The 144,179-nt window shown below is 37.8% G+C and overlaps 1 protein-coding gene across 10 annotated transcripts; it reads left to right on the forward strand.

Moving 5' to 3' along the window:
* The first annotated feature begins 4,406 nt into the window (after positions 1-4,406).
* SLAIN1 (SLAIN motif family member 1) lies at positions 4,407-70,150 on the forward strand. Of its 10 annotated transcripts, none has more exons than XM_063651000.1 (9): positions 4,418-5,265; positions 24,912-25,057; positions 48,550-48,699; positions 49,811-49,960; positions 52,063-52,404; positions 52,669-52,719; positions 59,061-59,216; positions 66,854-67,136; positions 69,169-70,150. In XM_063651000.1, exons 1-9 carry the CDS (start codon positions 4,634-4,636, stop codon positions 69,242-69,244), a joined length of 1,986 nt encoding a protein of 661 aa, XP_063507070.1. In that variant the 5' UTR covers positions 4,418-4,633; the 3' UTR covers positions 69,245-70,150. The 10 variants fall into 10 exon arrangements, with proteins under 10 accessions (XP_054302609.2, XP_054302610.2, XP_063507070.1 ...); XM_063651001.1 differs by having other exon boundaries at positions 24,912-25,051; XM_063651005.1 differs by having other exon boundaries at positions 4,418-4,648.
* The last annotated feature ends 74,029 nt before the right edge of the window (positions 70,151-144,179 follow it).

Raw genomic sequence — 144,179 nt, forward strand, 5'->3', positions numbered from 1 at the left:
AATGTAAAGGGTTTAGAGCAATTCTTGGCATTTAGTAAGCACTAGATAGCTTCTAAGATAAATTGTAGAAAGTGTCCTTCTAATGGCAGTAATACATATGTGAGCTATTCATAAAAACAAAACAAATCGACCACAGAGGAAAAGATATTGATGAAGAATTACAGCTGGGTACTATTTCCTAGTTTTCATCCCATGAGGACTGATAAATGAATATCACAATACTTGCCCTGATGCCTTACCTAACAGCTTGATGAGGAGAACCAAATGAGATAATGAATTCTCTTAAATGAGGAGATCCAAATGAGATAATGGATTCCTTCCTTCCTTCTTTCCGTCCTTCCTTCCTCCCTCCCTCCTTCCCCTTCCTTCCTTCCTTCTTTCTTTTCTTTCCTTCTCTTTCTTCTTGCCTTCTCTTCCTCTCTTGCCTGCCTGCCTGCCTTTCTTCCTCTCTCTCTTTCTTTTAGAGATGAAATATCACTATGTTCCCCAAGCTGGCCTTGAATTCCTGGGCTCTAGCAATCCTCCTTTCTCAGCCTCCTGAGTAGCTGGGACTACAGACACGTGCCTCCATGCCTGGTTGAAATAATGTTTGCTTTCTACTTGAAGCCTTCCCAAAATTTTTAGCCAAAATTGCTCCTTCTTGATCACTCCCTATGCTGTTTATTTATATTTTCTTCATGATACACAACACTAATTTTTGTGTTATAGTTAGTTGTTTATATGCTTCTTTCTCCAACTAGATAAGGCCTTGATGGTGGAGACACCGGTTTCTTACTCACTTCTTAAAACTCATCTAGCACTTGAAAATAATAGACGTGTAATGAGTGTTTATTCTAAAGGGCTCTTACAGGTATAGCTTGACAAATCAACAGAATGATTATTATTACTATTATTGTTATTATAACTACCACCACATGTGACCTTATAGGGCATAATTATGTGGGTTTTGGGCATGAACATGAGTAGTAGAGTTGGGTGGGGTTAGAATGGAGCAACTCACACAGGGATTTTTTTTTTTTTAATAAATTCTGACTTCTTGTATTTCTGTTTTCTCTTTCCATAATCTCCCTACATTAAAATACAACACATTAGGTGCAGCAAGTATTTTCCTGGCTATTAACTGGGTCAGATGTAAAATAATTGATTATTATGGGATCTGCAAAAAGCCTCTAGTCTTCCCATGTTGTTACCATATGATAAATAAGGTTTATGGAAATAGCTAATTATGTGTTTGTCTAAATTCCAGCTAGAACTTGGGGATTTATTTATTGATTCATTTATCCTTTAAAAATTTTTGAGTATTTCTTTGCCATGTGCTAGACACTGTGCTAGGCACTGCACACGGGCAATGCGACCTGGTTCGAGTCTATTCTGTATGTATAAACAGGAATCTCCATGAAGAGGCATAAGAATCACTCAAACATTGTGGTTCAAATCAACTTGAAAACACAGTTGGGGATCTTTGATCTTAGTTTAACATATTAGGTTATTTTCTTTTCTTGCAGTAATTGGATCTATAAACTTGAATTAATGTAGTGCTCATATTAGGGTATGTCAGCTGCACTGATCGCAAAATTTAAACATATGAATCTTATTCTAGGAGAAATTTTACTCTGGCCCACTAGCAACTGCTAAGAACCATCATTTTCATGAGTGAACTTGGGCAAGTAACATAACCTTGTAAGCTCATCTGTAAAACTGGGATAATAACAAGCTGTTTCTAGATTTCCTTTGAGAATTATTTTTATATACTCAAGAACCTATGGGTGCTTTGGCGATTCTGTTGCTGGATCTATTTAATGTTCATAGACACTATTAGAAATATATGTCAAAAATACTAATTAAAATAAGTTCATGTGCTCTCTTAAAATTCACTAGAGTGATGATAGTTCTGAAGTGTAATGAATAGAGAGAAATATGCATTTCTTTATCCAGTTTTGAATGTGTGATATGTGGATGTTTCACATTACCTTATGGTGTATCAAATGTATGCTTAAAGCATAAACTTTTAAATGAGACATGCACTTTCATTTTTCATATCCTCTTTGTAAACCTCTGAAATCACCTACATATTTTATTTAAAATCAAAACATTACAATTGAGCAACTACAGCATGCAATTTCTTTCAAAACACAAAGCTTACTAATTTGCATCAAAATAAAAAAATCAAGACTGCTTAATTAAAACCTTGACATCATCAACCTCTTTAATTATACGTTAAAGAGACTGGCATCCTGGGGACACCAACTTGAAATCAGTGCGCATTTTGAGTGTCTCTGGTGTGTGTACATGTGCAATTCACAGAAGGGAAAAAAAGAGGGGCATTAAGAGAAAGCAAAAACATGACTTAAATTTTCTTTGGACATTAATAATTTCACACTTTTAAAACAGGTAGGAAAAGGGCAAATTTGTCTTTTCAGAAGAATAATGCAGACTAGAATTGTAAAACAATGTTTCATCTCTTTTCTATGTCTAAATTTCAATGCATGCTTTCTTTTTAAAGAACAAAGATTTTTATGATAATTATTACTTAGAAAACAGGGTTCAAAAGCTTGACTACTGCTTGTTGGATGTATATAGACCATATTGGGTAAATGAAGGAGGAGAGGGCTGTCTGTTTCTCTCCTTTAGAGTGTATATAAATTGTGCAGTAAAATGACTGCTTTTCTTTACATCTTAATTCTTGTTGTCTTCACTATTATGTGCCTATTCCCAATTTCTTTCTCTAGTGTGGGACCCAGCAGTTCTTTGTTCTCATTGTGTCTGTCGTCTCCCTTTCTTTGTGTTGCAGGGAGATACTGCTACCCGCATCTGCCACTGAGCATGCGGGAAAAATCCTTCAATAGATTCTTTACTTAGGACTTTCAGTAGTATTACTCCACTTCTCCAGGTTTTGGTAATAACCAAAAAAATCGTAAAGATAGACAGAAACTTGGAAAGGTGATGGGTGATACAGGTGGTCAGGTGGTGGGCTAGCAAGCTGGGACACAGGGAAGGTTAAGGGAGTCATCACACGCATTTATCTAATTTATGGAAGATCTCACCAAGCATGTTAAATGCAGAACATCCACCCTGCACACAGAAGCTAGAGATGTAGATTAACAACAGAGAAGATACAAGTGTTTCTGAGCAGGAAGACACAAAACCATATCTAAAACCAGTAGATACAATGTGTTAGCAGTTCCAGAGAAATGAGGTACATTGTCACAAAGATTGGTATGTAAAGTCCCTAGCAAGGACTTTCACTAGACAGTATATCATCTGAGGATGAGAACCAGTGGTGTAGATTTTTCTAATAATATAATCTCAGGTTTTCCTCTGATTGTGTTAAACACTCAAAATGCTAAGTCAGTATTCATTGAACACAACTCGATGAAATTCTTTTGCTTAAAATCCTCTTTAAAAAGAGCAGATTTGCTCATGTTTTCCAAGTGGTAAGAAATAGCAGGTTTGCAGGTGAGATTAAAGTGTATTGGGTAGAATTCTGAGGTTTTCTGTTTTCTGCTTTCCCACCAGCAAGCCTGACTTTAATAATTTATACATTATTTAATAGAAGGAGCACTAAACAATTTTACTCATATTTCTCCCCATAACCATTTTTGCCTATTGTACTCATTGCCCGCATCACGAGCTCTTAGAATGGTTCCTGGCACAGAGTAGGTGCTCAAAGATCTTTTGTTTGGGGAATGCGTGAATATACAGAGTATGAAAAAAAAAAAGCAGTTCTTCTTTTATTGTGACAAACAATGGTGGTAACAGTTCAAATTTGACTATTTTAGAATAAATAAGTAAACACTTGTCTCCTTAGCAGCTGGCCACTCTACCTCTTAGAGAGAGGGCTTTCTTCTCTTTCTTCTCGGTCTCCTGTCTCCCACCATTTTGTTTCTCTATTACCAATGAGTATATGAGTGGCATCGTCTCAAAGCCTTTCTGTTCCCCCTATCTCCACTTTTCGGTTTCTAGAATAACGATCCCCAGTCTTTAAGTTTTCTATAGGATTCGTTAGCCAGTGGCTATTAAGTGCTATCATGGAGCCTAACAGAGAGCTGGGAAGGGAGCAAACCAGCGGGCCGGAGGTGCACTACTCGAGGGCCAGCACCTGCAGCTGCTTCTTTGGGAACCCCCTGGTTCCCGCAACTGGCTCAGAGACCCGCGCAGTTCGCTGTCCCGACAGCGGCAGGAGGAGGTGCCTGTTGCGGGAAAGTTCAGGCCAGGTCCAATCAGGCACCTGGGACTAGGTAGCGAGGGTGGGTGCGGCTCCCCGGCCCCCACCCGGGCTGCCGGCCCCGCCCCCTGGGTGGGCTTCCCCACGGTTCTCCGCCCGCCCCCCCGACCCGCCCCCTCGGAGCTCTCGCCCCGCCCCGCCCCGGGGCCGCGGCTAAAACCCGGAGCCGTCGCGACGCCCAGGGGACTGGAGGGACGCACTGAGCATGTGCAGATCAGCTCGGTGGTGGCTGCCGCGGCCGGAGGCGAGGGCCCGGTGCTGATGCGAACCGCCGGCTCGGCCTCAGCCCGCGCGTCGTCGGCCCCCCAGGCCGGGGCGACAGGGAAGGAGTCGTAGCCTCCCCGTGGCCCGAAGAGCCGGCGCGGCGGCGCGCACTCCCCGGCGGCCGCGGCGCCCTCGGGGCCCACGATGATGGCGGAGCAGGTGAAATGCGCCTCGGCGGGGGTCAGCTCTGGAGCGGGCTCCGGGCCGGTGGTGAACGCAGAGCTGGAGGTGAAGAAGCTGCAGGAGCTGGTGCGCAAGCTGGAGAAGCAGAACGAGCAGCTGCGGAGTCGAGCGGCCAGCGCGGCCGCCGCCCCGCACCTGCTACTGCTGCCGCCGCCGCCGCCGCCCGCCGCGCCGCCCCCCGCTGGGGCCTGCAGCCCGTTGGGTCCTCGGAGCCCCCCGGCAGCCACGGCCACCGCCGCGGCCTCAGGGGGCCTGGGGCTCGGGCTGGCGCTGGGCGCGGGGAGCGGTGGCGGCAGCGGTAGTGGCAGCGGCGGTGGCTCCAGCCCCGCGTTCCCGGGCACCTTCTGCCTGCCTAGCTCCGCGCCCTCCCTGCTTTGCAGCCTGGCGCAGCCACCCGAGGCGCCCTTCGTCTACTTCAAGCCGGCAGCAGGCTTCTTCGGCGCGGGCGGTGGCGGGCCGGAGACGGGGGGCGCGGGGACGCCGCTGGGGGCAGCTGCAGCGCCGCCTTCGCCGCCCCCCACGCTGCTGGACGAGGTGGAACTGCTGGATCTGGAGAGCGTAGCCGCCTGGCGGGACGAGGACGACTACACCTGGTACTGCCTGGCTCCGCTCCCTCCCCGAGACCCTGGCCTCGGGGGCTGCGGGCACCGGGGAGCAGGGGCGGGGGGCGGACGGGGGTCCCCTCGCGACAGCCGGCGTGACTCCCCGCGGCTCCCGGAGGGGCCGACCCAGCAGGTGTTGAGCCAGGCGGTGACACTTCCCACGATGAGGCTTCTCACGAAGGCAGAAACCTGTTTTCTAATCGCTCCGACTGCGGATGAACCGGCCCCCCTTCCCCCCATCTGCCATGGGTTCTGCTATTTGCTGATTGTTGGGTCCCAAGCTCCTCGTTAGCATTAAGTGCAAAATCCATGTCATCTTGTCTTTTTGCTCAGTGCTGCTCTTTTCCCCAGTGTTTTCGGAGGGATGACGGGGGATGGTAGGGGTTGGCCTCTGTTTGCGACTGTTACTGTTCTTTCGTTTTAAACGAACGCTGGACAGGATTTGCGTGCTCTTCCTCCTCGGGTGGCATCGGAAGCCGCGCAGTGATGGATCTCTCTTTATAGAGAGGTTCGTTCTTGCTGTTTGAATTTTGCAGTCGTGTGCCCTTTTGCGTTGCATTTTCATTGAAATCTTATTTTCAGAGACTGACTTGCTTTTTAAAATGGGGTGACCTCACTGGCTTTCCCATAAATAGTGCCAATAAAGAGGACTTTTCTTGGAGTGGAATGAACAGGTGGGAGGGACTTTTTTATTTATTTATTTTTTTACCTAGGAACCAACGAACTGTCTTTAATTTTTTAAATTAAACGGTAGAAGAAAAGTGAGATTAGAGAAGCCTTATGTTCTTATTTCTTAGAAACTTTTTAGCTTGGTTATCAGAAAACTTGAGGCTGACAGCATTTATTCAGTTGACATCTGGTTAGCACTGTCTACTTTCCATGAATGAGTAACTTTAGGGGGAGGCTTGCTGTAGTCCTTCTTTACTTTAGGTCCTTTTTATGTAGGACCCTTTCTGTTTTTCCAAGCTGGATTTTCGTTACTTTCTTTGTGTCTCTGTTGCATGATTGCATGGAAGGGATTGGGAAACGGAGATCCTTACTGGTTTCCTATTGGGAACTGCAGTGTTCCTTTTCCCTTACACTCTATCATGTGAGAGCTCTAACTGTAAAGTACAGTAGTTAATTGGTTTGATTCAAGAATCAAAATATGTGGAGTTACAGTAAGCCTTTCAGAGGTGTATTCATCATCCACCTTAATACTTTTTGGCAGCTGTGCAGGTAGCTCAAGGTGTAAAAAAATCAAACAACTCATCACTTTCGGGAACTTAAAGCCATTCTTTCAAAACTGCACCCTTCTTTCTATAAAGCCCAGGGTGTATTGTAATCTCAGTTTCAGCCTGAATGTGGTACTAGGAAATGCTCTCATGATGGTCCTTAGATTTCACTAATAACTCTCAGTCCTTGTGCCACTTTCAAATTATTTTAGGTTGATTTAGTCCCTACTTAGCCTTTTCTGATGGTGTGTATGTAAACAGTGGAAGGAAACTTGTTTACATTTTTGATGGGGAGATATATGGGATCAGTTTTATGCTTAAAATATTTGCATTTTAAAATTTATTGTGATATTGTTTGTAAATATGAGATTAGTAATCTATTAATAACTTTCCTTCTTTTGAATGGATTTCTGTCATATTTAGTTAGCATCCTACTATTACTAGTATTTTGGTACCTAGGCTTTCTTTTTATAGTTTAATTTTGTCCAAATAGCATTGAAATAACCAACTTTAACAGAAATCACCCACTTAGTGGTATTAGTATATTAGCTCTTCAGATGGTTTGAAGCAAATCAAAGTTGAAGCAGGTTCTATTTCATTCAACAAGTATATAGGTGAAAAAATCAAAGCCTTGATGCTTTACAAATGTTTCTAGAGACAAATGGCAGAGAATCTTCCTGAAAACAAGCCTGGGATTAGAATTCCAGGTGGAAAAACAAGGAGGGTTCATTAATCTTAGTGGGATGGTCTTAAAAATTTTAAAGTTACCTGATTTACATAATTTTATTATCACATTTTATGCATCAAGATTTTTTTTGCATTGCAAATCTTTTTGATGAAGAAAATATCAACAGGATTTAATTTTTAAAGCTTAACCCACTTGTTAATGCTTGCAAAGCACTCTGTTCCTTTATCACTGCAGACTATAGTGTCCCTGTCGTGTGGTCTCGGAAATAAGAGTGCTGTTCATTTGGATTCCCTGATATGTTTGCAGGATGGCAACTTATTTTTATTTCCTGTGTTTATTAAGAAACAACTGGAGTGGGTATATAGTACCTTATTTTAAAAATATTTAAAACTACAAGTTTTACATGCTCATTGTAAAAAAACTAAAACATAGATGTAGGTATAAGGTCACAAAAATTATCTTCCTTGTTCCCAATTTATTACCGTGACTCAGAATTCACCCTGTTAATACTCTGTAGATCCTTCAAGATAAAAAAATATAATTACAAAAATCAATATACAAACATATACACATCAGTTTTTTTTTAACACTTGCCTTTCATTGACCATACATTGGACATTTGTGTATTCATGTGACATCACGTCTCCCAGTAACAAAGGCATCATTATTAGAGTCACAATATTAAGGAACAAGTTACTGTTAACTGTATCACCTACAGTTTTTCATGCATTTTTTATTATGATTTCATCCTAATGGGTTGAACAAAATGTATTTGCTTATTTATTTAGAATAGCACTTCCTGCTAAAATGTCATAAGTTCAGGAAAGTTTACAAATGTAGATTAATCACTGGATATTTTAGCTATTCTTTTATGTAAGTATATCTTTTCTAATAAAACCTTAGAATACATTATTTTCCTTTTATTAACAACTTGGACAAAATTTGGGTTAAGAGTTATGTGTATAAGGAAAATCATGACTAACAGAACCAATATTTTCTTTATGATAGTTCATTAGTTAATGATTAACCAGGTCTTTGAGATCTTTTTTCTGAATAATTATTTAACCTATAAGTAGTGTCTTAAAAAAAACAACTTTAAGGAGAATGGAGTGTTATGCTCTCCCTTTTGACAAAAAAACTTTGATGAAACAATTTTCTTATTTCTTTGAATATTTATCTTAATTGAATTTTAAGTCTTGAATGTTGCCTTAATACTACCTGATTATCTTAGCACAGTATTGCTGGAATTAAGTGTCTCAGAAAGTTAAAGTTGATGGCAATTCCAGAACCTGAATTCTGAAGTCCTCTTATAGCCCTATAGTAAAACTCTCATCCTGCTATACTGATTCCTCAGTTATCTTACTGATTTGATAGGCTTAGATCTCCGGAAGGCCATTGGCTAGAAAGGAAAAGGGAAAAGTCTGAGTATCAGGAGCAAATAAAAAGCTCAGAGGGACTAAAATATCCATGCATACATGGGACACAGTGTGATTGGATGCTTTTTCTATCTTTATGGAAGAAATGTTTTTAAGATTTATATTTGTCCCAATGACACCAGTCTGTGAAGCACCAGAGTACAAACAGAATAAGTCAGATTGGTCTAAAGTGACAATGGGAGCCATTAGTTAACTGCATACTAGACCTTCCTATGACCTGTTTCAGCCCTCTTATTTCAGTGTTGAGGGACAGGAGCTCTGAGGCAAAATGGCTTATGTAAGCTCTTCTAGTTACTGATAGAGTTCAGACTAAAAATCAGATTATTTGTCCAGATTCAGAAGTGTTTACATCACTGATATTTTTTTTTCCCCAGAGCTAGCTGTGTAACTCATTAGTAAGTTTATAAAGTCAATTTCGTGGATTGACCAGCATTTTTAAAAAGTGAAGTGCAGTAGAATAGAAAATCAGAGTTTATCACATCTTATAATACAATGCTTGCTTTAATTAAATGTGTTTCAGTTTTATAGATGTGGAAATATTAAACGTATTTTTGCATTATGATCAAAGTTAGAAAAACTCTATACTGTTTGAAAGCAAAATGGAGAAAGCAGGTGGAAAAGCACTGAAGATAGTATAGTACTCTGAAGGGAAGTTAGATCTTGCACACCTCAACCAGGAAGACGGTTCTATATGAGAAAATGCCACGATAAAAATAAGTCAGCCAATATAAAATACAGCCATATAAGGAGGCTTTATTTTAGTAGAATGACAATTAACAGAACATTGAGACTATATAAACAGGATGTGGCAAGGATTTTTAACTTTTCCAACTGGGAAAGACAATACAAAAGTTGTTAATTATGCAAGGAAAAATGGTGACTTGTACAAATTAAGGAAAATTTAATGAATGAGATATTCATCTTCCACATGTAATACCAAGACCCCAGACAGCTGGCTAACATCATTGCCAATTTTTCATCAAAGCTGTTGAACACCTTGTGCTATACATATGGCACAGCTAAATTAGACCACCTAAACTGCTTTTTGCATAATTGATTTTCAGTGAAAAGACCAGAGGGTGCTTCCCTTTCTGACAGTGCTAATTGAAAATGTACAATGTTTTCTAGGAGCAAATGGAGTTGACTGAAGTGTATGATGTGTGTTTGAAATAAGTAACTTTTAAATGTTGAAGTGAGGTGCTGAAGTAGTTTAGCTCTAACTGGGTGAGGCAGGGTTGGGGGTGGAGGGAAAGTTTGTTATAGGACAGCTTAGTAAGTTAAAGCTTGAACTTCATGTATCCTTTTAAGAGCCTGTTGGAACTAAGTATTGTAGCGGCTATCTAGTTTGATCTTAGCAGGTGCCAGTGACTCAAACACTGTTACAGAGAACTAAAGATTTGTTGATCGTGCTTATTAGTGTTGATGTTTCAGCTTTCCTTAAAATAAAACTTGCAGTGATTGAAGGCTCTTAAAATTATTTGTCTGAAAATTACCACATATTACTTTTCAGTGGCAGGTCTAAAAAAAAAAATATATATATATACACATATGTATACACACATATATATACACATATATATGTATATATTATGTATACATATATATAATATACATACATATATAAAATATATGCTTGTATATATAAAATATATACATATATAAAATATATGTATATATATGACTGTACCATTTGTTTTTTGTATTATCTGCAAAAAGATGACTTTAGAACCAAATATTTTGAGAATAACTGAGACTTTGTTTTCCAGACAATTGTCATACTTCATTGGAAACATTCAGGGTTATCATGGGCTTTGTATTATTTTTGGTCTCCCAGCATAGAATGTGATGTGTATGGAAAAGAAGGGGTTCTATGAGAAGGATAGTAGTTTCTGGTGTGTGTGGTTTGGAAGCAGTTGAAGAAAAGTTAAAGAAAATTAGAGTGACATTCCAAATAGTAGTTTGAAATGTATATTTCAAATATAATTTGAAGAATTCTGAAAATTTAGATTAAGACTTTTCAGATGCTCTTGCCAGAATCCAATATACCATTAATGAAACTACTGAAGTTGAAAAAAATGTTTATAAGTCACTAGAATGTATGATGCACTAATGATGGCCAGATAGGATATTGTAAATGTTACTTGCATTCTAATGACAATGAATAAAGTGATTTTTAAAATGACTCTTTGGAGGGTTAGAACTATATAGGAGAAATACAGATTTTTTTTTCTTAAACCTTGCCTATCTAATTTTGGAGCTGTGTTGTACTCAAGGAGTTTTTAGCCACATGATCTCTATAACTAGTTTTTTGTATTATCTGCAAAAAGATGACTTTAGAACGAAATATTTTGAGAATAACTGAGATTTTTTTTCTAGACAATTGTCATACTTCACTGGAAACATTCAGGGTTATTGTGGGCTTTTTCTTTCTTTAAATCCAGCTCTAGGCCAAATTATAGAAACACTAGGCTCAAAGCTATCCTGCTTACTGTCAGGAGACTGACTCTGAAAATGATCACTTCTGTCTTAATGCCATACATTTGTGTAGCACCTCAACAGTTTTATCAAAATAATATAATAAATAACATGTTAGTAGTTTTCAAACTCCTCTCATTAGGCTTATTACAGGAAGCAGTTCTCTACTCCCTCCTCCTGCTGAGTCCTTCACATAGGCATCACTTTATACTCTACTAGCTGTTTCTTTTTCCTAAACAGTCTTTATACTTTTATGATCTTAGATATCTATGGACTTGTTATGAAAGATGAAAACTTAGCTCTCTTCCTCTCACCCTTGACTACCATATCTCTTTTCCCTTCTCATAATGGTTTTTATGGTTTTTCTTTTATATTTAATGTCTGCATTATGATTATAATTTACTAGCTGAGTCCTGTTAATTGCATGTTAAACATGTATTTTCTCTGACCCCTTTGTTCCTCCAAGAGTTAGTAATGGCCCTTCTTCTCTCCTCTTCACTTTCTTTAATCACCTATCAGAAATTATTTCCCCAAACACGCTAAAGGAGCCATAAAATCCCTCGTTAAGGTCATGCACATTTGGCAATCTGTTAAATCTGCTTTTTTAAAATTTATATTGTAGTGCTATCCCCTCTGAAACTCTTAATCTCATTGCTGTAGTTTTTACTGTTTGCCCCCTAAGCTGGATGCATACTGCTGTTGCCACGGGAACTCTTTCAGTTTCTTGGCTAATGTGGATTCCCTTCTTCTTAAATCCTTTTCCTTTGTATTTTATTTATTCTCTTAGGTGGGGCACAGCCTTCAATAGCTTTCTGAGAAAGGAGACCTGCATGAGAGGCACACTTTGAGATCCTGCATATTTGAAAATGTCATTATTCTGCCCTTACATAAGATTCATAGTTGGACTGGCTATGAAAGTCTAAGTTAACCTTTCCCTCATGTTTGAAGGCACTGTTCCATTTTGTTCTAGCTTCTGTTATGTTCTAGCTATTGAGTGCACTGTGTTTGGGTATGTAATCCTTTTTGACTTTTTCTTTTGCTCCCTTTATTCCTAGTATTCTAAAATGTCATGTTGTACCTTGGTATGGGTTATTTTATTTGGTATACTGGACATTCGTGCACACTTTCACTCTAGAATTGCATGGCCTGACTTCCACTCTGGAAATTTTCTTGCTTTTTTTTTTTTCTTCAAAATAACTTTCCAGTTTCTTTCTTTTCTTTCTTTCTTTTTTTTTTTTTTTTAAGAACTTGTAACAGACAGATGTAGGTCATTCCATCTGGCTTAATCACTTGATTTTCTTATCTGTCTTATCCCATTGCTAATCTGTCTTTATTTTGTTTTCAGGAGACTTCTTCAACTTGATATTCCAAACTCATTTATTGACTCTTTTGTTTTTGCTATGATAGTCTCATTTCCCAAGCATGAATAAACTGTTTTTTTTCAATATCCATGTGTATGTGTGTGCTTGTGTGTGTGTGAATGTAACATTTTCTTTTAGATGATATAAATTATATTCATCTTGAAATTTTCATGTGTTCCCTGCATTGTTTTTCTCTTTGGTTCTCTTTACCCCCTCTACTTTTAGTCTCAGTGTTTCACGTAAAAGGAATATTTCACATATTTGCTGTCACTGGTTGTCTGTTCATACCCAAAGGAGGTACTGAAGCTGATCTAAAACTCTTAATGGATGGAGCTCCTTGGTGCAGTTTACTAGTGATTGGATGGGTAGCCAGCCCACATTCAAGCATCTCTAGGTCTTCTCTTGGATTCATCTTTTTCTCTATGCATAAACCTTCTATACTCCTAGGAGATGTAAGCAAGGCAGTCATTTCTAGGAATATAAAGAGAGAAATGGGACCAGAATTCTAATGAGTCAGCATGTGGACTTCCATTTAATGTTTGGTTAAGTAAGGTACCTCATTTATCCTTCAGCTAAGTTTGGTGTGCCTGAAGTCAGGGCTTCTCTGGATCAGCTTATTCACATAGCAAAGTCTCTGGTCTCAGGTTGAGATGAAGAGGGGTGGTAGGACTGGTTGTATTGGAGGGGATTTGGGATTCCAGTTGTCCCTTAGGTAGACTTTCAACTGGATTCACTGCTTTTAGTGCCATGATCATCCCTACCTTCTATGAAATGCGGGGTGGGAATGAGATATAGTACCAGACAATAGGAATTGGACTATGGAGTATGAAAGAGAAATCTCCATAAGTGAACATGGCATAGTGGGTCACTTAGAAACTGAATGTGCCTGTAGAAATGAGCATTCCTTTTGAATATGCTGTGAGGCAGTGTGGACAAATGAAATATTTGTATCACATAGGCCCTAAGTAATTGAAGACACCTTACCGTGGTGTTCCCCTACAAACAAAAAAAGGACTCTACCAAAAAAAGTGAATGGGAGTATCTGGAATCCAGAGTCAAGCTGGTTGGAGGAAGCTTCCTAGCAGCAGAAGAGATCAGCAATTCTCCCATTGGATACTGGAGGTAGCAGGCAGAGCAGTGCTTTAGATAGCAGCTTCAGATGGTAGCTGAGAGGGATTTGAAAACAACAGGCACAAGCTCAGCAGAAACATGAATTCTCCCAGCAGAGGTTGACAGACACCTCATTCGGGAGAGCTCTGGCTCGCATCTGGCAGGTGCCCCTCTGGAACAAAGCTTCCAGAGGAAGGAACAGGCAGCAATCTTTGCTGTTCTGCAGCTACTGCTGGTGATACCTAGACATACAGAGTCTGGAGTGGACCTCAGGAAAACCCCAGCAGACCTGCAGCAGAGGAGTTTGACTGTTAGAAGGAAAACTAACAAACAGAAAGGAATAGCATCAACATCAATAAAAAGGACGTCCACACAGAAACCCCATCCAAAGGTCACCAACATCAAAGACCAAAGGTAGATAAATCCATGAAGATGAGGAAAAAACAGTGCAAAAAGGCTGAAAATTCCAAAAACCAGAACACCTCCTCTCCTCCAAAGGATCACAACTCATTGCCAGCAAGGGAACAAAACTGGACGGAGAATGAGTTTGATGAATTGACAGAAATAGACTTCAGAAAGTGGGTAATAACAAACTCTTCCGAGCTAAAGGAGCATGTTCTAATACAATGCAAGGAAGCTAAGAACTTTGAAAAAAGGTTGGAGGAATTGCTAACTAGAACAACCAGTTCAGGGAAGAACATAAATGACCTGATGGAGCTGAAAAACACAGCATGAGAACTTCATGAAGCATACACAAGTATCAATAGCCAAATCAATCAAGCAGAAGAAAGTATATCAGAGATTGAAGATCACCTTAATGAAATAAAGCATGAAGACAAGATTAGAGAAAAATGAATGAAAAGGAATTAACAAAGCCTCCAAGAAATATAGGACTATGTGAAAAGACCAAACCTACATTTGGTGTACCTGAAAGTGACTGGGAGAATGGAACCAAGTTGGAAAACACTCTTCAGGATATTATCCAGGAGACCTTTCCCAACCTGGCAAGACAGGCCAACATTCAAATGCAGGAAATACACAGAACACCACAAAGATACTCCTCGAGAAGAACAACTCCAAGACACATAATTGTCAGATTCACCAAGGTGGAAATGAAGGGAAAAAAGTTAAGAGCAGCCAAAGAGGGATTACCCACAAAGGGAAGCCCATCAGACTAACAGTGGATCTCTCTGCAGAAACCCTATGAGCCAGAAGGGAGTGGGGGCCAATATTCAACAATTTTCAACCCAGAATTTCATATCCAGCCAAACGAAGCTTCAAAAGCGAAGGAGAAATAAAATCCTTTACAGACAAGCTAATGCTGAGAGATTTTGTCACCTCCAGGCCTGCCTTACAAGAGCTCCTGAGGGAAGCACTAAATATATTGTTGTTGTTGTTTTTGAGACAGAGTCTCACTCTGTCACCCAGGCTGGAGTGCAATGGCGCGATCTCGGCTCACTGCAATCTCTTCCTCCCAGATTCAAGTGATTCCCCTGCCTCTGCCTCCTGAGTAGTTGGGATTACAGGCACCCACTACCACGCCTGGGTAATTTTTTGTATTTTTAGTAGAAGTGGGGTTTTGCCACATTGGTCAGGCTGGTCTTGAACTCCTGACCTCAGATGATCTGCCAGGCTCAGCCTCCCAAAGTGCTGGGATTACAGGTGTGAGCCACCACATCTGGCCTTGGAAGAACTAACAATGGAAAGGAAAAAACAGTACCAGCCACTGCAAAAACATACCAAATTGTAAAGACCATTGACATTATGAAGAAACCGCATCAACTAATGGGCAAAATAACCAGCTGGCATCGTAATGACAGGATCAAATTCGCACATAACAATATTAACCTTAAACGTAAATGGGATAAATGCCCCAATTAAAAGACACAGACTGGCAAATTGTATAAAGAGTCAAGACCCATTGGTGTGCTGTATTCAGGAGACCCATCTCACATACAAAGACACACATAGGCTCAAAATAAAGGGATGGAGGAATATTTACCAAGCAAATGGAAAGCAAAAAAAAAAAAAAAAAAAAAAAAGCATGTGTTGCAATCCTAGTCTCTGATAAAACAGACTTTAAACCAACAAAGATCAGAAGAGACAAAGAAGGGCATCACATAATGGTAAAGGGATCAATGCAACAAGAAGAGCTAACTATCCAAAATATATATCCACCCAATACAGGAGCACCCAGATTCATAAAACAAGTTCTTAGCGACCTACAAGGAGACTTAGACTCCCACACAATAATAGTGGGAGACTCTAACACCCCACTGTCAATATTAGATCAATGAGACAGAAAATTAGCAAGGATATTCAGGACTTGAACTCAGCTCTGGACTAAGTGGGCCTAATAGACATCTACAGAACTCTCCACCCCAAATCAACAGAATATACATTCTTTTCAGCACCATGTTGCACTTATTCTAAAACTGACCACATAATTGGAAGTAAAACACTCCTCAGCAAAGGCAAAAAAATGGAAATCATAGCAGTCTCTCAGACCACAGTGCAATCAAATTAGAACGCAGGATTAAGCAACTGACTGAAAACCACATAATTACATGGAAACTGAACAACCTGCTCCTGAATGACTACTGGGTAAATAACGAAATTAAGGCAGAAATAAATAAGTTCTTTAAAACCAATGAGAACAAAGACACAATGTCCCAGAATCTATGGGACACAGCTAAAGCAGTGTTCAGAGGGAAATTTATAGCACTAAATGCCCACCAGAGAAAGCAGGAAAGATCTAAAATCAACACCCTAATATCACAATTAACAGAACTAGAGAAGCAAGAGCAAACTAAATTCAAAAGCTAGCAGATAACAAGAAATAACTAAGCGGAACTGAAGGAGATAGAGACATGAAAAACCCTTTTAAAAAATCAATGAATCCAGGAGCTGGTTTTTTGAAAAGACCAACAAAATAGATAGACTGCTAGCCAGACTATTAAAGAAGAAAAGAGAGAAGAATCAAATACACACAATAAAAAATGATAAAGGGGATATCACCACTGATCCCACAGAAATACAAACTACCATCTAAGAATACTATAAATACCTCTATGAAAATAAACTAGAAAATCTAGAAGAAGTGGATCAATTTCTGGACACAAACACCCTCCCCAGACTAAACCAGGAAGAAGTTGAATCCGTGAATAGACCAGTAACAAATTCTGGAATTGAGGCAGTAATTAATAGCCTACCAACCAAAAAAAGCCCAGGATCAGATGGATTCAGAGCCAAATTCTACCAGAGGTGCAAAGAGGAGCTGGTACCATTCCTTCTGAAACTATTCCAAACAATAGAAAGAGCGGGGCTCCTCCCTAACTCATTTTATGAGACCAGCATCATCCTGATACCAAAACCTGGCAGAGACACAACAAAAAAAGAAAATTTCAGCCCAATATCCCTGATGAACATCAATGTGAAAATCCTCAGTTAAAATACTGGCAAATTGAATCCAACAGCACATCAAAAAGCTTATCCACCACGATCAAGTCAGCTTCATCCCTGGGATGCAAGGCTGGTTCAACATATGCAAATCATAAACATAATCATCACATAAACAGAACCAATCACAAAACCACATAATTATCTCAATAGATGCAGAAAAAGCCTTCGATAAAATTTATCACCCTTTCATGCTTAAAAACTCTCAATAAACTAGGTATTGATGGAACATGTCTCCAAATAATAAGAGCTATTTATGACAAACCCACAGCCAGTATCATACTGAATTGGCAAAAGCTGGAAGCATTCCTTTTCAAAACTGGCACAAGACAAAGATGCCCTCTCTCACCACTCCTATTCAACATAGTATTGGAAGTTCTGGCCAGGGCAATCAGACAAGAGAAAGAAAGAAATGGTATTCAAATAGGAAGAGAGGAAGTCAAATTGTCTCTGTTTGCAGATGACATGATTGTATATTGAGAAAACCCCATCGTCGCAGCCCAGAATCTCCTTAAGCTGATAAGCAACTTCAGCAAAGTCTCAGGATACAAAATCAATGTGCAAAAATCACAAGTATTTCTATACACTAATAACAGACGAACAGCCAAATCATAAGCGAACTCCCATTCACAATTGCTACAAAGAGAATAAAATATCTAGAAATACAACTCACAAGAGATGTGAAGGACCTTTTCAAGAACTACAAACCACTGCTCAAGGAAATCAGAGCGGACACAAACAAATGGAAAAACATTCCATGCTCATGGATAGGAAGAATCAATATCGTCAAAATGGCCATAGTGCCCAAAGTAATTTATAGATTCAGTGCCATCCCCATCAAGCTACCATTGACTTTCTTCACAGAATTAGAAAAAACTATTTCAAATTTCATATGGAACCAAAAAAGAGCCCATATAGCCAAGACAATCCTAAGCAAAAAGAACAAAGCTGGAGGTATCATGCTACCTGATTTCAAACTCTACTACAAAGCTACAGTAACCAAAACAGCATGGTATCATGCTACCTGATTTCAAACTCTACTGCAAAGCTACAGTAACCAAAATAGCATGGTACTGGTACCAAAACAGATATATAGACCAATGGAACAGAACAGAGGCCTCAGAAATAATGCCACACATTTACAACCATCTGATCTTTGACAAACCTGACAAAAGCAAGTAATGGGGAAAAGATTCCCTATTTAATAAATGGTGCTGGGAAAACTGGCTAGCCATATGCAGAAAACTGAAAACAGACCCTTTCCTTACACCTTATGCAAAAATTAACTCAAGATGGATTAAAGATTTAAACGTAAGACCTAAAACTGTAAAAACCCTAGAAGAAAACCTGGGTAATACCATTCAGGACATAGGCATGGGCAAAGACTTCATGAGTAAAACACCAAGAGCAATGGCAGCAAAAGCCAAAATTGACAAATGGGATCTAATTAAACTAAAGAGCTTATGCAGCCTACTGAATGGGAGAAAATTTTTGCAGTCTGTCCACCTGACAAAGGGCTAATATCCAGAATCTACAAGGAACTTAAATTTACAAGAAAAAAAAAAACCCATCAAAAAGTGGGTGAAGGATATGAACAGACACTTCTCAACAGAAGACATTTATGCGGCCAACAAACATGAATAAAAGCTCATCATCACTGGTCATTAGAGAAATGTAAATCAAAACCACGATGAGATGCCATCTCACACCAGTTAGAATGGCGATCATTAAAAAGTCAGGAAACAACAGATGCCGGAGAGGATGTGGAGAAATAGGAACACTTTTACACTGTTGGTGGGAGTGTAAATTAGTTCAATCATTGTAGAAGACAGTGTGGCGATTCCTTAAGGATCTAGAACCATAAATACCATTTGACCCAGCCATCCCATTACTGGGTATATACCCAAAGGATTATAAATCATTCTACTATAAAGACACATACACACGTATGTTTATTGTGGCACTGTTCACAATAGTGAAAACTTGGAACCAACCCAAATGCCCATCAATAGTAGACTGGATAAAGAAAATGTGGCACATACACACCATGGAATACTGTGCAGCCATAAAAAAAGGATGAGTTCATGTCCTTTGCAGGGACATGGATAAAGCTGGAAACCATCATTCTCAGCAAACTAACACAGGAACAGAAAACCAAACACTGCATGTTCTCACTCATAAGTAGGAGTTGAACAGTGAGAACACATGGACACAGGGAGTGGAACATCACACACCAGGGCCTGTCGAGGGGTGGGGGGCTAGGGGAGGGATAGCATTAGGAGAAATACCTAATGTAGATGACAGTTGATGGGTGCAGCAAACCACTATGGCACGTGTATACCTATGTAACAAATCCTGCACGTTCTGCACATGTATCCCGGAACTTAAAGTATAGTAATAAAAAAAATAAGGAAAATTGGTGAAAAAAGTATTGAGATAAGGAAACTCCACAGTTGACTAACTAGTGGCTCATTTCTGTCAGGGCTGTGGTATTCATGGCTTTTTACATACGTGGTAGATGGCAGCTATGAGTTTCTCATCTTAAGAACTCTGAGGACTGGTCATGGTGGATCACGCGCTCATCTTAAGAACTCTGAGGACTGGTCATGGTGGATCACGCCTGTAATCCCAGCACCTTGAGAGGCTGAGGCAGGAAGATCGCTTGAGCCCAGGCTTTTGAGACCAGGCTCGACAACATAGGAAGACCCCATCTCTACAAAAAAACTTAAAAAATAAAATAGCTGGGTGTGGTGGTGCATGCCTATGGTCCTAGCAACTCAGGAGGCTGAGGTGGGAGGATTACTTGAGCTCAGAAGGTCAAAGCTGCAGTGAGGTGTGTTTGTCCCACTGCACTCCAGCCTGGGTGACAGAGCAAGACTATGTCTCAAAACAAAACAAACAAAACCACAAAGCAGTGATTCCTTATCTTGTGACTTTTTAAAAATTGCTTTATTGGAATACAATTAATATGTAAACTGCACATTCTTGTAATGTACAATTTGATAGACTTTAACATGTATATATACCCATGAAATCATGACCACAGTTAATGTGTAGTGAACAGATTTCAACACTTCACGTTTCCTGTGGCCCCTTGTTTTCCTTATTCTTTCCCTCCTGATCCTTGCTACCTCCAACCCAGGCAACCCCTGATCTGTTTTCTGTCAGTTTAGATTAGTTACCCAGACTGGAGTTCAGTGGCACTATCTCGGCTCACTGCAACCTCCACCTCTCGGGTTCAAATGATTCTCTTGCCTCAGCCTCCTGAGTAGCTGGGATTATAGGTGCATGCTACCACATGCAGCTAATTTTCGTATTTTTAGTGGAGACCGGGTTTCACCATGTTGGCCAGGATGGTCTTGATCTCCTGACCTTGTGATTTGTCCGCCTTGGTCTCTAAAAGTGCTGGGATTACAGGCAGTTTGCATTTTTTATAGTTTTATATCAATAAAGTCACAGAATATGTACTCTTCCATTTGTTTGTTTTGGTCTGGCTTCTTTCAAGCTAGATAGTTATTTTGAAATTCATGTTATTACATGAATCAGTAGTTCATTTTTATTGTGGGACCTGTTAGATTTCATCATTGTAACCATGGCTTGTTTATCCACTCATCTTTTGATGGGCACTTGGGTTGTTTTTAGTTTTGGGTTATGACAAATAAAACTGCAGACATTTATGTTTAAGTCTTCATATGAACATGCTTTCATTTCTCTTGGGTAAATACTTCTGACTTGAGTGTCTGGAACAGACAGTAAGTGTAGGTTAACTTTTTAAGAAGCTGCCAAACTCTTTTCCAAAGTGATTTCACCATTTTTCATTTCCATAACCAGTGTATGAAGTTTTCAGTGGCACCAAATCTTTCTTAACACTTGCTATGGCTAGTATTTTTCATTTTAGCCATTCTAATAGGTATGTGGTAGAATCTCATTGTGGTTTTAGCTATTTTTCTAATGATTAATGATGAACATCTTTTCATATAGCTGTTTGCCATAATAGGTCTTCTTTGGTGAAATGTGTAATCGAACCTTTTGTCTATTTTTAAAATTGAGTTGTTTGCTATTTGTAGTTTCTTGTTTTCTGCATAGAAGTTCTTTGGTAGATATATGATTTGCAGATATGTCTTTCCCAATCTGTGGTTTATCATTCATCCTTTTAGCAATGTCTTTCAAAAAGAAAAGTTTTTAATTTTGATAAAGTCCAATTGATATTTTTTTCTTTTATGGATCATATTTTCAGTCTTATAAATTGTATCTAAGAAGCATTTGCCAACTCAAGGACACAAATACTTTTATCTTTGGTTTCTTATAAAAATGTTACAGTTTCAAGTTTTACATTTTTGTCTGTGCTCTATTTTGAGTTAGTTTTGGATATTGTTTGTACTGTGGATCAAAGTTTTTTTTTTTTTCTCACATATAGTTACCCATTTTGTTCCAGCACCATTTATTTAAAAGACTATCCTTTAAATTGTATTTTACTAAAAAGCCTCCATATATGTGTGGTTTTATTTCTGGGCTATTTTTTTCCACTGATCCGTTTATTTTTATGCTACACTAAACTGTTTTCATTACTGTCATGAGCTTCAATCAGTGGTATAGCTCTCCATTTTTTTCTTTAACATTTGTTTGGCTATTCTAAGATCTTTGCATTTCCATATGAATTTTAGATCATCTGCATTTCTACAAAAAAGCCTGCTGGAATTTCTATTGGGATTTTGCAAATTATGTGGACCAATTTAAGGAGAATTGACGTCTTAATATTTAGGTTTCTTACTCACGAAAATGGCATATCTCTCCAGTTATGTCCTATTTAATTCTCAGAATGTTTTGTAGTCTTCAGTGTTCAGGTCCTACACATCTTTTGTCAGATTTATCCTTAAGCATCTTATGGTTTTTTAAAAAATGCTATCGTAAATGAAAAGTGAAATTTTAAAAATATGAATTCGTTTGTTGTTAATATATATAAGTATACAATTGACTTTCCTACATCAATCTGATATCTTACAGTGTTGCTACTAAACTCACTTATGCTATTATCATTTTTGTAGATTCTTCAGATTTTTTTACATAGATGATCGTGTCATCTGTGAATAAAGACAGATTTACTTGTTTCTTTCCAATGTAAATGTTTTTAATGTAATGCCTGATTGCATTGGCTAGGATCTTCAGCAGAGTGTTAAATAGAAGCGATGAGAGCCAATGTCTGTGTCTGTTTGATATCACAGGCAAAGCATTCAGCCTTTTACCATTAACTATGCTGTTTTTGTAGATGCCTTCAATCAGGTTGAGGATGTTTCTTTCTGTTTCCGATTTGATGAGAATTTTTATCAGGAGTGGATGTCAAATGCTTTTTTTTTCTATTGATATTATATACTTTTTCTATTTTAGTTAATCTGGCAAGTTATATTGATGTTTGAATTTGTACCAACTTTTTATTTCTGATATAAACCCCACTTATTAATGGTGAAGTATGCTAATGGTGAAGTTAGACTCAATTTACTGAAATATTTAGACTTTTTACATCTGTGTTCATGTGTGATATTGGCCGTTAGTTTCTTAATTTGTAATGACTGATTTTGGTATCAAGGTAACACTGCCCTAATAGGATGTATTAGGATGTATTCCCTCCTCTTCTGTTTTTCAGAAGAGTTTGTGAAGAACTGATATTTTCTTTAAATACTTGGTAGAGTTTAGCAGTAAAGTCTTCTGGGCCCAGATTTTTCTTTGTGGGTAGTTTTTTGTTTTTTATTTTTTGATTACTTTTCTGGCTATTTACTTTTAACTTATTTGTATGCCCATGTTTAAGGTGCATTTCCTGTAGGAAGCATATAATTAAGTGTTTTGTGACACTTCCACCTCCCTTTAAGGAAAAACTTGTCTGCAAGCTTATCAGATGATTTTCCCTCAGTTTCTATTGGCTAGGATTGTATCTGGGGCTTGGGCCTAAACCAGTCATAGGCAAAGGGGAACAATGAAAATACCATGATTGGCTTAGCTGAGTGCCTCTCAAGATGTGGTCTCCAGGCCAGTAATATTAGCATCACCTGGAAACTGCTTAGAAATCCAGATTTTTTGACCCTATGCATCAAACTTAAGGGGTGTGGTTTAGCAATTTGTCTTCACAAGATGTTTAAGTAATTTTGAGGCATGAGACATTGAGAATAACTGGCCTGGACTAACCTATACTTGTGAGTAGGGAGAAGTACCGTGTGCCGGACAGTTAGGGTATGTTGCAAGGAAGTGGAAGGGATTATTACCTACATAAGTAGGTGATAATCTTGCCATAGTAGGACTGAGCTGGGGCCCAAGAATATGATTTTTAACTATATATACTCTTGATGGAGTCACAACTGTGCAACACACTCTAAGGAAAAAAAATAATATATTAGACTTAACAATTAAATCCATTGAGTATATATTGGACTTAACAATTAATAATATATTATTAATTATATATTAACAATTAATAATATATTGGACTTAACAATTAAATCCATATTTTAGAGTCCTCATCTGTAACTGGAGTGAACAAACTGTCTCAAGGGCAAATCAGAGCTGTTGCATGTTTTGTATGGTGGGTAAGATACGGTTTTACGTTTTTAAATGATAAAAAAAATACAAAGAATGTGAAAACTATGGGAAATTCAACTTTCAATGTCTATAAATCAATTTTAAAGGAACACAGCCATGTTTATTCGCTTACATATTGTCTAGGATGCCTTTGGACTGGAATGGCAGGGCTGAGTAGTTGTGACAGAGATAATGTGGCTTACAAAGCCTGAAATATTTACTTGCTGGTCCTTTACAGAAAACATTTGGCAATCCCTGATCTATAAGAATAATTTACCAAAGAATAGTACATTCCCCAACCATCTTGGATAACTGATAAATTACTCTAATAGGTGAACGTTTTGTCTAGAACAGTGAAAGTATGAATAATGAAGTATGTTATTTCAAGAATATGTGCTTATTAGAATTGTGGTAGCTTTGTTGGAAGGAAGATTACTTTAGATTTGTAATTAATGTAAACTTATAGTAGTAAGGTGTCATGTATTAGAGCCAGCAGTTTTGGGGAGGTAATTCACCCTCCCCCCTTTTTTAGTTAACTGCTGCTTATTCCTCAAGATAAACCTTTCTGTATAGCCCTATCACTGAAAATATTCTAAAATCTACCTTAACATGGCATATTAATGAGAGAAGCCTTTTTATAACTTGCAGTGCCTCTGGGTAGTCATTTTGAATACTACCCATTACTGTGTAATGGTGTAGGTGCTAAAAGTGAACTCTTCGTAAAACATATATTTTAAAGCTCTTTGTTTGGCTTTAATGAAAAAGAAGCATATACCAAGGTTAGTATAGATTTGAGACAGGAGAAATATATGATTATGTAAGGGTTCAAAGAATCAAGTGACTGGCTTTTACGGGTGTTTAGACTTATTTTTAAAAAATACACATAAGATTTGCCTTGTTTGTCACATCATGTTTACCTTCATTAACCCAAGTTTACAAAAGATTCTGTTGTCAAAGAGAAAGATGAAAATATTCATTTCTTGACATGTCAATAGAGATAGTAAAATCATGATAGTGCCTTTTTAGGGCTAGTTTAGTTAAAAAAAAAAAAAAAAAAAAAAAAAAGCCCTTGATCCCTTGATCTCTGATGCTGAAACACACAGGGGGAAAATTGTTAGACCTTTTTTTGGAAGTTTTCACCAGGCTACAGGAAGTGTCATATTCTATTTGGGGATATTTGCCTGTTAAAAACTATTTCTGATACTTTGAAGTCATCAAATATGAGTTCTGTTTCTATGGAAGTTGTTAAATACATGTTGCTTTCCCCAGAGGGAGGTACTCTGTGTATACCTATATCATACCTATAATGTAGATTTCTTTTTTTAAGGTTATACATTGGCTCTTCAAAGACGTTCACCTCATCAGAGAAATCCCTGACTCCTTTGCAGTGGTGTAGACATGTCCTAGATAACCCAACTCCTGAGATGGAAGCAGCGAGACGTTCCCTGTGCTTTAGACTGGAGCAAGGTAATTGTGAGTGTGTGCATTTACATTCTTCAACTCTTGTCACTCTCAGTGCTGCTTTTGTTGCTGGTTTTGGAATAAACATTTCAGTTGAAAATTCTTACCCTGAGGTGCAGCTGTTGCATGCAATTTGCTTCACATGTATTACACATCAAGCTTTCTCAATGTAGGATATGTTTAGTTTTGTGCTTGATTTTAGCCATATTTTTAGTTTGCTTTAGTTCATATTGCAATCTAGGAACACACATTTTATTTCTTTTTTTTTCTGTTTGCAAATATACCAGTCAATAAAATTGTCAGTTATCAGTGCTCTGGGGTCGGTAACAAGGTTGTGTGGCTGGCTTCTAAGGCAGAAAACAGGGTTTCATGGGGATCTGAGTACTGACCTTATTGAGTGTCTTTAACATTTAGTTGGATGTATAACTGGAAGTGCTAACCTTTAAAAACTAAGAAATCTTCATATTGTCTGTAACATTAATTAACTTATGGAACCTAACAGAAGTTTAAATTTAAAAAAAGGCAGTTGGAAAAACAGCAAAAAGGAATGAGTGGTACTCAGTTCCTTGCTATTTGATGCAGGGAACTACTTGAAGCTGTAATTATGTAGGCTTTTGGCTTGTCTCTTAACCTCTGGGCATCTGTTTCATCCTCTGGGAACACTGTTTCTATTCCATGGACCACCTGCATTCAAATCATACATGAGCTTCAAAGTACAGATTCCGGAGCCTCCAGATTAAAGAATCATACTGTTTGAGGGTAGGGTCAGGGGAGTCTGCATTGACAAGTTCACCAGGGTGATTCTCATGTACACTGATATTTGAGAACGCTGTCCGTGAAGCTCTTTGAGGGTAATGAATAACATGTTTGGACATAAGACAAAGTATTATAGATAATGCTTCAAGAGCTCTTAATTCTGTGACATTCATTACCTTTACATTCTTGACATACTTCATCTTATTCAGTGTAACTGAACTCACCTTTAGAGGTGAGAAGTATGAAGTTGGGAGAAGTTCCCAGGGTTACAAGGCAGAATGATACTCAGGGACAGAGTCAGAGCCAGGGTCTCTCTGAAACCAGAGACTCCATACTTAATTAGTATTCTGTACTGCCGTATTGGCATGGTCATAAGTAAATATCAACAGAAATCTGTTTTAAATACTTGGAAGGTGGGATGAAAGAATGTATTTTATTAACGTTTTAACTGAAATGAAACAGGTGACTTAATAATGGAAAGTTGAAGAGCAGTGTAGAGACAAAGGCATGTTAGGGTTAAAACTTTGGTGATAGATGCTCATCTAACAGAGCAGCCACCTCAGAGTCGGAGGCTGTAGTATTCATTCTGTTCCCATTTACCTGAGTGACTCTAAGAAAACTGATACGGTTTGGCTCTGTGTTCCCAGCCAAATCTCATCTCCATTTGTAATCCTCACATGTAGAGGGAGGCACCTGGTGGGAGGTGACTGGATCATGGGGGCGGTTTCCCCCATGCTGTTCTCGTGATAGGGAGTTCTCATGAGAGCTGATGGTGTTAAGTGTGGCACTTCCTCACTCTTTCACTTTCTCTCTCTCCTGCCACCATGTAAGGATGTGCCTTGCTTCCCCTTTACCTTCCACTATGATTGCAAGTTTCCTGAGGCTTCCCCAGCCATGTGGAACTGTGAATCAATTAAGCCTCCTTTCTTTATAAATTACCCAGTCTCAGGTAGTATCTTTATAGCAGTGTGAGAACAGACTAATACACAAACCATTAAATCCCTTTGGATTAACTCTTTGAAGGATTATATAGACCATTCCTAAGCCTCCTTACTTAATCCTTGACTCAGTGACTTATATCTACATTTTAACATACGAATTTGGCTCAATAATTTGAAGTAAAATTCTAATTGAATTCAGAATTAGTCCTTTATCTCAGGGGTCAACAAACTTTTTTTTGAAAGGAGATAGATAGTCAATATTTTAGATTTTGTGGGCTACATAATCTCTGTCATGACTGTTCAACTTAGCCATGCCCAGAAAACAATGATCAATGCAGAAATTAATGAATGAGGGTGCATTCCAATATAACTTTATTTACAAGCACTGACATTTGAATTTTGTGTGGTTTTTCACATGTCACAAAATGTATATATTTTTCCCAATTATTAAAAAAATATGAAAACATTTCTTAGCTGGTGAATTATTACAAAAGCAGGAGTGAGCTGGATTTGGGGTACTCTCGGCCACAGTTTACCCACCCCGGCATTACGTCATTTGCACACTAGATAGATTTACATACATATAAGCATTAAGTCATTTGCACACTAGATAGATTTACATATAAGGTTAGGTTTTTGTTTTTTTTTTCTAAAAATAGAAGAGAAACTTTAAAAAAGTATAAGTAATCCTAATTGGTGGTTGCTATTGAGATATTAGACTAAGTGCTTTATTATCTGATTTTCCTTTCATTGATGTGGAACTCAGGCAGAATCGTGAGGTCATGAGGACATGAACTGGCATACTGCAGTTTTGTTCATGATGTAATTTATTTAAACTTCTTGTTAAAGTTTAGAGAACGAGTTTTTCAAAACCAAAATTAGTCTTTTACTTAATTTGTATATAAACTCAAAACTTCTTTTGCTGTGAGACTAAATGTTTTTATTACAGAGATCCATAATCCATAATCCTGTTGAGATAAGAAGTAACCAATTAGGTTGTTTACTGGAGAAAATTCTTTTTTAAAAAATTCAACTTATATTTTATAAAATATGTCTATAGTTTAAAAAATAGTCTTACAACTGTTATAAGACAAATATCAAATTGCTGCCCCAATCTCTCATGCCCTTTTTATTTCCCAGATGTACTTAAGAAAAGCTATTTGTTTTGGTTTTACTGTTTACCTCTCTTTTTAAATTCCATGTTTATATGGCCATTGCTTTGAATTTTTTCATTTTAAACATTATCCATTGGCTTTTGACTTTGGATGGTGAAGATTTAATTTTTACACCTCACTTCTATATTTTTTCTCTGCATGTCCTTTCTATGTAACCTTTTACTACCTTTAGGGGACATCAGTATTTATTATGATAGAAAGTTATATTCAAGCCATGCAATATTTTATCATTTCTTTTTCCATCTAACTTTTTTGTTTTTGAGACAGATTCTTGCTCTGTGCCCAGGCTGGAGTGCAGTGGTGTAATCTCAGCACACTGCAACATCTGCCTCCTGGGTTCAAGGGATTCTCTGGCCTCAGCCTCCTGAGTACCTGGGATTACAGGTACGCGCAACCACGCCTGGCTAATTTTTGTATTTTTTATTAGAGATGTGGTTTCAGCATGTGGGTCAGGCTGGTCTTGAATGCCTGATCTCAGGTAATCCATGTACCTTGGCCTCCCAAAGTGCTGAGATTACAGGCATGAGCCACTGTGCCCAGCCCATCTAACATTTTTTTCAGAATTAATTGGAAAAAGACGCCTAGTTTTGTTGTTGTTGTTGCTGTTATAATTTATAAGACAGGGTCCTTGTCATTAATTTATCCCCAAACTCTCTTGATGAACCATCCGCAGTATGAGACACATAAATCCAAGAATTTTGTTTTGTTACTGTTCCTTCAGGCAGCACCCTATTCTCTTACTCTACTTGGAACTAGTCATCTTTAGCCTCTGAAGAGCCATCATGGTGGGACTTTCTTTTGCTTATCCTGGGAATTCCTCTGGCCCCTCTTCAGTGCTTTATTACCTGCTTCTGAGATACAAGTACTTTCCTTTCTATTCCATTAAAAGAAAGGAATATTTCTGCATTTGCTTTTTTGGGAGAGTAGAGGGAAAAAGGATATGTGGGAGGTAAATTTTGAGAACCTCCTGTGTTTCAAAACATCTTTATTCCTACTTTCACCCTTATGCAGGATTGTTATTTGGGTTAGGTATAGAATTCTAGGTTAAAAACCATTTCCCACAGAGTTTAGAAGGCATTATTCCATTATATTTTAGCTTCGGGGTTGCTGTTGAAGTTCAGCACCGTTCTCATTTCTGATTCTTATTTGTGACCTTTCTACCTAAAATAACATGAATATTTTAGAATATTGTCTTTTATTCTTGGTATTCTGAAATTTCATTTATTTTGTGTGTGCTATAAACTTTAGTTCTGCAAAATTTCTTGCATTATTTCTTTGTATTCGTAGCCCTCCGCCCTTGTTTTCTCTATTCTTTCTAGATACTTCTGTGGGTCAGAATCACCTGGATTGATGTTCAAATTTTATATTTTTCTCTCTGGCTTTCTATCCTTGATTTTGTTGCTGTTGTTCTACTTTCTTGGAGATTAAAAAAAAAACACATCTTCTAAACTCTACTGCTGCATATTGAGTGACTTCTATGTACCAGGTACCATTTTAGGTGACGGAGATGCATCAGTGAACAGCATAGATATTAAGTCTCTGCCCTCATTGAGCTCACCTTCTGGTATTCAGATTTTCACTTAGTCCTCTGGATCTGTAAGGTATTTTTATTTGTGTTTGTAAAATCTAGTGGCTTTCTATTTCAGTTTATTCAGGTAATGAAGCCTGTCTTTGATAAAAGTAGGAGAGGAGCAGTTGCCTGAGCAGGCAGGGTGGGGAGCTGGAGGGTGTAAGTGCTTTCCTATAGATTTTCAGTCATCCGGTTTTTTTCAGTTCACCACAGAACTCCCTACACTCTGTGGTACTTCGCACCTATGATTCCAGAACCTTGCTAGGTCCTTATTAGTTTCTTTTTGCCATAAGGCCATAGAGCAGAGGATGTCAAAACCCAAGTCTCTTTCCGCTTTTCATTTCTAAGATGTTGTGACCATCCCGAGTGTGATAATTGTCTCCTGTCCCATTCAGTCTTCCTATGGCTTTATAAGAGTTTGAGTTTAACTCTTACTGTAGTGTGGTTTTATAAGAGAATAGGGAGGAATTCATAGTTAATCCCCCATATTGAAGAATACTTACTGGCTTTCAGTTAAGGGGGTCCTTTGTCAATAATGGTTGATTGACAGATATCAAAAATTATGGTTTTGACCCACACTTTATTCATAACATAAAGATTTAATTGGAATAATGCGAGCTTTCCGTATTTTTGGTTCAATAATTCTCTAATAAAGCATTTTTCTCTTTTTTTATTATACTTTAAGTTTTAGGGTACATGTGCACAACGGGCAGGTTTGTTACATATGTATACATGTGCCATGTTGGTGTGCTGCACCCAGTAACTCGTCATTTTATTTTTCTTTTTGCTTAGACTTAATTTCTCCCTTGGGCAGTCAGCATTTTTGAGTAACAGACATTACTGAGTGTTTTCTTTGAGACTAGAGTTGTTTCTTTTCATTTGAATATAAATTGCCCAAGGGAATGGACTTTGTTTTGTTGAGCACCAGTTCTCTAATTCGTAGAAGGGTACCTGACACAAAATAGATGCTGTTGCTAAAGTAAATGAATGTTTTAATTTTTTTTTTGAGCCCAATGTAACTATTACTACTGTTTCAGTTTTGGTTTTGAATAATTTAAGATGGGTCCGGGTCCTTGCAACATTTTCCTTATTAGCCAACCGCTTATATTCAGGGCATAGACTAGCATCAGTTGAAGTATCAGCTTGCAGTATTGCTTTCCCATTCACAAGCATGTTTACTTTAAAACAATCAGTTTCTACTTATCTTACACATTTTGTTGCAAAGTGATTAATTGAAGTCCTTAGGAGTTATACGTCTCCCCCTGTATACACAGAAATTAAAGACACTTCACTAAGAAATTCACAGCCATGAGTAGGAGTGATGAGAGGTAAACAAAGGGTAAAGCTACCCTCTCCTTTTCACCCTCTTCCTCTCTGCATTGTGCTTTTGTCTCTCATACTCTTAACTCTTTCATTGACAGATAGGTAAAAGTTCCTTAATGTGAGCCTGGAGCTTCAGATGAGATGCTGCTTATGTAATATTTGAGCAAATATTTTCGAAACTTGGTTCCTCTTTTTTGACCTTAATGTTTTGAAAAGAAAATGCTTCAAAAAGTAAAGATTAATTCCTTTGTAGGAAATGTGGAGAGGGGCATAGTTGTGAGGAGCCAGAATGTTTCTGGTGGGCAGAGCTGGTCTTAAACCCTCCTCTGCCTTATTTCCTCTTTACCCTAGGCCGTTGGCCCAGGCTGTTTTCTTGGCTGCAAGTGAGCCACGGTGGTAAGTTAGCCATCCCTCCTTGTTCATGGAGTAAGCATCCCCAGGAAGCCATCTGAGTAAGGGTTTATCAAGGTTGGTTTCTGTAGGTCCATCTGGCTGCATTTCTCCCAAGATTGTTTCTAACTGCACAATTGCTAATGAGCTTATTTGTACTGTAACTTCTTGCAGGGCCCAGGCCTATTTCTGTTCTTGCTGCCTACGTTTGTGATTTCATAGATTCCTCAAAAAGCTTTCATGATGTATCTGACAACTTTTGACCCTGGACCTGGGTAACAAAACTTGCTAAGTTATGAGAGAATGTATGGGACACAGTTAAGCTTTGTCTTGAGGTTGTGAGAACAAGCTTATTAGAATTCTGCCCTTCTGCAGAAAGTTTTTTTTTCCTAAAGAAAATGAAGGAAAGGGATTTTTATAATATTTAATTTTGTAGGGAGACAGCACCTGCATTATCACTGTTTTTAAAATATTGCTAAAAAGTACGTTGTCTTCACAACCACAGTTTTGCAAATGGTTAAATATTTTTTAAAAGATATAATAAGATAGTTATTTTTAGTGCATATAGTATATTCCTACAGATGACTAATATGTATCTAATACCCCTAATTCTTATAGGGAATATTAATTGACTTGGATCTAAGAAACTTTTTTTTTTAAAGACAGGGTCTTACTCTGTTGCCTAGGCTGGAGTGCAGTGACGCAACCACGGCTCACTGCAGCCTTGACCTCCCTGGGCTCAGGTGACCCTCCCACCTTAGCTTCCCAAGTAGTTGGGACTGCAGATGTGTGCCACCATACCTGGCAAATTTTTTGTAGGGGCGGGATTTTGCCATGTTGCCCAGGCTGATATTGAACTCCTGGGCTCAAGCAATCTGCCCACCTTGGCCTCCCCGTGCTGGGATTATAGGCATGAGCCACTGTGCTTGGCCCTAAGAAACTTTTTATTATAAATTGCAAAACTTATTATCCTCTTTTCCAAGCTGATCTTTTAATATTCAGATTTTACAATTTATAAAGTCTTATGTATCATGTAGTCAGCACAGTCAAGTTACTTAAGTTTTCTCAGCCTCTTTTACATTTGTATTTATTTTGTAGTGTTGTTATAAGGAAATAGATATTTGTAAATTAGATGAGATAATGGCTCAAATATTAGGTGTCTCCCCCTTACACTATATTTGAATAGTGTAAATGGCTTTTTTGGATAATCTACAGAAAGTATTGTTAAAAGTGAAATAACATTACTGGAAATTAAAATCTCCTGGCATCTCTAAATCTGCCGTCTGTTGGTATAAAGTTAACTAATAAAGCCTAGAATAGAATAATCTCTCTCTTTTCTCCCCCAGAACACTGGCCACTTATTTGAGTATGCAGTCTTCAACAAAGCTCAGTATCTTGGTTGGTTTTCCTCTTTTGAAGATGGTCCTAACGATGTTTGCTTTCTATTTCGAGGCACCCTGTTTTGTGAACTTCTTTTTATTTAGTTGTTAATGTATGTGCCTTTTTCCAAATAGATTAAGCATCTGAAGATGGAGGTCTATACCTAAAGTTGTTTTTTGAATCACCAGTGCTTAATACATTTTTCAGCATGTTTTAAGTACTGAATTTTTTTTTGTGATTGACTAATTTGAGTATGTTTAAATTTTTTAAGTTGGGCAAAAAAAAAAAAAACAAAAACCATTTTTCTTGAACATTTGGTGTTGTAAATGGAATCCTACTAGCCAAGCCAAAAAAAACCCTCAAAAAACCAAAACAGAGTGGTGTTCATTAAAGTGTTAGTTCTGAGCGTGGGGGTTTCAGTCTGTTTTGTTCATTGCTGTAACCCTTTCTGTGCCCGGAATAACTTCCATCGCACTGTAGGTGTTGCATGCTAGTTGTTGAAGGAGTGAATATGGCGGAAGTTTTCACCATAATAGTTATGCCTCATCCCTGCTCCACTGTGATTGAGAGGGTGGTCCTTATTTCTAGGGCCTTGCCTAGTAAGTGGGGACATTTAGCAGATTTCACAGGGCTATTTTAGAAAGATTTCTGGAAATATTGGATGTGAAATTACTTCAGAAATGTGGAGTACTACATAGATATACAGAAACATTCCTAATGTACAGATTTTCATTTAGAAATTGAACATAAAATACAGGGAATCCTCTTTGCCTGGCTACTTATACTTCATAGAAAACAAAGTCTGTTTTTGGCAGAGGGTGGGTATCTGTTTTCTCTACCTACAAATACAGATATTTGTTAGGGATCTTACATTGAAAAATTTGTAAGTGTAGTTTATTCAACAATCATAGAAAATCCCTGACAATCTCTTTAGTTGGTTGTTTTTATTTTATTTTTTATTAGATCTATATGTATTCCATTTCTAACTTGCCCATCTTTCTACCCTCCTCCACCCCTTTAGAATAAAAATAACAAAACTGCATAGAACTTTCATGGGTAGGATTAACTCACTTGATATCCTAAATTGAAATAAGGCTAATCTAGGGTCTTGGTAAATTCATGCATGAGGCTGGGATGTTAAATCACCAAATAATGATCAAAAGCTTATCTAAGTAATTTGAAACGCCCAATATGTGGCTCAGTTAATTTGGGGCCAGTTAATAAAAGCTTATCTTGGCTTAAGGTACTTGAATGTCTATAACTATTGAATCAGGACAGGTCACATTTGAGCAGAGTAGGTGTACTTTTCACAAATAGTGGAGGCCTACACAATTATATCCTTGGCTCATGTTTCGCTATGACCATCTGTCATTTCCTCTGGGATTATATACTAAGGAAATGTGAATAGAAATTACCCCATTCATTGAGTTTTTCTTTTATTTTCATATGGTGCCAGTTCCCAATCTTATTTTAGTTGTTATAAAGGAGTGTTAATGTCCAAATTTAGCCGATGAAGAAGAAAGTTGTAGACTAATCCACAGTTCTGCAAGTGACCCTTTCTTTTGTTAAAATCCTCACAGATTGAACTGAGACATTAAGCTTATCAAATGTCTGTCTTCTGGAACCTGTCCAGTCTCTCCTTACTTGGCCCAAGATGTTATCTCCACTAGCTCATATTTCTAGTCTCGAGATGCTCTGTCAAACTTGGAACACAAAATTAAAACTCAGTCTGTGGGGTTCATTTTGGGTAAGCTTTGTAAAGAATTTCTTTTCTCACTGGAAAAACAATCTGGAATCATATTGGAATTTTTGTGCAGAGACAGGGTCTCCTGATACATGCTATCATTCCTGTGTGCTGAAAATGGAAAATGCATTGTCATAGCTGTGGGATTTCATCACATCTTTATGTTGCTTTGCTCTTATGTTCAGAATAGCCCCAGTGTATTTACTTCAGTATTGGCAATGATTTAGTACAGTAACAGATGATAAGGGATTGTGTTTCTATGAAATTTGCAGGTTCAGTCCATTATACCCTACAACCTGATATGTGTTTGCCAGATTTCCTTAAATAATCCTTTTTTCTTTTGCTAATTTGTACTTGTGTTTCCATGTGTTTTTTTTCTTTGATTTCACTTTGCATTTCTACCGTGATTTGAAAAGTGTTTTTCAAAATAAACAATAATGGTTGTTCTGGTGAATTTATTATTGACATGCTATTTTGTTACCTATCTCCACCAAGGAAAAAATAAAACAATAGAGATTCTCCCAAAGTAGTGGTCTACTGCTTTCATACTACTGTGATGGTTGATTAAATTTGACTCTATGGTAGTGAAATTCTTTTTTTTTTTTTTTGGTAGGTGTTGGTACCTGTTTCTTGGGACCTCTACAGAATAGTCAGGTTAAAAGCAAGACTTTCTAGATTCTCTTTCTGAAACACTGGGGCTTGATCAGATGATTACAATACATGAAATGTGTTGAGTACTTATTAGGTACAGTCATAGTGCTAAATACAGGGTGCAGTGGCAAGCAAGATGAGCTCAGTGCCTGGCCTTGGGAACATGCATTCTGGTGCAAAAAACAGATGACACAGATAGCAGTTCTTTATTCTTCCTGTCCCATAAAAGAAGCATAATGATGCGAATGGCAGCCTGACCCAGGGGTATGGTCAGAAAATGATTTCCCAAAGACGTGAGGCATCAGCTGGGACCTGAGAGTCAGTGGGAGTTAAGCCAATAACTCTGTGTGTGTGTGTGTGTGTGTGTGTGTGTGTCTGTCTGTGTGTCTGTGTGTCCATCTGTTCGTCCATCCAACGGGAGGAGGAGGTGAGGAAGAGTGTCCCAGGCCTTTTCTGTCACTGGGATAAGCCATAACTCAAAGAAGAGTCTTTCAGTCTCAGAGACATTGGAGAGGAAGGATAGCAATAGCATGTGGAAAGGCCCTGCAGTGGAACATGATGTGAGGAAACATCAGGCTGTTGTGGTGAGGGTGTAATGGAGGGAAATGACTCTAAATGAAACTAGAAACTAGACATGTGTGCAGCGTCTTCAGGGCAGTTAAAGATTCTGGATTTTATCTTAAAATGGTTGAAAAACCTTTGAATAATTTTTAGTAAAGGAGTGATGTAACTGAACAGGTAAGCTACAGGATATTACCTGAATTGTCTTAGAAGGCAGAGCCTTTTTTGGAAATCTGGTGAACTGTGGAGAGTGAAATAGTGGTTTTAGAAATTCTTTGGAACATGGGTAAGGTTAGGCTTTAGCATTTTTTTAAGGGAGAGTCTTAGATAAACTTGGAAATGTTTTCTTCTTTTTCATTAATATCCCGAATTTCTTGTGTGACTACATGTGAGAAATGGTAGATGAAAATGTGGCCAAGTTCTTGTGACACTTAATTTACTTTGGAAACATAAGGGTTTGATTTGTTGATGTTCTCAATTATTTATAATATTTGAGAGCTTTAAACTTCTATATAGTAATAAGTTTCATATATTTGAGTTTTGGAGCTCTTGTCAATTTCTGAGTTTAATTTTTTTCTACTGTCATAGTTGTAAGGTTGTATTTCAAGAAACAGTGTATTTAAATTTACTAGTCTTTTGAAATGCAGATTTGCTGTCATCGGGTGTGTCCTGTACTTGTATATATGTATTTGCATATGCATGCTCAGTGTGGTCCTCCATTTTTATAGAATTTTCAGATAAATGAAGTTGGATCAGTAAAAGGATAGCTGCTGGGAAAACAAGCAATTAAATCATAAGTTTTTTGGTCATTTTTAATTTCTTAGACGTACTGAAGGAAGAATGGACAGGTCTAAGAACCAAGCTGCTTCTCTGAAAGTTGGCCAAAGGAATCTACCAAAATGGGATGGAAAGTATGAGAGAAGTGAGGGGACAGAAAAAGACAGACCCAGAACCGCTCATGTTTTAACAGGAGTTCTAGAAGCAGGAACGTACTGAACAAAGGAAATAATCAGTAAATAATAGAAGAAAATTTCTTTGATAGATCCTCAGGATGAACTAAGATAGATGAAAAAAAGCCATGCACCTAGATCTCCTGGTTATTGAATTTCAGATTTTCCAGAATTAAAGATAAACTATTCCTTCATTTGAACATTATTGGGAATTTATCTATAGTATAACAAACTTCAGACATTTTATAAGTGATACTGGATGCTAGATAAAAAATTAATATTGTCTTTAAAGTTTTAAGGAAGAAAGTTATTTTCAAACTATAATCCTGTACTGAAGCAAATAAGTGTAGGAGCAAAAGAAACTTTTGGTTATGCAAAGTCTGGATTTTATCTTGAAATGGTTGAAAGTTTTACCCTTTGTGCACCCTATTTTAACAGTGGGAACAGTACAAGGAAAAAAGATCGCATGAGATCTAGAAAACAGTAGCCTCGGAGATGACCTAGGAGAAGCTGAGAAAGATGAAGATGAAATAAGACAGTGATTGACTCTCAGGCTTGTGATATTCTTCACCTGGTGGTTGTGTTCCAGAGCAAAAAAATTACTTTCTTTACCTTGGTCCTGTCATATCTAGTGATCACCTTATAGCTATCCCAATCACAGCTATAAAACAGAATGAAAATCCAATAAACCTTGACAGTGTAAGAATAGAACTGTCAAATCTGGAGATGGATACAGAGAAGGTGCATATGTACTAAATAACCTTTCATGGTGGGAAATCAGATACCAACAAGGCGATGATTGGATTGTCTATTGTCTATTTAAAGTTATATACTAATTATGTAATTGTATTGAAATTATGAAAAACAAAGTGGAAAGTGGGCCTGGGTGGGGAAGGAAAAGAGACTCCTGTTTTAGGCCTTTAATGTATATTTTAGTGTTGTTTTGTGTGCAGGTGTTTTAATAAAATCATGAGTGGGTTAGTTTTAGGGCCAAAGATAGTTTTCCCTTGGTCAGAACTCTGAATTCGTATATTTACTTTCTATCGTCTCTTAAGATTAGTGGGTCAGAGGCCTTTTCTGTTACTGGGATAAGCCATAACTCGAAGAAGAGTCTTTTAGTATCAGAGACATTGGGGAGGAAGGATTATACAAATTCTCTTCTCATCACTCTTCCATTCAATAACTGCCAGTGCTTTCTAAAAGCTTGGATTTGCCACCACACTTTACCCAGTCATAGGTGTGAAGACTCTTAGTAAAAATCTAGTCTGTCCTTTCAGAGGGAGGGCCCTCTGTTTTCAGACATGAGATTATTTAGCCTATTTCTTCATGTAATTAGATTCTGTAACATATTGCTTACCTTACCTCATGATTTCAGTGTAGAACCTGTAAGTTATTCTAGCTGGTTGTCAGCTTGCATTGTGGCTGTAGTCTAAATTGGAAGCAGCCGTCTGTAATCTGCTTGACAACATCTCATTGTTGCCAAATTATTAGATCAGTCCTCTTCCTCGTTCTTTTAAGATTAAATTATTAAGTTTGATTTAAACTATAGCAGACACACAGATCTAAAGGGAAAATGGCTTCTATAAAAGGGAATCTTTAAACATGCGTTGAAGTGTAATTACTACTACATTCTTTTTTAAATCTCCCCTATTAATTGCAGATGGGAAGTCAGAAGATGACTTGTGAAGTTGTAGTGGTCACTCTGGTCCTGGATAATACTGGATTTGATCTGGTGTGCCTAAAGCTGTTGTCTTATCTTCAGTTTTGACCAATGATTAAGTGGAAACAAGTTGATAGTCAAGATAACTTCCCCTTTCTGACCTTTATTTTTCAGCTCTACTTTGAGACTGTTGTCCTGGTTAAAGAAGTCCCGCAGAAGGATCCAATAATAGTCATGAGGGAAGAGCATTAGATGTGCGATCATGCAGTGGGTTAAGATCTGAGAAGTAGATAAGGTCTAATCCTTTAATTATGATTAGATGCCTTATCCATTAAGATTATGTTTCCTGTTAAAACCTAAGAAACATTTGACCTTTTAAACTTAGTGTCAAGAATAATTATAAAACTATGATTTCTGTGGAATAAATGTTATTCAGTAGTACTCCTTATGCAACATGGTGGAATTTGTAACTCTCATTCAACAAATATTTATGAAACATTTACCTGCCAGTTGTCAGGAGTATACAACTGCTTTGTTACTTTTGAACTAAATATATTTTAAAGCTTAATCCTAATATCAAAAGTGATTTTCTTCATTAACTCTGGATATTAATTACATATGAACTAATGAACTCTTGCATTGGGTATTTCTTAAAGATGGTATATAAATCATGTTTTAAAAATATTACATTTTGAGTATAATTGGAAATTTAAAGATTGAGTATCTATAGTATCCTGGGATCATAGGTACTCATACATATATATGATGGTTAATGATTTTTAAGTTATTAGATTCATTGTCATAGTTTAAATGAATGGGAACTGCAGGAAAAGATACTAACTTTCTGATAAGTTTTTCATAGCTAAATTTGAAGATTGTGAGACTTGGGTATAATGACTAACTTACTTTGATTGAATCGTCCCTAAGACTACCAATTAGGTGCATTTACTAGTTCTTCAACCCTTCTTATGTAAATACACTGACAAATACATTACAGTTGAATTCTGTGTATTTCATGCATGTCTGGTAAGGAGTACTGTGAACATCTGCTTCGAAGTAGTAGGACTTCCTAGACCCCATATGCTTGTTTATCAGGTCGTCAAGCACTGTGGAGAAACTAATGCTACTCAAGTTTACCCAATAAAAAATATTGGATCAGATAAGCTGCAAGCCATATGTTACTGCTCCAGAAGGGTTGCTCAGGTTGGAGCCAAGTCAGCAGCACTTACCTACTGTGAACTTACAGCCTTTCCAGAAAGCTTGTATCTCAGTCTGTGCAGACAGAGTTTATAAGAGTGAACCAGTAAATTGCTGTCTTCACCTTGGTTTTTGAATTCTTTTGTTAAAGTTTAGTGTAAACATTTGAGGACATCTGTGTGCCAAGAATTTCTATAGGCTCTAGATATGTAAAGATATAATATCACCTAGGAAGTTTATACCTGAGAGGATGGTTTATGGAAATGGAGATTTTCCTACCCTGGTGGTTTATGGGTTTGGGTGGAATGCTGTGTTCTGGGTAAAACTTCTTGCCAATTTAAGGGAGAATAAAAAATACTTAAAGGAGCTGATGTTTCCTTTACCTTCACTGATCTTAGGCCATTCGGTAACTGGTATTTATAAAGGACTAGAAGTTGGATTCCTCTGTTTGGCTTGGAACTGAGGCTTGCATGCCTGTTGTATAAAGAAAGAAAAAAGCAGGATTTGCTTCACTTACTTTTTCCTTATTTTCCAGAACTCTGGTAATGAACATCATTAAGAGTCAAGATAAATAAGTAAGAACTGTTGACCTATCCTGACCAAGCTTTTGAAGGTCAGACAGTTCAGTTTTGCTTCTGAGTTGGTAACAACTGAGGAAAGACTAAGTCTCCGTAGTTGTCTAGGTAGATACAGCGTAAGAAGCCAGCCAATTGTTTTGAGAAGACTAGGTTAAACTTCTTTAGAATCAGGAAAAGTGAAAAGTATAAAACTCCTACAGAATCTTTTCTCCTACCTAGCTTCTAGAACATTTTCTTTCAGAATGTAGAATGTTGGCCGGGTGGTGGCTCACACTTGTAATCCCAGCACTTTTGGAGGCTGAGGCAGATGGATCACCTGAGGTCAGGAGTTTGAGACCAGCCTGACCAATATGGTGAAACCCCCTCTCTACCAAAAATACATAAAACAGCCAGGCGTAGTAGCACATGTCTGTAGTCCCAGCTACTCAGGAGGCTGAGACAGGAGAATTGCTTGAACCTGGGAGGCGGAGATTTCAGTGAGCTGAGATCGTGCCACTGCATTCCAGCCTGGGTGTCAGAGTGAGACTCAGTCTCAAAATAAAATAAAAATAAATAAATAAATAAATAAATAAATAAGAACGTAGAATGTTTTTGCTACAACTTGCTATAACATTTCATTAAAAAAAAATTACCATTTGTGAATGCTTGCTGCAGGCTTTCATCCTGTACCCATGAAAAGCCTGTTTATTTCTTCCTACAAACATAACCTTTTTTCATATGAGAACACTGCACCATTTAAGATGTTATGATTTGTTCCAAATTTCAAAGCTAGCATGTGGCAGGATGAAGACTGGAACTCGGGCATCTGAATTCTTACTCAAGTGTCCTTTCAGTCTTTTCTTGGTCTTTATTACAGTATGTTATGGAAAACTGTAGTGAAGAAGTATCCTTTCAGCCATCACTGCTATGTCTCAACACCTGATGCTATGGTTCCAGCCCTGCACGTTTTTCTGAGTGACTATTATAAAACTGGTAATATATGGTGGCCCGAGGTTGACACACTATGGCCATATCTGTTTTTATGCCTGTTCCTGTATGGCCTAAGAGCATTTAAAATGTAAAATGTTAAATGCCTTTTATGTTTTTTAATGGTTGAAGAAAACAAGAATATTTCATAACCCATGAATATTAAATTCAATTCTCAGTGTATATAAATTGAGCGTAGCTATGCTTCTATAAAACATTTTCATTTCAGTTTTTTCAATAGCTGCTTTCATACCTAATGTCAGCATTGAGCTGGTGTGACAGAAACCCTATGGCCAGCAAAGTATCAGCTGGCCCTTTACAGAAAATGTTTGACCACTGTTAGTCTGTGGCTGTGCTCTCATTTTGGATACAGCCTTCCAGACCCCATCTAACTCTTCTCAGGACCTTCCCTGTGGTTTCTAAAATTTCCAGTGGAAGATTATCTTCAGTTACTGGGGTGGTTTTTTTTTTTCCTCTTAATTATGGTAAATTCCTCTTAATTATGGTAAATTTGTTTATTTTGACAACAATATGACTCTCACACAGCCAATTTCAACCTGAACCTGTAAGACATAAATACCCTTTACAGAATGATAAAGCAGGCACATGCTAACATTTTCAGTCTCAGCTCTTGTGTTGAGATTAGAATTGTTCCAGAGATATGCTTTTCAGACTCACCCAGGCAGTCACTTTCATGGTTAACCATTTTCCTTGTTTCCAGTAGTGGCCATCCTAGCCTTTTACTGCATGAGGTTCTTTATTCCAGCCTCTGGAATAAATATTCTCAGCATATTTATTGCCTGTAACTTACAGATTAAAAAGCCTTAAACTCACCTTCCTCTCCCTCATTCTCTGTATTCTGTCTTTACCTCCCTGTTTCAGAGGAAGTGAGAACCCTCCCTTTCCAAGGCTGTTCCCCCTAGCTAATCTCTGTCCCATTCTTCTCATCTCCAGGAACTTTTTTCCATGCTTTTCTTTTTCCTTAGACTCTTCTCTTCTCTATTATTTCTAATTTCTAAGTCTCCTTGATCCTAAAAGCCATCCTCCCTTAAGCCTTATACTCCTCAAGCTACAGCCCTCCTCTTTTTAAAAACAAACAATCAAACAACAACAACAACTAAAAAAACATTTATAGCCAAATCTCTCTTCAAAGACTTTTTCCTCACCTTATATCTGCCTGACCTGCTAACACTGATTTTTCCTTATGTCTTCTGCTGAATCTGCTCTCATCAGTGGCCTGATTGTTCTAGCCAGTAGCCTCTTTTTAGTCCTCATCCTACAGGCCCTCCCTGAGTAGTTGCCACTATTAACTGTTAGCTCCCATGTTGAAACTCTTCTGCATTAGTCTTTTTTTTTTTTTTTGGTTGGGACTGGACACATCTTTGAGCCTCTGGAATTCTTCTCCCCAAATGACCTTTCTCAGTTTCCTTTTCTCATTCTCCATCTCTCTACCCTAAATTGTTCATTCCAGTCCCTTCTCTTTTCCTTGTGTATGTTCTCCTTGGGTGATTTCAATCATGCGTCATCTAACACCTATTTGTTGATGTACCCTGAATCTGTTTGTCTCTCTAGCCCTCTTCCTGAACTCCAACTCCATACTGGACACAAGCACATAGGCATTTCCAGTAACCATCTTGAGTTCAACTAATTTTTTTTTTTAATCTAAACATGAGTATCTCATGCTCTCCATGTGTGATGGCATCAGTGTCTCAAAAACTAAAGCATTAGCTTTGGTCTCCTTTTTTCCCACTCCCTATATTCATTGGGTTGCCAGATAGCTGCACTTCAGCTCAAATGTGGCTCATTGAACCTATTCTCACCAAATGTTCTGCTTGTGCTTTTGTTCAGGACCTCATCATGTCTCACCAGGTCTATTTACAAGCCTCTTAACTGGTCTCCCAGACATCAGTCTCCATGCCCATTTAGTTCATCATTTCTATGGCTACTTATGTCATCTTCATAAAACGTAATCTGATTATGTCTTTCACCTTCTCAAAGTCAAAACACTAACTGTTCATTAAAGTGTAAACTGTTCATTAAAGTGTATAGATATGAAACAGTGCAAAACCCGAACCTACCAACCTCTCCAGCCCTAACTCTTCTCTTATACCCTATACTTTAGTGCAAACATTTGCCATTCCCTGAATGTACACTGCTCTTTCATGTGTTCTTGGTTTCATATGCATTACTTCTATTTAGAATGGTATCATATCCTGTGAGATAAGCTCCTCAGCCTTCAAGGGCCACATTAAACCTAATGTCTTCTGAAGTGTTTGGATTCCCCCAGAAAGTTAATCATTGCCTTTACTTTACTCTGAGTGTACTCCTCATGGTGCTTTTACTGCACTTACAATATGACATCATATTCCACCTTACTTGCCTGTCTTCTGTAGTAGCTGGTCTTTAGAAAGCTACTTTCTTTCTAAGTAGCTTAGAGTGGGAAGGAGAGGAGAACAGTCACCATATCTTATTCATGTCAGCACCTGGGGCATCTGATATTGTGGCTATTGAATAGCCACAATAGTTAGTGCCTATTCAAATGAATAGAGAAATGAATTTTAAAAAGTGGGTGGGAGTATAGGGGCCAGGCAGAATTCTCGGAATGACTGTGGAGCAGGGAAATGCCACATGCTGTGTGTATCTGTGGAAGATATTTAGGTAACTGCTTGGAGACTGACCTTTGAAGTTTTTTAGTGTCTGTTGCCAAATGTTGAATAAAGGAATGACTCTAGATGTTGTAAACGTTGGGCATCTGAATCATTCTGGAGCACTACACACACACACACACACACACACACACACACACACACACACACACATACACATATACATATACATATATATATACACATATATACATATACATATATACACATATATACATATACATATATACATATACATATATATATATTTTTTTCTCAGGTACACGGCATTACTTATGAAGATTTAAATAAAAAGTTGGCCAGTTCTACAAGGCAGAACCTGGATTAGGGAATGAGGGAGAATATAAATTTGGCTAGCTGGGAAGACAGCCATGAGCATGGATACAAAGCCGTGACTTATTTAGAAAATAGGCTGTGAATTTTAGTAAAACAGACCTCAAGTTTGCTGCGAATGAGTTTTTATTGGGTTTGCTAGGTATTAAGCCTAGCTATTAAGCCCAGCATGCATTAAGTATTTTTCCTAATGCTGTCACTCCTCCTACCATGGATGGAGCTAGAAGCCATTATCCTCAGCAAACTAACGCAGAACAGAAAACCAAACACTGAATGTTCTCACTTCTAAGCGGGAGCTGAACAGTGAGAAGACATGGACACAGGGAGGGCTTGTTTTCTAGAATAACTTCTGCCCGATGAGAAATGTGGCTCTCCTGTTAGAACTCACTAGAAAGAGTGAGGGTCCTGACCTCCAGGGCTTCTTCACCTAACTGAAACCAACCCAGATGCCATGCTATTGACAGTAGAATGTATCGAAATGCTACCAAACGGCCGAAACAGAATTGCAGCCATTTTGTAACTCTTTCTTGGATTGCAAGAAATGGCAGCATTTCCAGAATTCGGTGGCAGCTTTGTTGCCTTCTTGCATGGTTTTCCACCGGTTAGTGTGCTTGGCATAATCCTTCCTTTTAACTGTGCGATGCAGTACTGTAGGAACTAACTCATGTTAGTGTCACCTATTTAACCACTTTTCCGTGTTCGTTACCCCAGTCACAGATCCTAGGCCTTAGTAATATAACATCATTTAGTTGGAAACCGGAAGACTGATATAAAATTCAGCAACTTAGAAGTATTAATGAAGTGCTTCTCCAGGTATATTTTTCACCGAGATTTTAGCTGGTTTGAAACATCTAATTAGACTATTATTTGTCTTCAGAGTTAACAGAATGATACTTAAGTTTAAAAAATTGGGCAAAGTAATTTATATGTCAGGATAGGAGTGGTAGAAGGGTTTGAGATAAGGAAATATTAGTCAACTTGCCAAAATTTTGACCACATTTAGCATTTATTGAATGCATACTGTGTTCCAAGTCTTGTATTAGGTACTGAAATGACTGTAGTGAGAAGAATGAAAAGGATTGTTGCCAGAATATATTATAGTGTTGCTTTATTTTTGAACTCTTTAGTTTAATGCACTACTGACCTTTTGAGTCTTCTAAGATATTAAATCAGTTTTTTCTTTTATGTGAATTAAGTAATTGCTTTCTTAAATTTGGTTTTGATTATGTGTAGAGACGTATCTATTTAACAACAATTTGAATACTTTACTCTGAGTCTAAGCAAAGATGACCAAGCAATGGTAGGAATGTCATTGTTTCTGGGAACTTTTTGTTGGTCACAGAATAATTTTCAGTGTGACAAATTAAAGAAACTTAGGTTGTTTCTTAAACCCATTCTGTCATCTGCCTTTTTATGATTTTCTTGATTTTATCACGGGAGCATTTATGAAATCTAGTTTTTTTGGTCATACTTTGCTTAATGGTATACAAAAATAACTACACAGATGTGTTATAACTTTTCAGTCAGGCAACTTTGAAAATATACAAAAAATAATAGACCGTTAGTCACCCTCAACTTATTTTTTTGAAAAAAAAGATGAGGTATCAGTCTACAATGTAGTACTTTATCACATTCATTCAGTAGAAGATGATTTTCAGACAAGGGAGGTGAAGTAGAAAGTTTAACCAATAAGGGTGCCTCCTTAGGGTAGCTTCAGAGACACTGTAGAGGTGGGCATGAGATAAATGGCAGTCTGTAAGGGTGGTAGCGAAATGAGCTGAAGTACCTTTAAGGTCTTGCATTTGATGAAAAGCTCCTGCGGTACTTTAATTGATGAGAGTAACACAGTTAAAATACATGACATTCAGAACAGGTTTGCTCAGAGCAGTGTTGGTGGCTGGAAGTTTGTTGAAGAGTGGGTTGCAGTAATCTGGTGAGAGGTGGTGAGTGGTTAAGGAAGTTGTGGTAGAACTGCAGAGAGTATGCAGAAAGAAGTGTCCTGGGAGGCAGTTTAGCTTAAGGCATTTGGGAAAGAAAGCTGTGCCAAGTATCGTACATTGATTCAGTGTGTAGTCCTGTTTGGGGCCAGTTTGATGCTATTCTAGGGATTGGAATAAAATGCAAAAATGCATAGTCTATGCCATTTCCAAGTTTGCGACCCCCCCCCCTTTTTTTTTTTATAAATAGAACTCTGGAGTAGGAGTATAGGGAAATTTAACTGTTGTTCAAAAATGTATCACCCATTTTTTCTCTTTTGGCAAAATTGCCTCACTCCTTTCTTTAGAGCTATTTTGGTCATCACTGAGCCTCTTGAATCCTAACAATTTTATATACCAAAAATCCATTGAGATAATTGATTGAAAAAGATAAAATTGCTCCTTTTTACAAGTTCTTTTTGTTTGTTTTATTCTTTATAAAAGCGCTTCCTGTTACAATTCTTTAGCTATGTACTGAAGAACAACCAGGATGTGATAGCTTCCACTCCTGTCCTCCTCCTCCTCCACTGTAACCTTGGGCACTAGTGGAGCATTATTGTTTTGTTAGCTTGCCTCTACAATAATTTTCCTCCCCTTTCTGAAAAGCTTCAATGCTAAACAACAATGTAGAGCATTCTTTCTTGCAATAAACGCTAATTGTGTTCTTAGTTGGGATCTTGCTGTCATAGCCACAATAACTGTGTCAATTGTGCGGGGAGGCTGGGTCACAGTGGTTATTGTGCAGAGTGATGAATGCTGCTTACTTGTGATGTGCTGCCGCCCGCATCTGTGGGTGAGAACACGCAGTTACTGTAATTTGCCTGGCAAGTGATCAAACTGGTATAACATAACATCATCTGTTAGGCAAGATAGCAGTCACAAAGAACTATTGGCCTTTTAAAATATAGAATTTTTAATGAGAAACTTTGAATAATAGAGATTGAACATGCGAGAACAGCTACCTAGTGTGTGTTGCATTATTAACCCCTAGTTTGTAGTGTATTCTGGAGTCAAGTTGACCTACATAGAAGAGAAGGAACTGGAAGTGCATGTCTGTGTTCTGGCTCCGATTGGGAAAAGCTGCTTAACCACTGTAAGTTACAGGTTGGATAAGTGACATATATGACTGGTGTCAACTGGCAACCAGGCTTCACAGTTTCATGAAATGTGTGGATTCTGAAAGTGTTGTCATTGCAAATGTAGTTTCCTTGCTTAGTTCTTCCACATACTTAAGGAAAAGATATTTTTAATGTAATTGTTAGAATGTGTTGGTACATAATGATTCTGAAGTAAAAGGAAATATTTTGTTTTTTTTTTAAGTAAACTTGGTGTTTTGCAAGGATCTGAAGAATCCCAGTTTGAGGCTGATTATTTTCTTGACTGTCCACATCCCACAGTTTTTTTTTTTTCTCTCCATCCCACTGCCCATTTTAAAGCACTTTTCAGCTGTCTGATTGCTCATTAGCATTGCTCATTAAAAGTGGTCTGGGGGCATGCATTTCAAAGCAGTCCTTTTAATACTTGGTTTTTCAAGTTTTGTCAAATTCCCAGTGAATACAAACCAAGTTATTTCTTGAAGTTTAGCCTTGTTTATATTTTTTATATTATTCCTTGTGCTTAGTACATGTCTAAATGATTACTTTTCAGAAAAGTGAATTTTGCTTAGCACATTGATTTGTGTCTCAGGAGAGTAAACCATGTTTGGTGTGACTTAAGCTTTTATGATTTGGGATTTGTGTGTGTGTGTGTGTGTGTGTGACCCCAAGAACATGGAGATACAAGGGGTGGTAATTTTGGAGGGGAGAAGTGCATTAATTAGACAAGTGAGGTAATGTAAGAATGAGATCATCTGCCCATGGCTGGTGTAATTCCTTTTTGTTCATTATATTAATTTAAAAAATAATATTAAAGTAATAACATGTATATTCCTACCTTGAAAAGCTAGTTATATAAATAATATGTATGTTTAATGCAGATAATTTGGAAGTTTTTTTTTTAAAGAAAAAATCCAAGTGATCACCAATAGTCTCTGTACCAGCCACCTAAGATAGTCATTGTTAAGTTCTGGTATAGATACCCCTCTGTTACTTTGTACACTGCTTTTCCTTTAAACCTTGTTTTGGTCTGAAGGCCATTTGGAAACACAATAGTCATTCTAAGTCCTCCCATAATCCGATAATGAATTTACATAAAATATTTTTTATCAACATTTTCTGATATTAACTGAGTAGAAAAAATATAGAATTACATATAGTTAATATTAAGAACATTTCCCTTAATTCCTAAAGATTAGGAAGATTATAAACATGAGTTTTTCTTTTGACACTAATCCTTTTTTGTATTGCAAAATACTAAATCCTTATATGGAAATAGAAAATGGAAAACATTTCTAACGTAGAAACTCAAAATAAATTTTCATTATTATACAGGCATGTTGGCTTTAATCAAAGTAAGATTGATTTACTTTTTTAAAATGGATGTATAAATAAGACCCTCATTCCCAAACTGTTTATTTTTTATATATTTTTTATTTAGATAAGTGGAAGTCAGTTAAGATAGTCCTATGAAAAGTTGCTTTGTCTTTTTTTTTTTTTTTTTTTTTTTTTACTCTCTTCCCTTTCTCCTTCTGACAAGTCAACATCTGCTTCCATATAGCTAACTGCTGCTATTTTCTGCTTCTGTGACAGCTAGCCGATGGCGGAGTCTCTTCTCTTCAACTGCCTCACTGGCTTTTCCTTATAGTCCTGTTGCAAGACTCAGCCCTTATAGCAATGGCATTAATACTCCCAGCTTCTCTAAAACCTCAAATAAAGCAATACTAACACCTGAAAAAACAGGTAATATTTTAACTTCTTGACTAGCTGCTTGCTTTGTAATTCAGTTACTAAACACAGCTTAAATATTCATCTTTCATTTGAAAAGCTTGAGAATAATCTTAGAATGGAGAGTTTGTAAGCTGCACACTTACTTTGGGTACAAAAGGCCTAGCACTAATTTGTACTCTAACACCATTGATCTACTGCTCTCAATTGTGTGTAGCAGACAGTCTTCCCTCTTTAGCAAAAGTATATGCATGCAGTTCTGCATTTCCAAATGCTTATGTGCTTTTAAAATTAAATGTCAAACACAATTTAGGTAGTTTTTATTATTCAAGATTGTAAGTCTTTATTTTTTTTAATTTTTTTCTGGTAGCTTTTAAATTTAGCTAAGGCTGTGTAGAAGAAAATAGTCATAGTGGCTTTTTATGAGATGAGGATCTCACCATTTTCTTATTTTTCTCAGCATTGGTGTGATTCCATTCCTATAGCCTTCTTCTATTTGTTCTTTGGTTCTTTTATTTGAAGCCATTGATTTTTTTATTCTCACGGGTGGATATAAGTCTCCCGTGACTGCTCTCTGGTCTATATTATGTGGGTGTTCTATATATTTCTGCATATGTATGTGTGCCTTTTAGATGTGATATTCTTACCCATTTGTAGCACTACTGTTTGTACTCATTAAGAAATGGACCAGATTAAAATTTAATTTAAAAATATATAATCAGTTACTGTCAGACAAGTGTGTCTTATTATTAAAGTATACATGAATATACTTATACCATGCCTTTAGATATATACATATCTAATAGGATGTAGATTTTAGCAGTAGTGAATTTTTTATTGTGATAAAAAATATAATGTGAAATCTACCCTCTTAACAATTTAAGTATATAGTACACGGTGACTTTTTAAATTGTGAAAATTCAATTTGAAAACAATGAACAAGTGGTTTTGTATATATGAATTGTGTACACATGATGCGCACGTTGACCATTAAATGGTGACATGTTGGTGATTTTTGTAACATGAAAACATGAGACAAATTCCTGACTGTTTATATATGGATTATAAAGCATGTATAGATATCAGTCCTGCAGATGAAAGAACACATATTTCCGTTGTGTTTCAGGTTACACTTCCAGGGGCTCCCCGCTCAGTCCCCAGTCATCTATCGACAGTGAGCTGAGTACTTCAGAATTGGAGGATGATTCTATCTCCATGGGATATAAATTACAGGACCTCACTGATGTTCAGATTATGGCTCGTCTGCAAGAAGAAAGTATGTGTTCTTTCTAAACTAGCAAAATGAGGCTTCCACTTGGAATATACAGGCAGAGGGGGAGGTTCAGGCATTTCTCTCCAGGTAATGGGCAAATAGTTAGATTCTTGCTCTCATACTGTCCTACTTTTTAGGTGGAGCCAGTTATATGCTTCTCACACTATCATGAGGTGGTAGGACTTAGTCTGATGAAAACACATTGATACATGGACATTGCTGGTATTGCCACTGTGGAAACAGATGGACAGTTTCCTAAAAAACTAAAGGTGCAACTTCCATGTGGCCCAGCAAACTGCCCTCTTGGATATTTATCCCAGAATAGTGGAAATTTGTGTTCACACAAAAACTTGTACGTGAATGTTCTGAGCACCTTTGTAGCCCAAAACTGGAATTAGCTTAGATGGCCTTCAGTAGGTAAATGATTAAACCAGTCATGCTACATCTATACCACGGAGTACAACTCAGCAATAAAGAGGAACAAACTACTGATATACACAACATCTTACTTGAAGCTCCAGGGAATCATGGTGAATAAAAAAATTGATCATAAGAGAATGCATACTGTATAATTCCACACATATAACATTTTGAGATGGCAAAATGTTAGGAACAGAGGACCGACCAGTGGTTGGTGGAGTTAGGGATAGGGCTTAGGGTCTCAAGAGGGTCTCGTAGCTGGATGTATTTATAAAAGGACAACACGGGATTTTTGCAGTGTTGGTAGTATTCATTGTTGGGTCTTTGAACGTGTAGGTAATAAAATTGCATACAGCTTAATACTCTCTCTATCTGTCTCTGACACAGACACACACACACACACACACACACACACACACACACACACACCCCTCCGAAAATCTGAATAAAATGAGTAGATTATATCACTGCCAATACCCTGGCTGTCATATTATTCTATAATTTTGCATAATGTTACCACTGGGGGAAACTGGGCAAAGTGCACAGTTTTGTTTTTTTTTTTAAGCACTGCATGTGAGTCTACAGTTATCTTAAAATTTCAGTTAAAATGCATTGACATACTTCTCCGGGTAAATAATTGTGAAAGAGTAGATAAGTAGAAATAGGATAGTTTTTCACTGGTTCTGCGATAAAGTTACAAAAAATTATCTGGGAGTGAACTAGTTGAAGGGCATTAATGGTATCAAAAGGCACAGAATTGGAGTGTTTGTTTTGGAGTTATCTTTTCTGCCAACATAAGTAGAAATAATCAAGTATCATGTAAGCATAATAATTTCCTGCTTTCAGAATTAGTCAAGGCTTCTATGAGAAACATGGTAATGCTTATGCAGGATTTAATAAGATACATTTTTAAGGGGAAAAGTGGTTATTTTCTATCATTATTTAGTAAAAGCAAATTTAAATACTCTTTCTAAAAATATATATGGCTAAAAGATTGTATGTCAGTTTCAAAAGTTAAGTAGTCAGGGATAGACCACTTTTTAAAAAAATTGTGGTACTGGCAATGGGTTAAATAATAAGAACTTTGTAGTTTGACTATTTTTAGATGATTACCTTATAGGATGACCTAAAACTATTAGAAGTATTGAGGTGTCTGTGCTTTGAAAGAGATAATATTAGTAACATAAAAGAACAATAGAGAGATGACCTTGTGGGAAAATATTTGTACCTCGACTTTTAAACTTTCCCTTTGACTTTAAAAGTTGGGGGTGGGGAGCAGAATGACTTCCTACTTGGGCAGAGATTTGAAGATTTTAGTTGTTTTAACTCATAGCAAACTATTCATAATGAGAAGAATATTTCTTCCTAAGTTCCCCTTCTAAAATATCTCTTGATTTGAAAAGGGGAAATTGATAGATATTAATGAATGAGCTGTGGCAGGTATACATAATCTTCACTGGAATTGGGGCAATCTTTTTGCAAAACACAATTGTCCAGTATTAGATATCTGTATCATAGGTAAATGTGATTATTGTCTTGGTAAACTTGTCAATTTATTAAACTTGAGAACAAGATAATAAGTCTCTGTGAGTAATTTGGCACAATTTTTCATCTAATACTTGACTAATTATAACTAAATGTTAGCTAGATCAAAATACATTAGAGTACTATTTGTTATTTTATAGGTCTCAGGCAAGATTATGCTTCTACTTCAGCATCTGTATCAAGACATAGTTCCAGTGTGTCATTGAGTTCAGGAAAAAAAGGGACATGTAGTGATCAAGAATATGACCGATACAGTCTGGAGGATGAAGAGGAATTTGATCATTTGCCACCACCTCAGCCTCGTCTTCCAAGATGTTCCCCTTTCCAAAGAGGAATTCCCCATTCACAGACTTTCTCCAGCATTCGGGAGTGTAGGAGGAGCCCCAGTTCCCAGTATTTTCCTTCAAATAATTACCAGCAGCAACAGTATTATTCACCTCAAGCCCAAACTCCAGATCAGCAACCAAATAGGACCAATGGAGGTAGGTTGTATGCTCTTTTGGTATTTGATATGCTTTGATTTTTTTATATGTGGTCAAGAAATGGTTTTTGTGTTTTTGTTTTGTTTTTGAGACAGAGTCTGTCTCTGTCCCCTAGGTTGGAGTGCAGTGGCACGATCTCAGCTCACTGCAACCTCCACCTCCCAGGTTCAAATGATTCTCCTGCCTCAGCCTTCCAAGTAGCCAGGGTACAGGCATGTGTCATTAAGCCTGGCTAATTTATTTTTTATTTTTTATTTTTCGTAGAGATGGGGTTTCACCCTGTTGACCAGGCTGGTCTTGAACTACTAACCTCAGGTAATCTGCCCGCCTTGGCCTCGCAAAGTGCTGGGATGACAGCCACCACACCCGGCCAAGAAATGATTTTAAGAGAAATATAGATAATTGGTCAATGTTTCTCAGATTAAAAATCATCCTCCAGACCTTCTCAGTTTTGTCTAAATTTGCATCTCTAATTGACTGGCTTCTGATTATGTGTCCCAGATTTATAAACTCACAGCTTCCAGAAAACCTCCATGACATAGCTGGCTTGGAATGAGTTATAAATGTGTGGCATCTCTGCATTGTTGCTGGTGCCTGTGGCACAGGCAGGGTTGTACGAGCTGAGAAGTTTGTGGTCAAGCCCATGGAGGCAAAGTCTGTGAGTTGTCATTCATTACCTTGTCCACAACCTTCAGTCTCTTACTGTCTGTTCCTAGCACAGAGTGAGGTTGTAAGCATGAATGATGATGCTTGCAGAGCATGCTGCTCTTACACAGCCAGATATAGGCAAGTTTGGGATGTGCCTTTCCCTCTGATCTCCTGACATCTAGAATTAAGATCTGTGTAGCAGCAGGAACATGGAGGCTGCTTTCCATTAGCATTTGGCAGGGTAATGGGAAATTGATCTGTCTTGTCAGCATGGTGGGTTGCTGTCTGTGTCATTCTTTCATACTTTTTCTATTTCTTCATCATTTATCTTTCTTCCACACTTGCAGGAGTTGGACTCTGACTTCTAAGAACTATGGGAGAAGCAATCATGTAATATTCTAAGCCTGTTGTGTTTTTATACTAATGATCACCTGAACCCTCACACACAAATTCTGTATATTATGGAGAAACAAACCAATCAAAAATAATTTATAATTATACAATTACAGTTCTTAATTACTATATAGCACTATTTCTCAAAGCTGGGTCCAGAAGTGATCAAATGGTCTTTAAAAATATTTATAGGCCAAATTTAAATTTTGTATTGGTGATCAGCCATAACCCTGTATTTCGTTTTTACCCTTTCTTCCTTTATACTTGTATCATTCATGCTGATGCTAATTAAGAGATCATTTGGAAATATTTAAAATTTTATATTTGTAATTTCTCTTACTACCTTGAGATTTCAAGTTTAAAGGAGTGGTGGCTAAAAAATGTCATCATGACTAACATATTAAAGCTCATAGCATCAGAAAGACAATGTATTCCATGTGCTTAGTGGAAGTCATAACATCTTATTAAAATTGAGAGGGCACCTAGAGTCATTTCTCTAAAGCTTTTTTTTTTTTTTTTTTACTTAAGTGTTTTAGAACATCGTAGTCAAGTTGCCAAGCAGATGCTAGCTCTGCATCTTGATTGATATTGTCAATGGGATCATTTTTCTCCACTTAGCTGTTTGTTGCACCTCAGAAAAGTGGTATTCGCTTCTATCAAACACCGTTTGAAAAGGATTAGGTTTCTGTGAATCCTATGCTGGGATATTCTTCACAGGAAAGTGGAGACATACCACAGTTTAGGTCCCTTTATTGTAGTTTTATTTTGCCTAAAATGTCTAGTTTTCACAATACAAGAAAAATGGAATACAAAGGCAATTTTCTGGATATGACTTCTGACTAATTAGCTTAATGGTTGAGAGCAGAGGCTCTGAAGTCCAGTAGATCCTGTGTTTCTCAACACTCTAAGGTTTGGTTTCCCTAACTAAAATGTGGACAAGATAATATCTATCTCTTAGGAAACTTAGGTATAATTTCACACCAAACCATCTGGTACACATTTTCTCCACCGAAATATAGTATAAGGAGTAAATGAAATAATGAATGTTACATTGCATGTAGCCTGGAGTGGATGTGCTGACTAAAGGTTGTCTTCTCCCCTTTTGTTTTTAAACTTTTATTAACATATGATTCAGATGTCCTAGCCTGCATTTGTTACTATAGAATATTGAGCAAAAAACTGTGAAATAAGAATGGTAACTTTGAAACTAATCTATTAAATATTTTTCTAAATTATCAAAATAATATAGATAGAAGAAAATAATTGTTAAACCATTGATTCATTTTAAAATAATTGAGAATAAACTAGAAATGTATATTAATATTTACTGCTTTTGTAGTTCCTACACTGCCTAGATTTAAAGAGATGGGTCATAAAACTTTCTGGGATATTTCTGGGATTCATAGAATTAAAAGAAGCGTAACTGGAATAACTTGCTAAATATCAAAATGACTAAACTTGTAGAATCTTTACCAACTTTTTTATAATTCTATGGTATGGCAGGGGTTACTGGTGGCATGATGTATTCCTCATTGTCATGAGGACCTCCCCTGGAGCCTGTGTTGCCTGGATGCCTAGATCTAGCTGTTTGGTGGATAATGAGTGTCTCCTTTAGTCCTAAAGATTCCTGAGTCTTTGTTCATAGAGTGGTGAGTCTTGCTGCCTCTTTAATGTGAGCAAGCTCATTTGAATTCTTTACTTGGTCTATTCTTCCAGTTTCCTGCTGCATCTCAGCCCTTGAAGACTAAACTGCTGATTTCGTGTGAAGATAGAAATAGAACGTTACTTTTGGTTCCCTGAACTTTAAAGAATATGTGGTTATTAAAACGTTCCACATTGTTTGACAGGAAATGTACCTCATTTCCAGATGGTCTGACACAAGTTGGAGATCACAGCTTTGTTCCAAGGGGAATAGTGTCCTAAATATTTACACGTGGAAGACCTTATTTTTAAGAGCATATTTCAAGATTAAAGCTTTGCGAAACTGACTTGTTGCTTAAATATGAGTAAAGATTGGTTTTAAAGACTAACACAGATTAGAGACATAGCCAAATGTAACGTATGGACCTTGATTGGATCGTGGTTTAGAGGAAAAAGCTTATGAAAGATATTCTTGGGATGTCTGAAAAATTTTGTATGCAGATTATCATATGATATTGTTAATTTGTTACATGTGATTACAATATTGTGATTCTATAGAATTTTCTCATGAGATCAATATGCATTTAAAGTGTCAAGATGTCTGAAGTTTTATCTTGTTTAGCAAAGCAAACAAAAGTATATGTGGAGATAATTAAATATGGCAAAATGGAAACAACCAGTATAGCCAGGTGGAAAAACAGGTGTTTATGATACTATTTTTTTAACATTTCTATATGTATGAAAACTATTGTAGTAAATAGTTGGAGAGAGATTTTAAAAAGAAATATAGAAGCTCAATTAATCTTCTCAATAGCATATAATTATGTTCCTGTGCCTCCCTGCTGCTTAAAAATATATGTATTGGAAATATATATAGTGAAAATAGTCTAGTACTGATAGAGGCTGACTTTTTTACACCAGTTTTTGTGATAGTCAAAGGATCTAGATATGGCCACTAAGATTATGTAGAGATGAATCCTTCTAATTCCTTCCTTCTTACTACACACTGTCTGCCAAATCATACACATAATATTTGCTGATATATAAAGTACCTGCTCTGTGAGGCTGGGAACTTTAATAGGAATTTGGGAATACGAGACATATGATTGTTAAAAATAGGCATCAAGACGATAATGAGGAAAACTGCCAAGGAATCTAACAGTCAGTGGCAATATTTGAGCATCCTTACTGTAGAACTACACACAGAAAGTAAAGAAATGTGTGAGAGATAGATACTTCCAGCTGGGAAGTCCATAGAAAAGCTTCTCTATGGTGGGGATAATTGTGCCAATTCTTAAAGTGTTAGTAAGAGCCACATGAGTAAAATATTCTTTTGTGCTTTCTACGATAGTACTCTCTACAATTTTTTATGCTTTCTTATTATACATATTATCTCAGTATACTTATTGTGCTTGTTTAGTCTTCTGTCTTTTCCACCCCAAGGGAGCAAAAATTGCTGGACATGGCAACATTTAATAGGTATTAGTAATGTCAAAGGAGTAGTGTATGAAACGGGAATAAGAAGAGCTGAGTTTGATTTTGACTTGAATGCCTTTTGGATTAGTATTCAAGTATATCATTATTTTCTGGTTTTGCTTGAAAGAAATGACCACAAGATTGAATGCTCTGATATGTGCACTTTAGTGTTTTGGGGTATATATCAATAAAGATAAAAACATCTTGTAAGTTGGAGGGGTGAAAAAAATTTTAGATATTACAATGATTTATGATCTTCCATGGTTTACCCCTATCAAAATGTTAATCTTTAGTATTTATTTTATTTGGGAAAAAATTTAATTTTAAGTTTAATTACATTTATTTTAGATTTTCTCTTTAGGATCAACAATGGGTGGGGAAGGATTGAGAAGCACTGGTCTAGACTATAAACCTAGACCATAAATCTTGACTATAAACTCAGTGAGACTTGGGACTGTATCTGCCTAATACACTGTGGTATCCCCAACAGCTCACAGAGTGCCTGGTATTTAGTGTAAACACAATAAATGTTTATTCCCTTGTTCATTTGTTCCTTCTCCAAAGTGAGGATTGGTGTCCACATGGAGGGACCAGCCTGCTCACAGGTATGAGAGAGTTCTCCCCTGTGGTCGGGGAGCAGGCTGAGAGGCCAGGCTAGAGAAGTATAAAGAGCCTGGGCCTTGAAGGCCTCATCTAGGCTGTGCTCAGGAGCTTGGCCTTTCAGAAGAAGGAGCAGGGGAGGAATTGAGTTGGAGGGATTTCAGCAAGTGGGTAACTAGATGCGTGCTGTGCTCTAGGAAGAGTGGAATCGGCTGTATGGGAGATGGATGGGAGAAACAAGACACAAGGGTACATGGAGACCAATTAAGAGAATTTTGTGAAAATGTAGGTGATCGATAATGAGGTAAGAACTAGGTGGTAGTAGAAGATTCACTAAATGTTTATGAGGCAGAATTAACAGGACTTGGAAAGTATGGTGCAAAGAGAAGGTGAATCTTGGGAGACTCCCAGACTTTTGGATTAGGTGATGTGCTGGACAGGGCTACAATTTATGGATCTAAGTAATGCAGAAGGAGTAGTGTGTGAAGGGGAGAAAGGAATGAATTCAGTACTTGAATTAGTTTTGTCCTTGAATTAGTTATGGCTTAGTACTCGTATATATGCTTTTTTTTTTTTTTCAGTTTAAGTGACCTGACATAGGTACTTTAGTTTTTGGGGGATGTGTATTGATCAAGTAAAAAGTGTCTCATAGAGTTGTGGTCTTGTGGCTGGCTTATTTCACATGTGTTATTTCACACATCTCAACATTGAGATCTGTATGTGACTCTCTGCTGCCTCTTGGTGGCAGAAGATGAACTTAGCAAGGCAAAAAAATTGAAGCATTCTCTTGGTCTTTTTTATCTGCAAACATTTGGTGGCGTACTCATGAAAGTTAAAACTTTCCAGAGATTAATGTGGTCATGTTAATGTGATAAGTGGATATTTCAAGACATCTGAAGTTTGAATTTTATTAATTTGTTCCATTTTGATATGGTAGCAAAAGATTCAGTAAATGTTGGTTTTGATTCTTCTAGGGTTTTTTTTTTTTTTTTTTTTTTTTTTTTAAGAAGCATGTAACTTAATTTCTAGGGTTGTTTTGGTAAATTTAATGGCTATGAGATTATTTTCTAACTTTTTAAATATAGTTTTAGCCACTTATTGAATAGGAACAGATAGCTAACTGCTTAGCTAGTCCCTATGTCTTTTTATAGAAGTCTTGTTCTCCTTTAACATTGTATTAGTCAGGGTTCTCTAGAAGGACAGAACTAATAGGATAAATATATATATGAAGGGGTGTTTATTAAGGAGTATTGACTCACACGATCACAAGGTGAGGTCCCATGATAGGCTGTCTGCAAGCTGAGGAGAAAGGAAGACAGTCAGAGTCCCAAATCCATAAAACTAGGGAAGCCACCAGTGCAGCCTTCAGTCTGTGGCCAAAGGCCTGAGAGCTCCTGGCAAACCACTGATGTAAGTCCAAGAGTCCACAAGCTGAAGAACTTGGAGTCTGATGCTCAAGGGTAGGAAGCATCCAACACAGGAGAAAGGTGAAGTCTGCTTCTTCCACATTCTTCTGTGCTTTTATCCTAGCCATGCTGGCAGCTGATTAGATGGTGCCTATCCAGATGGAGGGTGGGTCTACCCCTCCCAGTCCACTGACTCAAATGTTAATCTCTTTTGGCAACACCCTCACAGACACACCCAGGAGCAATGCTTTACATCCTTCAATCCAATCAAGTTGGCGCTCAATATTAACCATCACACATGCTTATTTGGTGGGAACCCTTCTGGTTGGGAAGGGTGTTTTCCTGTACAATAGGTTAGAAAGCTTGATCATCAACATGTAATAATTTTTATTTATTATTGAGCACAATATGACTTTTGTTATTTGCTTTTGAAAGCTAGTATTTTGGTTGCATAACATCTGTCATTTTTAACTTAGTAAAATTCTTTTCCAGATAAGCTCCGAAGAAGTATGCCTAACCTAGCCCGGATGCCAAGTACAACTGCCATTAGTAGCAACGTTAGTTCTCCAGTCACCGTGCGAAATAGTCAGAGTTTTGACTCAAGCTTGCATGGAGCTGGAAATGGAATTTCAAGAATACAATCTTGTAGTGAGTATAATTATTTGATATAATTATATATTGTATAATTGTATAATTATTTTTTATAATTTTTAATTGTAAGGAAAATATCTGTTTTATTTCTTTATATTTACTTGAAACAACACTAAACTTTTTTCCTTGCCGTGTAACTTATTTTTTTATTTCACCATTAGAGTTGAATAGTATTTTTACCAGTGCCTGTAGTATCAATTAATAATAGTAAATTGTTATTTGTATAATAATAGTAAATTATTTGTAGTCCTTTATATCCTAGGATAGTAGTACTACATGGTGATTGATTTATCCACTCATACAAAAATTTTTTTCCTTGCAGATCCTCCTCTTTCTAGCTGTCTACCTGAATATGCACACTTAATTCTGTTTAGCCGTTCCTTTTGTCTTGTTTTTCACCTGTGCATACTTTTGTCTTTTTCCCCCCAATGAAGTTTTATTTTAGTGTGTCTAAAGTAGTTTTTATCCACTCTATTTTAGCTTACCCCACATTCTGTTACTTACTTTCTATGTTTTAACCAGCAGTGAGTGACACAGTGAGCATTAGGCCTAGTGCTGTGTATCTTCACTTTATGAGGGGATGTGCTACTTCGGCATCCCCCCATTGCTACTCATGCTGTCTATATGGGTTGTTGCAGTTAAGTCTTACACTGACTTCTAGGAGGAAGGCACAAGGTCATATTACCAGTATTCATAAAAATGCCCAAACTTGGGAGGCTGAGCATGTTCTGAGTGTACTAGCCAAGAGTCATCAACCGGATGTCTTAAGTCTGCATCCAAAATGGTTTGTAGCTTTTCTTCCTCAAACTTAGTTTTGGGTGTCAAGTTGTATCTCCCTAACATGCGGTGATCTTTCATTTCTTTATGTTTTAGTTCCTAACAACCAAGTGACATCATTTACTCTGTACAAGGAACTGTGCTAACTAGTTTATATTCATTATCTTATTTAGTTCTACCAACAACTCTATGAATTAGTTTCTACTGCCATTCTTATTTTGTGGAAGAGGAAACAGTTCTGAAAGGTTAAGGAACAGTTTGTCTAAGGCCATGCAGTTGAAAGAGCAGAGAGGCAGACCTAGGTCTGGTTACTCCCAGAGCTTTTAACTGCTATCATATTCTAGCTCCACGTGCTGTTCTTCTCTGCCTAGCATTCTTCCTTTTCCTTCTTCGTTCAGTTTACTCCTATTTACTTTTATAATACAGTCCAAATACCATGCCTTTGGAAGTCTTCATTGCTTACTTGATCACCCTAACACACTTTCTCAAATACCCCCCAAACAATGCTAGAGTGGATTAGATTTTTTGGTGCTTACCTCTGTTATTCAATGTACCATGTTTTACCATTAATATGTTTGTCTTCCTTACTAGATTGTAAGCTCCCTCTGGGCTTGGGCCATCATTTATTTGATTTTCTGTTCCCAGTGCCTGACGTGTTGCCAGAACATAAGAAACTCTCAGTGAATGCTTGAATGAATGCCACAGGATTCTATGTTAAGGCTTGACCTATTAAATATTTGGAACCAATGACTTGTATAAGGACACATAAACAACCTATGAAATTTGCCAAGAGTAGAAACTGAGAGGACTGACAACTCATTTTGTGTCAGGAGGTTAGGAGAATGGGCCAAATGTATCATGAAGAAATTTAGCTGATAGAAATATACAATTCTATGTCTGAATTACAAAAATCAGTAACGTACCAGCCCAGACAACATGACGAAACCCCGTCTCTACAAAAAATACAAAAATTAGCCAGGCATGGTGGCACATGTCAGTAGTCCTAGCTACTTGGAAGGCCAAGGTAGGAGGATCACTTGAGCCTGGGGGGTTGAGTCTGCAGTGAGCCAAGATTGCACCACTGCACTCCAGCCTGAGCAATAGATAGAATGAGACCCTGTCTTGAAAAAAGAAAAAAAAAATCAATAGTGTAAGTGTAGGATGGGAGAAATACAGTTTGGAGAATAGCAAATATGGTAACAATTAGGAATTTTTGTTGACTCCAACTCAATGTGTATTAGCAGATTTGAATGCCAGAAAAATGTATGTAACCCAAAAGAGAATGTACACTGCAAAGAATGTTCAGCTTTGATTGAAGTGCCCCCAAAATGACGGGAAAATGTCAAAAGGATACAGGAACCAAGTTGAAGGAACCTCCTAATGGCCAAATTTGGGGCAGTTTGAGCCACAGAGTAAATAATTATAGTAATGGATTATAACTGATGGAATAAAATAAATATGCATGGGTTCATACTTAATTGGATAAATAGAAAGAGGGGAACATCTTCTTTGTAGTAGATTCCAATTTATGCATGTAAAAGACATGAGGAAAATATAAAAATCATCATTTCTAAGTCAAGCATAATACTGAGAGAGAGCCCCCAAGAAGAATATTAATGTGTAGGAGAAGGAGGACTCTCATAACTTTTGTTTCAAATCTTAAGATTATGCTCTCATTTGCTTTCATTTCTGAGCATTCTAAGCCACTGTTCTTTATGCATTCTAAGTTCTTATCATGACAATTTCTGGTTCTGGGCCATTTTGCTTTCTGGAAAGAACAGAGGTAGGATAGAGTTGGAAAGGCTGCAAGTATAGAAGGAGGAACACAGTTGTAGTCAAAGACCTGGTTTTGGGTCTTTTCTTAATCATAAACTCTTTGGAAAGTTAAGTATTCTTTCTCAGTCTTGTTTTCTCATTTGTAAAATTAGGATTATGCCTATTAATTCTAACTAGTTTCTCTTATGTGTTTTTTTTTAAATCAAGGGTGGTTATATATGTTACATGTAGGAGAGATAGTAGGACTCTATTCCTGAATAAACTGTTCTGTAATTTCATTTCAAATGAAATTGGTTGGCATTTCATTGACTCTGCAGATCAATTTTTGGAAGATCTTAACAATATTAAGTCTTTGCATCCATTAATATGTAATAGTCCTTCATTGACTCAGGTCTTTAATATCAGTGAAGTTTTGTAGCTTTCTATATAGAGGTTTTATGTTTCTATAGTTAAATTAATTTCTAGGTATTGTGATTTTTAATAAGTAGTATTTTTATAAATAGTATTTCCTCAGGTTTCTTTCAGTTTCTACTAGTTTGCTGGTATTTTGAATAGAATTGATTTTTGTGTTTTGATATTGAATCCAGCAACTTTGCTAAATTAATATCTCCTAATAGTTACCCAACATAATGAGTGCATATGATCACCAAAACATGTTCAAGGAGGTTCATAAAACCCCAAATTAGAAATAACCTAGCTTTCTGTCATCAGGGGAATAATCACATTTATACAGTGGAATACTGCTTAGTAATACAGCAGCAACACAGGTGAATCTCACAGACAAAATGTCGAGTGAAAGAAGCCAGATTAAAAGGTTAACATACTAAAGAGTCTATTCCTAGGAAGCTCAAAATAGGGAAAAACAGTCTGTTGTGATAAAAGTGGGAATAACACCTTTGGGGGAGTTTTGACTAGGAAGAGGCGTGAGAGAGCCTTGTAAGGTGCTGGTGATGCTTGTTATCTTGATATGATTAGTGGTTACATGAACATGTTCACTTTGAAAATTCACTGAGCTGTAGACTTAAGATGTATGTATTTTATGTATTTTATGTATATTATGCTTCAGAAGAAATTGAGCCAAATTCATGTGTTGAAGGTTTTTAAAAAATTAACACTTTTTTTGAGCAGTTTTCAGTTTATAGAAAAATTGGACAGGAAGTACAAAGAATTCCCATATAATCCCTCACCCTCTGTATCCTCCTAGTTTCCCCTATTATTAACATCTTGTGTTAGTGCAGCAGACTTGTTACAGTTGCTGAACTAGTATATTAAAAATTTGCATGGTTAAAAACTAGCAAATTAAGGCATTACAGAATTGATTAGAAAGAATCTTAGAGATGATTTGTCAACCAAGAGAACTTTGCTGTGTCACAAAGCTAAATGGGAACACACCTAAGGGAGGATCTTATATAGACTTTATTTTTATAAAGTTTTTTGACTACTATACACATGTGTCAGCATTTCTTTTTTTTTTTCTTATTTCAATAGTTTTTGGGGTATAGCTGGTTTTTGGTTACATGGAGAAGTCCTTTAGTGATGATTTCTGAGATTTTGGTGCACCTGTTACCAAAGCAGTGTACACTGTACCCAGTATATATTTTTTATCCCTCACCACCCTCCCAGACTTCCCCACGAGTCCCCAGAGTCCATTATCTCATTCTTATGCCTTTACATCCTCATAGCTAAGCTCCCACTTACACAAGAGAACATACGATATTTACTTTTCCACTCCTGAGTTATTTCACTTAGAATAATGGCCTCTAGCTCCATCAAAGTTCCTGCAAAATATTAATTTGTTTCTTTTTATGGGTGAGTAGTATTCCTTGGTGTATATATACCACATTTTCTTTATCCATCCATTGGTTGATGGGCACTTAGGTTGGTTCTATATCTAAGCCATTGCAAATGCTGCTGCTATAAGCATACGTATGAATGTGTCTTTTTTTCAAATAATGACATCTTTTCCTTTGGGTAGATACCCAGTAGTGGGATTGCTGGATCAAATGGTAATTCTACTTTTCGTTCTTTAAGGAATCTTCATACTGTTTTCCATAGTGGGTCTACTAATTTACACTCCCACCAGCAGTGTAAAAGTGTTCCCTTTTTGCCACATCCACACCAAATCTATTGTTTTTGACTTTTTAATTATGGCCATTCTTGCAGGGTAAGGTGGTATCTTCTTGTGGTTTTAATTTGCATTTCCCTAATGATTAGTGATGTTGAGCATTTTTTCATTTGTCTGTTGGCTGTGTATCTTTTTTTGAGAAATGTCAATTCATGCTCTTTGCCCACTTTTTTTTTTTTTAATTTTTTTTCTTTTATTATTATTATTATTATTATCATTATTATTATACTTTAGGTATATCTCCCAATGCTATCCCTCCCCCCTCCCCCCAACCCACAACAGTCCCCGAAGTGTGATGTTCCCCTTCCTGTGTCCATGTGTTCTCATTGTTCAATTCCCACCTATGAGTGAGAATATGCGGTGTTTGGTTTTTTGTTCTTGCGATGGTTTACTGATTACTTTTTTTTTTTTTTCTTGCTGATTTATTTGAGTTCCTTATAGATTCTAGCTGTTAGTCCTTTGTCAGATGCATAGTTTGCAGATATTTTTTTCTACTCTGTGAGTTATCTGTTTACTCACTGATTATTTATTTTGGTGTGCAGAAGCTTTTTAGTTTAATTAGGTCCCATTTATTTATTTTTGTTTGAGTTGCTTTTGCTTTTGGGATTTTAGTCATGATTTCTTTGTCTAAGCCAATGTCCAGAATAATTTTTCCAATATTATTTTCTAGAATTTTTATGGTTTCAGATCTTATATTTAAGTCTTTGATCCATTTTGAGTTGATTTTTGTATAAGGTGAGAGGTGGGGATTCAGTTTCATTCTTCTACATGTGGCTTGCCAGTTTTCCCAGCACCATTTGCTGAATAGGGTGTCCTTTCCCCAATTTATGTTTTTGTATGCTTTATTGAAGATCAGTTGGCTGTAAGTATTAGGGTTTGTTTCTGGGTTCTCTATTCTGTTCAATTGGTTGATATGCCTATTTTTATAGCAGTACCATGCTGTTTTGGTAACTATAGCCTTGTAGTATAATTTGAAGTCAGTTAATGTGTTGCCTCTAGGCTTGTTCTTTTTGCTTAGTCTTGCTTTGGCTATGTGGGCTGTTTTTTTGGTTCCATATGAATTTTAGGATTGTTTTTTCTAGTTCTGTGAAGAATGATGATGGTATTTTGATAGAATTGCATTGAATCTGTAGATTGCTTTGGGCAGTATGGTCATTTTCACAATATTGATTCTTCCAATTCATGAGCATGGGATGTGTTTTGTTTGTGTCATTTGTGATTTCTTTCAACAGTGTTTTGTAGTTTTCCTTGTAAGATTTTTCACCTCCTTGGTTAAGTGTATTTCTAAGTATTTTATTTTATTTTTTACAGATGTTGTAAAAGGGATTGAGTTCCCTCTATTTAATTTTCAGCTTGGTTGTTGTTGGTATACAGCAGTGCTACTGATTTGTGTACATTGATTTTGTATCCTGAGACTTTACCGAATCCATTTATCAGATCTAGGAGCTTTTTGGATGAGTCTTCAGGGTTTTCTAGGTATATAATCATATTATTGGTAAACGGTGACAGTTTGACATCCTGTTTTCCAATTTGGATGCCCTTTATTTCTTTCTCTTCTATAAGTACTCTGGCTAGGACTTTCTGTGTTATGTTGACTAGAAATGGCAAAAGTGGACATTCTTGTGAAGGATGTTTTGTTCCATTTCTCAGGGGGAATGCTTTCAACTTTCCCTCATTCAATATGATGTTGACTATGGGTTTGTCATATATCGCTTTTATTACTTTGAAGTAAGTCCCTTCTATGCCTGTTTTGTTGAGGGTTTTTATCATAAAGAGATGCTGGATTTTATCAAATGCTTTTTTGTATCTATTGAGATGATCATATAGTTTTGGTTTTTAATTCTGTTTATGTGATGTATCACATTTACCGATTTGCCTATGTTAAACCATTTCTATATCCCTGGGATGAAACCTGCTTGATCATGGTGTGTTATCTTTTTGATAACACATGCATCAGTATTTCTGTGTATAGATTTTGCCTTGTATAATTAAGCACATTTTTTAAGGAAAAAAAATTTAAGGAAAAACTATTTTTAAGGAAATATTTTCAAGAGATGATAAATAAAACCATAGATACTTTTTTGGGTCTTTTTCCCCCTTGTATTTATTTCAAAAAAGTATTTATATATTTCATGATTAAGTAAATTGAACTGTTTTAGAAAACAGGGTATGTCCATGTTTAACCACGTTGCAAGTACTAGGCAGCAAAGGCTTGGGTAGTTAGTATGTAAGCAGAATTCTGCGCATAAGTTTCTATTAAATTTGATTGTTTTCCTTGGAGAAAGGGATTAAAAAATTTCAAAACTTCTGCCTACCAATTTGTTACCTTTTAATGTGAAATGATACACAAAGTTGGATCAGTATATTGATGAAATTTTTAAGGGTTCTTATCCAGCGAGTTCCCAGTGCCCTTCATTTTATAAGTTTTGCTACTATTATAAATGTAATAATGCCCAGCAACTCAAAGAGATAGACAAATGACATAATGAATATTATTTAAGGAATATATCTGTAATAAACTGTTTGTACCTACAGATATCACCTCTGTCTTCTTTTCTGTAATTACAACTATTAAAGTATCTCCTCATTTTATTTTCATGGAACCACCACCAAAGCAAGCATCAAGAAATCCTAATGTCTAGCAAGCAAGCGGGGAAGACTTTGTCTTGTAAGAACTCAGACATCATCACATTTGTAAAGGAAAGGAGGCTGTGCTTAGAACTGGCTTCTGCATATAGCCAGGCACTCCAGAATGTGGCTGATGGACAGACCAGGAGATCTTTGTCAAGGATTAGAATTTTCCATTACTCAGTGCTGTCTGGAACCTATATTCCATTTATCTCCTTCTGTATATATTGTACTCTGAGGCATAAGGGACTCTTCTGAAAATAACACACATTTCCTAAGTTGGATAGTGGTAGAAGCTTGCTCACGTGAATATCATTTTCTCTTCTAGTTCCATCACCGGGACAGCTTCAACACAGAGTCCACAGTGTGGGGCATTTCCCAGTGTCTATCCGACAACCTCTTAAAGCCACAGCCTATGTGAGTCCAACCGTTCAAGGCAGCAGTAACATGCCTTTATCGAACAGCTTACAGCTGTATTCCAACACAGGAATCCCCACACCGAACAAAGCTGCAGCTTCTGGGATAATGGGTCGCAGTGCACTCCCAAGACCTTCGTTGGCAATAAATGGGAGTAACCTGCCTCGAAGCAAAATTGCACAACCTGTTAGAAGGTAAGAATCTTTATTTGCATAACTTCATTTGCAGTTTGGAACTAGAAACTGCTCCAGACACATGCTGACTTTTCCTTTGGCTCACTTTAACCTTAGTAAGTCACTACCCTTTATGGCCTGACTTGTGCTCTCCTCCCTTTGAAAAGTGATGGATATCCCTGTGTGGGTCAGGTCCCCTTCTCTCTGATGTCATTTTCTTCCCTTACTCCCTCATCACTATCACTCCTAAGACGCTCTTTGCTTTTGCTTTTATCAGATAAGCTCTGTCTCCAGAGCTTTTGTAGCTTTCTGCTCCCAAGTTATTTGCATGGCTTGCTCCGTGCCTCCTTCAGGTCTTTGCTCAGATGGCAGCTCTATCCAAAAATTGTAGGGCCAGGGGAAGTTGACTCTTTGGTTCATTGCTGTGTATCCTCGATGCCAAGAACTATGCCCAGTACAGGTAGGATCTCAAATATTTGTTGAATTAGTCATTTTTAATCAAAATATGGAAAAATGTGTCAGGCATATGTGCACATGCACACCCTCCTCCCACACATTTATGGTTTGACAAGCATCTTAATGACATTCACCTGGGGCTTTATCAGCTTATCTTGGTAAGTTCAGTATGGTCCAGGTAGAAATTTTTTTTTTTTTCCCTTCAAAGTTTCAGAGTACTTCAAAGGACATTTTAGTCTAGCTCTTGGTCTTGATGTTCCCTTCTTGAACTGGATATGATGGAGTATCTTATATTAAAAATCCATAAAAGTGGTTTGAGGAGAGATTGGTAGATGAGGAAATAAAGACAATAAATACAGACAGCTCTTTCAAGAAATTAGGATATGAAGGAGGAGAAGGAGGAAACCATAGTAAAAAGTTTGAAAGAGGTGGAACAAGCAATTTTTTTCTGTCTTTATGCATTTATGGATATATAAATAGTTTTGTTTTGTTTTTTTGTTTAGAAGTAATAGATGCTCAGATCAACAACAAATTTCGAAAAACAGAAACTACTGAAAAATAGAAAAGTAAAGAATGACCCATAATCCTACTGCCAGATAGAAATAATTTTGGTACATGTTTATTCAGTAAGTTTTGGCTTACTCTGCTTTGTAAATGCAGAGCTGTGTCATCATGCTGATGGCTGACTAGAATCACATTATTTGATGTATATGGTTATTGTAGACCATACATTTATCCTTGACTATGTGTCTCCAAACTAAACTCTTGGAAAGGTCACTGCTAGATAATATGAGATGGTCTATTTCCCCAAACTTAAGCAAATGCTAGGTATTATTCTTTTTAATTTTTTTAAATTTAAATTATTTATTTTATTTATTTTTTTAGAGACAGGGTCTTGCTCTTTTGCCCAGGCTGGAGTGCAGTGGTATGGTCATAGCTTGTTGTAACCTCAAACTCCTGGGCTCAAGTGATCCTCCTGCCTTGCTAGGACTACAGTGCATATCACCACTCCCAGATAATTTGAAAAAAAAAATTGTAGAGACAAGATCTTGCTATGTTGTCCAAGCTGGTCTTGAATTCCTGGCCTCAAGTTTTCCTCCTGCCTTGGCCTCCCAAAGTGTTGGGATTATAGATGTGAGCCACTGCACTCAGCCAAAGATTCTTTTTAAATGTTTTGCCAATATGGTAGGCAAATCTTCAATTACTAATAAGGTTTTGAAAATGTCTTCATATTCATTTGCTGTTTGTATTCAACAGAGTAACCATTTATGTTTTTAGGCCATTTTTCTAGCCAGGAGCCTATATTTTTCTTATTTTAAAGTATGTTTTATACATTAAGGGTATTGGCCCCTTTATTTATGTTGCAAATTTACTTGTGCAAATACAACATGCATGACACTTTGCCACGAACTGGGGCTCTGGGAGATAAGCATGCAGTGAAGACCCGTAAGTGTGAACCACAAGGTACACTTGAGATGGTGCCAGTGGCTTCTCATTATTGCAGTGGAGGAACATAGATGGGAGGGTATGTCAAAGTAAGTGATGTGACTCACAGGATTATTAACAATCTCTTTCTCGGTTTTTCTTGTCTCTTTAGTTTTCTTCAGCCTCCAAAGCCTCTGTCTTCACTCAGCACTCTGAGGGATGGAAATTGGAGAGATGGTTGCTACTGATGCAGTTTTATGTACCCTTGAAAAATGGGAAAGAAGTAAAAATGAGGGTTGTGTTACCTAGCTGGCTGGGTAGCAGTGGATGTTGGGATATTCTTTCCCTTTTGTGTTTTAATATATTTACTGCATTGTTTCTCAATGGACCAGTCACCAGAGACTAATTATTGCACTTAAATATTTGCCTGAGATACTGCAACATTCTCAAACCCATGGTTGCAGTATTGTGACACTTAGATCTAGGAAGTTTTTGTAGAACTGCTCTGTACCTGAATACTTTTTGAGAGAATTAAGATGTATCAATAATGCTTTGCCATATGAGTTTTTTAAAGTAACTTGTTCAATTTACTTACATGTTCTAAACATCTTTCCATTATATGTTCTGTATTTTAATACATTGCATATTGACAACTAGGTTCTATAATGTATGCTTTGAAATTTACTTTTTTATAGTTTACAGGAATTTTATTTTTTGTGCCTATTTCTTTTTACACCTATGTGAACCACTATGGAACAACTTAAATTTTGTGCCATAAAAATATTTTTGTGGTAAGGTACTATTTTTTTAGCTCTAGGGATATATCAGCAAAAACACATCATGCAATTTGAGAGACATAATTTTGTGTTGAATGAGCACAACATAATTTGAAGCATTGCAAGGAGATAGCCAGACAGCAGAATTAAATAGTCCTGTCTTTTTCATTTTTAATTTATTGTCATACATGGGTTTCATATTTATAACAGCATCCTGAGCTCATTGCACTTAATACCTGCAATGTTTGCTACTGTACCACAATTGACTTTCAATACTTTATTATGAAGGATGAAACTGTAATGTTTTATTAACAATGCTTCTGGAAATGAATGCATTTTAAAGCAAATAAATCTTTTTGATAGACCTTTTACAAAATCCATTTGCACTAATGAATGCTTTCTTATGGCATATAACTTAATATTTGTTACTGTGTACACTGCTGTTTTGGAATGTTCAGAAATAAAGACTCTATTTCAGCAATATCAGGTCATGCATGAATGTGCAGCATAAACAGTATAACCACATGTGTTTCACTACAATTGTGACAATGGTTATTGTTACTCTGTTCTTGTGCAGGGCATTTATATCTCAAGCAGGTAGACTTAGAATATTCATATTTGTAAAATTATTTTTCTTTTCCCAAGTACTCCTGATAAGAAATGTGTGATTTTTCTTACATTAGTTTCAGTTAGGTAGTTTTACAGTGAGGTTTAGGTCCATTTAAAGAGGCCACTAAAACTCACGCAGCATGTTGCTGAGAAACGCATTTACAGATGAACATTGTCAGTGGAGATTTTAATATTTTATAGGAGTTGAATTTGAAATACTTTCTCAGTATCAGTAAAATAGCAAAGTACTACCCTTATTCTACATTATATTTGATATATGTTGGAAAACTTTACTTGAAGGTACTGTGGGAAGTTTAGGCAAAGATTTTTATGTTAGGTTTTGAAATGGAGTTCTACCTATAGTCATTAGAGGTTTTTAGTTTTTTTAAAGTGTACCTTTGTATGTAATTCTGTCTAGAACTAAAAGGAATGTTTGTTTAAATAACTTGCACTTCAAGTGGAATGTGAGCTAGAGGAGGTGAGATACGAAAAGGGAAGTAATATTTATTAAGCACCCCTTCAGTCAAAAGAACTGTGCAAGATATTTTATATACATTTGTCTAGGACTAACTTTCACCTACTATTATCACCATTTTAAAGATGAAGACACTAAGTCCCACAGAGGTGATTATTTGTCAGTTTTTGCATCACTATAAAGGAATACCTGAGACTGGGTAATTTATGAAGAAAAGAGGTTTAATTGGCTCATAGTTCTGCAGTGTGTACAGGAAGCGTGGTGCCAGCATCTGCTTGGCTTCTGGTGAGGCCTCAGAAAGCTCACAGTCATGGCGGAAGGCAAAGGGGGAGCTGGTGCATCACATGGCAAGAGTGAGAGCAAGGGGTGGGGCGGGATTTCCACACGTTTTAAAAAAACAACCAGATCTTGTGTGAACTCAGAGCAAGAGCTCACTTATCACCCAGGGGATGGCACTAAGCCATTCATGAGGGATCTGCCCCCGTGATCCAATCACCTTCCACCAGGCCCCACCTCCAACATTGGGGTCACATTTCAACATGAGATTTGGAGCAGACAGATATACAAACCATATCGTTTTACCCCGGCCCCCAAGTCTCATGCCCTCCTTGGATTGCAAAATGTAATCTCTTTCCAACAGTCCCCCAAAGTTTTAATTCATTTCAACATCAAGTCCAAAGTCCTAAGTCTGACCTGAAACTCATCTTCCACCTATGAGCCTGTATTATGAAAACAAGTTATTTACTTCCAAGATACAGTGGTGGTACAGGCATTGGGCAAACATTTCCATTCCAAAAGGGAGAAATTGGCCAAAAGAAAGGGGCAACAGGCCACACACAGGTCTGAAACCCAGCATGGTAGTCATTAAATCTTAAAGCTCCAAAGTAATTTCCTTTCACCCCATGTCCTCCATTCAGGACACACTGGTGCAAGGGGTGGGCTCCCAAGGCCTTGGGCAGCTCTGCCTCTGTGGTTTTACTGGGTGCAGCTCATGTGGCTGCCCTCATGGGCTGGAGTTGAGTGCTTGCGGCTTTTGCAGGCTCAGGATGTAAACTGCCAGTGGCTTTACCATTCTGGGGTCTGAAGGGCGGCAACCCCCTTCCCACAGCTCCACTAGGCCATCCCCAGTGGCAACTCTGCAGGGGGACCTCCAACTCCACATTTCCTCTTAGCACTGCCTTGGTACAGGCTGCTGTGAGGGCTCTGCCTCTGCGGCAGCTTTCTGCCTGGCCACCCAGGCTTTCTGATACATCCACTGAAATCTAGGTGAAAGCTGCCAAGCCTGCTTCACTCTTGCATTCTGTGTACTTTCAGACTTAACACCATGTGGAAGCCACCAAGGCTTATGACTTGCCCTCTAAAGAGGCAGCCCAAGGTGTGCCTGTGGCCCTTTGAGCCGAGGCTGGGGCCAGAGTGGCTGGGATGCAGGGAACAATACCCTGAGACTGCACAGTGCAGTGGGGCCCTGGGCCTGGCCCCTTAAACCATTCTTCCCCCATAGGCCTCCTGAGCCTGTGATGCATTGGGCTGCCTCAGAGATTTCTGAAATACATTTGAGGCCTTTTCCCCATTCCCTTGGCTCTTCTTCAGTCATGCTAATCTCTCAAGTGGTTACTCCACAGGCCACTTGGATTCCTTCTCTACCACAGGGCCAGGTTGTGACTTTTCCAAATTTTTGTTTTGTTTTATACAGAGTCTTGCTCTGTTGTCCAGGCTAGAGTGCAGTGGCATGATCTCAGCTCACTGCAACCTCCACCTCCTGGGTTCAAGTGATTCTCCTGCCTTAGCCTCCAGAGTAGAGTAGCTGGGACTACAGACATTCACCACCACACTGGCTAATTTTTGTATTTTTAGTAGAGACAGGGTTTTGCCATGTTGGCCAGGCTATTCTCAAACTCCTGACTTCAGATTGATCTGCCCACCTCAGCCTCCCAAAGTGCTGGGATTACAAGGTGTGAGCCACTGCACCCGGCTGACTTTTCCAAATTTTACTCTCTGCTTCCCTTTTAAATATATATTCTGACTTTTAAGTCATCTCTTTGCTTCTGTATCTGATTATAGGCTGTTATAAGCAGCTACAGCACTTCCTGAATGTTTTGCTGCTTAGAAACTTCTGCCAGATACCCTAAGTCGTCTTAAGTTCAACCTTCCACAGATTCCTAGGACATCGGCACAATGCAGCAAGCTCTTTGCTAAGGAGCAACAAGGGGGACCTTTACTCCAATTCCCAGTAAGTTCCTCATTTGCATTTGAGGCCTCTTCAGCCTGGCCTTCACTGTCCATATCTCTTATCAGCATTTTAGTCATAACCGTTCCAGTCATTTTCTAAGAAGTCCCAAACTTTTTCTCATCTTCCTGTCGTTAGCCCTCCAAACTCTTCTAACCTCTGTTACCCTGTTCTAAAGCCACTTCCACATCTTCAGGTATCTTTATAGCAATGCCCTACTCCTCAGTACTAATTTTCTGTGTTTATTTTTTTGCATTGCTATAAAGAAATACCTGAGGCTGGGTAATTTATAAAGAAAAGAGGTTTAACTGGCCCACAGTTCTGCAGAGTGTACAGGAAGCATGGAGCCAACATTTGCTCAGCTTCCCAAGAGGAGTCAGGAAGTTTACAATAATGGCAGAAGGCAAATGGGGAAGTCAGTGTATCACACGGTGGGAGGGAACGAGAGAGAGGGCGGAGGTGCCAGGCTCTTCAGAGCTCTCGTGTGAACATATTACCCTGGGAAGGACACCAAGCCATTCAAGAGGGAATCTGTCCCATGAGCCACAAACCTCCCACTAGCCCACTTTCGACACTGGGAGTTACATTTCAACATGAGATTTGGAGGGGACAAAATATCCAAACCATATTAGTGACATTAGTCTTGGGTAAACATTTAGCTAGTAAATAGTGAAGCTTACCTTTGAATCCAGGTTTATCTGGCTCAAAAGTCTTATTTTTCCCCACAACTATGCTTTCTTCCAATGAACACATGTAGCTGGTATTTTTTTTTAAAATCACTTTTTATTCTGCAGAGAAAAAGGATTCGATTCATTCTGCATTCAAATGTTTGATTTATATTCAAAAAAGTTTGCTTAGCCCTTGCAATAATATAACAAAGATCCCTTCATCTTGGCTTGTACATTCTTGTTGGGGAGAGAACATAAGCCATAAACAGGTAAGAAAATCACTGCAGGTTAGGTCATAAGTTCTGTGGGTGAAAAGAGGAGATCAAGGCAAGAGGAGTTAAGAGAAAATAGGAGTGGGGAGGGATCATACTATTAAAAGGGTCACCTCAGTATATATTAATATAGGAGTTAAATTATTTAGGCAGTTAGTGAGGGTACAGGAGTCTTTGGTAAGGTTTTCCGTTAATGAAAAGGCAGCTCCCAAATCATTTCTTTTCTAACAACAACAACAAAAAAACAGCCTGAAAAATCAAGCTGCAAGCATAGATAAGCAAGCTGGAAGCTTGCATACGTGAATGCCGGCAACCGTGCCAGAAGCATCCAACATGGCGGTTTTCTCTTCCCTTTTCCTTGTCACCACATGTGCAGGTGTCATGGCGCTGGCCAGGTAGAAACCCCATCTGTATAATAAAAGATTAGAGTGGGATGGCCAGCGTCTTCGAGGGCTATGTAAATGTCACACCTGGTCCAACCAATCCCCTGGGCCTTATGTAAATCAGATACCGCCTCCTCGAGCCCCTCCATAAAACCAACCGCATCCCGCTGCTAACAGAGAGATCCATTTGGAATCTCCCTCTCTCTACATGGGGGAGATTTTCTTTTGTTTCTTTCACCTATTAGACTTTCCGCTCTTAAACCCACACCTTGTGGTCTTCATTTTTCTTAGTGCGAGACAACGAACCTCGGGTGTTTCCCCAGACAAACGATGCCGCTTCAATATCATTAAGGAGCTAGTATGAGCAAAGGCTTGACAATGGAGAGTTAGTCATGAAGATGTTTCACAACCTTTTTCATCTGGAGTTCTACAGAACATGAAATAGTTGTAGTGACTATTTTCACAGTTCTTCCCAGGAGGGTTTATAACTATTATTATTCTAAATGCACAGGAAAGAATTTAATACATTATAGGCAGCGGATGTCCCAGGGCAGTGGTTTCAAAGTGTAATTCTAACACCAGCAGCATCTTTTGAGAATTTGTTAGAAGCTCATATTCTCAAGCATCATCCCAGATCTATTGAATGAGCCCTCTGGATGATTTGCAGAATTCCCTTTGAGAAAAGCCGCTAAAAAAAGAGGGAATAGCCTGTGTGAAGGCTGTAAGGTGGAGCATGCCTGTGTGTTTGAGGAAGAGCAAGGAGGCCAGTGTGTCTGCAAACAGGGAACAAAGAGGAAAGCCATACAGATGAGTTCAGAAAGGTGATGGGGCAAGGCCAGGTGGGATACGGTGGGCTACAAATGGACTTTGACTTTACTCTGAAACAGGAAGCCGTTGCATGGGTTTGGGCAGCAGAGTATGGGATTTGACTTATTTTAAAAAGCATTAACCTGGCACTTGGTGAGGATGGATTGTAGGAGGCCAAGTGTAGATGCCACCAGGATGAATTCAAGCATTTCAGTCTTTCAAATGAGATGATGAAGAATTGAACCAGTGTGGTAACCAGTGTGGTAGCATTTGAGATGGTAAAGCAGTCAGAGGTTTAGATATATTCTAGAAATAAAACCATAAGATTTATTTGGTTTGGATGAACCATTGGATTTGATGAGCTGTGTTAGCAATTGAGGAAAAACTCCAAGGGTTTCGGGCTGATCAACTAGGAGGACAGAGCTCCTACAACAGATATGGGAAAGGCTATGGCTGGGGGAAGGTTCAAAAAGCCATGGTTCTTGCGGAGATCACCAAAGTGAGTTCAGATAGATAGGAGAGGACTGAGGACTGAGATCTAGGGCACTTAGGCCCTTTAGCTCATGTGAGTTGCTCACAGGAGATACCATGGATAACAACCTGGAACTCATACAGGAAAGAGGATGCCTTTTTCTCCAATGTGGAAGGGAGTTGTAGTGTTGGGTTAATACAGACAATCTAGCATGGTTTACACTTGTGCTAGTAAGCTGATGCTGTGTAAAAAGTTAGCACAAGACTTAGTGGTTTAAAACAATATTATCTCAGTTTCTGTGGGTCTGGCACCTGGCTATGGCGTAGCTGGGTTCTCTGGCTTAGTGTTTCTTACAAGGATGCAGTCATCTCAAGCTTGCTTGTGGAAGAACCTGCTTCAAGTTCACTTTTGTGGTTGTTGGCAGAACCCATTTCTTTGTGTGCTGTCAACAGAAGCTGCGCTCACAGTCTCTTGTTGTGTGGACCTCTCCTTGGGCAGGTCAAAAAGTAGCATCTTGCTTCATCAGAATGATCCAACAAGATGGAAATTAAGGCCTTTTAAATATAATCTTGAAAGTGAGGTCTCATCACTTTTGCCATACTCTCTTTATTAGAAGCCAGCCACTAGGTCCAGCCCTTATTCATGGGGAGAAAATGACACAAAAATGTGAATGCTGGAAATGAGGATGATTGGGACCATCTTAGTTACAGAAGCTGCCTGTAAAACATTGCCATTACCTTTACCAGATAATCCCAACCAATTTCCAAAATAACTGTATAATATTGCGTTTTTGCCAGCAGTGTATGAGAATTCCAGTATATCCTTGCTGTACATCCTTGATATTGTTAGTCTTTAACTTTTTAATCTGTAGGTGTATAGCAATGTCTCCTTGTGGTTTTAATTTGCATTTCCCTGGTTGCCAGTAAGACCAATACCTTTTCCTTTTCATTCATTTATTAGATGGATTCCTGTTCAGATCTTTCGCTTATTTTTCTTTTGGGGTTTTCTTGCTAATTGCAGTAGTTCTTCATATATTCTGCTATAGTCCTTTTTTCATTTATATGTGTTATAAAAATATCTTCCCACTATGTAGCATGACTTTTAATTCCCTTAATAGAGTGTTTTGATGAATAGAATTATTTTAATATAGTACAATTTGCCATTTTTTAAGGTTACTCTTTTGTGTCTTGTTTAAGGAGTATTTCCTTACCCTAGGATCGTGAATACATTCTTCTTTATTCTAGAAGTTTTGTTATTTTACTTTTCTCCTATAAATTTATAATCTACCTGGATTTGATCTTTGTATATTGTACAAGGTAGGGTTACGATTGTATTTTATATTTTCCATGTGCATATTTAATTGTCCTAGTAACACTGAAAACTTCATCCTTACCCCCACTGCTCTTTGTCATAGCTTTATATTCGTCTGTTTTGGAGTTGTCTATTTTTGCACCAGAGCCATATTGTTTTAATCACTGTAGCCTTATATAAGATTTTCTAAATAGCAGAGCAATCCTACTCCCTTGTTTTCTCTTAAGAGTGTTTTGACTATTCTTGTCTCTTTGCATTTCCATATACATTTTTGAGCAAGCGGGTCAAGTTCAAGAAAAATATCCTATTGGAATTTTGATTGGGATTGCATTCAATTTGGGGGAAATTGAATCTTTACAATTTCAAGTCTTTTAATTCGTGAATATTGTCTACCTCTTACTGATTCAAATATCCTTAAATCTCTTATTAAAATTGCGTAGGTTTTCTATGGATAAATCTTGCCAGATTAATTTCTAAGTATTTGATTTTTTATGCTATTGTAAATATATTTTTAAAAATTTTATCTCTAGTGGTTTCTTTTTAATGTTTTATTCAACAACGTTAAATTTATGTTGGTTTATATTAACTTATCTTTAGAATACATAGAAACTGTAACTGTACATACAGTCAAACATATGGATGTTAGATTATTCTTCCTTTCCTATTTGTATGTTTTTTTCTTTCTTGCCTATGGTCTTTGATGCAATATTAAATATATAATAATAGGTATCTTCCTCTCTTTGCTATTTTCAGGAAAAAAGCTTTCTATTTTACCCTTAGTTTTAAATTTGCTAATAGTATTATTTTATTGTGAAAGAATGTGAATTTTAACAGATTTTTTTCTGCATCTATAAAATATGATCCTATTAATAATCTATTATTATTAATAGATTAAAATGATTATCTCATTTAATCTGGTAATATGCTGACTTTAACATAGATTTTTTGAATGTTGAATCAACTTTGAATTATTGAGATAAACCCAGTTTAGTCATGATTGTGCTTTTCTTTTAAAGACAGATGTATTTGACTTTCTAATGCTTAGGATTTTTGTCCAATTTTATGAATAAAATTGGTCCATAATTTTTTAAAAAACTGTCTCTATTAAGCTTTGGAATGATGATAGCGTTAATCTCACAGAGTGAGTTGGGGATATTTTTTCTTTTTCTATCTGGAAGAATTTGTGTAATATTGGAATTATTTTTCCCTTAAATATGTGATAAATCTCTAGTGAAGCCTTCAGGAATTAGAGTTCAGATCAAGTCATGTTTTACAATCTGATGTTGTATATACTTACTCTATTTCCAAGAGTTGTGATAAAACCTCCCTCTATAATGGTGAATGTAACTGTTCCCCCTTACAGTTCTGTCAAATTTGCTTTATGTTTTTTGACATACACCATATAACTTTGGTGTATACATATTTAACATGTTTTATCTTCCTGGCAAAGTAGACCTATTATCAATGGAACTATTCTTTATCTTTTTTTAATGTCTTGAAATCTACTTTTCTGATATCAAGGCTATGTTAAGGACTTTAAATTTTAAACACATCAGATTTCTTTTAGTGCTTATATAATGTATATTTTTAAACCTTTTACTTTCAAACTTTTGGAAATCTTATGTTGAACATCATATAGTTTGTTGATTTTTTAAAAAATCTAGTATGAACATTGTTGACTCAACTTCAGCTTTTAAACCATTAGTATTTAAAATAATCACTGATATATTTAGATTTCAATCTATCACCTTTTTATGAGCTTTCTGTTTGTTGTGTCTGTTCCTTTGGTTTCCATTTTAGTCTTACTTTAGTTTGCTTTATCATTCTGTTTTAATTTCCTACTAGTTTGAAAATTATAGCCTAATTGTCTTTTGCTATTCTTTTAGTGGTCACCCAAGAAATTACAATTTGCATCTGCATCAATCTTTATCTTTACCATTCTTCTAGGCAGTATAAGGACCCTTAGTGTTATACCTAATCTATGTATGTGCAGTTGAAGTGTCAGCCTGGGACTGGGGAGAAGAAATCATATACAGACTTTAAGGCTGTCTGAAATTCAGAGAAAACAGTCTTATAAACAATGCAGCACTGTGTCGACAAAAAATAGAAAAAGATACACAGAGTGGTTTTGGGACAGAGGGAATGATCAACTTTGATGGGATCAGAAGGTTTTCCAGGTAACTTAAGTGCTATTATTTTATTTTAAACTAGGCTCTGAGTTTATCCATTCAACAAATATTTATTGAGGGTCTACTATTTGTTAGGTTTTGTGCTAGATGCAGAGGATGTTATAGCCAATTAGTCAGGCATGATTCCTATCCTCATGGAAATTACATTCCTGATTCTAGTGAGAAAGGTTCAAATCAAATAAGCAAAATACTATTTCCTTTCTACAAAGGAAAAAGTAGGAGCTGAGATATAGAATGGTAGGGAATGAGAGGAAGAGAAAAAGGATTATTTCAATAGGGGTTCTCTGAAGGTATCCCATTTAAATAATCATCCTTGGGACCTCCTCTTCTGAGAAAAGGATATTTAAGCTGAAAATGTACAGGAGTTAATCAAGTGAAGAGAAGGAGAAAGATTTTTCCAGGCACAGATGGGGAAGATTTTGGGGTGTTTGAAGGATCAACAGAAGATTGGGATGGCAGGACCTCAATGTGCTGGTGTCAGGACTGGCTACATCGTTTGTGGGACCTAGCACAAAATGAAAAGGCAGGGCCCCTTGTTGAAAACATATTAAGAATTTCAGGATGGTGACAGTGGAGTATTAAACCAAGCCTGGGACTCTCCTAAGCATGGGTCCCTGCATACTGTGTAGGTGGCGCACCAGTGAAGCCAGCCCTGGCTAAGGGGAAAGAGGTAAGAGCTGAGTTGGAGGAAGAAGCAGAGGGAAAATCCTGTGGAATTTCAAGGCTACATGAAGCACTTTGAGCTTTATTTCAAATTCAATGGGAAATGATTTCTTAATAATACCAGCACTCATAATGCTTTTCCTATGTGCCAGATACTCTGTGTAGCTCTTTAGAACGTTTTACTTATGTGATCCTCACACAGCCTTATGGAAGTAAATACTATTATAATCTCCATTTTAAAGATGGGGAGACCCAGGTGCAGAAAGGTTAACTTACGCCAGGACGCAGAGCCCTTAAGTGGCAGAAGTTGGATTTGAATGCAGTTCAGAAGGAGTGAGTTGAGCAAATTAAAAACTTACTCTACCTTTATATGAGAATAAATTAAAGAGAGCCAAGAGTGGAAGCAGGCACAAGGCCGGTGGACATTCCTTGCAGAGAGAGCAGTATATACAAAGGAATGGTGTGTGCAAGGAACTGAAGTTACATTGCTAGGTCAATCAAGGATTGGTTTAATTTAGCTGCATTGTAAGGTATAAGGAAGTGCTGTAAGAAACAAAGCTGAAAGCTGGGCAGGAGCCAATCTGGGGAGGGCCTTGTAGCTCATGCAAAGTAGGAGTGGGGAGCTAGATCTCTCTGAGGGAAGATGTGAAGGCAAGAATGATACCTAATTCTATGTTAGCCAGGCTCAGTGCAGGTAGCACTAATTAGCTTTTTTAAGGCAGAATTTTTTAAATTAATTTTTTTTCATTTCTATTGTTATGTTTTAGAGAGAGGATCTTGCTCTGTCACCCCAGGCTGGAGTGCAGTGGTACAACTGTGGCTCACTGCAACCTCAACCTCCTGGGCTCAAGTGATCCTCCCACCTCAGCCTTTTGAGTGGCTGGGACTAAAGGCACACTCCACCATACCCATTTAATTTTAACCTTTTTTTTTGTAGAGACAATGTCTGGCTATGTTATCCAGGTTGGTCTTGAACTCGTGACTTCAAGTGATCCTACCACCTCCACCTCCCAAAGTTCTGAGATTACAGGCATGAGCGACCTTGCCTGCCCTAATTTTATTTTTGTAAGTGATAAATAAATGTACATATTCAGGGGGTACATGGTGGTGTTTCAGTACCTATCAGATCAGGGTAATTAGCATATCCATCATCTCAAATATTTATCATTTCTTTGTGTTGCAAAACATTCACTATCCTCCTTCTATTTGAAACTATATAAAAATATATTATTGTTAACTATAGTTATCCTACAGTGTTACAGAACACCAGAACTGATTCCTTCTATCTAACTATAATTTTGCATCCTTTAACATAAGTAGAATTTGGTAGAGGAATTCAGTGTCTACAAGATCACTGGGAGGACTGGCGGGCCCAATTAGGGTGGGCCTCTGAGAACAGCTCATAGCATAGCAGCACAGATCTGGCCTGCCAGGGGATCTGCTAACATGGCCAGAGACAGGGACGTGGGGAATCTGAAGCTGCCACTGGAACCGTTGGCTCCACTAACACACTGCACTAACTGTGGTCCAGGGAATCAGGAAGCAGCTTCGTGGCTGCATCATCATGCCTGCCACATTTGCACCAACAGAAAGTGGAAGGTCATATGTCCCACCTGTCCCACCCAGGAAAGTCATGGACCATATGTGGGGACGTCTGCGAAGGCTGCCACACAGTAAAGGCAATGTCTTCATGGCTGTGCTTGCCAACAGAAACACCATAAACTGCGGAACTGTCACCTTTCCTGCAATAGTGATGGGTGTGCCCTAAGTCACATCTGGAATCCTTGCAGAAAGGAAGTTTGATAGATGTGATTTTTAGCTTTGTCCCTGTGCTATGCAGAGAGACATGCTCAGAGAAGCACCATATCCACCATGGAGATGATTGTATTCACCTCACAAACAGTGGATAGACTGGAAGGAAAATATAGGAGGGGCATGAAGATGGGAATATAGATGAAAGACTTGGTTTTAACTGAGCTAAGCCAATTTGGTGGTTTGTGCTTGGCAGATTCTTTTTAGTGCACATCACATCCAAGGGTTAGAGTGAGTGAGGGCTGTGGTCCACTCTCCCACAGTCTTGCAGACTAAGATGTTACAGGCAACGGCTTTACCAGATGCTTACCATGGCAGAACATGAGTCACTGCTTTCTGCTTCTGATACAATTTTCCTAATGCCCCCACCCCCCCGGCTTAACTGCTAAGTAGCACACATTTTACATTTCAGTCACAGAAACACTCAATTTCCTGCACTAATGATTATATTCCTAAGTATGGTATGTTAGTTTGGTTTGCCCCAAAGCAGATCCTGAGACAAGGGTAAGTAGCTTCATTGGAAGGTGCAGGAAATATCATAGTTGGGTGGGGAATTGAGGAAGAACTGGGAAAACTGGCAATGAAGAAGTCATATTAAGCAAGTTAGCACTGCGGGCAACTGGAAAATTCTACAAGAAAATTCTGAGACATAAATGCACACCTCAGGGCTAGCCTGCTCAGGAGCTGAGGTATGTATACACCTCCTCCCATCAGTCAAGGCTGAGGATGTTCCTGAGGGGTGTGTATTCCCAGCCCTCCTGTGTTGAAGCTGCCATCTCAGCTTTTGAGAAAGCTGTCAGCCCCCTGATAATCCCCTCCACAGTTGTCTAGAACTTGGTCACAAACTATGGTCCATGGGCCAGATTCCACCCACAGCCTACTCTTTTGTTGCAAGCTAAGGGTGATTTTTATATTTTTATAGAGTTGTTGAAAAAAAATCATATGTAACAGAGACTGTGGCCTGCAAAGCCTAAAATTCACTTATGGTTTTCACAAAGAGTTTGCCAATTCCTGGTGTACATGGTCTTGCAGTAAGAAATAATCCCCAAGTCTCAGGTTAAAAACAACTATTTCTCCATTGTGGTCTACATCTGATAGAGGGCAGAAGCGGGCTTGCTTTATGTAGTCACTCTACCTTATAATGCTTCCCTATAGCAAATCCTTCTGGTAGCAACACAAGGCACCAGGGTTTATAACAGCAGGGAGAGAGAATATGTAAAATAGAGCACCAACTAGGTCCCTCGTGCTTCAGACTAAAAGGGACACATGTCATCTCCTATAACTGTCTATTACCACCACCAGTCACATGACTGCAAAGGAAGCAGGGAAACATAATCTCCTGTGTCCAGCAAGGAGGAGAGACCTGGAAATACTGGTGGCCAGTACTCACGTCTACTATAGCTCTCTTGTATGATGTTCCCTTCACTTTCCCAATATAAACAAGATTTTGGTCAAAACATCATTCATTGATTTCATATATTTTCCTGGAGTTAATAACTGCTTCATTTAACAAAAAAGTGTTAGATTTCTTTGAGTTTGCAGGTATGGTTTTTACATTCTGCATGACTCTGTAAAAACTTCTCTTCCACGTAGTCAAGCTTATCAGATAATCAGTCTGTCAATCCTATTTTAATACGAGACTTTCTAATAGTTCTAGAACAGCTACAAAATAGTGCCAAGCTTCACTATTTTTCTTTTTAAATAATATTCAAAGGACTTATTAATAAGTTCAATATTTTGTACTTTCAGATATCTTGATTTTGAAGTGTGTAAGCTTTAATTTGAAGAACAGTTTAAAAAGTATTATGCCTAGGTCTGTCATTACATTGCATAATCAATAAAACAAATATTATATAATATTATAAAATCTTGCCCTTTTTAAGGATGGTGCTCAAATGAATTAAAAGTTTCATGAGTAGAGTCAACACTTTTCTTAATATACTATTTGCACTTCTAGATCCAGCAGTTAAACTTGAACTTGATCATGCCTTTGTATTTTGCATGTCATTTTTCTTTTTCCTTCTAATAACAAAGTCATTTTGAAAGATAATTGAACTATTATAATGAAAAAGTAACAGTTGTCAAGAACTTAGCAAATGTTGAAAGAGGCATCCTGCAGTAATATTGAAAGTTCATCACTCAAACTACTGGAAAGTCTCAACGTTTTTGCAGAGGATAAAGTTATGCTGCATTTTGTTTCACGGTTAATTGTAAAATACAAAATTACATTGTGGAACATTAATTGCATTAGTTTTCTATGGCTGCATAACAAGTTACCACAAATTTAGGGGCTTAGAACAACAAATTTATGATCTCATAATGTCTGTGGGCCAAAAGTCCAGTTTTGGCTGAACAGGGTTTTCTACTTTGAGTCACAAGGCTGAAATCAAAATGTCAGATGAGCTGCCTTCCTTTTTGAAGCTGGGGGCCGTCTTCCAAGTTCATTCCTATTGTTGGCAGAATTCAGTTCCTTCAGCTGTAGGACTGAGGCCCTTGTTCTGTGGGGGATCAGCCCAGCGTCCAGCTCAGGTCCTAACAATCACCAACAGTACTTTTTCCCGTGGCCTCTCCTAATGCCCTCTTTTTTTTTTTTTTTTGTTTTTTTGAGACGGAGTCTCACTCTGTCCCCCAGGCTGGAGTGCGGTGGCACGATCTCAGCTCACTGCAAGCTCCGCCTCCCAGGTTCACGCCATTCTCCTGCCTCAGCCTCCCAAGTAGCTGGGACTACAGGCGCCCGCCACCGCGCCTGGCTAATTTTTTGTATTTTTGGTAGAGACGGGTTTTCACCATGGTCTCGATCTCCTGACCTCGTGATCCACCCTCCTCGGCCTCCCAAAGTGCCGGGATTACAGGCGTGAGCCACCACGCCGGGCCCTAATGCCCTCTTACGCTTCACAACTTTCTGGAGAGACCCAGGCCTTTTTAAAATCTGACTTGTGGCCAGGCTCAGTGGCTCACGCCTGTAATCTCAGCACTTTGGGAGGCTGAGGCGGATGGATCACGAGATCAAGAGATTGAGACCATCCTGGCCAACGTGGTGAAACTCCATCTCTACTAAAAAAATACAAAAATTAGCCAGGTGTGGTGGTGTGCACCTGTAGTCCCAACTACTCAGGAGGCTGAGGCAGGAGAATCGCTTGAACCCAGGAGGTGGAGGGTGCAGTGAGCCAAGATCATCCCACTGCACTCCAGCCTGGGCGACAGAGTGAGACTCTGTCTCAAAATAATAATAATAATGATAATAATAATAATAATAATAAAAATAAAATAAAATAAATCTGACTTGTTTAGATTTGGCCCACCGGGATACTCTCCATTTTGGTTGATCAAAAAGTCAGCAGATTAGGAACCCAATCATGGGAGTCAAATTCTATCATATGCACCCGTTCAGCCTGCACTTAGGAGGGAGTTACACAAAGCGTGCACACTAAGGGGCAGTGATTTTGGGAGCCACCTTAGAATCCTGCCTGCCACACTGTTCCATTATGTTCATGGTTGAATTAACTATCACAGGCCAGCAAATCAAACGAGATACTAGTGAGGAAAGGATCACATGCCACTTCCTAGCTAAGGCATGCATTCACAGGATCCCATCAGTCAAGCCTTACATTTCTTGTGCTTCATGATGACCATATCCTGGTGCACACAGGTCATGTTAAGGGTCTGTGGGACCCCTTCTAATGTTTTCTACTTATTCTTTTCTATTTTATTTTATATCTTTTTTTAAAAAAAATCTGATTATGACTCACGAAATAGATTTCACAAAATGGATTTTATGATTCATGACAGGAAAAACAGTCTTAATGGACACGTTTCAATTAGTAATCTGGAAACATTTTTCTTTACAGAAAAAACACTAAAATATATTTATGCAAAAAAGTTTTTTCTGAATAAATCAATATGGACTAACTTACAGATGCAAATGGGTACACACCTGGGTAATCTTCAAAAGTTTATTTAAAATTATTACAAGACAATCAGCAATATCACTACAGTCCTCAGGAGGGCAGCATCTGCTCTAGGTATATTTGAAACTTAAGCGTGCTCAGAAGTTTTCTAGTGGCTAGGAATTCCGGTAAGTAAATTACTTAGAGTGTATTAATCTAAGCAAACATTGGTTTATGTTTGGCAATTGAGAATCAGTCCTGTCAAAACCGTAAGTGCTATGATTAATTTTTTTTTTTGTCTGACCCAAGAGGATTAGTTGAATTCTTTGTTCCTCGCTTCTTTCTGCTTGCATTTTTCCTTTGTCCTGTCTGTCCCTCTCTGGCTTATAGTCTTGCATAGGTGGTCCAAGTAAGGCCCAATAACCACGGCAGCTGAGGACATGGTGATCATAAATATTTTCTGCTAATTCAGAGTTGTTGTAAACTCCCTCTCTTAATTTCCGCACTATGTTGACTTCCTGACTTCCTGCTGCATATGCCAACTGGTGGCTCCCTCAGTGCCTCTTTTGTGAACAGACAGGACTCTCTTAACTGGTGCGCAAGAGGAAGTGCTGCCTTGCAGATGACTCACCATGTTCTCTTATCTTCAGACTCTCAGGTGCTTGAGAGAGGCTTTTGCTGACCCACAAACACAACAAAATCAAGCTGTCTAATCTGATGTTCTTAGACAGTTAAGCCTTTCTAGGCTTAAATATTGAGTGTGACTATAGAAGGAAATATAGTATATTGAATCTGTTCTTCCCACCTCTGTTCTGGACCCACCATAGTCTCACCCTAAAATCATGGTCTGGGTTGACTCCACTCTGTCACTAATCAACAGAAAATAGTCAGGAGGGTCCCACATACTCTAGTGAGACAGAGCAAATTTCCTGTCCAAATTACGTCCCTATTGTCACAGGTTATAATACTGGCCCTAAGTGTGTATTTGCTTCAAATAATTATATTTTGGGAGACATTGGGTTGACTGTATCATGTTTCTACACTTTTTTTTTTTTTGAGACGGAGTTTCACTGTTTTGCCCAGGCTGGAGTGCAGTGGCATGATCTCAGCTCACTGCAACCTCTGTCCCACAAGGTTCAGGTGATTCTCCTGCCTCAGCCTTCCGAGTAGCTGGGATTATAGGTGCCCACCACCACGCCTGGCCAATTTTTGTATTTTCAGTAGAGACAGAGTTTCATCATGTTGGCCAGGCTGGTCTCAAACTCCTGACCTCAGGCGATCCACCTGCCTTGGCCTCCCAAAGTGGTAGGATTACAGGCATGAGCCACTGTGCCCGGCCACGTTTCTCCATTTTTAAGGGCCTGAAGTCTGTTGAGTAGAGCTGCCTATGTGAATGTCATATTTTTTCTTTTTACCCATGTGCTACTTATAGAGTGTTGACACTTGATCTGCCTTCTCTTGCCTTTGGTCCTCTGCATTTGTTGCTTGCTGTGCTCAAAATGCTCTTCCCACAACCCTTTTCTTGTCTCCATTCCCTACTTCCAGAGTCACCTGATACCTCTTCTGGGATATCTTGGCTGCGACTGCTATGTCTTATAGCACCTTGACATGGTAGATGCCTATAGATTTGTCTGTCTCCCTCAACAGACTGTGCCCCTTCAAGACCAGGGCTATGTCCTCTTTCTAGAATCTGTCATGGTGACTGACACCTTGTTGACATGCAACGAAACTTTGTGTATGAATTAAATCACAAGTAACTGCTGAGGCTCTTTTTGACCTTGAGTTGATCGACAAGGTACTTGATATAATAGATAAGCTGTCGGTCAACAATATAGGTCTAATATAGGACCAATATAGGTAGAAAGAGGCCAGTATGGTGGTGATGATAGACACATGTAGAATCTGAAGAGGTCTAGAGGGGTGTGGGTTGCAAATGCAGCCCAATGCTTTGGTTCCGGGAGGGACAGGTGACAGGCCTTCAGCTTGGCGTGATTTTTTTCTGGTTTCTGGGACTACCAGGAAGGGACAATAGCCCTGTTTGCTACTTAAGTATGGGAGGAAGTGTGGACTCAGTAGAATGGCACTGGAAAACGAGAGAGAACATGCACTCTGTAGCATGGGCTTGACTTGAACCCCGAGTGAAATTTGAAGAGAAGGAGCCTCATATTCTGAAGGAAAGGAGGATTAACACACTGCCTGGTGGACAAAGCCCCAAATATAAGTTTGCTAGAGCGCTTTACTCCTGGTTTGGGCTTTACTCCAAAATGCATGCTCCTTTTTCCCTTCTTTTTTTTTTTTTTTTTAAATCTCATTGTAAAAACCCCAAATCCTCTTAGAAAGTTATTATAACTATTCAGCACCACATCCCTCCCTTCTCGCACATGCTCTCAGGTCCCTTAACCTTAAGAGGCAACCCCAAACACTCATCTCCCCCACTGCTCAGGGACTGGCTTCCAGCAGCCCAGCTGGACCAAGCTCATTATCACTTCTTTCCCAGAAGTGACCCCTGCCGACAGGGTTGCTGTGCTTGAGTGCCTGAGCAACTCCAGAAGCAAGACTGTCATTTCAGTGCTTGAAAAGGAAATAGGCCTATGTGTAGAGAAAAGCGGTTTAGGATTTCACAGACCAGAAACATAGAATGGCAAGTTTCTATATTTTAAAATCCCAGAATCAACCATTTTAAATCACAGTTTGGAGATAACTTCAAAACCTGTCTTATTTCTGAATACCAGAAATGAGCACATTTTAGAACTTGGATAGCTTCTCTCCTGTGAATGCAGATATTCTCCCTTTGGTTATGGAATAGCAAACCCTTAGAGAATAAGAAACCTCAGATAGCTAACAGATGAAAGCTGAGTTGCTTTCCTGATATTATAGAGGATACTGCAGTTGATGAAAATACAAACCTTTTGTAATTCAGAACAAGTGTTTGAGGAACGTTGTTCATTTTGGGTGCACAGGTACACAGGAGCACAAGGGGTGAGTTGAGCGTTTCTCCTGTAAACATTTTTTTAAAATTGATAAGTGGATCCTAATTAAGCTAAAGAGCTTCTACAGAGAAAGAGAGCTATCAAAGATGTAAACAGACAACCTAAAGATTGGGAGAAAATATTCACAAACTATGCATCCAACTAAGGTCTAATATCCAGAATCTATAAGGAACTTAAACAAATCAGAAAGCAAAAACCAAGTAATCCCATTAAAAAGTGGGCAAAGAACATGAACAGACACTTCTCAAAAAAAGATGTGTAAGTGGTCAACAAACATGAAAAATGCTCATCATCACCAGTCCTCAGAGAAAGGCAAATCAAAACCGCGAGATACATCTCATACCAGTAAGAATAGCTGTTATTTAAAAGTCACAAAACAATAGATGCTGGCTGATGAGGCTGCAGAGAAAAGGGAATGCTTATAACACTGCTGGTGGGAATGTAAATTAGTTTAGCTGCTGTGGACAGTGATCTAGGGATTTCTCAAATAAGAGTTGAGCTACCATTTGACCCAGCAATCCCATTACTGGGTATATATCCAAAGGAAAATAAATTGCTCTACCAAAAGGACACATACACCCATATGTTCATCACAGTGCTATTCACAATAGTGAAAACATGGAATCAACCCAAGTGCCCATCAATGGTGGACTGAAGAAAGAAAACATATACACCGTAGAATACTATGCAGCTATAAAAAACAATAAAATCATGTCTTTTGTGAAACATGGTTGCAGCTAGAAGCCATTATTCTAAGTGAACTAATGCAGAAACAAAATAAAATATCGCATGGTCTTGCTTAAAAGTGGGAGTTTAACATTGGGTACTCATGGACATAAAGATGGCAGCAAAGGACACTGAGGAGTATTTGAGGGGAAGGAGAGGGAGGAGGGCAAGGGCTGAAAAATCTACCTCTTGTGTACTGTGCTCATTACCAGGTGATGGGTTCATTAATACCCCAAACCTTACCTTCATTCAATATACCTACGTTATAAACCTGAACTTATACTCCCTGATCCTAAAAGTTGAAAAATAGAACAAAAAAAATTTTTAAAAATCTGTTTTTCATTAATATTCCCCAAAAGAAGAGAGTATCAAAATAAGTACCTAAAATGCAAAACATATGTATGATGTATGAAAAGATACAAGAAGTATTTTTCATAATAGCAAAAAATAGGAAATCAACCACATGAGAATCAAAATGATTCTCAAAATTATCAAAATAAATCAAATGAGAATCAAAAGGAATACGGGTAAAGAAACCATGGTACCCAGTGGAAGACCATGTGGTAATTAAACTGAATGAGCTAAATTATGTGGAACAGCATAGAAAAATCTTGAAAACATAATTCTAAATGAAGAAAACAAGTGACAAAGGATATGTTCAAAATGATAGCACTTATGCAAATGTTAATATTGAAACAAAAAATCATATAAACTGTATGCAGTTATGATACAACTGAAAAGTCCAAGAAAACTAAACCTCAAATTTCGAATAATGATTTTTCAGAGAGTGGGGGGGAAGATGAGGGATTGGGCTTGTAGTTGCAACTATAATATCATCTTTTTTAAAAAAAAATTCTGAGGTCAATAGGGAAAGATGTTATTAAAGTTTATTGAATTTTTGCAATAGTACACAGATGTCTGTTTTATTATATTTTGTGTTTTTGGTGGTTTTGAAACATAAAAATAAAATGAAGGAGACATAAGCATCTAAAAATTATGTGTCACGTAAGAGTGGTTGTCAAAAGACTCAGCTCATCCATTCTTAGCCTTTTCAAACAGAAACCCTATTTTATTAAATTGTGCCAACCAAAGCCATGCCTCTGAAATCATTAGAGGAAAGGAGAGGCTGCGGGACAGAGAAGAAATGCAAACAAATACAAGTCTTTGGCTACAAGGAGGTTTTTATTTTCTCCCAAATGGGAGCCCTTTGAAGGAAAGGATTGTCTTTGATCTTCTTGTACCAATCTAGTGAATCCAGCCAAGTCCTAGGAACACAAAGATAGCTAAAAATATCAATAACAAAACGTTGAGCTGTTCTTATGAACAGCTCAAAGCACGTTCACATGGATTCCCTCCTGTCGCCTCACTGGGGTCCTGGGAATCCCATTCAGATCATGTTACCAGCGCCACTCTGTCTAATCGCAATGGTCTCATCCTTTTCAGTGTGGAAGCAGAAGTGCTTTGTTCTAAGAAAGATGACCTGGGAAATCCTGCTGAGATAGATGAGTCTGGATTGCATCAGGCTCATTACTGGATTGATAAACGTCGAGAACAATGACAATGTGTTATCTGCTAGATTTTATTGAAAGGAACTTGCATTCAATACTGCTGATTGTGACAAGAGCCTGAGCACATTTTCTCTCAGTGCCTACCATAACATTTCTGAGGGTTTGCACAGTGTCTGTCTATAAACTAGTGTTTTGAGGGTTCTCTGTGGGAAAGATGTAGTGAGAGTTGTGCCAAGGTGATTCAGGAATACTAGAAGTTTTCCTTTCATTCTTCTATATCTGTGCTCATGGGTCCAAGTTAGTCATCCTCTCTAGGCGAGAGAAGACAAGTACACATGCAAAGCTCTGTTCCAAAAGGGTTGATCATTCATACCACAGGTTAGCTACTAACGTAGAGAGCTGGAGAGCACCTGAATGTGCTGATTGTTTTTTCACTCTGCAGAGATCTTTCTGCCATTCACCTCCTATTTAGTAAATTAGGATAAGATAGTAAATAACTGTCATCTTTTGGTTCACAGCAAATAGCTTGATTGTTTCCAAAACATAAAGAAAAACCCCGGATATAACAAATTTTACAGCTTTCTCAGGTTGCTGAGTGGTGGTCAAGTGGATGTTTCATGCTGGGCCTAGCTATCTCAACAAAAAAACTATTCTAAAGAATGCAGAGAGGTTGATTAATGGATACAAATATACAGTTAGAAAAAGTAAGAACTAGTGTTGGACAGATCAGTAAGGTGGCTATAGTTAACAATAATCTTTTGTGCATTTCAAAAGAGCTAGAAGAGAATAATTCAAATGTTCTTAGCATAAAGAAAATATAAATATTTAAGGGGATGAATATCCTAATTACCTCAATTTGATCTAATTACCTCAATTCCACATTATATGAATGTATCAAATTATCACATGTTCCCCCAAATATGTATATCTATTATATATCAATTAAAAAATTTAGATAACAGAAAATGGATCTTATAATTAGGAAAAATACAAAATAACATTGTAAGTAGAAAAAAAGAATGCAGAGAAATTAAAGACATCAATCAACCTCTTTGTTGATTGTAGGTAGCAAATTATGATGTGAGGAATTATCAGCAAATTACAGCCCATGGACCAAATCCAGCCCATTACCTGACTTTGTAAATAAAGTTTTAAGGCAACATAGCCACGCTCATCCAGTCACATGTTGTCTACAGCTGAGAAGAGTAGTTGCAACAGAGACCATATGGACAATAAAGCCTAAAATATTTTCCATGTAGCTTTTTATAGAAAAAGTTTGCCAACCCCTGAAGTACACAATATAAGTTTTGAAACAAATGCTTTGACTATAAACATAAATTGTTATATAATCACTATTCTGTCTGGAAGCTAAGTGGAGCCTAATAGAAATGGATAGAACCCAAAGTCTCATCTCAATGATCGTGTCAACTTTTTAGTCAGTACTTGATATCTCATTACCTAAAGTCCTGCATCTTATCAGCCTATTCTGTGAAACAGGTCATGATGAGCAGGCAAGAGTTTGCATAGAAAAGCTAAAGGGAAATATGTGATAATGAATAAACAGATACTTTCTATAAAAACCAGTGTCAATCTACCTGCTGGAGATGTTGCTCTTGGGCATATGTTATTCAGCTTCAGGGATTTCAGAATTTCAGCTGTCAGCCAAGTCTTACTTGGCTCCTTAGTCAATCCTGACCAACTCAGCTTCATTCCCGTTAACAGGTGTTTCCTGAAGTGATGCTAGAATTTGGTTGGCCTGAGGTCCAGATTGTCCTCTACTCCCGCTATGGGGATAAAGCCTCAAGCATGATCTACATGCCTAGGATTGTGACCACTTTTTATCCCCTATCTGCTCTTATACCTGCTAATACCCTGTCCCAATTGTATACTTTTCCTCCTTTCCTTAGTCAAAGCTCTCCAGGACCATGATTCTACCATGTAAGGATTTGAGACAACTCAGACCTCTTAGCAGTTTAAACAGCCTGGATCATAGCTGGATTTACATTTGCCCTCAGACAAACTCATCAGCAGTTTAACCATCCTGGATCTGTTGTCAGACACTGTGCTTTAAGCTGCTGGCCATTCCAGCAAAACCTTACCTTGCAGCTGAGTTAGCCTCTCTGGCTCATTCTCTAAAATTCCATGCTTGCTTCTCTTTCTCTGACAGCTTATTGTTGAAGGCCAGTGAAGCCTTTCAAATAAAAACATAAGGATTTTGTCCACAGTCTTCCTAAGCTATGAAATATGAGCTTCAAATATTTGAAATAAACAGTGTAACTGAACAAGTCTGTTAAGAGATAAATCAGTCAAACTAAGATATTTATCTAATGATTAAGCATCTTGCCTGTGAGCTCAGTTCCTCATGTGCATTTCAGAGAGCTTTCTCAACTCCCTTCAGGGAACAGGAATTGGTAAGAGGTCTGAATCCTACTATCATGGAGTAATGGGGGGACTAATAATTCCCTCCAGCAGTGACTCCTGTACTCACTGGAGCCTGTGGCCTTGCAATACCATTCCAGACCTCACAGGTGCTCACCAGAGTCCTCTGACACTGTCTTTGACTCAGGTAAGCACCTGTCACAGGGAATGCCCACTTACACTGCCCAATTAATTATCAAAAACCAGCATCGATGCCCCATTATTACCCAGCATTATATGAGGGTAGGGCCAACCCAGGAGCCACTACTTAGTCAGATGTCTGCATATAGTTACCTTACTTTTTGTTTAGACAACCCCAAGAGAAAGGTAACCATTCCCCAAAGTCCTCCGAGACCTAGTCATTTATAATGTCTGTAAAAATTCATCCTTCAAGGAAGATGCCTTCAAGAAGGCTAATTTTGTGGCTGGTCTTACTCTTCCCACTCTTGACCCTCCAACCCAGACTGATCCTTCAACACATAAGTCAGATTATATTTCTTCCCTGATTAATTAATTTTTAAATTTTCCTTTTTTTTCTTAAAGAGACAGGATCTTGCTTTGTCACCCAGGCTGGAGTACAGTGACACTACTATAGCTCACTGCAGCCTTGAACTCCTGGGCTCAAGTAATCCTCATGCCTCAACCTCCCTAGCAGCTGGACTATAGGCACTTACCATAATACCTGGCTAATTTTCTTTCTTTCTGTTTTTGGGGGCTAAGGGGTGTACAGATGGGGTCTTACTGTTACCCAGGCTGGTCTCCAGCTCCTGGCCTCAGGCAATCTCCTGCCTTGACCTCCCAACGTGCTGCATCACAGCCTTGAGCCACTGTGCCTGGCCTCTTTCCTGATTAAAAGGTCTTGTAACCATAGCAATTATTAGGGCCCATGAGGCCCCATACAATCTAGCCTGTGCCTGCCTCTCCACACTCTTCACTCCCCATGTTTTTGCCACATTGGTGTGCATTTTGCATTTTGCATTTGCTCGTCCCTCTGCCTGGAATTCTCTTCCCCAAGGTCTTTGTACGGCCAAACTCAATCTTATCATCCATGTCTTAGCACAAATGTTACCTCCTCAGAGAAATCTTTCTGACCATTCTATCTAAACTAGGCACCCCAAGGCCCACTCACTCTCTACTCCATTACTCTGTTTATTGTTTTCATTAGTACTTATGACTCTATAGATTTATGTGTATTTATATTATTTATTTTATTTTATCTGTTCATCCATTCATTCATTTATTTATGTCTACATCCCAATGAGAATACTTCCAATGGAGGCAGAATTTCATTTGTCTTGTTCACTACTTTATTTTCAGAGAATAGTAGTATGCTCTCAATAAATATTTTTGGACAAAAGATTGAATGAATTAATAAAGTGGTGACTAGTTTTCTCCACTTCTGCTTTCATCGCTCATTCATCTTTCAGAAAGTGTCCAACTCTATTAGATCTTCAGGCACACACTGTCCATCAGGACTCATATTTCATATGTACTTTCCAGAAAACCCCTAAATTAATATTGAAAAGGGCCTGCCATGTCTTGATGGACAAATAGGAAACTTAATTGAACATCTCTACTATTATAGAATGCTAAAAAATTTGTTCCTCACAACATTCTCTGCCTAATGCTTATATATTTCTACAAGTTTATCAAATTAAATAATGGAGATGAGCAGGCTATGAAAAGCTTAAAATGTACAAATTGAGGTTACATGTGCATTTCAGTGACATCACTTATGGATTTTCAGAAATTCATGCTCTTAACAGAAACTATTTTGATAGAAAATGGCAGCCAATATTTTGAAATGTTTCTAAGCCATGTTTGTAACTGATTTCAGTACAGTTTGTCATGTAGGTTTATCAGCAAGGATTCAATCATAGAAGCAGAACCACATTGAGTAATAAAGGGGATTTATTATAGGGACTTACTTTCTGCAGTTCCAGGAACTGGATAGGTTATTATGTAAGTTTGTTACTCCTAGTGCTGGTCTAAGTCAGCTGGGTGAGAAGTTGTAAAGCGAAGAAGGGCATGAAGCACAGGAGATCAAGAACAAACTGCAACCCATGAGGATAAACTAGAACCTATGTTTATCTCTCACTGGGACTCATGGTGATCTCTGACTGCTTCTAAGTTTCCTGCTTGGATGATGTGAGTGACTGCAAAAGAGCTGGTACCTGCGCCTCTGAGAAGCTAAAGAAGATCTAGGAGGAGCTGGATACTGAGGCCTTGATACTACCCCATGCCATCAAGGTGACTCAGCTGATCTGGGACAATCTGCATGAAGTGAACTACAACAGTACCTGACTCTCAACTGATCTTCCCAGTGTGAGCATGACAGCTGCTTTTCTTCTACCATATAAATCTCACACAAGTTCCTCTTGTGGTTAATTCTAACTTAAACCATGCAGGGAAGGATATTTTGGGAAGTATAGTTCCAATTTAGCTGACTTTACACAATACTAAGTCATCAAAGTAGATGGCATATGCTACTACAGTTTACAGTTTATACAGCCATAAATATATAAATTTCTTTGAAACTAATTGATTCTAGGAGTCAGTAGACCTGAGTACTAGTCTAAACTATCTCCAACCAGAACTCTACCTTTAGAAAGTCTCTTAAATACCCTGACTTTAAGATATTACATTGATTAACTAAAGGCATTTAGATGATATCTTTAAGTGGCTTTTCAATGCCATCAGGTCCTGACTGCAATATTTATCCTCTCATTTTTAAAAATATTTAAACAAAAAGTGTAAAGAAAACTCAAACTCAACCTATTAGTGTGATCTTTGATAAATACATAAATCTATATGTTGGTTCTAAATCTCAGTTTGGAAATACTTATTTTAGAGATATACACTGAACTCTAGATAAAATGATGCAATGTGTGGAGGTTTGCTTCAAAATAAAAAGTTTTTCCCCCCAAGATAGTGGATTCAAGGCTTTTAGCATGACCCAGTCACTTGGAAACAAGATAGTGCATAAAGATCAATTCTGTGAGCTTTAATTCAAGAAGGAAAATGAGAATCTACTGAAATTGTGAAGGACTCCCCAGATCTCAGGGAGGAGAATGCAGGAAAACAGCCTCTGTGACAGTGCCTGGCTGATAAAAGTGAGTGAAGCCTCAGTACATGAGAGAGGCAGAGAGCCTCCCTCTGTGACTCACCTTTCCACTGGAGATTTAAGGAACTCAGGCTGAGGGAGAACACTTTGTTTCTCCCAATCCCTGGATCTAGCTTGAGGAGAGGCTTGGAGCTGCTGTAGGGGAAAGACACAGGAAAAAGTTGCAGGCATTTTCCCAGCCCTGGGACCAAGAGTAGGATACCACTTTTAATCCGGGTGCATACAAAGTCAGCCATTCTTTGGCAACCCAGCAGGGTAGCCATGTGGGCATTGTAGTCTCAGTTCAGGGGATGGAGTGCTTTCTCTGGAGTGTAGTAGGAGCCTCCACAGCCAGAACTGTAGAAAGCTCCTTATCAGTAGGTGCTAGAATTGTGCTTTCCCCTGTTTCAAGCTTGGGGTGGGAGGAGAGCTGCCACAGCTACAGTTTCTCCTGGGTGATGAGACTTACAGCTGGGGCCAGCTTGATGACCTGGAACTGGTCTATGTGTGTCATTGGGTGCCCCAGCCTGCTATCCTGAGATCATGGTGCAGTAGGGCCCTCTCTGCACCACCCCCAAGCAGAAATTCAGATATTTCGAGCAACAACTTGCCAGAATCAGCAGCCTGAGCCACCTCACCCTTCATGGATATAGATCATGGTGTAGTAGGGCCCTCTCCACTCCATGCCCAGGCAGATCTAAAGGTATTCAGAGCACTCCCTTACTTGGATCAGCAGCCTGAGACACCGTGTCCTTCCTGTACAGATATCCTGGTACAGGTGTGACTTCCCTGTTGTATGCTCTGGCAGATCTCCAGACATCTCAAGCACTCACTCTCCTGTGGCACTCTGAGCCATCACACCTTCCCTGTGCAGAGACTGTAGTGCAGGGAAGACCTCTCTGCTGCATGACTCCAGGCATTCTGAGTTCCAGCTTGCTTGAAAACAACAGCCTGAGCTGTCACACCCTTTCTGTGCAGAGATCTTGCAGCAGGGGGCCCTCTTTACTCCAAAAACCAGGCAGATCTCCAGGCATCTGGAACACTCACTCTCTTGGATTAAGAATTTAGGCTGCCCTCCATGCCAGTCTAGATGGGGGGCACTGGGGCCAAATAAGTTTCTCATCTCCACACCTAGACAAACCGCTAGTGCTTGGTGGCTGCCCACTGGATTCTTCTTTGGCACTGGTGCTTGTGCCTGCCATTGGAGGACCTGTAGGCAGACCTGCCCAGTGTGATCCTGCCCATCTGATTCCCTGCCAGCCTGAGGCTGAGCAGGGAGCTCTGAGCACTGTGTACTTCATGAATCAGCCCATTGCCTGAGGCAACAGAGAGCTTCTGCCAGTAAACAAGGATCAAGTAATATACCCAGCCACACTGGCTGCGGCTGGCTCTTTCTTACTCATAAGCACCATCAATTGGCTTGTAGGTTGAACAGGACAGCCCAGTATAAAAGCCTGCTGACAAAAGTGCATAGGGCTATAGAAGCAAAGCCAAAAGACCCCACCCAGGATTCTCTACTGTCACTTTCCCTAGGCAGGGGAGACAGGGAAAGGGAAATAAAAAACCCCAATAATATTATAGGGAAACAAATAAAAAGAAAAACAATCCACTTGCATGAAAATAATTACAAAAATTGTAAGTGCCAGCACCTTCAGATGAGAAGGAACCAGTGCAAGAATTCTGGCGCCGTGAAAAATCTGAATGTAATGACACCACCAAAGGATCATACTAGCTCTTCAGCAATGGTCCCTAACCAAATTGGAAACTCAGAAATGACAGATAAAGAATTCAAAACACAGATTGAAAAGAAGCTCAATGAGATTCAAGAGAAGGTTGAAAATTAACACAAAGAAACTTGTAAAGCAATCCAGGAAAAGAAGGAAGAGAGAAGCATTTTAAAAATAAATAAATCAGAGCTTCTTGAATTGAAAAACTCACTTAACGAATGTCAAGGCTGTGTGTGGTGGCTCACGCCTATAGTCACAGCACTTTGGGAGGCTGAGGTGGGTGGATCACTTGAGGTCAGGAGTTCAAGACCAGCCTGGCCAACATGGTGAAACCCCAGCTCTACTAAAAATACAAAAATTAGCTGGGCATGGTGGCACATGCCTGTAGTCCCAGCTACTTGGGAGGCTGAGGCAGGAGAATCACTTGAACCTGCGGAGGTTGCAGTGAGCTGAGATTGTGCCACTGCACTCTAGCCTGAGCAACAGAGTGAAACTCTGACTGAAGAAAAAAAAAAAGAATTTCAAAATACAATTGAAAGCTTTATCTATAGATTGGAATAAGCAGAAGAAAGAATTTTAGAGCTTGATGATTGGTCTTTCAAATTAACCCAGTCAGACAAAAATTAAGAAAAGAGAATTGTAAAAAATGAACAAAGCCTTTGAGAAATATAGGGTTATGTTAAGTGACCAAAACTATGAATTATGGGCAGTCCTGACAGAGAAAGAGAAAAATAAACAACATGCAAAATAAAGTTGAGAGAATAATTCCAGAAAATTTTCCTAATTCTGCTAGACAAGGTTAGACCTAGCACCATGTCTGATCTGGAGACATAGACATCTAGATACAAGAAATCTAGAGAACAACTGCAAGATACTATACAAAATGAACATCACCCTGGCATATATCACCAGACTGTCCAAGATCAATGCTAAAGAAAAAATCTTAAAGGTAGTATCAAGAAAGCAGTCAGATCACATACAAAGAGAACCCCATCAGGCTATCAGCAGACTTCTTGGCAGAAAGGTAATAATCCAGGAGAGAGTGGGGGTTTATTTTTAGTATTCTTAAAGAAACGAAATTCCAACCAAGAATTTTATATCCTGCTAAACTAAGCTTAATGAGCTAAGAATAAATAAAATCTTTTCCAGACAAACAAATTCTAAGGGAATTCATTACCACTAGACTGGCTTTACAAGAGATCCTTAGGAGAACTCTAAACATGGAAATGAAAGAACAATACCTGCTGCTACAAAAAAAGACAAACAAACTAAAAAACCACTTAAATACATAGCTTGTAGACTCCATAAAGCAACCACACAATAGTAACTACAAAGCAACCAGCTAATAACTTCATGAAAGGATCAAAACCTCATATTATATCAATATTAATATTAAAAGCAAATGGTCTAAATGTCATTTAGACTTAAAAGGCACAGAGTGGCAAATTTGATTTAAAAAAATTAATTAAGAAAAAAAAACAAGACCTATTTGTCTATTGTCTTCAAGAAATCCTATCTCACATATAATGACACCTATAGGCTTAAAGAAAAGGGTTGGAGAAAGATCATGCAAACAGAAAACAAAAAAGAGCAGAGGTTACTATTCTTAGATCAAACAGACTTTAAACCAACAGCAGTGAAAAAGTACAAAGAAGGGGATAACATAATGATAAAGCATTTAATTCAACAGGAAGACCTAACTATCCTAATTATATATTTCTCCAACATTTGAGCACACAGATTCATAAACAGGTACTCTAGGCCTATGAAAAGACTTAGATAGCCAAACAGTAATAGTGGGAGACTTCAACACCCCCGCCCCCTGCCAGAATTAGACAGATCATTGAGGCAGAAAATAAACCAGAACATTATAGACCTAAGTTTAACACTTGACCAACTGGATCCAATAGACATCTACAGAATATTCCACTTATCAACTATAGAATATACATTCTTCTCATCTGTACATGGAACATACTCCAAGATTAATCACATACTTGGTCATAAAGTAAGTCTCAATAATTTCAAAATAATTGAAATCATATCAACTATACTCTGAGACTGCAGAGGACTAAAAATAGAAATCAATACCAAGATCCCTCAAAACCACATGATTACATGGAAAATTGCACAACTTGCTGCTGCATGACTTTTGGGTAAACAACAAATTAAGGGAGAAATAAAAAATTATTTGAAATAAATGAAAATAGAGAAATAATACACCCAAATCTCTGGAAAGTGGCAAAAACAGCGTTAAGAGTGGTGTTTATGGTGCTAACACTTACCTTGAAATGTTAGAAAGATCTCAAATCAATAATCAACATCACACCTAGAGGAACTAGAAAAACATGAACAAACTGACTCCAAAGCTAGCAGAAGAAAAGAAATCATTAAAATGAGAGAAGGACTGAATGAAATTGAGGGCAAAATATCTATATAAGGAATCAACCAAACCAAAAGTTGGTTGTTTTTACTGAAAGGATAAAGAAAATTGATAGACTACTCACTAGATTAACAAAGATAGAAGATACAAATAAGCACAATCAGAAATGATAAAGATGATATTACAAATAATCCCACAGAAATACAAAAGATCCTTAGAGACTCTTACGAAGAACTAGTTTGATGCACGCAAACTAGAAAATCTCGAGGAAATGGATAAATTCCTGGAAGCACACAATCTCCTAAGATTGAATCAGGAAGAAATGGAAACCCAGTACTGAGTTCTGAAATTGAGTTAGTAATAAAAAACCTATCAACCAAAACCCAAACAATAAAATCCCAGACTAGATGGATTCACGGTCAGGTTCTACCAGACATACAAAGAAGAACTAGTATAAATTCTACTGAAACTTTTCCAAAATATCAAGGAGGAGGGACTCCTCCCTAACTCATTCTATGAAGCCAGTATTGCCTTGGTACTAAAACCTGGCAAAGACAAAACAAAAAAAGGAAACTACAGGTCAATATCCCTGGTGAACTTAGAGGCAGAAATCCTCAACAAAATACTAGAAAAACAAATCCAGCAGCGCATCACCAAGTTAATTCACCATGATGAATTAGGCTTCATTCTTGGGATTCAAGGTTGGCTCAATATAGGCAAATCAATAAAGGTGATTCACCACATAAACAAAGTTAACAACAAAAACCATATGATCATCTCAATAGATGCAGAAAAATGCTTTTGATAAAATCCAACATGTCTCCATGATTAAGAAAAACCCTTAAGAAACTATGCATAGAAGGAACATAGTTCAAAGTAGTAGGAGTTATCTACGACCGACCCACAGCCAACATCTTACTGGATGGGCAATAACTGAAAGAATTCACCTTGAGAACTGGAACAAGACAAGGATGTTCACTCTCACCACCCCTATTCAATATAGTATCGGAAGTCCTAGCCAAAGTAATCAGGGCAAGAGGAAGAAATAAAAAGCATCCAGATAGGGAAAGAAGTTAAAGTGTCTCTTCTTCACTAGCAATTTGATTCTATACCTAGAAAACCCTAAAGACTCCACCAAAAGAGTCCTGGAACTGACAAATAACTTCAGTAAAGTTTCAGGATACAAAATTAGCAGCATTTCTGTACACCAATAATGTTCAAGCTGAGACACAAATCAGGAACATAATCCAATTTACAACGGCTGCAAAAAGAAAAAACAACCTAGAAATATATCTAATCAAGTAGGTAAAAGATCTCTACAAGAATTATAAAATACTGCTGAAAGAAATCATAGATGACACAAGCAAATGGAGAAACATTCAATGCTGATGGATTGGAAGAATTAATATTGTTAAAATGGCCATACTGCCCAAAGCAATCTACAGATTCAGTGCTATTCCTATCAAGCTACAAACTTCATTTTTCACCAATGAAAAACTAAAAAAAAAACTCTTCTAAAGTTTATATATATGATATCTATATCTATATGTGTATATATATATATATATATATATATATAAAGAGAGAGAGAGAGTGAAGAGAGAGAGTCTGAATAGCCAAAGCAATTCTAAGCAAAAAGAACAAAGCCAGAGGCATCACATTACACAACTTCAAACTATACTGTAGGGCTGCAGTAACCAAAACAGCTTGGTACTGGTATAAAAACAGGCACACAGACCAACAGAACAGACTAGAAAACCCACAAATAAAGTTACACATCTACCCATCTGATCTTTGACAGAGGTGACAAAAATAAGCAATGGGAAAGGACTCCCTATTTAATAAATGGTGCTGGGATAGCTGGGCATGCAGAAGAATGAAACTGGACCCCTACATTTCACCATATACAAAAATTAACTCAAAATGAATTAAAGACTTAAATGTAGGACCTCAAATTATATGAATCCTAGAATAAAACCTCAGAATTTATGGGAATTTATGGGAATTTATGTCTTGGGAAAGAATTTATGACTAGGTCCTCAAATGCAATTGCAACAACAACAAAAAAGATTGGCACATGGGACCTAATGAAACTAAAGTGCTTCTGCATAGCGAAAGAAACTATTATATCAAGAGAGTAAATAGACAACCTACAGAATGGGAGAAAATACTTGAACAACTATGTATTTGAGAAAGGTCTGATATCCAGAATCTATAAAGAACTTAAACAACTCATCAAACAAAACACAACCCCATGAAAAAATGGGCCAAATACATGAACAGACACTTCTCAAAAGAAGACATATAAGCAGCCAACAAACATAAGAAAAATGCTCAACATTATTAATCATTAGAGAAATGCAAATCAAAACCACAATGAGATACAATCTCACACTAGTCAGAATGGCTATTATTAAAATGTCAAAAATAACAGGTACAGGCTAGGCTGTGAAGAAAAAGGAATGCATATATATTGTTGGTGAGAATGTAAATTAGTTCAGCCACTGTTAAAAGCAGTTTGGAGATTTTTCAAAGAACTTAGAACTACCATTCGATAGCAGCAATCTCATTACTGGGTATATATCCAAAAGAAAATTAATTATCTTCCCAAAAAGACACATGCATGAATTATGTTCATTGCAGCACTATTCACAATAGCAAAGACATACAATCATCCTGGGTGCCCATCAATGATGGACTGGATAAAGAAAATCTGGTACATATAAACCATGGAATACTACACAGCCATTGAAATGAATAAAATCATGTCTCTTGCAGCAACATGGATGCAGACGAAGGCCATCATACTAGGTGAATTAATACAAGAACAGAAACCAAATACTGCATGTTCTCACATATAAGTGGGAGCTAAACATTGGGTAATCATGGACATAAATATGGCAACAATAGATACTGGGGACTACCAGAGGTTGGAAGGAGGGAGGAGAATAGGGGCTGAAAAATTAACTATTGGGTACTATGTCCCATACCTGGGTGATGGGATCAGTCATACCCCAAACCTCAGCATCACCCAATATACCCAGTAAACAAACCTGCATCTTTCCCCTCTGAATCTAAAATGAAAGTTTAAGTTATAAAAAAATTCATATATACTTCGGCAAGACTAATTATTAACATTTTGCTGTGCTTGCTTTCCCTTGTTCTCTATATCTATCTATGCATCTCTTATCTTTCATTCTCTCTTTAGCTGGATCTCACTTTCTGCCTCTCTTTCTGTCTTTACATAGAGTGATTTGATTGTTTGCTGAGCAATTTGAAAGTAATGTACAGATATCGTGACAATTGCTGTATGCATATTTCTACCATCAGAGATTTGACTACATAAGCACAGTACTATCATCACCCCTACAATAATTTCTATTTACTTAATAATATTGAAAGTTCTCTTGTGCCCTCTTTGAGGTGTAACGTAGGTACTGGTGTTTTGATTTCCATTACTCTAGATTAGTTTTTGTCTATATAAATGAAATTATGTATATATATATTATTTTGTCTTTGTCTTCTTTCATTTAATATAATGTTTTTGAAATTTATCCATATTGCTCTCTCTATATACAATTTTATTAGAAACTACTGGACAGTTTTACACAGCAGTTGTTCCATCAGCAATGAACTTCATTCAGTTCACATCTTTACCAATATTTAGAGGGGGCATTCACTTTTGTAGCCCAGAGACACCATGGAAAAGTTTATCTACCTTGAAGCCTCTATACTGTGAGAAATCTCTGGCTGCATGGAGAAGCCATGTAGCTTCTCTATTCTCTAGTCTGTAGATGTTCTGTTCAATGATCCCGATGAACTGAGCCTGTGGTCATCTAAGCCCAGGTGCCAAACATGTCAGTGAAGATGCCACTCAACAATTCCAGTCACAGTCATTGGGTTACCTCAGCTGTTGCAGCCTTCCCAGCTGAAGACCAGATATTGTGGAGGGGAGGCATGTCATCCCCATGTGCTCTGTCTGAATTCCTGAGCCATAGAGTCCATGAGTTTAATAAAACTAAAACACAAAAACATTCAATATGCAAAATACAATTCAATCCCCCTATTTCTAGAGAAGTTCACTGTTGCCCCCAGCAGATACTTTCCGGTCCACCTTCACCGGAGAATAAACCTCCTGTTTTGTGTCTGTGTTGGAGGGGATAGTCACCCAGCTGTAAGGGCAGATGAGTGGCTTTGGAAGTCTGCTTCTTATAAAGACTTGAATGAGTTCTGTTGTATCAGCCCCAGTCCACATCTGAGCTGAGGTGGGAACTGATGTCAGGAAGGTAGGACACTGTTTTATGGACTCCATTAAATCAGTTGTAACTCCTCTTTGATTGGAATTTCCATCTTCCAAAATGCTACTGACATATACTGTTTCCTTTAGTCTCATCTACAATTCTTTTTGTTCTTATTAATTGGTATCATTTTTATCCTTCATTCTAAATTTTAGAGCTTGAGGAGGGCTAGAGATAAATGCATTTGTTTAATCCAGCCCCTTTAGCTTGAAATCCCTGCTTGAGCGTGTCAACCCAGTTTATTTATCCGCTTGTTTTCATAGAACTCATTTCAGGTGTCTTACGTGGATCTATGATGTTTCCTTTCTTCCTCATATATTAATTGGCAATATATCTCAATCCATGCCCCGCTGGACTTACAAGATCTGTCAAGCTCTTCTGCTGAAACAGATTCCTACTTTTAGAATCTTTTGATCAGCCCTGTGTCTCCTGACACGGGTATTGCTTTATTGAATATAATTATTATTCTAGCTTAACCAAATCACTCAGAATAATTATTACCATCAAAAGCACCCAAACACACTGGGGAAGAGTGCACTTATCTGTATTTAAAAACAGAACCCAAACTGTGCCTACTTTCTGGAAGATTACAATGCCAAATCTTCTTTAAACAACAGATCAGCAGCAGTGATTTCAGCTGTGTTCATTCGCGGATCCAGAGAAAGAGGATCTTCTTCTTACGGAGGTCAAAAGTTCCTTTGGATCATTTTGTAAGTAGTGAGCAAAGCATATTTGGAAGAGTGAAAGGCTTCCAGAGGTGATGATCACAGCCCTTCTGTTCACTTTACAGAAATTCGGTTGACAGAGAAGGCCAGGAAAAGTGGGAGTCAGGGCATTGGTAGGGACTTTGGGAAGTTTAGCAGGGTCCAGGGGAATAGGGCTTCAACCTCCTACCTTTACTTAGGTCTGCAAGCTCTGAACACAATCCACATTATCTTGAGTAGGAACTGTGACTCTGCCAATGTACAAAGCTGCACTCAAAATGTATACTTTAAAACCTCTGCTCTGATTTAGACAGCTGTCTTCACTACAGAGAGAGTGATTTTGGCTTAGGATTAAGGTCAAATACTTAAAGAGAGTCCCCAAGTTCTGCAGACCCTTATTTTTGCCCATTTACTCCTTTTGCAAGATCAGAAATAAGGCCTTGTATAATAACACTTGCTCTTTTTCTTCCCTCTCTTTTTGTTTCTGCCTCCTTCTATGCTTCTCCTCTGTACTATGTAATATTCATTGAATTTCTGGTATTAGAACTTTTTTTAAAGGTGATAAGACAGTTCTCATCTTCAAGACTCTTATAGTCAATGCAATAACTTTTAACATCGAGATTGTTATTCAGTTAAGAAGAGGAGGGATATTTCAAAAAGAACATATTTCTCATTTTTCATTGTCCTCTTTATTTAAAATCGCATTCTCTATTCTCTAGTCTGCTTTGTCTTTGAGCAGAAACATTATCATCATCCAAATTCATCATTTTTTATAACTCACATACCACCCACACTGCGAAACTCCCTTTTTTTTTTCCTCACAGAGGGATGTGTCATCTTTAGTTTGGGTTTGTTAGCCTTTAATTAGGAAGTCTGCGTAAACCCACACAACCTTTCCCTTGAGATACAACTGACTGCAAATGAACTCATCTGTTTTGTGTTTCTATATACATGATTCATGGGGTTAGAGTTGATTTCTTCTATTATCTTAATTGAATCCATCTTCTGCATGTGAATGTTGTTAAAGGAAATGTGAATTATGCAAGCGTAGGCAAAGACCTTGGGTTTGAGACCTCTTTTTATTATTAATTGGCTGGACAGCCCATGATACTCAGGCATGTTTTTGCCTCAGTTTCCCAATCCCAGGAATTCCTCTAGAACATTGGCTCTGTTTATTTTATAGATGTTGTAAATAAGAAAAGAGCCACATAAAAAAGGGCATGTAATGTTACCATTATTGCTTAAAACACTTTAAGATTGTGGAATATCACAAAATATGACTTCCCATTGCCATGATACTGACAAAAACAAGCAATGTTTTATATTTCTTTAGTGAACTTCATTGTCTGTTTTGGATTTATTAGTCAGTTACATGATTTCATTTTTATGCTGGAAAGGGGAAGGTTATATTGTTCTGATGAGATAACAAAACTTAAATGAATTCAACTTGTGAAGGTAACTTCCTTTGGCTTATAACTGCTTTTCGGGGCCTTTTCACACTATGCCTTGCTCCTATATCCGTATATTATTTTCTATCTGCTTAAGGGGAAAGTAACTTTTAAAAGTCTGACAGTAAGGTTAAGTTTTTCTGCTTGTTCAAACCAACAATAAAAAAGATCAAGTTCTATAAATTTACAGGAGATGAAAATAAGGGGCAACATTTATTCTTCTACGTTAAGATTTTTTTTCTTTTAAATCTACTTAGTGATGTTTCTTGTCTTTTTTCACAAAACCTTATAACAGGTTTACATATACATGTTTAAGAGCTAAATCTAAGTATACTTCTTTAGAGATGCATTATGTGCTATTTTCTTTAAGCGAATGGAACTGTTAAAGAGAGAACTCTGTAAACAAGTGTTAGGAACATGCTATTAAAGGATGTTTCTTAAAAATAAAATAAAATAAATCTATTTAGTTCATAGCTATCAGCTATTATTCCACCTTAAGAGGAAAATCTGTCTTCATAAAATAGAAAGCTATGATTTCTTAATTTTATAAAATTGATGGTCTCTATAATGCCTTAAGAATATTATTTGATTTACCAAAAATCTGATTTGCATATACGCTTTCAAGAAATTACCTGAAATCATACATATCATTCTCCACAAAGCAGACAGTCATCTTTTCTTAAGACTCTGTGTAGCTGTCTTATGTTTAGAGTAGAATCCAAACCACTTATCATAACATATAAGGGCCAATGTCATTTGGTCTGGGCCACTTCTGTGATGTTCTCTCTCACCAGTTTCCTCTTGCTATCTATATTCTCCTACACTAACTCACTGATTCATCTATTCCCTTGACAAATGCTTTTTGGGGACTTAATATGTATCAGGCACTGTTCTATACACTGTCAATACCACTAGAAGCAAAGGCAGCAAAGTCCTTGACCTTGTGGAGCTTACATCCTACTGGAGCACAGGTAATAAACTAAACAATATGTAATACATTAGTGATAGATGCAGTGAACCCTCATACAGCATGCAGTGCAGGGGAAAGATGAAAGGAAATATCTTTGAAAGGTGTGGATGAAATGAGAGGATTGGCCAGGCGTGGTGGCTCATACCTGTAATCCCAGCACTTTGGGAGACAGAGGCATGTGGATCAGTTGAGGTCAGGAGTTTGAGACCAGTCTGGCCAACATGGTGAAACTCTGTCTCTACTTAAAATATACAAAAATTAGCCAGGTGGTGGCTCACACCTGTAATCCCAGCTACTTGGGAGGCTGAGGCAGGAGAATTGCTTGAACCTGGGAGGTGGAGGTTGTGGTGAGCTGAGATTGTTCCACTGCTCTCCAGCCTGGGCAACAGAGTGAGAGTCTATCTCTCACACACAAAAATAGAGAGAATAAATTTATGAAATTCGGTGGAAGAGAAGTCAAGGCAGAGAGAATAGCAAGTGCAAAGGCCCTGAGGAAGAAATGAGTTTGTGAGTTTGACAGAAAATGGGAAGAGGTTGTTACTGGAAGGATTTGAGGGAGGGAAGAATGGGAGGAGGTTCACGAGATTATAGAGATGGGCCAGGCAAGATCATGTAGGAGCTTGTAGGCCATGGCAAGGGGTTGGATTTTATTCACAGTGTAATTGGAATAGACTCTAAAACTGTAAGAGAGGAAACTGGAGGTGAGCATGGGCATTGCTGCAGTTGAATATGTGACAGATGGTGGTATCTGAGATTAAGACAATGGCAGTAGAGGCTGGAGACATATTTGGATTCTAGAAATATTTTTTAAGGTTGAGCTGAAGTAATATAATTGAATTCAATATGGTGTGTCAAGAAAAAAGAACTTAAAGATGACTCCTGAAATTTTAGGTGATACACCTGAATAAATTGTGGTCCCATTGACAAAAATCGTAAAGATTGAAGGAGGATTAGAAATTGAGGGGAGATCAAAGGTTTTGTTCTGGATATGTGGACTTTGAGCTGCCAATTAGACATCTATTGGAAGATGTCTAGGAAGTTCAAAATGTAAATCTGGAGCTCATGGGAGAGCTAGCAACTGGTGCATATGGATGATATTTGATGCTGAGGCAGCAGATTAAATCAATTAGGGAGTTGATGTGGATAAAGAAACAGGCAGGGAGCTGAGCCCTGGAGTGCTACAATGTTTAGAGGTCAGGAAGAGAAATTGCCCACATATGAGACTGTAGAGGAACATTTGCTAAGGCAGAAGGAAAACCATGCCATAGAGTGTTCTGGAAACCAAGTGAATAAAGACTTTCAAAATGGAAGAAATAACCAACAGTTTATCAAATGTTATCAAGCATGTTAAATGAGATAAGGACTCCCTTAGTAACTGGATTTGGCAAGATGGAACCACTGGCCACCTGGGCAAGGGTCACTGAAGTATAGTGGTGGGGATGAATTGAGCAAACATATTATTTAGCAACTCAGCAGCTGGCTAACAAATACGCTGATGCCAAACCCCATGACACAAGTTTACCTATGTAAAAAACCTGCACTAGTACTGCTGAACTTAAAATAAAAGTTAAAAAATGCATCGATTCAAAAAATCACAAAAACAAAAACCCAATAATATTCTTCTTAAGCTTAACAACGTATTAATGTTAATATTAAAATAGCTGAGTTGCCAGACTTTAAGGTCTCAGTTAGGTTGCATGAAGTTTGAATACATAAAATAAATGAATCCTGGAGACAGTTCTTGAATAAGATGGTCAGGCCCACAGGTAGCAAGGGGATAAAGAGATTACCCAGTTTCCAAGTCTATATGGTCTGAGTCCAAATCCTTGCTCTTCCAGCTGTGCTACCTTCACTAAATCAACCTCTTGAATTTTGGTTTCTTTGTATATGAAGTGGAAGTATTAATGATTGTGTCAAGAAATTGCTGCTAGAATTTACTGAAATTGCATATGCAAAGGGACTGATAAATAGTATTGTCACTTGTCTTCCTTCTCTAAAGTGTTATCAGAAAGTTGTGTGGACACATATGTCATTGAACACCGAAGCTCATGCCAAAGGGATGGACTTCTATCTCCTTGGATTTCTTTTATCCTGGAGAAATAAAAAGTAGCTCAATTTTAAAATGTTGGCTTCTGCTTCATCCAAGTTGAGTGAGGTTAACAGCCACTGTGCTCAGAATTCTTTTCCTGGAAGAAATTATTTGCTTGTTTTCTTTTTAAAGAGATGCAATCTCTCTGTCTCTCTCTCTCTCTCTCTCTCTGTTTCTGTGTTTCTCTCTCCCTCTTTTACTCTGTTCATCTTTCTCTTTTTAAATTTTATTTCAATAGTTTTTGAGGAACAGGTGGTTTTGGTTATATGGATAAGTTCCTTAGGTGTGATTTCCAAGATTTTCGTGTACCCATCAACTGAAGCATGTACACAGTACTCAATGTGTAGTCTTTTATCCCTCATCCCCCTCCCACCCTACTCTTGGGTCCCCAAAGTCCATTATCTCATTCTTATGCCTTTGCATCCTCATTGCTTAGCTCCTACTTACAAGTGAGACATATGATATTTGGTTTTCTATTCCTGAGTTACTTCACTTATGATAATAGTATCCAACTCCATCTAGGTTGCTGCAAATGCCATTATTTCATTCCTTTTCCAGGCTGAGTAGTATCCCATGGTGTATATATATCACATTTTATTTATCCACTCGTTGGTTGGTGGGCATTTAGACTGGTTCCATTTTTTGCAGTTACGAATTGTGCTGCTACAAACATATGTGTGCGAGTGTCTTTTTCATATAAAGACTTCTTTTCCTTTGGGTAGATACCCAGTAGTGGGATTGCTGGATCAAACTGTAGTTCTGCTTTTAGTTCTTTGAGGAATCTCCATATTGTTTTCCATAGTGGTTATACTAGTTTACATTACCACTAGCAGTATAAAAGTGTTCCCTTTTTACCATATCCATGCCGGCATTTATTTATTTATTTTATTTTTTAAAATGATGGCCATTCTTGCAGGAGTAAGGTGGTATCTCATTGTAGTTTTAATTTGCATTTTCCCAATGATTAGTGATGTTGACCATTTTTTTCATATGTCTGTTGGCCATTTGTATATCTTCTTTTGAGAATTGTCTATTCATGTTCTTTGCCTACTTTTTGATGGGATTCTTTGATTTTTTTCCTTGCTGATTTGAGTTCCTTGTAGATTCTGGATATTAGTCCTATGTCAGGTGCATAGTTTGCGAATATTTCCTCTCACGCTATGGGTTGTCTGTTTACTCTGCTGACTATTTATTTTGCTGTGCAGAACCTTTTTAGTTTAAGTCTCATCTATTTATCTTCGTTTTTGTTACATTTGCCTTTGGGTTCTTGGTCATGAACTCCTTGCTTAAGCCAATGTCTAGGAAAGTTTTTTCAATGTTATCTTCTAGAGTTTTTGTGGTTTCAGATCTTAGATTTAAATCTTTAATCTATCTTGAGTTACTTTTGTATAAGGTGAAAGATCAGGATCTAGTTGCATTCTTCTACGTGTGGCTTGCCAATTATTCCAGCACCATTTGTTGAATAGGGTGTCTTTCTTCACCGTATGTTTTTGTTTGCTTTGTCAAAGATCAGTTGGCCATAAGTATTTGGCTTTATTTCTGGGTTCTTTATTCTATTCCATCGGTCTACGTGCCTATTTTTATACCAGTACTATGCTGTTTTGGTAACTATAACCCTGTAGTATAGTTTGAAGTTGAATAATGTGGTGCCTCTAGATTTGTTCTTTTTGCTTAGTCTTGCTTTGGCTATGTGGGCTCTTTTTTGGTTCCACATAAATTTTAGGACTGTTTTTCCTAGTTCTGTGAAGAATGATATTCATCTTTCTCTTAATCCTTCTGTATATCTCTCTTTTCTTCTTTCTTCTTCCTGTTTCCTTTTATTTTCTGATTTACAAATAATACTTCTTTATTTTAGAGGGAAAGGAGAAAGAGGACACTTTTAATTCTCAAAGAGAATTTCCTACTAGATAACTTCTTGACTCACTTCTGGGTGCTATAGCTTCCATCTGGTTGAGGGAAGGGAGAGCTCATTCCTATTCTCATTTACCAGTGTGTAAACAAAGTGAAAGACCTCTGTGGAGACTGCTATGGATCTTAACTTTGAGATCTCTTTTGAGCTTCTCCGTTTTCCCCATTGCTCTTTTCTTTCTGCATAGTATCTTTTTAGCTGGCGAATTCAAGTCCTCAACAACTTTTGGAGTGGCTGAGCTCCTACCCCTTTTGCCTGATTGACCAGGATGTGATTGAGCCCTCACTGTTCTCCACAACCAGCTCTGAGACTCTTTCCAGCACCCTGTCCTGTTGTGGAGTACTGTTCCTCCAGGGCCATTGCTCAGGAGGACTTCTGTTCCCTGTGACAAACAATGACCTTTTAGGAAGCTACTTCCCTGAGCTCTTGTGGAAGCAATTTCTCTCCTGAAAGAGTTGTTGGTTGGGCTGCTTCTTTTGCTTATTGTTTCATGGAGGTACATGAATCTGTAGACACAAGATGTGCTCCAAGGCATCCCTTGAACAAGGTTACAACCCATTTTTGCCTAAATTGTGTTTGTTACATTCAGCTGACTCTCTGTGAAGAGGAAGGAGGCAGGCTTTGCTTAGGATTGTCTGAGTTGTGCAGAAACCAGACCTACACACTGAATGGAGCTGGGCTCTCTTTCTGCTCCTGGAATTAGGCAGGTTTTCTGTGCATGAGCTCCTGGAGAGCCTTCAACTGCTTACATGAACTTGACAGGCACCTGTGATTTATATTTTGAATCTTGCCCAAGTTTGTGAAGCAAAGTTTTGGTTTAGTCTGTGGGGAAGATTTTGAGCTTACGATGAGAAGACTACTTGAAAACCAGGTGATGTAAATTCATATGCAATTGCTCTAAGTTGTTTTTACATGAAGAAAATATGAAGTTCTACAAACACATATTGAGAGCCTGTATTGACGTTCTTGGCTAAGGAGCAGAGAGGGATGGAAAAAACTTGTGAACTCTGAAAAAGCCTGTCTACCCACTTTTCATTTTTTGTCTGTGCTTTGAAAAGAAGTTATTCATCATATAAACTATGCAAGTGTATCATGTTACTATATCCTGGAGCTCAGATCACATTGAGGTGCAGGGGCAAATCCAGTGGCAAATGCTAAGTCTTGATATCAATCAAGTCCTATTCAAAGGACTCATCTTTACAAAGCATATTGCGTGTTTGGAAGAAAAACTCTTTTTTTATTCCCATGGCAAATTATAACTAAAGGAAATATTTGGAATTTCTAAAAATTTGCAGGCTTTTACAAATATTAATGTGCTGGTGTTAGCTTCTTGACATTTTCTTATAAGAATCAACTAAATGTATTTGTTGTTGTAGGTGAATCAATGATCACATGAAATTTTTAAAGTCTAGTTTTGGTCTTCATTTCATTTGCTCTTCAGCTTTAAATGACCAAAGCAAATTCACCAAACTCTACAGAATGCTAATCAACAAAAGTTTGTTTTAAGAACCTCACGATAAATCAGTTTTATGTCCCCCATGTGAAAGTTCTAAGGTTTTAGAGGAGAATGTTAAAAGCAAGATATCAAGGGCCACTCTAACTGCATTTATTCTACATAAAATGAACAATAATAACAACGACAGAGAAACAAAACCCAAATGCCAAGCCCAACTGTCCGACAAATGCCAGATGGTTCTTATGACATAAAAAGTAACGTAGATATCAGGAAGTCACATAAGCAGAGAGGCCTGTTGGTTTTGTTTTTTTGTCCTGTCTCTACTACTTATCTTTTCTCTAAATTTTCCTTAGAGTGGAAAATAAATAAAATTCTTTTTTCCACATTTGTAACTACTCTAGGAATTGAGGGGAATCCTGCTGTCTTTTCTGGTGAGCTTGTGAAGCATAATGGCTGGTAAAAAGAACTCAGCTGCAGAGCATGAGATTCCACTAAACATCAGCAAGACATGCTTTTGGGGCTCTTGAAACACTATCGAGGGAAAAGTGTTGGGAAAGCACTCTGCTCTGAAGTTCCTGGGGCTATCTGATAGCTACAAGCTTCTGTAGCCTGAAGCGTAACCATATGTGAGCAGTGACACTTTAATTGTTGCTTTGCTTTTCTGGGTTGAGATCAGAAGTCTTCCAGCACAGAGCTTATTCACCCTTGGGAAAACCCACCCTCTAGATATCAGAAAGGAAGAATCTGGCCAAATTCTAGTTGTTGCTGACAGTTCAGCCACATAGATTTGGTCACGGTACTTTTCTCATTGAGCAAACAAATGCTGCTTGAGATTTTGAGGCTACTTAGGATGATGGCTGTAGTTGAAATGGTTAGAAATGACAAAAGACTACGTATTCTCTAAAAGTTCCCTTATGATTGTGGTAATTAATGTAATAAATAGCTATTGCCTTTCTAAATGATGATTATATACAGAGTTAGGGGGTAGTACACCTTGGCATGATGCAACATATAATAATATGTTCAGCCTTTGCAGAGGGTAGTGAGCTTTCCCATTGCACAGTAGTAATTTTTCATTTTTTCTTGTTCATATGTTCTTGTCTCCTTAGTAGTTATCAAATACCTGAAAAGGAGAGGCTGTATTATAGTTCTTTTCTATTGCTTTTTCGAGAAGGGGAAATTGAGTTCAGTTGACTCCGTGTTGATGAAGCAGCTTCTACTGAACGAGTGGACTGAGAATGAACCCACTTCAGTCCTAGTTTTGTATCCTGATTAAGAGTCTGGCTCTTTGGAATATCAGGGCTTTGGAGTGGGCTCTGGAGGTGTATTGATGACATCTTTGGGTACTTTGATCACAGCCCCTGCTTTACGCTCATGCTCAGAGAACAAATCCTGGCTGCCTCTTTAGGGGGTTAACATTGCCCCACTTTCTTGCTTTCTGCTTTATATATTGGTTCATGGCAGAACTTAGGAATTTTAAGGTTTTTTTTTTCCCCTCCTAAGGGTGGCAAACATAACTGTATGCAATCTCTTTTCCAATCTTTACTTAAAAATAGTACAACACAGTGATTGACATTTACCACATATGACAACTGACTATATGCTGAATACAGAGCCAGTGACATATATATCTTCTCTCTTTCTCAAGCCTTCTGTCCCCACTCAACATAATCAGCCTCAGTGGCCTTCTTTCTGTTGTTTGATGGTAACAAGTGTTTCCATCTCATAACCATTGTATTTAATAATGCCTTTACCTAAACCACTCTTCCCTCTCCTTCATATAACTGATGCTACTCATCACTTAGGTCTTAGCTCAATGTTACCTTCTCAACAAGACTCATGCAACCAATTTATCTATCACAGCCTTCATAGCATTTACTACTATTTGAAATTATCTTGTTTGTTTATTGGTTACTTGTTTTTCTGTCTCCCCCTATAAGAATGTACATTGAGAGGAGTAGGGACCTTTCCTGTCTTGTCTTCAGACCTATGTTCAGCATGTGGAATAGTTTGTTATACATAGTGTAGTAGCTACTCTACTAGTAGGATAAATGAATGAATGATCTCATCTAATATTTACAAAAAAAATATATTTTTTCTCACTTAAAAATGTGGAAATGGGAAAACTCAGGAAAGTTAAGTAATTTCCTTGTCATTGCAGAGTCAGTAAATGAAGGAATTTTGTGTCATTGGCTTTATCAGGTCTTCATAAGGCTCAGAATCTGTATCTTCATTTTCATCCTCATCTTTATCATACCTTCATGAGAATCACCTTGGAGTGTGACTGACAGATAGGCTTAACCCTAGGACATTTAGCCATTCATTTATTTATACCCTGACATGCTCTATAGAAATTTCATGGATACCACTCTTGGTCGAATAAGTGGAAGAGTAGAAACATCCCAAGAGTAGATCCGATTAAAAATGTTGTATGAAGCCAGGCACGAGATCAGATCATACAAAATGCCTATCAGAATCTTTGTTGCATTTTCTAGGGGTGAGCTGCAATTTTGGCATTCCATTGTCTGGAAGAGGAAGAATAATTACAACGTTCACAGTATTCACAAGACAAGAACTAACCAGAGATTCAAAAGCAGAATAATATTGGGACCCCAGAGAAGTATTCTTGGCTTTTCTCAGAAGGAAGACACTGTGTGATGTGAGGAATAATATCCTCTACAGCATCTATATGGTAAATATCATCAAAATTTTCATGTTTTCACTTATAATGTTATAGCACGTATAAGCCAGAGTGGGTAAAACATAAACTTATAGGTACCCTGAAAATAATGTTATGAGACCACCAAGAACAATTCTACAAGGACCCCAAAATGATGCTGTTTGGTTGTCTAGTTGGTGCTGGGATGCCTTAGCCCAAAGGCTATATTCCAAATCATTTTTTGAAGGATCATATTTATATCAGGTCATAAATACTTTCTTTAACCAGGGTGATCAGTACTGATCAGCATTTGATGTAAAAAATACACACACACACACACACACACACACACACACACACACAGAGAACCTTGAGCAACTACCTGGAGTGCAAGGACTCAAATAGTGGTTATATATGTCACCATAAGCTTTGACAGTGAAGCTCAGAATAAGCTAGTATACTTGGCATAGATCATATTTTAGATAGGACACATTTTTAAAAAATCATACTCTCTTCTACCACCTCGTGGCAGACTTGAGGCACTGAGCTGTCCCCTTGGCTTTCCATTTATGAATGGTGGCTTATTCCTGCCATAGTTTACAGAAAGTGAGACATTTAATTGTAACACTTAATCCAGTCTCATGTAAGTAATGACTTAATTTTGTCTAAATTTATTGAATCACCTGGATGGCTTAAAGTATTAAATGGCCCTAATAATATTTCCACACACAAGCAAGTCATTTTCAACAGTGGATTGATTGTACAAGACGGAAAACCTTTGGCTTGTCAAGCATATGTACAGTTGCCGGAAAATAAGTCAACGAAACACTAATCACTTCATTTAGGAACTAATAACATCAGCCCCAAGGCTACAAGAGCCATTCCAATGGGGCTTCCTCTGTGAGGGGCACATGATCTCTCTGAACTGGTAGTAGAGTAGATTTCATCAGATAAGCTGTCAAATGCTTCATAGAACATGCCTTGGAGAGTTAAGCTCCTACTGTTCATACAATTTTATCAGACACTAGCAAAGTAGATTTTCCAGTAAAACAGGAAATTGCCCTAAGGCTATGCTTTTGAACATTTATTCAAGATGTACTTTAAATGCTGTTTCAGCTGTCACTTCTTGCTATTGGCAGAAATGTTTTTGCTTTTGTTGCAGATGAACAGTTCTCTTTAATCACCAAAATCAACTAAAGTGTGGAGAAAACAAGAGCTGTAAAATTAGAGCGTTTGCAAGACAGGTTGAGGGTAGGTAGTTTTTGACACAAAAGCAATTCGAGTTCATTTGGAACTATGTTTGGGACTCTGAATTGGCAACAAAGAAATTTATGTTTCTTTTAATAACTTAATAAATATACTATATTATCACATATAAAGAGGCAGTATATCACACAGCGATTAAAAGCATATACTCTGAAGCCAGGCTACTTACTTTCAGATGCCAGTTTCAACAATTCAACTTTTGGGCTTTGGACAGATTACTTTACTGCTTTGTTCCTCCATCACCTCATCTGTAAAACAGGAATAATTACATAACCCATAGGGCTGTTGAGAAGAGTAGGTATAACACTTAGAAAGCATTATATAATTATATGTACATTCTATATTATTGTTATTATAGTAGTCCATAAAATCAGTAAGGGATCACATGAAAAATAGACTATAAACATATTGATTCTATATAGTAAAGTATCAGAATTAATAACTTTTGAAAGGAATATCAATATAACACTTTAAGAACTAATATAAAATTTTCAATTTTGTTTAGGAAGCACAGAATGTGTATCTCAGAAATATGGAATGAATGAACATACGGCAAATGAAACAGTCAATTTTCAATGAGTGAAATGCAGGACAATGATAACCTTCACATCTTTCACTAAGAAATAACCTCCTAGTAGATGGTACATACATATAAAATATCTTATTATGCAAATATCTTTATCATAACCAATAAATGAAAAAATACAGTTATTTCCCATTTTATTATTTGTGAATCCAAACCCGAGTCTCAGGAAATGACTGGTTGATCTCATGTGGTACTCATGTGGTCTTCTACTTTCTTCTAATCTGAGAATAGAAGAACCATTAATGTCTTTTGCCTCAAGTCATTTTTGAGGAGAATAAGTTCATTTCCTCAGTATAGGAAAAGAAAATGAAGTTGGCTCCTTGACGCTTGTCTTAACACCAGCATGGCACATGTATACATATGTAACTAACCTGCACATTGTGCACATGTACCCTAAAACTTAAAGTATAATAATAATAATAATAATAATAATAATAATAATAATAAAGGCAAACCTAATATTAAATTGTAGTCCAAATCTTTAAGTTTTTTCTTGCTGAAGAAGCAACCTGCTTTAGTGTACTTCATTAACCAGTGTGGATAACACTAGCAACACTGACTTCTAAATGCTTGGCTATTGGCATGAAGTAATGGATGTTACAAAGTTATAATAAGAGGAAATGTATAACAGACACACTAAAGAGATACATTGTGTGAAGTGTCGTTATCTCAAAAAATGCTTTCCATTTTGTTATTTATACATAACTTCAAAGTAGCCATTAATACAATTAATTGAAGGAGACTATTAATACAATACAATTATAATTAAAAATTTGAATACTTTCTTATTTTACTAAGCTGTTATAGTTATTTTGGTACTTGTTACCAAGCCCTACAAAACTATACATGGAATAAAGAGTGAACCAATGAATAACTGATGTTTATTAAGCTTGAGCTTTGGGTCATTTTAGTCTCAGTGGCCCCATGAATTTCACACAATGCTCCTTATAAAATGAGAAATCAGGAATTGATTTTGATAATGCTACAATGTATAGGGGAAATTAAATGGACTAAAAATATACAACAGATGGTTAGATGTTTCCCAATCTCATTCCCTCTTCTTGGGCTGGTAGGAAGACTACATTTCCCAGCCCCTGTGGTAGCTAGGCTGGACTGTGTGACTATATTATGGTCACTTGGTGATCACATGTGACACGTCTTCGCTCTGGGCCTTTTCATAAACCTCCCTCCATATCCTCCATGTTCTCATTTCCTCTTCTTTTGCTGACTACGGAGACCATGTGGTTAAGAATGTAAGAGTCGGCCAGGCACGGTGGCTCATGCCTGTAATCCCAGCACTTTGGGAGGCCGAGGCAGGCGGATTACGAGGTCAGGAGTTCGAGACCAGCCTGACCAACATGGTGAAACCCTGTCTCTACTATAAAAAATACAAAAATTAGCTGGCTGTGGTGCTGCACGCCTGTAGTCCCAGCTATGTGGGAGGCTGAGGCAGAAGAATCGCTTGAACCCAGGAGGTAGAAGTAGCAGTGAGCCGAGATTGTGCCACTGCACTCCAGCCTGGGAACCAGCCTGGGCGACAGAGTGAGAATCCACGAAAAAAAAAAAAAAAAAAAAAAAAATTTAAGAGTCCTGGAGTCATGGCTTTGAGGGGAGCTGCCCAAGAAAGCCTCTGGACTTGCATTGGGTTGCATATTAACTCACCAAGATTTCAAGGTCTGCTTGTGTATACTTGAGCATATCGTAGCTTATCCTGAGCAATGTCTCAGAATAGCTTGATAGATATTCAAAGCAAATATCCTCATAGATGTAGCATACAGGATTGGGCTTTTCCAATCACTGTGAGAAAATTCCACAAGGAGGTGAGACAGTGGTTCTGGTGTGTGCCAAGACTTTTGTTTTTAAGGAAATAGTTTACAAAAAGAATCAAATTATAAACCATCAAGCAGATTAAAATGTAGTATTTATTTTAGAATTATAGAATATTTTATGGGCAGGACCTCAGAAGTTGTCTGGTCAGTGCATACTCCAACCCCGTACATGAATCTCACCCACATTCACCCTCCACTTACTCCTTCCACAATTTGGATTACTACGATAATTTCTACTTACGAAAATTTGGGAGATTTTAAAAAATTTATTCTCTTTCTCTTTGTATTTGCTTGAACAGAAACATGTATCGAAATTTTTTTAAAAACTAAAAAAGGCAATGAATGTAACAAGAACCAAGATAAACACATGCCCCATGTAGCTTGGCCTAAGATCCAGAAATGGATGTATGTGTGCAGGTGCATTCTGGGGGTGGGGTGACGTTTCTGGAGAAATTAAGCACTATATGGAGACTTGACAGATGAGAAGGAGTTTCAGTTGCCTGGATAGAAAATGAAACCAGCCACAACATTTCCAGGGGTTAATGCACCTGGTGACTTTTAAGTTGAAGCCAATCGATACTCATTTACCATTTAAAAAATCATAGGGCCCTTAGGAATTATGCTTAATCTACTCTGCCTGTACTTTTATAAATGGAGCAACAAAGCCTGGATGACAACACATCTGTTTATAGCATGGATTACTGAATATCGTAAATCCACTGTTGGGATTTACTGCTCAAAAAAAAAGATTCCTTTTAAAATATTACTGCTCACTGACAATGCTCACTGATCAGGCTCTTGGTCACCCAATAGCTCTGATGGAGATTTACAAGGATATTAATATTGTTTTCATGCCTGCTAACACAACATTCATATTGCAGTCCATGGATCAAAGGATTATGAAATGGTAAGAAATACTATAGCCTTATAAAATACAAGAAATACATTTCTTATATGTATGTATTACATATATATATACACACATATATACATATGCACACATGCACATATATATGTGCGTGTGTGTGTGTATATATATATATATGAAACACATTTCTTATATGCCATAGACAGTGATTCCCTTGATGGGTCTGGGAAAGGAAAATTGAAAACCTTCTGGAAAGGATTCACCATTCTAGATGTCACTAAGAAAATTAATGATTCATTGGAGGAGGTCAAAATATCAACATTAAAAGGAATTTGGAAGAGGTTTGTTTCAACCCTCCTGGATGACTTTGAGGGGTTTGAGACTTCATTGGAGGAAGTACCTGCAGATAATGTAGAAATAGCAAGAGAACTAGAATTAGAAGTGGAGCCTGAAGATGTGACTGAATTCCTGCAATCTCATGATAAAACTAATGGATGAGGAGTTGCTTCTTATGGGTGAAGAAAGAACGTAGTTTCTTGAGAAGAAATCTACTCCTGGTGAAGATGCTGTGAACATTGTTGAAATGACAACAAAGGATTAGAAGATTACATAAGCTTAGTTGATAAAGCAGCAACAGGGTTTGAGAGAACTGACTCCGATTTTGAAGGAAGTCCTACTGTGGGTAAATGCTATCCACCAACACCTCATGCTACAGAGAAGTCTTTCATGAAAGGAAGAGGCATTGTGTGTTATTCATTGTTGTGTTATCTTAAGAAATTGCCACAGCCACCCTAACATTCAGCAACCACCACCCTGATCAATCAGCAGCCATTAGCATTGAGACAAGACCCTCCAGCAGCAAAAAGATTATGAGTCACTGAAGGCCTGGATGACCGTTGGCAATTTTTATCAATAAAGTATTTTAAAATGAAGGTATGTACATTGTGTTTCAGATATAATACTATTGCACAATTAATAGACTACAGTATAGTGTAAACATAACTTTCATATGTACCAGGAAACCGAAATATTCATGTGACTCACTTTATTGCAATACTTGCCTTATTGCTGTGATCTAGAGCAAAACCCACCATATCTCTGAGGTAAGCCTGTATATGGATATGTACATGTACATACACATCTACATAGGCAACAAGATGCTGAAAAAGGCAAGTGAAACTGATTTTGACTTCTAGCCTCCAGAACTGCAAGACAAAAAAGGTTTTGCTGTTTTAAGCCACCAAATTCATGTGTATTAATTTGTTACAGCAGCCACGGGAAACTACTGAAGAGTTGAATCTTGTGGAAGTGGTGTGGTTCTGGGTTAGGAAATGCCATTCGGGTTTGGAATTGAGTATAGTAGTTCAGCTGAATTTCATTGAAATCAGAGTTTAGGACTCCGAGGCAAAGGTATAAACGGATTGTCCACTTGCTTGTTCAGGTTCCCTGGGACAACACAAAAGCAGGAGTACAGAGATATATTTTGGGACTGGGCACCAAAGTCCTGAATTCAATGTGGAATTAGTGTCAGAAGGTTCAGTGGAAGACAAGGGATGTGGAGTAAAAGAGGCTGGAACCAAGTTTCATTAATGTCAAAGAAGAGGGATAGTTACGTGAGGTGGAAGGAATACCTTCTACTGCCTGGGGAGTGGAGATGCCTCTTGGACATACAGATAGTGCAGAACGGGGCACCAGGAGAAAAATCAGTCTCATGGTTAGGGGCTACAGGAAAAGTGAAGTTGCAGGCAGTAAGCCAGATTTCAGTTCAGAGAAGAAGGTGCAGAGTGGATGTCTTACCTGATGTACATTTCAGTTCATTTGCTTCTTAGTTTTCTCAGAGATAGATGTTTTCAGAGTTAGATTTTATATTTCTCCTCGAATCACCTACTGGATATCTCCGCTTTAAAACACCTTTATTATTCTTTTTCTGTCAAGCGTGATCATTTAAAATATCCTTTAAAAACAGTGTTAAATGGAGTAGAAACTTAAGGCAGAAGAAGCTGTTGCATAACCATATTGCCAGCAACATATAATGCCATTTCCTTTTTTTCCCATCTTCTTATTTGTATAAATGTAAGGGGTATAAGTTTAGCTCTGTTACATGGATACATTGCATAGCAGTGAAGTCTGGGTTTTTAGTGCCACTATCATACAAAAAATATACATTGTACCCATTAAGTACTGTCTAATTTCTTACTCCCCTCGCATCCTCCCGCTCTTCCAAGTATCCAATGTCTATTATTCTACAGTCTATGTCCATGTGTACACATCATTTAGCTCTCACTTGTAAATGAGAACCTGCACTATGGTGTCACTTTCTCACTCGTTTGTTTTATTAGGGCCATAGGAACAAGTTGGGGATTATTTTGCATGAACAGCTGGCTATTGCTAGACATGAACACAGTAATTGGAAGTGATTTCTCTTTAAGCAATGCATCACTGGACCTGTATACTTTATATGAAAATGTTGACTTTCATTCAACTACTAAACTTTTTATAGTTACAAACATATCTGTTGCCAAAGCTCAGTCTTTGATATGCAAAGAATATGACTTTATTATGAAGCTTATAAAAGCTTATTCCTCAGAGTTTATCTGAATGACTTTCATCTTCAGTGGTCTGTGGAATATTACCCAGTCTTCACACCGCACCTGTCTGGTAAGAAGACAACATATTATCTCCATTTTAGAGAATGAAAAAGAAGAATGGGGTGAGTCTAAGTGATTTACCTACATTAATTACATCCTGAAAAGAGATCATAGCCCTCATTTTTGATTTGTAACCTTGAGAATGTGTTTTGATGTAAAGCCTTCTGATGATTTTCAATTCAAAATCAATAACATTTCACACTATATAAAATATGGTAAGTCAATTCTGCTACACTTTGAAAATGTGAATTGGCTTCAACATGATTAATATATAAAGGAAGAATTTGAACATGATATGAAGTTCATGTTCATAAATGTACAATTTCATCCTCAGAAGCACTAGGTAAACACAGAAAACTACAGCCGTTGCAGCTGGCCCTTACAGCAAAGGAATACGTAAAGCCCACCCTATGCACCTCAAATGTCTCCCGGTTAACTAAAGTCTATGGGTGTATTATGATCCACTGCCCTCACTCCCCTTCACATCTACTGTTAACAACATTTTTGTTTTTCTGATTTCAGAGAATCCTCTTTCAACACTTTACAATGACTCACAAGCTACAACCCTTCCAGACACCCACTTCTGCAAGCAAACTTCGGATTTTGTTCAAGTAAAGTGCAACAGTTACTGCAGTATTTGTGTATTTCTTAACCACTTAATGTGTGCTACTCTTTTTTCCAGATTCTTGTCTTGTTTTTATGTGTCACTGACATGTGTGGCACCTAATCCCATATTTTCTCAGATGCCCTGTGGTTTATATTACAAGATATTGCATAGGGCAGTGATTTTTAGGAATGTGTATATCACATTATAGAAAACTGTATGTGTAATATAGATCATCACACTCTTAGACTCCACAAACAATGATCTAGCACTTGTTATGTTTCAGACACTGTTTTGTACATGGTGTGGGATACAAAGATGAACAGTTCTGGTCCCTGCCTTCTAGCATCATAGTTTGTCAGAGACTGTCACACACACAAATGTCTCTAATGATAAGTTATAATGTGCTCATAAATGAAGAGTTACAATGGTAAGGTGGAGGGAGAGAATAATTCTACCCCAGAGGATCTACGAGAGTTTCCTGGAAGACATAGGGTTTGACCAGCACACTGAGGAATGAGAGGTGCCTTTAGTAGGTATGAGGGAATGAGATAGAAAGGAGGGTTTTCTGATGCATCTTAAATGGCACTTTATTGTACTTATTTTTTTTTTTTCTGTTTCTCCCTCTCTTCCCACCCTCTGACAGGCCGCAGTGTGTATTGTTCCCCTTCATATGTCCATGTGTTCTCATCACTAAGTGGCACTTTAAAGATGCTTCCATTAATTGACAATTCTGAGTCCCTAATGGTAGAACTTTTGAGAAACAAACTGACTGACAAGGAAAAATCTCCATGCGCCACAAACAGTTTTGGCTTTTTTTGAATAGATTGACAATCAGTTAGGAGTCTGAATCAGGTAAACCTAATTTTTGGTATTCATCCATTTTTCCTGAGAACAACACTTTTCTCATTCTTGCTGTCACTCTTCTCTAATCTCTAAATAATTTTCCTTTTCAGTGGTCTGTTTCTGCCTGAACATTATTTGATAACACAGCTGTCACCCAAAAAGAATGTGGTCTCCTCCAGAGAGGCTGAAAACTGCAGAGGCATTTTTTAGGGAGGAGTCTGGAAGGATGCAGGAGAATAGGAAAACACATTCATTGAGCACCCACCATATGGCAGGCACTGTGAAAGTCAGTTTTATATATGTGATGTATTTGATGTCATAATAACCCCATGCATTTATGTAATTAATCATACCCATTGCAGAAGAGATGGAGACACTTGCTGAGCCTATAGTAGTAGTTCTTAACCTTGACTGTTCCATTAGAATCAAATGGTGGGAAGAGCTTTTAAAAATCCCTTTACCTAGACCATACTCAGCACAATGGAATTAGAAACCAGGGTGGTGTGACCCAAGCTTTAATATTTTTTTCCCATAATCCTCAGGTGGTGCCAAAGTTCAGCCCAAGTTGAGAACTACTGACCAAGAAAGTCTCTTATTCCTGCTATAGTGGCCTCACACAGGGAAGTTTGAGAGCAAACTCGTTAGTTTGATTTAAATGGCAACTTTGTGTAGATGCTACCATTCACATGATAATAGAACAGAAAAAGAGCTCACAACATTTTTTAAAAAAACTATTTTAAATTAGAAATTTGCTTATGTAGAATCTATGGGATTTGGGAGCTGGTTGGTTTTGGGAGGCAATTGTTCAGTTCTGCTTATCTAGGCTGGAGCAAACTTGGAAGGAAAAATCAGATGTATGAGGGAAGTTTCTGGGCCAGTCCAGACAGGGTATTTATTACCACGGAGATGCCGAAAACAAAGAGTAGTACAGATGGCGGGTGTAAATGATGCCCTCAGTTGAATCAAGTTGTCTTGAAGCCAGGTCTTGAATTAGCAGATATAACACAGTCCTTGGGATCCAGAAGTGAAAAAGGAAGTTTTAAAATGAGAAGGGCCAAAATGCTTCAAGACAATGGGGTGAGCTAAGCACAGTGACTGGTGGTCACTCTTGGCAGGTACCATGTTGGGGGAGGTTGGCTCTTACAGGCATCAGACTCCAGATGTCAGTAGACAGGGAGGAATAAAAAATAATGACATGACAATAAATTCCTTAGGTGATAGTATTATAATGTCCATTATTACAAATAAGGAAGACAGAAAGAAGAATAGACTCTTGGTTGTTGGGGAGTGTGTATGTGTCAGTTTAGGGGAAGGCTCAGGTTGAGGATGATACGGGAGAGTCTAGGCAGAAAGGGAAATGATAAGTTTGCTTTTGGTACATATTTAGTTTGAAATGCTGGTAGTTTATTCCATGGAGGTGTCTGGAAGCCAGGGAAAGATATATAAAGTTGTTCTGAGTTTCAGTAGGTCACTGAAATATGCTGTCAGATACACCTTCATCCAGGTCCTTGGTTGATCAGTGTTCCCCAAAACTCTGGGCTTCTGATTCAGCCTCCAGTGGACTATATTTGTTGGCTATTTCTGATTCTGTAAGTCCTGATTAAAATCTGATTAGAATGGCTTCATCAGTTTTCTAGAGAATACTGTAAGAGTATCTAGTTCTTTCAAGAATTTACTCAGAAGTGTCTAGGAGTTTGGAGAAAGCAGCCTGGAAGGCCATGCAGTTTTTGCCTTCTCTTGGTTTTCCTGCTCTTCAGTGGTCATGCTGGATCTTCTGTGTTTGTTTTTCTCCCAATCTATTCTTTTACTGCTTTTTACCCAGGAGGCTGATCCCTGAAAACTGCTCCCTTTCTAGATTCTGATTGGGTTCAGCCAATGAGAAACCCTGGCAGGAGATCAAAGGACAGAAGGAGAGATAATCAGGGTATTTCATCTCCACCTCCTCCCCTCTTTGGTACTGCATCTTTGGCAGTTGCTGAAATACAGCCCTTGCCTCTCAGACCCTTCTTTGTGGCTCCGGTTTTCACTGTATCTTGATAACACTATTTCCTCCCTTTTCTTCTTTAACCAAATACATAGTAATGAATTCCTTCTGTTGCTTATCAGTGCCTCAACATACCTTGTTGGTTCCTTTAACCTTTCCCCGAGCTCTGTAATTATTCCCTTTATTAAAGTCTCTTCGTTTGAATAATTTTGGAGGAGGTGTGGTGACTTCTATTTCTTCTTGGGATCCTGATTTATGAGTTCTGAAGATGGACAAAGGTCCCAGCACATCCTTAGCTCCAAGTGAGATCCTATAGCCTAGAGGAGACCAGGATTTCAAAGCAAGGCCACCCCCTGCCACTAGGGGTTCCACAATTTGATAATTTAGGTCATTTAGCGTACCAGGATCTCTTATTATATTTCCTACTTGTAGACTAAAAGGATCCCTAAATATTCTTTGTGTTCCAAGACAAATGTTAATTACACCACTCATGATTATAACAAGATGAGGTTTAGTAGATAAAACAGCCACTCTACAGATATCAGAAAGGATAGTTAAGGATCTGAAAGATCTTTTCAGTGACATACTGTTTAGTGACTTGAACAGGAACAAATTATTAATATATTTTACTTTTAATGATGTGCTAACACGTTGTTTGAACTAAAGTTTCAGGTTTTCAACTAAGCATAGGCATGCCCAACATTTTTTTCCATAATAGTTATTGGAAACAAGGTTTTCATCTTATTTGATGTGACAAAATGATACTCTTCCATCCCCACATAATTATAGGCAGGAGCCTCATTGATGAATGTGCTATTTCCTTCATTTTCAGGTAGGTACTTACATTGGGCTTATCTAACTCAATGAGTAATCATAATTACATAATTACAATGAGAATCATAATTATTGCACACACAAGAACTGGGACTTTATTTTCCTGCTATTAAAATGTATTGTTTCATATTTAGAGTTGTGAGGAGGACTTTTAAAAGTATTAAAGAAATATATAAAAATGACTAAAATAAGTAGGAGAACTTTCTGGGGTCCTTAAAAATAGGATAGTGTTAAATAAAAATAAAAGATTGAAGGATCAATTAATAAGTACTTTATGGTGTGATGGGTACTGCTTATTCATCCCCACTGGGGAAATAACATAAGGTTAAAAACTCTTGTTCTTTCAGCTCCTCTCTGATCCCTTGGCTGGAATTTCTTATATCTGAGGTGTCTTTTTTACCTTTGTCTCAACAATTCTTCTGGGCCAGGCTTAACTACATGGTGTGACAGAACTCATCTTGAAGGATAAACATGACAGATTATTCAACTAAGACATCAATCAATAGTGGCTGAGCAAAGAAGCTACATCCAGCAACCTGGCCACAGGATAGGCGCTGGAGTACCTCATTAGAGCCAGAGGGTTCAGTGCTGAGGGCAGCAAGTTCTTTTTACAACTAGTTATGCCTAATGTTCTATGTTTGCTCTGTCTCTTCATTCCGTAGTAAATTTCTGGAGGCCAGGAATTATGTCTTCATTTTAATTCCCCACAGCATCTCATAGGGAGCTTGGCACCTATATTATTCATCATTGACTTATAGTCAAGTCAAGGTTAACCTATAAGCACTAATGCTGACAGAAATGAATGAAATCCTTGCTTTTTTTTGAGCATAACTCATCTTCCATTTCATGTGATTGAGGAAGAGAGTATTTGCTTTGAGATGAGGTTTAAATTAGATTATTCAATAAAATTCCTTCTGGTTCTAGGATTCCAGAATTAAGTGCCAATTAATGAAGCCTCATAATGCTGATTGCCAAAAAAATTGATTACTTTGACTTAAGATATATGCTAAGGGGTAGACCTTATGTTGGATAGTGCCTCATGGTATGAACAGGCATTCTTTTCTCAGATGTCTCCTGAGTCATTTACATGTGTTTTGGGTGAGATTGGTCTTTTTAATGGGCACAAGAGGCAAAAAGTAAAGTCTTCCTTCCTAGTACTCATGTAATTGTTACCGATCTTCAGGGCTCATAGAAATAAGCAGGCTGTGGAGTTGATGAGGAGGCTAGCTGAAAAGCCCTATTAGAGGTGAACAGGGTCCTCTCCCTTGTACTCATTTGCACCGCTGGTAGAGTTAATGTTTTGAGTCTGAAGGACACTATGACTGTTATCGGTTTTATTGGACAAGTGAATATAAAGGTAATTAAAGAGACCATGCCTAATAACCCAACTCTTACAATTTAAAAGTAAGAAAGAGGCCTGATAGGGTACCAGGGATATACCTATCATCCTAATTAAGTGCTAACAAGACAGTTGTCCTCACTTTGGTAACTTCAGTGTATTCCCTGTGTTAACTATCTCCAACCAGTGGACTCATCTACAATTCTTAATTCTGCTCCATGGTTACCCTTCTTCATTCTCCACACGAGCAATGTTTCTATAGGCTTCAGTGTTTAGCAGATGGTGTCCCCAATGCACTCACCCCAAATTGCCCATCCAGTTTATTCATTCATCCACCTTTTCACACCTTCCCCCTGCAGTTCAGGTTTGGCCAAATTGCCACACAGTTTGCACTTGCCATCTCCTCCAGCGTTTCTACTTTATTAAGCAAGCACATCTCATAAATGAAAACAAGAGAGATGTGTGGCAAGCCCGTTCTCTTACTTTACTAAAAATTTTAAAAATCACCTACCCAACATGTAGTGCTTCAGGAATGTGAGTAGAGATAAATCCAATGAATCAGTAGAGATAAATCCAATATTTAAATGAACATGTATAATAGAGTGGCAGTTTTCTAAATCAGAGAAGCCTCTGGCTCTAGCTGTATTTAAAGACACCTCAATATTTTGATTAAATATGCCAAAAGGCAGAAAATGTTTTTAGAAATGTATAACAATGGTTTATGATGTACAAGGCAAAGAAAAACTCTTGTATAATTACCTAAAACCTCCCAATTTTATTTGAGAATTTGTTTAGCATCTCTTTTTAGCCTTGTTAACTATAAGTTTGAGTTCTGAGAATGAATGGCATTGACATTTTCTGTGAGGTGATCTATCAATATTTGCTGAATGTTAATTCTAAGAAAAAATGGACTAGCCATTTCTGTATATAGCCAACAGGCCCAGGTATAGTTACATTAACATGACACTAACCTAAATAGAGAATTTGTTGGTGACGTTATGACACTTTACTCCTGATCATAATTTACAAAAAATAATTTTCTTTAGGCATAATAAACTTTTACTGTGCACAGCAATGTAAAAGGAGACTATTTGAAGCACAGGAAATGATTATTCTCTATTCAAATACATCTCACTGAAACTACTGTATCTTTTCTTTGTTCACACATTTTTCCCTTGACATTATTTTTTAATTTCTTCTTTATAAGACCTTCTACCAAGGTAGTTTGTTTCTGTAATTTTCTAACTATCAGTATGTATATAAAGAATTACATTTTTAAATCCTTTATAATATTTTACTTGGAATTTTAAGATATAACCTCTGGTCAAGTCCAATATATTTCTTCAAAATTCAGTCTTTATCAAAGAAGAGAGGTATTTGATTCTGTGTGATAATTGCTTATGGATACAAAATAATCAGTCAAGATCAGCTTGGCTGGGCAAAGTGGCTCATGCTTGTAATCCCAGCACTTTGGGAGGCTGAGGCGAGTGGATCACCTGAGGTCAGGAGTTTGAGACCAGCCTGGCCAATATGGTGAAACCCTGTATCCACTAAAAATACAAAAATTAGCCAAGTGTGATGGCTCATGCCTGTAATCCCAGCTACTCGGCAGGCTGAGGCAGGAGAATCTCTTGAACCTGGGAGGCGGAGGTTGCAGTGAGCCGAGATCACGCAATTGCATTCCATTCCAGCCTGGGCAACAACAGTGAGACTCCATATTAAAAAAAAAAAGATCAACTAGATACTTGATGAATGGCAGGGTTAGAATCATAGAAGCTAGCTGGCCCTGAATTGTTGATCAGTTAAAAACGATCATGGGGTTTTTAGAATAAAGAAATGACATCATAGAGTTAGTCTTTTTATACAATGTGTTAGGTAGTGTAGAGAAAAGACTTTTTTAATACACAGAATTAATTCAGCATGCAGAAAAGGCAAACCAATGGCATTTCTCTAATACAGTTGGAATAGATAATTCAGGATTCTCATCAGAGCTATCAGTGACTGAAAATAGGCAGCAAAATTGGCAAAATAACATTTTGTGTGTGTGTGTGTTGAAAACACTCAGTAAAATAGGAATGAATCTCTATTTCTTTAAAATGATAAAACATATACTTTAGACCAAAAGCCAGCATCTTACTTAATGGGGAAACATTAGAGGCTTTCCCATTAAAGTTGGGAATAGAATAAGATTGCCCATTATTTTCACTATTATTTCACATTGTATTGATAGTATCAGCCAAGAAAATTAGAAAAATGAAAGTAATTAGCAGTGAAAGAAAGAGACAAAATCACTTATATTTGTTGGTGACATGGCATGGAGGAAAAACTACTACAGAAGATATTAGCAATCATAAATAAAAACAAAATCCATGTTCAACATTCTGAAGAGCCAATTGAATAGACTCTCATTGGCTGAAAATGGGACAGTTTAAATATCAGTAAGAATAATGAGCATAACTGACTGAAACACATGAAATGTGTTTAAATCCATGAGTTCACAATAATGCTAACATTTAAAATTCCTAATTGGTCGCCATTTACGTTTAAAATTTAAATTCCTAATTGGTCACCATCTAGTATTAAAGGATACTAGAGAGCCAATTAATTACTGGCAAACTGGCAAATAAAGGGAAATAATCAGGTATTTATTCTGCCTTTCTCATACGAATTGTAACCAAATAATATGTAAGAGGAAGTTTCTCTTTATGGAAGAATTCCAACTAATACATAAAAAAGGAATGATAATTAGAAGATCCTTATTTTGTAAGCACTAAGGAATTAACAGATCTAGGCATTGGTCACCAATAGCTGCTAATAAAACAAAATTAAGACAATCAGAAATTATGAACCTCCTGGTGGAAGAATACAATGGCATCCATGAAGCAGTTTTGCCATTAAAAATTTTTAGCATGAAACTACTTAATCTTTAAAGCATCTACTTATTTGTAATTATTGAAGAAGATAGAGAGACATTTAAACTACACCATGGGGATGCATTCAGTAAAATCCAAACTCAGAGAAACTCTATGTGGTAAACATTGTTTTTCAACTTAAGTTGCAAAGAAATAAAAACAGACAAAGAATGACCCTGTGGATTAGATGAGATACATGATACATATGAACCAATCACAATGAACTACATTTGGATCCTGTTTAAAAAAGAAAATACCTTTGTGGTGATCCCTGCAAGACCTCACTGTTCCCACCACTGAGTAAAGGTGACAGTGGTACCTGGTCCTATTATTAGAGTTCAGACCTCACCTTCCTCGCTGCCACCTGTCCAGAAACAGCCTCTGTACATTGCAGTGTCTGCACCCTCACAGTGCTCTTTCCTGAGTCTCCATCTTGAGAGGGTTGGCAAAGCCCAAGTCACATTCCTTGACCTCAGCTATGGGAAGGCCAGGAAAGTGAGTATCTGGCTGCTCCCATGGGCAGAAAGTCCTCCTAGTGTGGGAAGTTCCCCAACATAGGAAAGTATTCAAACCACTGGATAACCACAAAGTGTCACAAATGTCTATTCCAGAAGTTTTTATTTTAAGAAAATTCAATTAGAAATGTATGATCACTAACAACACTATGGCTTCTAGACTGATGTTAGTTTGATGAAAGCTGGATTTCTGTCAGTCATACAGAACTGTGGTTAAATTCAGCCATAATTGAAATAGATTGGGATTAGTGAATGAAATACAAATCCTACTTTATGTGCTGTTTCTTTAAATCTTTATGCATATTGAAATATTTTAAAACATGGTAAATAGATGTTATGACTTTCTACTTAAATGTTTCAATAATTTTAAATATTTTAAAGTCTATATTAAATTAATTTTTATTTTAGTCAAAATAAAACATACTAATTGTATTAGTACTAAAAGACAGTGCAAAAGAGCTTTATGCTCCCCACCTACTGCTGTGCTCACCTTTTAGCAATGTATTCTGCTATTTGTATCCATTTTCAAAATAATGTGCATGCACTGATTTGATTCTTCTGTTTTATTTTATTTTTTACTTACTTTTTATTTTTGTTAGAGACAAGGTCTCATTCTACCACCCAGACAGGAGTGCAGTGGTGTGAGCACAGTTCACTGTAACCTCAACCTCCTGGCCTCAAATAAGCCACCCAAGTAGGTGACACTATAGGTTTGTACCACAATATTCAGCTAATCTGTTTTGTTGTTGTTGTTTGTAGAGACAAAGTCTCCCTATGTTGTCCAGGCTAGTTTTGAACTCCTGACCTCAAGTGATCCTCCTGCCTTGACCTCCCAAAGTGTTGGGATATAGGTATGAGTCATAACGCCCAGCCCACTATTTAATTTTAGACTTAATTGATCAACTGACTTCAATTATGATGAATTAGGATTTTAATCTCCCAGTTTCTTTTTCCTAATCCTCTTTTAATTCTCAAACTACAGTTATATTACAATCTTAGGTTAACTTTTTACCTAGTAGTTTTTTAAAAAAGTGATCATGTTCATTTTTAAGCCAGGTAATATATATAAATTATATTTCCTTCATTTTATGTCTTTTCAACTATTACTGTAGCCTGTTTGCTTTTTAAATTTGTTTTCTTAATTTTTGAATCTAAGCCTAAGTCTTCTGTACTCTGATAACTCTGTGCAATGCCTCTCAATTCAATTTTGCACATAGTCAAAACTATCAAAGAGTCGTTTGCTTCTCTTCTGAATAAATTCTTCCTGAAGATTCTGAAGCAATCTGGACTGGTTGCTTTCCAGGCCTGCTGCCAAGTGTTCATAATTGTTAATACTGAATATATCAAAAAGGAACTGAGAGACTTTCATATGCCAAGTTTTATATGAAGTACTCGACACACATAACTTCACTGAGTCCTTACACGTTTCATTCATTCAATAAATATTTATTAGCATTTACTAAGTGCCACATGCTGAGTTAGTGGATGGGCATATACTATTGAGTAAACCGATGTGGTTCGTGGCCACACGGAACTTACAGTCTCGGAGAAAAAACAGGTGGAAATCATACCCTGAGATAAGCGGAGGGTGCAATGAGCACATGTAAAGTTTGGGAAAATCTCTGAGAAACTGACACTTGAGTTGGCACCTGACGGATTTGTTGAAATCATTTAGGCACAGTGGGTGATGAGAAGAAGGGAAGTGGGAGAGGATGTTCCAGCGAGAGGATGATGGCGCATGCTCAGGTCCTCTGGCTGGGTAGAGTTCCACATTTGCAGCCCTGGAGGTTTTAGGTACAGAAGCATATGATGTGCCTGGAGTGAAGGGGTGATCAGTCAGGGGCCCAGGTGCTATGCTGCAGATTTCATTTAATATCTACTTCTGGCTCCTGCAATTTGACAATCTCTTTAGGTTTATTACACATTAGTTTCCTCATTTTGGCTTTATTTTCCTACTTTTTTAGACATTGGAAGCTCTCAGAAGAATAACTACTTGCTCTCATCTTGATCCATAGGAATTGACCAGCTGACCAGCTGGCTAAGCACCCAAATGTGTGTGGTGAGGGTGAGACTTAAAAACAGAGCTCAACATCTGAAATCTAGAAACAATTTGGTGCCAGTGTTCTTCACATGAAGTTAGTGATGTGCTGCCAGTATTGCAACAGCATCCTCCTGGGACACGTTTCTAAGTAGGTGCTCTTTATTTATTATGGACAACTCTCTGATGAGGGACTAGGGGAAGGTGGCAGAAGCAGAAGAGATATGGTGTTAAGCTATGAATCACGGTACCTTTCCCAGAGAAAGAATTCAGTGCAGACACACGGCCTGGGACAATGGCATATTCACACTCAGAAAACTTGGTTAACAAATTGTCAGAAAAAAAAATCAAGCAGATCTAAAAATCAAGAAGATCTATTGACGCTACAGAAAAAAGGATTGGAAGAACTTGAATTGTTCAAATTCAAAACAAAACAAACCTGAATACCAAAAACAATTGTTGGTCAAGAAGTACCTGAATCATAGTGCTATTTCAGAAGGTGTAGATCCTATGAGAATCTTTTCACTCTTTGTTTGTAAGGCAATCTTTTACTGCTCCACTTATGGAGAGAAAGCATTTGGAGAAAAATGCTAGCTTGATAAATGTTTGAACTATTATAGTATTGGATACATGCCCAAATGTCATTTATCACATTGAAATTAAGCTCTTCTTTGCATAGGTAATTGTGATGCCTATAGTCGATAGCTGTTTGCAGGCGTGATCCAGTCTGAATGATATATTTTCCCTCACATTCTTCCCAGTGATGGACAGTCTGTATTTGCCTCCTGCCAGCCGCATTGCAAACATGATATGCTCTTTGCAGCTTCAATCAAGATGTATGTTGTTTTAACCTGGGATGATGTTTGGTAAAGTTCTTTAGCTTAAGGAAAAATATTTTGTGCTCTGTCACACTTAATAATAACTCCCACATGCTTGAGACATGTCGATCACATTCAGGGATTTTCAGAAGAGTTTGTTTTTCTGTGACCGTAGTCAGTAACAAGATGCAGGCAGAAAACAAGACTCTTAACCTGAATTCTGCTGTTGGAAGGCAAAATAAGACTCTAATGGTGGAGGAAGAATATTCTACCTGAATTTACATCATGTTGTAGCCTGGCTCTTTGCATTTTGGTTTTATTTTGCTGTCTCCATGCCTTTTTTTTTTTTTTTTTTTTTTTTTTCTGAAATGAAGTCTCGCTCTGTCACCCAGGCTGGAGTGCAATGGCATGATCTCAGCTCACTGCAAGCTCTGCCTCCAGGGTTCACGCCATTCTCCCGTCTCAGCCTCCTGAGTAGCTGGGACTACAGGCACCAGCCACCACGCCCTGCTAATTTTGTTTTTGTATTTTTAGTAGAGACGGGGTTTCACCGTGTTAGCCAGGATGGTCTCGATCTCCTGACCTCGTGATCCGCCCGCCTCAGCCTCCCAAAGTGCTGGGATTACAGGTGTGAGCCACCACGCCCGGCCTGCTGTCTCCATGCCTCTTGTGGATGTGTCTGTATTGACTATCTCAGAGGATGACTGCTAGAAGGCAGGGACCTGGTTTTTGTCATTCTTTGTAAAGACCCAAGAACAATGAAGAACTTGCTAAAGCTATTGGGTGTGATGCCCAGAATGTTTAATCTGAAGCTGTCATTTGAGATTGTTATGGCTGCTTGAGCTGATAATGTAGGGGTAGTTTATTGATTGGAATGCTAGAGCTTGTCTAGCCCTTGGACCATAAACCAAAGTTTGCCTGATTTCAGACACAATTTTTGATGGACTTACCCTAACCTATCTCAGATGACACTCACATATAAGTCAGAATATAAACTTAATAATGAAAATATACTTATTTACCTTTACCTCTTTCTTTCTTCAATCTCTCCCTTCCTTCCCTCCTGCCTTCCTTCCTTCCTTCCTCCCTCCCTCCTTCCACCCCTTCTTCCCTCCCTCCCTTCCTTCTTCCCTCTTTCCCTTTCTTCCTTTCTTCCTTCCCTCTTTCCTTAAGTTGTTTAGTAAATTCCTCCTCTTTGCTTGAACTTTTATATAGTTTATCCTGTTTATGAATGCTCCCATGTTAATGATGAAGAAATTAAAATTCAAAAATGTTCAATAACCCATTCATGTTCACAAAGCTCATATATAGCAGAACACCAATATGAATTGAGATCTGTATAGCTTCAAAGCTACTACTGTTTTATTTATTTATTTTTACTACATTGAAATACATAGTCTTCTGGTCTACTAATTGCCTTTTTTTAATAGGAAATTCTTCATGGAAAACTGTACTGTAACTGGAAGTATTTGAAAATCAAAGTGAGAGATGAGCTGAATGGTACAACACAGGGCTGCTGTAATTGAGCAGTTTAGCCGGATTATTTTATTTTATCTAGGGATATAGCAACCAAAGGAATCCTGTGTTTAATTTTATAAGTCAGAGTACCCTTTCAGTTGTGCAGTATTTGAGATGTTAGAATAATTAATTTCTCTTTGGGCTCTCCCTTTTTCTAAACCTGCTGTCCTTCAGATGGGATACAGTATTACTAACCAGATGAGAAAAGACATTGTTGACATGCTGAAAATGGCAGATCAAAGGAGCCAAGGAGCCTGGTCCTTAAAAGCATAATGGAGCTACTGACCTTATTTTATTTTTTACTTTTTTTTTTTTTGAGATGGAGTCTTGCTCTGCTGCTGAGGCTGGAGTGCAGTGGTGCGATCTCTACTCACTGCAACCTATGCCTTCCCGGGTTCATGCAATTCTGCCTCAGCCTCCCAAGTAGCTGGGATTACAGGCACCCACCACCACACCTGGCTAATTTTTGTATTTTTAATAGAAATGGGGTTTCACCATGTTAGCCAGGCCGGTCGCAAACTCCTGACCTCAAGTGATCCACCAGCCTTGGCCTCCCAAAGTGCTGGCATTACAGGTATGAGCCACTGCACCAGGCCCACTGACCTTATCTTGATACTGCCTATCTCCAAACTACTTAATTAAAAAAAAAAAAGCCCAAATATATATATTTATGGTTTACATCACTATTAGTCATATTGTTTTGCGACTAGCAACTGAAAGCATTAATGATACATTGAACTTGTTGGAGTGCGGCAGGCTCTGCCTAAGTGGATACAATACTGGAAAAGTACTACTAAATACAAATACTGGAAAATCACATTTGTGATGGTTTTGGATTGTTTATCTCTTTGCTTGGCCCACGCATAAAATCAAGTTTCGGGCTAAAGGAGAAAAGTCTCAGTACTTTTTCCAGTATCTAAAAATGCTTTTAGATTAGGAGTGTCCTTACCCTTGAAGAATCTGCTGTTTCATGAAGAGGTGATCTTCCCATGTCTGAGAGGAGGCCGAATGTCACGGATGCTGTGAAAGGATGGCTGTGCTGGCTGGGACGTTGGATAAGGTGACCTCTTCTAAGTCTTAATGCCTGTGATTTTCTAAGTGTTGCTGCCTTTAAATGGAAGTGGCCTCTTCATCACAGAGTCTTCACTGAGAAGAGTTTGGGCAAAGGACCCAAATCCATGCTTTGGTTCTGCCTCGACCTAGCATTGTGATTTTGAGAAATTAGCTTCCCCAAGTTTCTAGTTTTATTTTCTCTAACAATGAGATAATTTTCAATGAAAACAATTAGTTGGACACTCCCTCCCCCATCTCCTTCTTTCCCTTTTTCTTCATTTTAATGGCTTATTGCGTGGAGCCCCATACTTAGACCCATAGGAGAAGAGACGGTCTGGTCTTCCAGAGACGAAGTTGAAGTTCTGCTTTTCTGGCTTCCTTCTCATTTTAACCCTCTCCTCCCTGTGGAGCTGAGGAATGTGTAGAACATAGTTTGACAAACTCTGTCTTAAATGTCACCGAGTTCTTTTAAATGAGAACCTTCTATGATTCTACCACAGATTGAGCACAGAGTCATAACAAGGAGATCACAGCATTTACATCTGCCATGAGGAGGCAAACTGACCTGTTGCTTTTCCCCTCTATTGTTGAGTTAATATTGACGGAAGCCATTGTACCCATTGGCCCATGAACGTAAAGAAGTTTTATCAAAGAGCCATTAAGAACATGGAGTCATTTTGCTTACTTCTTAGGCCTTATCCAAATTTTAATATATGGTAGCTTTGAATGCAAGATTTCAGACCATTCTACTAAACTTCCAATCCCATTATACAAACGTTCTGATACAAGTCTTTGGTCACTTTTCACACAACGAGACTTTTTAGGCCTCATACAAATGACGCTATTTTTATACTGGGGCAAAATAACCTGATCACATTTCTTCTTTGTGTCTGAACTAAAGCTTGCCTTCTTCCTGAATGTGTGCCTTGAAATAAATGTGTAAATTAACACTAAAAATTTCATTCCTAAAGAGATTTCTTTATGCTTTTTTTATATCAAGTTCTTACTCTGCTTACACATTAAAGTTATAAAATGCATAGACATGGCCGTTATTAAACTTTGAAGATCTGGCATACTTCTATGTGAATGTTATTTCATCTATAGCCTTTGAATTGGGAAACTCCTTTGTGTGATTTCAACAACCTTTTGTCCAGAGTTAAATGCACTGACAGGGCTTTTAGACAGAGCCACAGAAAATTCTCTGCTGAATACTTAATCAGTTCCTAAGTTGGCAGGCTTCCTCTTTTCCTTTCTTCAAGACTATGTGGCTAGACTACTAGAGTTTTTTATTTGTCACTGAAAGTTTAAGACTAAATAATTTGGATATACTCTATATCATATTATTTTCATCACATACATTCAATGTTTTATACAATGTACATACACTGAGGTATGTTGAAATTTTATCTTTACATTTTTGAAAAATAGGTTTATGTTTTTACTAGTGCATTCCTTTACATTCAATAGCTTAATTCTTAATTATTTCACCTAATAGGATTATTATAATCTCTTTACATTTTAATACAGAAATCTGAATCAGATGAGATCCTATGTCTAGCAATTAAACAGAAGATTATTAGGCAATGAAAAATGTATTGAAAATTGCCATTATACTGAGTAAACAATGATGGAGGGAAGCCAGTGACATTCAAAATTTTCTCTTTGTCTAGTGTTTCACAGCAGGAACTGTTTCTGGCAGCTTTGTGAACCAAGAAAGGCAATATTCTTCTGGGGCGAGTCCTCATTCATTGGCTGTCTGGAGTGCATGGAGAAGAGCTTGACTGGTTGGCTGATTCCTGTTTCCCCACTTTCTAAGGAATCAGTTCAACCACATGTTTTCTCACTGTCAACTTTATACAAATAGACTTCCCTTGGCTATTGTTGGTCTTTCGAAGAAGGATCGAATCTTGTTGAAGTTTCTTTCTTACAGACATGGAAAATGCTGGTGGCTATAACACTCCAAACTATTTTTCTGGATCTTAATATGACTAGGGAGAGAGAAGGTCATTTTTGTTTAAGCAGGGATTGCATTTTACAGAAACATTGCCTTGAGAGACCCAACATGAATTACAACATCGTGATGTATTCAGCCAGATGTCTGCAAGACAGAAAATCACATGACTGAGCAAGGCATGTGAATGTTCTTAAAGGGGGACAAATAGAAAAGAAAAACCAAACATGTGTCAGATATTTCCTCTTTGCATCACATTATTCCCAATCATATGGATGCCTTATGTTTATAACTTGCCAATTATGAATTTCCCTTCATATATATTAAACTTAAGGATCACTATAATTTTAATCTTGTTAACAAACTTGCTGTTTGTCTATATCTATTTAGGAGATTAACATCCAGGGCTCATTAGGTATCTGTTAGGATGGTTGTTAGGGCATAGTGAGAAATTATTTTTTGGCACTCACAACAAATGTATATGGATATACATTTAGTTTCTTGGGATCCTAGTCCACGTATTTGAAAAGTATATGTACTTGATGATCCTGAGCAAAACTGAAATCATTTGAATTAATTCATCTTTTTTTTCACAATTGGCAATCTCATGCTCAGTATGTTAATACATATTCACTAAATAATCATAGTGTAGATCGTAGTTTCTTAGTTGCACAGGAATGGTTGGGTTCTTTCAGGGATCCTTACTAGATAAGGATCAGAGCACTATTAAGGAAAGGGAGGATAATCCTGAGGTGTGGGAGGGGATGGTCATGGATTTACCTATTTTTACTATTTGCTCTATTTCTAACAACCCAATCACTTCTCCAGTGGCACAGGCCTCTGGCGTTTGGTAGGCACCCAATGCATTATTGCTGATGAAAGGATGAATTCTATTGCCAGGGCATCCATTTCATTTTCTCTGCAGCCACACCATCAGCATGGCAATTGCCTCGACAGCACATTCTTTTCATGATTGTTTTAAATTTCTTATGCTATTTTCCGTAAGGTAGTGGTCTATATAATTTTTAGTCATGCACTCCTATCAATTAAGTTTTGTGCATGCAGTCTCTAAATACATATTTTACAAATAAGATATTCTGTTGCTTTATAAAACATAGTTAATCAGTAGAAGAATGAGATTGTTAATAACAATTCTAATAATTATTTCTCCATTTTCATGGACTGTCTTGCTAACCTTCCTTGCACACTCTATTCTGGAGAACCTTGGCTGTTGAACGTATAAAGGAAGAAGTATGCAGTTCTTGCCTTGGGGAGCTTACATCTTATCTGGTATACCAGATAAACACAATGAAGGACAACACAGTGGTAAACAAGGTATTTCATGTCATGGTGGACTAGAAGACAGTCCCTGTACAGAATTTTGCTAAAAACATAAAATTTAAAACATATTTCAGTCTGCCACCTTTGATTTGTAGTAAGATACTTCTTATGTTGAACTGAGTTTAAGCACACTCCAAACTTTGCAATAGATACGTTCTGTTCTCTTGGAATCATACAGATTTAATATTAAGAACAATTTTTGTTTACTTCAATGTTTCTCTTTTTCTTCTATCCTGAAAAACCCGACCACTTAAAACTGTACTTCTAATCCCCAGCAGAGGAAATTTTACTTTTTGATGGGATACTTTTGACCTAAGTTTTGACTCTGAGGGAGGGATAGCCTAGGAGGCAGGTGTTTCATAAGTACATTCTAGAAGTTCATTTACTTCAGGCATGCAGGATGACATAGCAAAATGTTTATGGATCACAAACATAAGCGCAGTGATTCTGTAAATAACCCAACAACCTAACTTGTCTTGGCCAGAAATCTAGATACTGACATCATGGGAAAAATCCTTTTAGTTTGATGTATGCCTCTTTCTTCAGGGCTCTTTATCTTTTAATACCTAATTGTTCTACCTTGTATTTTTTTTTTTTTTTTTTTTTTTTTGCATTCCCACTCCTTTTCTTCTATGACCTTAGGTCATATGTATCTATTTTCGTCACAGTCAAGGTGGCCCCTGCATGGTGGAAAAGGTCACTCCTTTAGTGGGAAACTAGTAAATATCTACCTAAAGTGAATTCATATAGTCATTTGTGGAGTAAATCATCTTAAGAAATGGTACAAAAATAAATTATTTCTGAATCTCTACTGAGTGAGGTATATTTGCAGGGAGATAATGGTATACTATTTATCTACTCATTTGTGCTATAACTTGACTATTTTAAATGAGTATATTAACATAAGGATTGTGCTCTATATACAATCTAGGAGAAAAAGGAGAAGGTCAAAAGCTAAGATCAGTGAATATGTCTCTAAGAATAGTTGTCCTGGGTCCTCTAGACAGCATGATAAGTATAGAAGTCTTGATAAATTACCATATTGCCATTTAGGTTTATAAATTCATTTCCTGTGATTTTGGTTAATGTAAGTTTTAGGTCACCGGAGCAAAGTCAACTTTGGACCCATGATATAGACAGCTAAAACCTATATTATGATGAGTCTACTAAGACACCACACAATAAAAAGCTCTGTCTGAGGCCCCAGCTGGCCGCTGTGACATGTTTTTAGCTTCCGCGTATTAGTTATAGTAATACTAGCTGCTGTAAAATACAAATCTCAAAACTTTAGCCACGTAACAAGATAAACTATTTATTCTTGTTTATTAACACTCTAATACAGATGTTCCTAGTGGGGGAGTAGGGGGGGGTTGTCCTGTGCAATGTAGGGTCCAGATTGCTGGTGGGGTGGTCTATCATCTTCAATACCTGGCTCCTCAGGTTGCCTTGGGTGTCGACATCTTACAGGGAAAAGGAGTTGGTGTGGGTAAGAAAGGCATATCACTTTTTAACCATGTTGAAAGGGAAGTGACATGTATCTTTCTTGCTTTGGTTCCACTGGGACAAGTCAGCTGTATGCCCATATGTAGATGAAAGGAGGAGGGGATTAGGAAATGTAATCTCTCATAGAGCAGCCAGTTCCCAGCAATTACTCCACAATAAGGAAGGAGAAGTAAAGCTCTGAAGAACTAACTGCTAAGCCCTCTCTGCCGTAACCCATAGTATTGTGAAATGTTCCTACGGACAAGAAGAATGTTAAAGTAATCATTTTAAGTCTCTCAGTTTGCAAAGCAAACCTTTGCTGCAATGTTTTATCTTTGTATACATATGTAACAAACCTGCACATTGTGCACATGTACCCTAAAACTTAAAGTATAATGATAATAAAATAAAAAAAAAAAAAAAAAATTTTTGGGTCATGTTGAAGAGGTACAGTTTCTCACCTGTATCTCAAACATAAAAAAAAAAAAAAGAACAAGGCATTCATCTTATATTAATGGTGAAAGTTTAAATTATAAAGTACAGCATTTAGATTACATTCAATATACAAAGTGATGGTGAATCCTGACAATTACCTACTTAATTTCATTGCTATAGACAACTGACTCATCTAGACCTATCATAGATTTGTCATCTAAGTTATATAACTTGGTTTGCTATTAATATTAACTAGATAAATGAAACAAACTCTTTGCTTGTTTTATAGTCTTAAACATAATATAAATTGTGCATTTTATTCTTTTCAAAACTGTTCCTAATTTGTTGGAAGGAAAAAAAGTATTTTTCTGTATGTGAAATAAAAAAAACCTCAAACATTTATTTTACAGTTTTGATATCTGTTCATGGAAATACTCAATGAATTGGAAAGAGATTCTCTGTGATATATCAGATTACAGAAAATATCACCCAAAGATAAATACATATTTCTTAGCACGTAGTACTTTAGAAATATAGAAATATTTAATGGGCAAAAGATGGACTAAAGTAAATATTCAAGCTACTTTTCCATAGAAAAGCCTGAATTCTGTTTTAATATGTAATCTAATGTAGGTCTAGTCTTCTTGTTAATGACATTTTTCCTTGAAGATGCTTTACCTTTATTAATTCTATATTCAGTGAAATGAAAAGCAAACACAAAACCAAACAAATTATTTTAAACTAATTTTTTTTTTTGAGACAGGATCTCACTCTGTTGCCTAGGCTGGATTGCAGTTGTGCAATCTCAGCTCACTGCAACCTCTGCCTCCCAGGTTCAAGCGATTCTCCTGCCTCAGTCTCCCAAGTAGCTGGGACTACAGGCACAGGCCACCACGCCCAGCTAACGTTTATATTTTTTAGTAGAGATTGGGTTTCACCATGTTGGCCAGGCTGGTCTCGAACTCCTGGCCTCAAGCGATCCACTGGCCTTGGCCTCCCAAAGTGCAGGGATTACAAGTGTGAGCCATCGCAACCTGCCTAAAACTAACTTTTGATTGCAATTGCAATTGTCTTTTTCTTTCTCTTTTTTAAAAACAAAATTTTTGTTCTTTTAATAAACTGAATTGCTGTCAGTCCTATAAATAGATCTGATTTAGCTGGATGTTTTATTGATTTCCAATTAGCAAGAAGGCATAGATTTGGCCTCGAACAGTGAGCCTAAGTATGTAACAGTGATGAGGGAAGATTTTTGGGCTGCTACCTTCCTCTCCAAAACAACATGTATTGAACAATTAGAATTCCTTAGGTGTTAGGATGGTGAGAAAATGAAAGTAACAATACCAATAATTAAGTGCCTACTCTGTGCTACCTGTGTTA

The sequence above is a fragment of the Pongo pygmaeus genome, chromosome 14, assembly GCF_028885625.2.
Source record: "Pongo pygmaeus isolate AG05252 chromosome 14, NHGRI_mPonPyg2-v2.0_pri, whole genome shotgun sequence".
Lineage (NCBI taxonomy): Eukaryota > Metazoa > Chordata > Mammalia > Primates > Hominidae > Pongo > Pongo pygmaeus.

Bases quoted from the DNA above. Each gene is read 5' to 3' on its own strand.
- SLAIN1 (XM_063651000.1), top strand. From the start codon at position 4,634: ATGATGGCGGAGCAGGTGAAATGCGCCTCGGCGGGGGTCAGCTCTGGA. The intron at 25,058-48,549 runs GTGAGTGTGTGC...CTTCTGTGACAG, and splicing joins TAGACTGGAGCAAGGTAATT to CTAGCCGATGGCGGAGTCTC. The intron at 52,720-59,060 runs GTAATCTGCCCG...ATTCTTTTCCAG, and splicing joins TCTTGAACTACTAACCTCAG to ATAAGCTCCGAAGAAGTATG.